This window comes from Salmo trutta, chromosome 22 (genome assembly GCF_901001165.1).
Source record: "Salmo trutta chromosome 22, fSalTru1.1, whole genome shotgun sequence".
Taxonomy (NCBI): Eukaryota; Metazoa; Chordata; class Actinopteri; order Salmoniformes; family Salmonidae; genus Salmo; species Salmo trutta.
Window position 1 is genome coordinate 29068375 of NC_042978.1, and position 144179 is coordinate 29212553.

The 144179-nt window shown below is 42.8% G+C and overlaps 5 protein-coding genes and 1 long non-coding RNA gene across 17 annotated transcripts in view; 1 reads left to right on the top strand and 5 right to left on the bottom strand.

The window, feature by feature from the left end:
• Positions 1-10338: 10338 nt before the first annotated feature.
• Positions 10339-10663, bottom strand: LOC115159011 (uncharacterized). Its single transcript, XR_003868812.1, has 3 exons — positions 10626-10663; positions 10474-10519; positions 10339-10364 (listed from the first exon to the last, which is right to left on the bottom strand). It is a non-coding gene; the product is annotated as an uncharacterized LOC115159011 (long non-coding RNA).
• A 5267-nt stretch (positions 10664-15930) lies between these two features.
• Positions 15931-26355, bottom strand: LOC115158547 (GTP-binding protein REM 2). 4 transcript variants are annotated; one of them, XM_029707632.1, is made up of 6 exons: positions 26169-26355; positions 25998-26051; positions 24991-25306; positions 24732-24805; positions 18936-19113; positions 15931-16653 (listed from the first exon to the last, which is right to left on the bottom strand). In XM_029707632.1, the coding sequence occupies exons 2-6, from the start codon at positions 26049-26051 to the stop codon at positions 16361-16363; spliced, it is 915 nt and encodes a 304-aa protein (XP_029563492.1). In that variant the 5' UTR covers positions 26169-26355; the 3' UTR covers positions 15931-16360. The 4 variants fall into 4 exon arrangements, with proteins under 4 accessions (XP_029563492.1, XP_029563493.1, XP_029563494.1 ...); XM_029707633.1 differs by lacking the exon at positions 25998-26051; XM_029707634.1 differs by lacking the exon at positions 25998-26051 and having other exon boundaries at positions 26091-26171.
• Positions 26356-28242: 1887 nt separating this feature from the next.
• LOC115158552 (transcription factor Maf-like) lies at positions 28243-34098 on the bottom strand. The gene is made up of 5 exons (XM_029707648.1): positions 33669-34098; positions 31087-31894; positions 30640-30921; positions 29369-29587; positions 28243-29266 (listed from the first exon to the last, which is right to left on the bottom strand). The coding sequence occupies exons 2-5, from the start codon at positions 31678-31680 to the stop codon at positions 29120-29122; spliced, it is 1242 nt and encodes a 413-aa protein (XP_029563508.1). The 5' UTR covers positions 31681-31894; positions 33669-34098; the 3' UTR covers positions 28243-29119.
• A 12789-nt stretch (positions 34099-46887) lies between these two features.
• Positions 46888-85220, bottom strand: LOC115158550 (capping protein, Arp2/3 and myosin-I linker protein 3). The gene is made up of 40 exons (XM_029707645.1): positions 85053-85220; positions 82841-82935; positions 79340-79390; positions 79182-79241; positions 78722-78843; positions 78497-78591; positions 77075-77145; positions 76877-76950; positions 76646-76721; positions 76472-76560; positions 76235-76329; positions 76052-76138; positions 75313-75422; positions 75112-75189; positions 74868-74944; positions 74232-74336; positions 73948-74017; positions 73578-73659; positions 73322-73418; positions 72899-72953; positions 70828-71000; positions 70472-70540; positions 69046-69139; positions 68697-68795; positions 68434-68553; positions 65977-66090; positions 65676-65851; positions 65420-65507; positions 64421-64549; positions 64234-64300; positions 62215-62411; positions 59363-59442; positions 56675-56848; positions 50349-50544; positions 48913-49666; positions 48711-48805; positions 48456-48579; positions 48298-48369; positions 47945-48052; positions 46888-47667 (listed from the first exon to the last, which is right to left on the bottom strand). Exons 1-40 carry the CDS (start codon positions 85108-85110, stop codon positions 47627-47629), a joined length of 4617 nt encoding a protein of 1538 aa, XP_029563505.1. The 5' UTR covers positions 85111-85220; the 3' UTR covers positions 46888-47626.
• Positions 85221-101527: 16307 nt separating this feature from the next.
• On the top strand, positions 101528-112389 carry LOC115158551 (proteoglycan 4). 2 transcript variants are annotated; one of them, XM_029707646.1, is made up of 14 exons: positions 101528-101741; positions 101850-101960; positions 102419-102535; positions 102755-102877; positions 105117-105191; positions 105939-105998; positions 106138-106335; positions 107021-107929; positions 108996-109082; positions 109539-109675; positions 109889-110045; positions 110411-110518; positions 110963-111091; positions 111684-112389. In XM_029707646.1, the coding sequence occupies exons 2-14, from the start codon at positions 101855-101857 to the stop codon at positions 111800-111802; spliced, it is 2325 nt and encodes a 774-aa protein (XP_029563506.1). In that variant the 5' UTR covers positions 101528-101741; positions 101850-101854; the 3' UTR covers positions 111803-112389. The 2 variants fall into 2 exon arrangements, with proteins under 2 accessions (XP_029563506.1, XP_029563507.1); XM_029707647.1 differs by lacking the exon at positions 105117-105191.
• The window catches only part of LOC115158548 (nucleoprotein TPR), a 40457-nt gene continuing 8131 nt past the window's right edge, over positions 111854-144179 (bottom strand). The window contains exons 12-49 of one of the 8 annotated variants that reach the window (XM_029707641.1): positions 143475-143582; positions 143088-143314; positions 142666-142829; positions 142323-142456; positions 141873-142021; positions 141465-141627; positions 141156-141290; positions 140885-141025; positions 140430-140604; positions 133611-133777; positions 133158-133310; positions 132810-132926; positions 132347-132550; positions 131924-132111; positions 131671-131818; positions 131323-131460; positions 130980-131111; positions 129169-129299; positions 128705-128915; positions 128226-128372; positions 127847-128045; positions 122612-122808; positions 122437-122507; positions 122144-122343; positions 121604-121882; positions 121175-121419; positions 120852-121073; positions 119765-119902; positions 119092-119185; positions 118623-118768; positions 118430-118495; positions 117724-117812; positions 117521-117627; positions 117190-117288; positions 114896-115052; positions 114637-114755; positions 112453-112536; positions 111854-112191 (exon numbers count right to left, since the gene is read on the bottom strand). In XM_029707641.1, coding sequence (XP_029563501.1) covers positions 112139-112191; positions 112453-112536; positions 114637-114755; positions 114896-115052; positions 117190-117288; positions 117521-117627; positions 117724-117812; positions 118430-118495; positions 118623-118768; positions 119092-119185; positions 119765-119902; positions 120852-121073; positions 121175-121419; positions 121604-121882; positions 122144-122343; positions 122437-122507; positions 122612-122808; positions 127847-128045; positions 128226-128372; positions 128705-128915; positions 129169-129299; positions 130980-131111; positions 131323-131460; positions 131671-131818; positions 131924-132111; positions 132347-132550; positions 132810-132926; positions 133158-133310; positions 133611-133777; positions 140430-140604; positions 140885-141025; positions 141156-141290; positions 141465-141627; positions 141873-142021; positions 142323-142456; positions 142666-142829; positions 143088-143314; positions 143475-143582 — 5697 coding nt within the window. In that variant the 3' untranslated portion in view covers positions 111854-112138. Of the gene's footprint in view, positions 112192-112452; positions 112537-114636; positions 114756-114895; positions 115053-117189; positions 117289-117520; positions 117628-117723; positions 117813-118411; positions 118496-118622; positions 118769-119091; positions 119186-119764; positions 119903-120851; positions 121074-121174; positions 121420-121603; positions 121883-122143; positions 122344-122436; positions 122508-122611; positions 122809-127846; positions 128046-128225; positions 128373-128704; positions 128916-129168; positions 129300-130979; positions 131112-131322; positions 131461-131670; positions 131819-131923; positions 132112-132346; positions 132551-132809; positions 132927-133157; positions 133311-133610; positions 133778-140429; positions 140605-140884; positions 141026-141155; positions 141291-141464; positions 141628-141872; positions 142022-142322; positions 142457-142665; positions 142830-143087; positions 143315-143474; positions 143583-144179 lie in introns of all 8 variants that reach the window. The other 7 variants (XM_029707638.1, XM_029707643.1, XM_029707637.1 and 4 more) reach the window with 7 other exon arrangements.

A 144179-nucleotide genomic window follows, 5' to 3' on the forward strand; every position in this document is an offset into this window, starting at 1 on the left:
TACATAAACAGTCAATAACACAATAGATAAACAAGTCTATATATATAATGTGTGCAAATGAGGGGAGGTAAGGCAATAAATAGGCTATGGTGGTGAAGTAAATGCAATTAAACACTAGAATGGTAGATGTGCAGTAGATGAATGTGCAAAGTAGAAATACTGGGGTGCAAAGGAGCAAGATAAATAAATACAGTAGGGGATGAGGGCTATTTACAGATGGGCTATGTACAAGTGCAGTGATCTGACAGCTGGTGCTTAAAGCTAGTGAGGGAGGTAAGTGTCTCCAGTTGTAGTTCGTTCCAGTCATTGGCAGCAGTGAACTGGAAGGAGAGGTGGCCAAAGGAGGAATTGGCTTTGGGGGTGACCAGTGAGATATACCTGCTGGAGCGTGTGCTACGGGTGGGTGCTGCTATGGTGACCAGCGAGCTGAGATAAGGCAGGGCTTTACCTAGCAGGGTCTTGTAGATGACCTGGAGCCAGTGGGTTTGGCAACGAGTTTGAAGCGAGGGCCAGCCAACGACAGCATACAGGTCGCAGTGGTGGGTAGAATATAGGGCTTTGGTGACAAAACGGACAGCACTGTGATAGACTGCATCCAATTTGTTGAGTAGAGTGTTGGAGGCTATGTTGTAAATGACATCGCCGAAGTCGAGGATCGGTAGGATGGTCAGTTTTACGAGGGTATGTTTGGCAGCATGAGTGAAGGAGGCTTTGTTGCGAAATAGGAAGCCGATTCTAGATTTAATTTTGGATTGGAGATTTTTGATGTGAGTCTGGAAGGAGAGTTTACAGTCTAACCAGACACCTAGGTATTTGTAGTTGTCTACATATTCTAAGTCAGAACTCTAGACGGGTGGGCAGGTGCGGGCACCGATCGATTGAAGAGCATGCATTTAGTTTTACTTGTATTTAAGAGCAGTTGGAGGCCACGGAAGGAGAGTTGTATGGCATTGAAGCTCGTCTGGAGGGTAGTTAACAGTGTCCAAAGAAGGGCCAGAAGTATACAGAATGGTGTCGTCTGCATAGAGGTGGATCAGAGACTCACCAGCAGCAAGAGCGACATCATTGATGTATACAGAGAAGAGAGTCGGCCCAATAATTGAACCCTGTGGCACCCCCATAGAGACTGCCGGAGGCCCGGACAACAGGCCCTCCGATTTGTCACACTGAACTCTATCGAAGAAGTAGTTGGTGAACCAGGCGAGGTAATCATTTGAGAAACCAAGGCTGTTGAGTCTGCTGATAAGAATGTGGTGATTGACAGAGTCGAAAGCCTTAGCCAGGTCGATGAATACGGCTGCACAGTATTGTTTCTTATCGATGGCGGTTATGATATCGTTTAGGACATTGAGCGTGGCTGAGGTGCACCCATGACCAGCTCTGAAACCAGATTGCATAGCAGAGAAGGTACGGTGGGATTCGAAATGGTCGGTAATCTGTTTGTTAACTTGGCTTTCAAAGACCTTAGAAAGGCAGGGTAGGATAGATATAGGTCTGTAGCAGTTTGGGTCAAGAGTGTCCCCCCCTTTGAAGAGGGGGATGACTGCAGCTGCTTTCCAATCTTTGGGAATCTCAAGACGACACGAAAGAGAGGTTGAACAGGCTAGTAATAGGAATTGCAACAATTTCGGCAGATCATTTTAGAAAGAAAGGGTCCAGATTGTCTAGCCCGGCTGATATGTAGGGGTCCAGATTTTGCAGCTCTTTCAGAACATCAGCTAACTGGATTTGGGAGAAGGAGAAATGGGGGAGGCTTGCATCGAGTTGCTGTGGGGGGTGCAGGGTTGTTGACCGGGGTAGGGGTAGCCAGGTGGAAAGCATGGCCAGTCGTACTAAAATGCTTATTGAAATTCTCAATTATAGTGGATTTATCGGTGGTGACAGAGTTTCCTATCCTCAGTGCAGTGGGCAGCTGGGAGGAGGTGCTCTTATTCTCCATGGACTTTACAGTGTCCCAGAACCTTTTTGAGTTTGTGTTGCAGGAAGCAAATTTCTGCTTGAAAAAGCTAGCCTTGGCTTTCCTAACTGCCTATGTATATTGGTTCCTAAGTTCCCTGAAAAGTTGCATATCACGGGGGCTGTTCGATGCTAATGCAGAACGCCACAGGATGTTTTTGTGCTGGTCAAGGGCAGTCAGGTCTGGAGAGAACCAAGGGCTATATCTGTTCCTGGTTCTACATTTCTTGAATGGAGCATGCTTATTTAACCTGTTGGGGATAGGGGGCAGTATTTGCACGGCCGGATAAAAAACCACCCGATTTAATCTGCTTACTACTCCTGCCCAGTAACTAGAATATGCATATAATGGTTTGATTTGGATAGAAAACACCCTAAAGTTTCTAAAACTGTTTGAATGGTGTCTGTGAGTATAACATAACTCATTTGGCAGGCCAAAACCTGAGAAGATTCCAAACAGGAAGCGCTCTCTCTGACCATTTCATGGCCTTCTTGATCATCTCTAACCAAAACAGGGGATCTCTGGCATAACGTGACATTTTCTAACGCTCCCATAGGCTCTCAGAAGGCGCCAGAACGATGAATGGTGGCTTTGCAGGCCATGGCTGAAAAACATTAGCGCATTTGGATAATGGTCGATCAGAGGACAATGAGACTGGAGGCGCGTGCACGAGCCGACACCATGTTTACTTTCTCTCTCTTTGAACGAAAACAACGACTCCCGGTCGGAATATTATCGCTTTTTTACGAGAAAAACGTGTCGGGCGCGTCACCCTTCTTTACCCTTCAGATAGTGTCTTGAACGCACGAACAAAACGCCGCTATTTGGATATAACTATGGATTATTTGGAACCAAACCAACATTTGTTATTGAAGTAGAAGTCCTGGGAGTGCATTCTGACGAAGTACAGCAAAGGTAATCAAACTTTTCTAATAGTAAATCGGAGTTTAGTGAGTACCACACTTGGTGGGTGTCAAAATAGCTAGCCTATGATGGCCGGGCTATCTACTCAGAATATTGCAAAATGTGCTTTCACCGAAAAGCTATTTTAAAATCGGACATAGCGAGTGCATAAAGGAGTTCTGTATCTATAATTCTTAAAATAATTGTTACTTTTTTTGTGAACGTTTATCGTGAGTAATTTAGTAAATTCACCGGAAGTGTTCGGTGGGAATGCTAGTCACATGCTAGTCACATGCTAATGTAAAAAGCTGGTTTTTGATATAAATATGAACTTGATTGAACAAAACATGCATGTATTGTATAACATAATGTCATAGGATTGTCATCTGATGAAGATCATCAAAGGTTAGTGCTGCATTTAGCTGTGGTTTGGGTTTATGTGACATTATATGCTAGCTTGAAAAATGGGTGTCTGATTATTTCTGGCTGGGTACTCTGCTGACATAATCGAATGTTTTGCTTTCGTTGTAAAGCCTTTTTGAAATCGGACAGTGTGGTTAGATTAACGAGGGTCTTGTCTTTAAAATGGTGTAAAATAGTCATATGTTTGAGAAATTGAAGTAATAGCATTTCTAAGGTATTTGAATATCGCGCCACGGGATTACACTGGCTGTAAGCGTCCCACTGGCCCAGAGAGGTTAAGATGTTGAGGAAGGCATTTTTAAAGAATAACCAGGCATCCTCTACTGACGGGATGAGGTCAATATCCGTCCAGGATACCTGGGCCAGGTCGATTAGAAAGGCCTGCTCGCTGAAGTGTTTCAGGGAGCGTTTGACAGTGATGAGGGGAGTTCGTTTGACCGCAGACCCATTAGGGATGCAGGCAATGAGTCAGTGATTGCTGAGATCTTGGTTGAAAACAGCAGAGGTGTATTTAGAGGGAACCCGGAAGCTCTGTTCTACATGTTCCTGCATGGATTATCAGAGGTGGTTAAAGACTAGATCGCAGCCTGGGAGCTTCCCATAGATCTCGACTCTCTCATAGCCTTGACCATACGGATTGATGAGCGGCTACGGGAACATAGGAGGGAGAGGAGGTCTGCTCCCGGTCACACTCGCTCGTCCACTATGCCGACCTCACCTCCGAGGAATCCCAGAAGTCCCTGGGAGAATCCGATGTCACCCAAGTACCCTCGGGAATAAGAAGGGTGCTTTCGACTCGCTTCCTCCGGAGCCCATTTAACTGTGCAGGGCCAGATTGTTTCCTGCTGAACGCTTACGCAGACTGAGCACCAAGAGCTGTCTGTGTTGTGGACAACAGGACATATCTACCTATCTATTAAAAGACCAGGCTCATCAAGTAGGTACACTGGTGAGCCGTACGAGAAGATTCCCATCTTCCATTACTCGTACCCCTCTCCAGGCTATCCTGTTTTGGGGTGACTAGTCCAAATCTCTCCGGTTGCCCATTGACTCTGGGGTCCACGAGAGCTTTATAGACGCTACCCTGGTGTCGGAGCTGGGAATCCCCACACAACCCCTCTCCTTTCCCATGGACATCAGAGCGCTGGATGGGCACTCTATTGGCAGAGTCACTCACAATACGTTTCCCATTAACCTGAGAGTGTCAGGTAATCACAGTGAGTCTATGCAGTTCCTGCTCATTGAATCCCCTCATGCACCTGTAGTTTTGGGGTTTTCATGGCTCCAGAGGCACAATCCTCTGATCGACTGGGCTACTGGCCTTCACTCATAGTGAAGGCTGGGTTCGTGCAGATAACCAACAATTTGCGACGTTTGGAATGAGACTGACGTGAGGTAAAGAATACGTCATTAATCAGAAGACTAAGTGATCAGATATTAAAATATCTGAAAGTTATATTAGGAAAATTCTAACTTTGTAATCTGAATATTTTCCTTGGTACCCCGACTTCCTAGTTAATTACAGTTACACAATTAATCATTTTAATCGCGTAATAATAATTAGAGTTATTTGATAAATATGTCTTCAGTTTTAATGATGCCAAAGACACGACAATATTTACACACATTTACACACATTTATCATAAATGTTTTTATTAGCTAGAATTTCAAGTGATGACAATATCACAGACACTATCAAGAATGCAAGATCATCTTGATAGTGTTTATTAAGCATATATTTCCCCAAATTACACAGGCCACTGAAAAATACATTTTACAAATGTTTAAAAATGTAGGTTTTGGAGCTAATCTCTGGCTTGGATTGCAGAATATGTATTATTTTTCAGACATCTGTACTGCCTTATCTTCTGTTATTTGTTTACATTGAGTAGAAACGTCAAATGCTGTTTTAGGCTTGTGATCTTCTCCCTGGTCATCCACCCAGATCTCTCCTGACTTGGCATACTTGATGGCTTTGTTAGCGGTGATGATGAAGGATCTAGGCTGTTCAATTAAATTAACCGCCTTGTAGTTTTTGAAGAGATATCCATTGTCTGTTTTTCCAGTGACAAACATGACCCCGAAGGCAGGGCAGTCGATGTAGTCTCTCGCTGGGATGAATTGGATGGAAACGTCTTTAGTGGAGTCTGCCACTAGCACAGTCAGCGTGGTCAGCTCTGCTTTCCCCATTGAGACCTTGTCTGTGCCTTGATCTAGGTTGGGCAAAATTAAAGATGGCGGTGTTCGCTTTAGCAATCTCACTAGTATAAAGACCTCCTCCATTCCTGCCATTATTGAAAGAGATTGTGATACCTCACATCTCAAAATTGGGTTACTTAATGTTAGATCCCTCACTTCCAAGGCAGTTATAGTCAATGAACTAATCACTGATCATAATCTTGATGTGATTGGCCTGACTGAAACATGGTTTAAGCCTGATGAATTTACTGTGTTAAATGAGGCCTCACCCCCTGGTTACACTAGTGACCATACCCCCCTTGCATCCGGCAAAGGCGGAGGTGTTTCTAACATTTACGATAGCAAATTTCAATTTACAAAAAAAAACAATGACGTGATCGTCTTTTGAGCTTCTAGTCATGAAATCTATGCAGCCTACTCAATCACTTTGTATAGCTACTGTTTACAGGCCTCCTGGGCCATATGCAGTGTTCCTCACTGAGTTCCCTGAATTCCTATCGGACCTTGTAGTCATAGCAGATAATATTCTAATTTTTGGTGACTTTAACATTCACATGGAAAAGTCCACAGACCCACTCCAAAAGGCTTTCGGAGCCATCATCGACTCAGTGGGTTTTGTCCAACATGTCTCTGGACCTACTCACTGCCACAGTCATACTCTGGACCTAGTTTTGTCCCATGGAATAAATGTTGTGGATCTTAATGTTTTTCCTCATAATCCTGGATTATCGGACAACCATTTTATTGCGTTTGCAATTGCAACAAATAATCTGCTCAGACCCCAACCAAGGAGCATTAAAAGTCGCGCTATAAATTCTCAGACAACCCAAAGATTCCTTGATGCCCTTCCAGACTCCCTCTTCCTACCCAAGGACGTCAGAGGACAAAAATCAGTTAACCACCTAACCGAGGAACTCAATTTAACCTTGCGCAATACCCTAGATGCAGTTGCACCCCTAAAAACAAAAAACATCTGTCATAAGAAACTAGCTCCCTGGTATACAGAAAATACACGAGCTCTGAAGCAAGCTTCCAGAAAATTGGAACGGAAATGGCGCCACACCAAACTGGAAGTCTTCCGACTAGCTTGGAAAGACAGTACCGTGCAGTATCGAAGAGCCCTCACTGCTGCTCGATCATCCTATTTTTCCAACTTAATTGAGGAAAATAAGAACAACCCGAAATTTATTTTTGATACTGTCGCAAAGCTAACTAAAAAGCAGCATTCGCAAATGGAGGATGGCTTTCACTTCAGCAGTAATACATTTATGAACTTCTTTGAGGAAAAGATCATGATCATTAGAAAGCAAATTACAGACTCCTCTTTAAATCTGCGTATTCCTCCAAAGCTCTATTGTCCTGAGTCTGCACAACTCTGCCAGGACCTAGGATCAAGGGAGATACTAAAGTGTTTTAGTACTATATCTCTTGACACAATGATGAAAATAATCATGGCCTCTAAACCCTCAAGCTGCATACTGGACCCTATTCCAACTAAACTACTGAAAGAGCTGCTTCCTGTGCTTAGCCCTCCTATGTTGAACATAATAAATGGCTCTCTATCCACTGGATGTGTACCAAGCTCACTAAAAGTGTCAGTAATAAAGCCTCTCTTGAAAAAGCTGAATCTTGACCCAGAAATTATAAAAAACTATCGGCCTATATCGAATCTTCCATTCCTCTCAAACATTTTTGAAAAAGCTGTTGCGCAGCAACTCACTGCCTTCCTGAAGACAAACAATGTGTACGAAACGCTTCAGTCTGGTTTTAGACCCCATCATAGCACTGAGACTGCACTTGTGAAGGTGGTAAATGACCTTTTAATGACGTCAGACCGAGGCTCTGCATCTGTCCTCGTGCTCCTAGATCTTAGTGCCGCTTTTGATACCATCGATCACCACATTCTTTTGGAGAGATTGGAAACCCAAATTGGTCTACATGGACAAGTTCTGGCCTGGTTTAGATCTTATCTGTCGGAAAGATATCAGTTTGTCTCTGTGAATGGTTTGTCCTCTGACAAATCAATTGTAAATTTCGGTGTTCACTATTGTTTTCACTATATATTTTACCTCTTGGGGATGTCATTCGAAAACATAATGTTAAATTTCACTGCTATGCGGATGACACACAGCTGTACATTTCAATGAAACATGGTGAAGCCCCAAAATTGCCCTCGCTAGAAGCCTGTGTTTCAGATATAAAGAAGTGGATGGCTGCAAACTTTCTACTTTTAAACTCGGACAAAACAGAGATGCTTGTTCTAGGTCCCAAGAAACAAAGAGATCTTCTGTTGATTCTGACAATTAATCTGGATGGTTGTACAGTTGTCTCAAATAGAACTGTGAAGGACCTCGGCGTTACTCTGGACCCTGATCTCTCTTTTGAAGAACATATCAAGACTGTTTCAAGGACAGCTTTTTTCCATCTACGTAACATTGCAAAAATCAGAAACTTTCTGTCCAAAAATGATGCAGAAAAATTAATCCATGCTTTTGTTACTTCTAGGCTGGACTACTGCAATGCTCTACTTTCCGGCTACCCGGATAAAGCACTAAACAAACTTCAGTTAGTGCTAAATACGGCTGCTAGAATCCTGATTAGAACCAAAAAATTTGATCATATTACTCCAGTGCTAGCCTCCCTACACTGGCTTCCTGTTAAGGCAAGGGCTGATTTCAAGGTTTTACTGCTAACCTACAAAGCATTACATGGGCTTGCTCCTACCTATCTTTCCGATTTGGTCCTGCCGTACATACCTACACGTACGCTACGGTCACAAGACGCAGGCCTCCTAATTGTCCCTAGAATTTCTAAGCAAATGGCTGGAGGTAGGGCTTTCTCCTATAGAGCTCCATTTTTATGGAATGGTCTGCCTACCCATGTGAGAGACGCAGACTCAGTCTCAACCTTTAAGTCTTTACTGAAGACTTATCTCATCAGTAGGTCCTATGATTAAGTATAGTGTGGCCCAGGAGTGTGAAGGTGAACAGAAAGGCTGAAGCAACGACCCGCACTTGCTGTCTCTGCCTTGCCGGTTCCCCTCTCTCAACTGGGATTCTCTGCCTCTAACCCTATTACAGGGGCTGAGTCACTGGCTTACTGGTGTTCTTCCATGCCGTCCATGGGAGGGGTGCGTCACTTGAGTGGGTTGAGTCACTGACGTGGTCTTCCTGTCTGGGTTGGCGCCCCCCCCCTTGGGTTGTGCTGTGGCGGAGATCTTTGTGGGCTATACTCGGCCTTGTCTTAGGACGGTAAGTTGGTGGTTGGAGACATCCCTCTAGTGGTGTGGGGGCTGTGCTTTGGCAAAGTGGGCGGGGTTATATCCTGCCTGTTTGGCCCTGTCCGGGGGTATCATCGGATGGGGCCACAGTGTCTTCTGATCCCTCCTGTCTCAGCCTCCAGTATTTATGCTGCAGTAGTTTATGTGTCGGGGGGCTAGGGTCAGTCTGTTACATCTGGAGTATTTCTCTTGTCTTATCCGGTGTCCTGTGTGAATTTAAATATGCTCTCTCTAATTCTCTCTTTCTTTCTTTCTCTCGGAGGACCTGAGCCCTAGGACCATGCCTCAGGACTACCTGGCATGATGACTCCTTGCTGTCCCCAGTCCACCTGGCCATGCTGCTGCTCCAGTTTCAACTGTTCTGCCTGCGGCTATGGAACCCTGACCTGTTCACCGGACGTGCTTGTTGCACCCTCGACAACTACTATGATTATTATTATTTGACCATGCTGGTCATTTATGAACATTTTAACATCTTGACCATGTTCTGTTATAATATCCACCCGGCACAGCCAGAAGAGGACTGGCCACCCCTCATAGCCTGGTTCCTCTCTAGGTTTCTTCCTAGGTTTTGGCCTTTCTAGGGAGTTTTTCCTAGGGAGTTTTTCCTAGCCACCGTGCTTCTTTCACATGCATTGCTTGCTGTTTGGGGTTTTAGGCTGGGTTTCTGTACAGCACTTTGAGATATCAGCTGATGTACGAAGGGCTATATAAATACATTTGATTTGATTTGATTTACTGCAAGTGAAGTTCAACGTTGACGCTGTTGTAGCTCTGGCATGGATGTCCATGAGCCCTACACGGACTTCTCCACAAATCTTAATAATGGTGTCTTGGAGTTCCAACTTTGACTTTTTACAGAAAATCTTAATGTTGTCGTCTGTTGCATTGGCAATGTGGGTACCTGTATTTCCCATTGCTGCAGCTGTGAGAAACAGAATAATTATTTGATAAACAGTACACTAACAAAAATGTGATTGTTGTGATCTGTGAACTGACACTTTTAAACCACTGTAATCAAGTATTCAAGTGTAAAAATCAGATATACATAGAGAGGGAGAATGGGACAGAGAAGATGAATAAAGATAACACATCTGGGTGAATTGGACAATTAGAAGAAGACTACTCACCTGGTTGGATTCAAAATCATATGATGAACTGAAGAGGGGTTTCAGAGTGTGGCTCAGGAGCAATACCTCTATCTAGACACATCACTGGGTTTATATACAGCGGGGGAAAAAAGTATTTGATCCCCTGCTGATTTTGAACGTTTGCCCACTTACAAAGAAATGATCAGTCTATAATAGTAGGTTTATTTGAACAGTGAGAGACAGAATAACAACAAAAAAATCCAGAAATGGCAAAAATGTTATAAAATGATTTGCATTTTAATGAGGGAAATAAGTATTTGACCCCTCTGCAAAACATGACTTAGTACTTGGTGGCAAAACCCTTGTTGGCAATCACAGAGATCAGACGTTTCTTGTAGTTGGCCACCAAGTTTGCACACAGTTTTGCACACAAAACTCAGGTAGAGGTGCAGGACAGGACAGCCTTCTGTGGGTTGACATAATTTATACAGAAGCTGTCTCCTAGAGAAACTGGGGGAAAGAAGGGAGGCTGGTTAACATGACAAACAATGAAATGCATCTATTAAAGATTTAAACAACAATGCAGAACATACTACTTTCTGAATAAGGTCATGGTTACCTTGGCGAACCTCCACATTGGCACTCTGCCTTGACAATTGACTTTCCTGAGAGGGGAGGAATAAATTATCATCAGAACTGAATCCAAAGTGGTCAATCAAAGATTAGACAAGTAGATTTTTTTCCCTAAGACTAGACAAAGCAGAAACAAACCTTGATGAATTCCAACAAATCGGCTGTATTTCTCTCTCTTGACAGCAGACAGAGATGAAAGCAATGTTAGAAAATAAGACATACAGTGGGGGAAAAAAGTATTTGATCCCCTGCTGATTTTGTACGTTTGCCCACTTACAAAGAAATTATCAGTCTATCATTTTAATAGTAGGTTTATTTGAACAGTGAGAGACAGAATAACAACAGAAAAATTCAGAAAAACGCATGTCAAAAATGTTATAAAATGACCAACAGAAAAGGAAAAAGGGATCGGTGGCAGCTAGTAGGCCTGTGACGACGACCGCCGAGCGCCACCCGAACAGGGAGAGGAGTCACCCTCGGCAGGAGTCGTGACAATTTCTGACATGCATTTTTCTGGATATTTCTGTTGTTATTCTGTCTCTCACTGTTCAAATAAACCTACCATTAAAATTATAGACTGATCCTTTCTTTGTCAGTGGGCAAACGTACAAAATCAGCAGGGGATCAAATACTTTTTTCCCCTCACTGTAGATCACATTCTTCCTCTTTTACTCTTTCTATCAGATTCTTGAGAACAAGAAGTCTTGTCATGTCCTGATAAGGATTAAATCATCTCCTGTTCTTCATTATCATTTGACTCTGTGATGAAAAACAAGTTGTTGCCAAAGTTTCAGAACTTGACTGCTGTACATTAGTGTTACATATTCAATCTAACTGTCATCAGTTGTTGTTACCTGTATGGGGTGGTCCATTTGAGATAAAACATACATTTGGAAGTGGAAATCACTTTATATTATAAGATGTGAGTGCAATTTGACATTTATCTCAGTTGAATGTGTTTATGACAACTGGGTAGTTATTTTCAGTTGTGTGGCAGTTGGGCAGTGACTTTTTTTTCCCAAGTGACTGAATTTCTTGCTTGAAGAAAGTTAAATTAAAAAAAAGAATTGCGGGGGGGGATTCATAGTAAATTAAGTAGAGAGGAGATTCAGCAACACTTGGAGGACAATGGAATTAAATACAAAAATTGCCAAAAGTAGTACCAAAAGTATTGCCAAATGTAGAACCAACCATTGACCCTTCCCTCATATACATTAAGAAAATACTTCCTACCCATAATTGACTATAATGTATTGTAGTCACAGCCAAAATTATTGCCACCCTTGATAAAGATAAGAAAAAAATACTATAAAATAGATAATACAAGTACTGATCTATACACAAAGACAATATACACTTGGGTCCTTTACCAGGCAAGTTTATCACTGTTCCAGTGGTTTTAATTGTTACCATAGTAGTGGTAAGTGGTATATGTCTCTTTAAATTTTCGGAGTTCTTTGCTTTTCCCCATGGTGATGGATGACAAATGGATTTGACATGTGTTACCTCATTTTTATACCCCATTGAAACAGATAGCCATGAAAGGCCACAATACAGTTCCTTAAACTGAGATTCATTTTAAAAAGTAGAATGTTAATGCAGATTACATTTTTGTTAATTGTATTTATAAGAATCGTTAGGGTTGACAAATAATTTTAACACCTATCTGTTTTTTTGCATGTTAAATAAAGCATTTCTCTGAGCAATTGTTACACTATAAAATAATAGAATTTCCACACAACAAAATTGCATACAAAACGACTGCTCAGTTTTTTTGCTCTTCTTTATCATGGGTGCCAATAATTTCAGATGTGACTGTATGTATGCATGCTGCTATCTCCACATTATGTGTTCAATCTTGATGTAGTTTATCATGTGCTCTTTTATTGCTAATGCTAAGTGTCTCACCCACCATTGTGTCAAACACCAGAGTATAGGCTAGACCTCACAAAACCAGAAGAAGTTTACAGCACTGGTATCTGGCCATTCATCAGAAACTTCCACCATACCACCCTTCCTTATAAAATTTTGCATTTCGTTCACGGAATTGGCTACTTTCAAAATCTCATATCCATGCACAGACATTGGAAAACCAGTTTTGTTTTTACGGGCTATGGTCCTGGGGTTTGAGAAGTGAAAAATGATTCTTTAGTTGTTCATTTTCTTGAATTCTAAAGGTACAACCTAGATTCGAGCCAATGTCTTCAGAACTGATGGCTACCGTTTTATGGACTCCTAACCAATTGTGCTATTGTGTGTGTTTTTTTTGTGTTATTTGTAACTTATTTTGTACATAATGTTTCTGCCACTGTCTCTTATGACCAAAAAGAGCTTCTGGATATCAGGACAGCGATTACTCACCTCGTACTGGACAAAGATTTTTTCTTTAACGAGTCGGACGCGAAGGATTTGCTTCAGACACCCGACAAGGCCCAAATCCCCGTCATTCGCATGAGAAAGAGACAGAGATATCGGTGACGTAGGTCGGGGTGCCTTGTAAGGATCCGACGGCGAATGGGTAATCTGCCTCTACCATCAGTCCTATTAGCCAACGTACAATCATTGGATAATGAAATAGACGAGCTACGATCACGAATATCCTACCAACGGGACATTAAAAACTGTAATATCTTATGTTTCACCGAGTCGTGGCTGAACGACGACATGGATGACATACAACTGGCGGGGTTTACGATGCATCGGCAAGATAGAACAGCTGCTTCCAGTAAGACAAGGGGTGGCGGTCTGTGTATATTTGTAAACAACAGCTGGTGCACAAAATCTAATAAATAGGAAGTATCTCATGATAAGCTGTAGACCACACTATTTACCTAGATACTTTTCATCTATATTTTTTGTAGCTGTCTATTTACCCCCACAAATCGATGCTGTCACTAAGACTGCACTCAATGAGCTGTATAAGGCCACAAGCAAACAAGAAAACGTTCATCCAGAGGCGGCACTCCAAGTGCCCGGGGACTTAAATGCAGGGAAACTTAAATCCGTTTTACCTAATTTCTACCAGCATGTTAAATATGCACCCAGAAGAAAAAAAACTCCAGACCACCTTTACTCCACACACAGAGAAGCGTACAAAGCTCTCCCTCGCCCTCCATTTGGCAAATCTGACCATAATTCTATTCTCCTGATTCCTGCTTACAAGCAAAAACTAAAGCAGGAAGCCCCAGTGACTCGTCAATAAATAAGTGGACAGATGATGCAGATGCTAAGCTGCAGGACTGTTTTGCTAGCACAGACTGGAATATGTTCCGGGATTCTTCCGATGGCATTGAGGAGTACACCACATCAGTCACTGGCTTCATCAATAAGTGCATCGATGACGTTGTCCCCACAGTGGCCGTACGTACAATACCCCAACCAGAAGCCATGGATTACAGGCAACATCTACACTGAGCTAAAGGGTAGAGCTGCCGCTTTCAAGGAGCAGGACGCTAACCCGGACCCTTATAAGAAATCCCGCAATGCGCTCAGACGAACCACCAAACCAGCAAAGCATCAATACAGGACTAAGATTGAATTGTACTATACCGGCTCCGACGCTTGTAGGATGTGGCAGGGCTTGCAAACTATTACAGACTAGAAAGAGAAGCACAGCCGTGAGCTACCCAGTTACACGAGCCAACCAGATGAGCTAAATTACTTCTATGCCTGCTTCGAGGCAAGCAACACTGAAGCATGCATGAGAGCATCAGCTGTGCTGGACGACTGTGATCACGCTCTCCGTAGCCAATGTGACTAAGACCTTTAAACAGGTCAACATTCACAAGGCTGCAGGCCAGACGGATTACCAGGACGTGTACTCCGAGCATGCGCTGACCAACTAACTGGCAAGTGACTTTACTGACATTTTTTACCTGTTTCTGACTGAGTATGGAATACCAACATGTTTCAAGCAGACCACCATAGTCCCTGTGCCCAAGAACACTAAGGTAATCTGCCTAAATGACTACCGACCCGTAGCGCTCATGTCTGTAGCCATGAAGTGCTTTGAAAGGCTGGTCATGGCTCACATCAACACCATTATCCCAGAAACCCTAGACCCACTCCAATTTGCATTCCGCCCCAACAGATCCACGGATGATGCAATCTCTATTGCACTCCACACTGCCTTTTCCCACTTGGACAAAAGGAACACCTACATGAGAATGCTATTCATTGACTACAGCTCAGCCGACGGTGCAGGCGGCTGCCGATTGACTGATCTACGAATCACCTTGCATCAACTACTCATTATTATTTGTCAATCCGTCAGTGAGTCACAATTTACCCGTGATATATTACGGTTTTGATGCTCTCAAACACGACCATTAAGTGTGACACCCCACTCCCTCACTTTTTTCTGATCGGGGAGGGGACACTCTGTACTACTTATTGTCCTTTTTCTTTCAATGGTAAATGGCAGGTTAAGGTTTGGAAAAGGGTTCAGGTTAGCTGAAATGCTAAAAAGTAATTTGTTAATTTGACAAAAGCTGGATCCCCATCGTTATCCACCATCTTTGCTTCTGTTTGCCCTGAAAATCAGATGTGGGGACTCCGCTCAGGCATTTATTTTACACCTGCTACTTTAGTAGTCTTGAGTAGAAAAGGTATTCTAAGACAAAACAGTATGCTGGTTCAGTGTGCTATCTGACCACAGGGGGGAGCCTGTTCCCTGTTTCAGGTATCCAGTATCTAGTATCCACCCCCATTGCTCCCAGCCAGGGGGTTGGAGTCAAGGGAATGAGTCACAAAGAAAATATGATTTCATGCCACCATTTAAAGGTGGGGATTTTTCCAACTCTGTTTCTTCCTGATTACAGAAGTGTTCTCCCATTCTCTTTGATGAAGTCCATGACAATGATATGAAGACCCATGATGATATACTCTGTTCTCTGCTTGCTCTTAAATAGTGTGGGTGTGAGTGGGATTGAATGGAGAGTGGAACTAAGGGTAGTAGAGTGATGCTGTGTGATACTGATATCTGACACTCCTCCCCAAAATAAACACATTCTGAAATCAAATTAATTCCCCTCAAAGTGTACCCTAATTTTGTAAGGGAAATGTTGAACACAAAATTCATATGGCACAAAGATTCTTTGTCTCCTTGACAACAGTAACCTGGCAATGATCACTCTACATACAATAAATCCTGGCTCCATTCTCCATCACCTCAATCCTTCTATCTTATGCCTTTTCTAAGTTTAGTCTCTCTCTGTCTCTCTCTCTGGCCCTTTCTCTACCCCCTCTCTGTATCCCCATGGATACAAGATTGTCTGGATACTAAAAAAAGCAAGTGAATCGTCAAAATCTGAATCACTGTGAAAACCATGTTATACCAGGGCTGCTACTGTGATTGCTCTCTTGCACTTGCAAAAAACATGCAATTAAGTTTCTGGGCTTTGAAGTATCACAACACACAGAGACACATAACCAGATAAAAGAGTCACTTTCCTTTCTCATCACTTCTCAGAGTATTTTATTTGGCCCTCAATGAAATCACATGGGAATGGAGATGGAGAATCAGTCAAACTACTGCAGTATGATGCTTAGGGTTGTATTTACAGGGGTTCAACAGCTAATTCTCTATTCTCTACTACAACATTTCTACATTAATCAACCCAGATACGTCCATCACTTCTTTAATGCCATTCTCTCTTCCTGGTCTTCTCTGCTTCATCCATGTGTCATCCCCATTACTGTATCCTCCTCTCATCACCCACTTTTACACTCACTTTTCTCTTCACCATAATTTACCTCTTTGAATCCCTCTCTCTATTTTGCAATTGCTTACATGCTATTTCCCTCTTGCTCGCTTTCTAGCCACCCCTCTCTCTTTCTATACATCCCTCATTCTATCCTTCCCTCATCCCTGATCACAGGGCCCCCAGGTCATGGCAGGAGCGGGACTTCTGTCTGAAGAACTTGCCCCCGTCTCGTTCCCTCTCACGGGGGTAGCGTGGGACCAGGCTAGCGAGGAAACGCTTGGCCCGGTGGGTGATGCCCTCCAGGCCGCCAGCCATGTCGTGCCCATAGGCCCCTGGGGGCACTGGACTGAGACCTCTGGCTAACCTCACAGCAGACTCCAGGAGCTCCACTGTGCGGTGGTCCAGAGAGGTTGACATTTCCACATACAGACAGTCAAACAGAGTAGCACTGGTGAAGGCCTCTGAGAGAGAGAGAGAGAGAGAGAGAGAGAGAGAGAGAGAGAGAGAGAGAGAGAGAGAGAGAGAGAGAGAGAGGAGAGAGAGAGAGAATAAGCACAGTTGTCAGTGGTAAACGCATTACCCATTTAGGATGAGGGCATTTCGGATGAGATTGGGTACACGGTGATGTGCTGTTGTCACAGGTTCATCTATATTAGTTACATGTTGAAGCACCTCTTATTCTCTTATTGTGCTGTGACTCAGCCCAGCTCCCCTCTGGTTGACCTCAGAAAAACTACAATATAAACATCCCTGCCTCTGGATTTTTTGTGTCATTACAGACTACTATCCCTAGGACAAACACAAACACACACACATAATTGAATGCATTTATTCAAAAGATGGAAAAAGCACATATTAAAGATAGAGTGCAAGAGTGCAACACAGAAATCACGGGGAATGAGAAGCCAGATGATGAAAGATGATGAGAAGCAATTGCCCAAATTAGTCTTAATTAAAATCTTATTTGTTAATTTGAGAGATAAAATTATCCCTGACAGCAGAGGAAGAGAGAACCAGTATGGTTAATGTTTTTTCTTCTGTGCACACTCGTTCAGCTATATTATAAAGCGAGAAGGAAGGGAGTTTTCACCCAGTTTCTGTCACGACTTCCACCGAAGGTGGCTCCTCTCCCTGTTCGGGCAGTGCTCGGCGGTCGTCGTCGCCGGCCTACTAGCTGCCACCGATCCCATTTTCCTTTTCATTTAGTTCTGTCTGGTTTTACACACCTGTGTCTTGTTTTTCTGATTTCGGTGGGTTTATATTTACCCGCTGTAGGTTAGGCTGTGTGCGAGATTATTTTTGCTGTTGGCTACATGTAAGGGGTGCGTGCCTGCACCACGGGCGTTGTTTGTCTTTTGTACGGTATGTGTTTGCCGTGGACATATTTGCTTGTGGCTAGCGGAGTTGAGATTTCTCCCCTGTGTGTGTCGTTGTGCTTTCGGGACAGCCAAAATAAACTGTGGATTTTCCTGGAACCCTTCTGCTCTCCTGCTCCTGATTCCACACACCCCCCTCCATCGAGAGGCTTTGTTACAGTTTCTGCTAAAGTAATTATGCAGAAGGCCTTGCTCTGCTCTCTGCCTCATAATAAGTCAAAGGCCACACGGTTCTGAGGTTACACAACACTCATAACATGATCCCAAAAACAGCCAGGCCTGAGGAGCTGCAGTCTGGAGCAACACACATCACACAGACAGGTGGGGGTGGAAGAGAGACAGTTTGAAAGACAGAGAGTTTTGTGTTCATGTGTGTTATAGGTTGTGGTGACCATACAGCCAAGCTCAGGTGCGTCTTCTTAACACACCACACAGCCATATCCTCAGTTGATATGTACATCTAGATGAATAGATTAATGCATATTTTTATTTTATATCACCTTTATTTAACCAGGTAGGCCAGTTGAGAACAAGTTCTCATTTACAACTGCGACCTGGCCAAGATAAAGCAAAGCAGTGTGACAAAAACAACAACACAGAGTTACACATGAGATAAACAAACGTACAGTCAATAACACAATAGAAAAATATAGTGTGTGCAAAATGAAGTAAGGAGGTAAGGCAATAAATAGGCCAATAGTGACGAAGTAATTACAATTTAGCAATTTACACTGGAGTGATATATGTGCAGCGATCGGTAAGCTGCTCTGACAGCTGACGCTTAAAGTTAGTGAAGGAGATATAAGTCTCCAACTTCAGTGATTTTTGCAATTCGTTCCAGTCATTGGCAGCAGAGAACTGGAAGGAAAGGCGTCCAAAGGAGGTGTTGGCTTTGGGGATGACCAGTGAAATATACCTGCTGGAGCGTGTGCTACGGGTGGGTGTTGCTATGGTGACCAGTGAGCTGAGATAAGGCGGAGCTTTAACTAGCAAAGATTTATAGATGACCTGGTTCCAGTGGGTATGTTCTTAGTATCTCATGCACAGTTCTCAGCATGCACAGTCCCTTCCTCCCATACTCCCACACTGCACTGCAGCTGGAATGCTGTGCCACTTTCTGTCTATATTCCTATATTTCTCCCTTCACCGCAGTACCCTGTAGAGATACAGCATAAAACTCAACCTGTCGACACACTGGGTGGAGATGGCAGGCAGAGAGAAGGCAATGAGAGAAGAGAGCATCTATAGGAATAGATCATCTGTAGAGAAAGGTATACACTATGTAATACTGCAGGTTAAGGTTGCAGCGACAAAGGGTGACCATTCTACCACTGTGCTGTAACAAAGAGAGGGCCAATCTGCCTCACCTTGAGTGCTGACCTCGCGCGAACGGACCAGGTCACTCTTGTTGCCCACGAGGATGATGGGAGTTTGTGGCTGCGTCTCCCTGAGGAGGAGGCGAAGTTGGGCAGTGCGGTGGAAACTACGCCTGTCCGTGACAGAGAACACCAGGACACACACCTCACACTGCAGAGCAGACAGGTCCTGAGAGAGAGGGAGATAGAGAGAGAGATCACCACAACCATACCGCTTTACCTTCCATTTAGTCGTAGGAATTTTAAAGAGAATAAACTTCTATGTATCATATGCCTAATTTATACCTGGCTCTAACATGGGTCCTGTGTCCTGATCTTGTCCACATTCTGATTGTGCCCACATTTTCAGAAATGTGTAAACTCATGGTATTAAAACGTGTCTCTTATCCGTCCACTGTGTCTGCATTGTGAGCAAATTTCCTGGTCCTCCCCTTTAAGAAAATTATTTCACTGCTATATTTTCCAAACAATCTTTAATTATTTATTTTAAGACACATATTGATGGCATATGTGAAGGGTGCCACCTGTCAATGATTTTAGAGGGTGGGATAATGATGATTTAAATAGTTTCACTGTCCAGATCGTTCTACACTTGTACATCCAGACACAATACGTGTCTGACTACCTCGAGAGGTGGTCAGGAAGATCTGATCACAATCAGATCACAGTGCCTGTTTAATTGTCTACACCTGTCAAAAAATGTGGGCACAATCAGAATGTGGACAAGATCATGCCAAAGGATGCATGTTCAAACCAGGTACAAACTCGGGCTGGGAATTGCCAGGGACCTCATGATCCAATATTATCACGATACTTAGGTGCCGATACAATATGTATTGCTATTCTCACGATTCTATATGTATTGCGATTCGATACTGTGATTTTATTCCCGATTCGATGTTCCAAACATATTGCTCACCATATGTCCGCTGCAGAGGGACAAGAGAGAGCCATGAGAAAATGAGTTTTGATCAGTCATGGAAATTAAAGTGCTGAAAAGAAATTGGCTCCCTATTTAAAAAGAAGATGAGAACAACTTATGACGGAAAAATAGGGATTTTTAGTGCAGGTACAGCCAACTAGCGCAAAAATAATATTGAGATATTGTCAAAACAATATGTCGTCAAAAAGAATATCCCGATATGTAAATGGCTCGACTCCCTCCACCCATTACAATGGGTCTACATAAGTCACCAAGTGAAGAGGTAGAGGGAGGCAGCTCTTCCCTCCCTAGAAATCTTTCTTTATGTGGTTTGTGTCCACATTTTCCCACTGCTGTGCTGAGAGCCTTGTAAATGACAGTCAGTAAAAACATGCAATTATAACTCTGGCATGATGAGTGCTCTATGACAGAGTGCTCTATGACAGAGTCATATCAAAGAGTGTGTGTACTTGTGTTTTTTCAACATTTCAAACAAATGATTGTTCCGGTGGTATGCAGTGAAAGCCTGCTGCCTGCAGCAGTCAAGAGTGAAAGTGAAGCCCTGTGCTCTTTCATTCTATGATTCCCTGCTGCCTAGAGACAAATTACCATACCACACCAACTGGGAACCACGTCAATTACTGATGACACACACAGAGAATACAATGACACACACACACACACACACACACACACACACACACACTGGATGCCCTTTGAGTGAATCCTTCATAAGTCACTGAAAACGCTTCAGGGACACTGTGTGAGCAAAGCTACATTTGATTTCTAAAATCGGAATTTAAGATTTCACTCTTGAGACTGCATCAAAAGGTTAACTCAAACTCTTCTGAACAGATGAGACAGAGCAACATTACCAAGATCAGTATCTCCTAAAAGACAACCAAAGAACGTCAGTGATCCACTTACAGATGAAGGATCTTACCGTTTTTTTCAATCACTGCACATTGTATATTTCCAAAGCTCTTAAGTACAAAACTCTAAACGGATAGAACTTGTAATTCCCCTATCTATTGGGACCTTAGATTGTGCATTCATTGGGGTTTCACACATCTTTCACCCATGAGCCATTCATGGAAAATCTAAGTTTTCCGTGAAATACCATGAGAACATTTTGCTTAGTCACCAATACTGTACATCAGATAATGATAGGCTCCATTTAGTCATTTTAACTACCAATTAATCCAATAGCAAGAAATAATATTAGTGGGTAAATATAATTTTCCACACAGTATTTGACTAAAACTTGACATGCACAATTATTTGATCATTTGTATCCAATGCCAGGTTGTGACAATGTTGAGAAATATGTCGGTCTTACAGTTTCATTATCCTTATACAGTACATACAGTACCAGTCAAACGTTTGAACACACCTACTCATTCACTATTATTATTCTACAATGCAGAAATTATTCTACAATGTAGAAAATAGTACAAATAAAGAAAAACCCTGGAATGAGTAGGTGTGTCCAAAATGTTGACTGGTACTGTACCTAGGACAAATCATCAGAAATAGGATATTGTAAATCAGTTCACTACTGTAAAAATTGAGCACAGTTTTGTATGCCATTTCTGCCCCATGCATCATTTTAGAAGATCACCTTTTCTACGTGACTTGTAAACTGATACAATATCACCTGTCTCTCTGTTTGAAATTCATTAGCTTACAGTGCATCAATGAAATTCATATCAATGAAAGTCAGATAATGATTTGAATGTTGTTATATACAAGTTCCAACCCAGGTATTTCAGCAGTGCATTGTATACTGCACTATAATTCCAAATGGTAGCACATAGAGTGACTCTTTCCACTTTGTCCTATTGAAGCAGACTGGCTGATGGAGAATGATGATGTAGTATTTACAGCTACATCCATACATAAATTGATGTAAAATGTATAAATATATAAGCTAAAATATAGAAATTGACGGTGTTCAGCAGTTAACAAACTATATACAGTGAGGGGAAAAAAGTATTTGATCCCCTGCTGATTTTGTACGTTTGCCCACTGACAAAGAAATGATCAGTCTATAATTTTAATGGTAGGTTTATTTGAACAGTGAGAGACAGAATAACCCCAAAAAAATCCAGAAAAACGCATGTCAAAAATATTATAAATTCATTTGCATTTTAATGAGGGAAATAAGTATTTGACCCCTCTGCAAAACATGACTTAGTCCTTGGTGGTAAAACCCTTGTTCGCAATCACAGAGTTCAGACGTTTCTTGTAGTTGGCCACCAGGTTGGCACACATCTCAGGAGGGATTTTGTCCCACTCCTCTTTGCAGATCTTCTCCAAGTCATTAAGGTTTCAAGGCTGACGTTTGGCAACTCGAACCTTCAGCTCCCTCCACAGATTTTCTATGGGATTAAGGTCTGGAGACTGGCTAGGCCACTCCAGGACCTTAATGTGCTTCTTCTTGAGCCACTCCTTTGTTGCCTTGGCCGTGTGTTTTGGGTCATTGTCATGCTGGAATACCCATCCACGACCCATTTTCAATGCCCTGGCTGAGGGAAGGAGGTTCTCACCCAAGATTTGATGGTACATGGCCCTGTCCATCATCCCTTTGATGCAGTGAAGTTGTCCTGTCCCCTTAGCAGAAAAACACCCCCAAAGCATAATGTTTCCACCTCCATGTTTGACGGTGGGGATGGTGTTCTTGGGGGCATTCCTCCTCCTCCAAACACGGCGAGTTGAGTTGATGCCAAAGAGCTCCATTTTGGTCTCATCTGACCACAACACTTTCACCCAGTTGTCCTCTGAATCATTCAGATGTTCATTGGCAAACTTCAGACGGGCATGTATATGTGCTTTCTTGAGCAGGGGGACCTTGCGGGCGCTGCAGGATTTCAGTCCTTCACGGCGTAGTGTGTTACCAATTGTTTTCTTGGTGACTATGGTCCCAGCTGCCTTGAGATCATTGACAAGATCCTCCTGTGTAGTTCTGGGCTGATTCCTCACCGTTCTCATGATCATTGCAACTACATGAGGTGAGATCTTGCATGGAGCCCCAGGCCGATGGAGATTGACAGTTCTTTTGTGTTTCTTCCATTTGCGAATAATCGCACCAAATGTTGTCACCTTCTCACCAAGCTGCTTGGCGATGGCCTTGTAGCCCATTCCAGTCTTGTGTAGGCTGGGAGCCAGAAATCTTTCTGATTGAGAGGGGGTCAAATACTTATTTCCCTCATTAAAATGCAAATCAATTTCTAACATTTTTTGACATGCGTTTTTCTGGATATTTTTGTTGTTATTCTGTCTCTTACTGTTCAAATAAACCTACCATTAAAATTATAGACTGATCATTTCTTTGTCAGTGGGCAAACGTACAAAATCAGCAGGGGATCAAATACTTTTTTCCCTCGCTGTATGTTAAGTAGGCACTACATGGTTCAGTAGTTATCAGTTTTGAGCAGTTTAATTAAGTGATAGATAATTGTATTGTTAAAAAATGCAGGAAAATCATATAAAAAGTAAACTGAATATTGAAAAGCAGATACTTAGATTGAAAATGCATCCGAATTGGAAGAGGGATTTGGTGCAGTGAACAAGTGACTGTGAATTTATTTATTGTACTCAGTCAATTGAAATGTGCTTAGAGTTTTGAAACATGAGCCATTTTGATGATCTGTTTTGACGTTCATGCTTAGAGTTATGAAAATGTACCACATACTTGTGAAAATTGCACCAAAGTGATAAAAACCCCTTCAAAAAATAAAAAACCCTTCAACCCCTTCAAAAATGTCCATTAATTATAATCCACACAATAATTCACATTTTGCTGATTAAGGTAAACGAAAAGGAAAGATACAACTTCACAAACTCTTGTGATTCCAGACTGGAGACCTCCTACAGAGAGATAATTTTGCAATACCCAACCTCCAGCTGAGTCAGAACAAGCAGAAGGATAAAAATGTCCCCAGTACATCTTGTCGTACTTGTCATACTTGAGTAAAAGTAAAGATACCTTAACAGGAAATTACTCAAGTAAAAGTGAAAGTCACTTAGTAAAATACTACTTGAGTAAAAGTCTAAAAGTATTTGGTTTTAAATATACATAAGTATCAAAAGTAAATGTCATTGCAAAAATGTACTTAAGTATCAAAAGTAAAAGTAAAGTATAAATCATTTCAAATTCCTTATATTAAGCAAACCAGATGGCACAATTGTTCGTGTTTTTTATTTATTTATGGATAGCCATAGGCATATCCAACACCCAGACATCATCCAGAAACAAAGCATTTGTGTTAAGTGGGTCAGCCAGATCAGAGGCAGTAGAGATTACCAGGGATGTGCTGTTGATAAGTGCCTGAATTGGTCCATTTCTGTCCTGCTAAACATTCAAAATGTAACGAGTACTTATGGGTGTCTGGGAAAATGTAAGGAGTAAAAAGTAGATCATTTTCTTTGGAATGTAGTGAAGTAAAAGTAAAAGTTTTCAAAAATATAAATAGTAAAGTAAAGTACAGATACCCCCCAAAAACTACTTAAGTAGTACTTTAAAGTATTTTTACTTAAATACTTTACACCACTGTCCCTCACACATCCATGAAAGCATGTGTTTGAAGCATGCTCAGGAGAAACAGAGGTAATCCTGTGGAAAATAACCTGATAATAGGCTTCCTACCCAGCCAATCACAGACTCCCACATGGGAATGTCATATTTCCACTGCTTGATCAAAGACAGGGAGATCGGGCAACACTTCATGACTAAACATGAGAAAAACTACACAAAAACCCCCACATTAAAAGTTAACCCATGAGATAAGACAGGGGAGGAGGGTGAAGGAGTGGAGAGAGAAGGCTGGGGTAGAGTGGGGCCACAGAGATGTAGTTTGGCTCACCTGCCTCCAGTTGTCATAGATAAGGATGGTGCAGTCCTCGTCGTCCACGGTAACAGTACGTACATAGCCCTCTCCTGAGGGAGAGACATAGCAGGCAAGTCTCAGGTGGGAGATGAGGGGAAGAAGGGTTTTAACTTATGTTTATTTACAAGACATACACATTGCTGTGATGTTATGCATTGCACACGCTCTACCCGTTAGTATCATAGGCCTATTTTTGTTGAAACACTGTCCAACATCCAAACACCAATCAATGTACCTTCAGAATCCACAGAAGCAGTTCTATCCAAATCCCCAGCCAAGGCGATAGCAAGGCTTGACTTGCCCACCCCATTTTGCCCCAGCAGGGCAATTCGAAAGGGCCCTTCAGAGGGGGGTCTCCCCTCTGCCGCTGAGGCGATGGTCTCATCCTTCGCCAGGCTGAAACTGATTGGAGGAGGAGAAGGTCCAGCCAACCCTGATGTCCAATCACAATCATCATGGACTGCTTCCTCTCGTCTGAGCTGGTGTTTGATTGGCACAGGGGTACTTCCTCTGCGCAAAGGTGGGGCACTGGACAGAGTCATACTGTCACACTAAAAGAGAGACAAATAAATAAATATACACATTACGTTCACATACAACATGGACCAACAAGATTCTGACTTTGAAGCCACATTTCCATCAACATTCCACACTCTGTAGCAGTTTTCCGAACACACAGAAATTGTCAATTGTCTAGAAAGCACGGAAGGTGATGTGGCAGACTTGACACCAATTGAACTGTAATAGGGAGTGGGTTAGTCACTCTGTACCTGACATGTTATCACTTTCTGTGTGATCCTGAAGTAGAACGCTCTAGTCACATTACTGTATCCCACTTTGCATCTATGACCCTCATTAACACCTGCACTGTCTCTGCCTGTCTCCCCCTCTCTATCTTGCCATCTCCCTTTGTATTTTAATCTCTCTATTTCTGACTGTCTCTCACTTCTCACACACACACACACACACACACATTAAGAGATGCAGAGAGCCACTCAAGAACTAAATGGTCTCATGCCCATGACAAATTTGATGTTAGTGAAATCTAAAGCTCAAAAATAAATAAGTAAATAATCAAAACCCTTCTATTATGTCACCAGCACCTCCCACGTCTTGTCACTATACAGATGACAGATGTCTTCTGTGGCAACCGTTAGGCAAACTATGACATATTTGCATCGATATAAACAGTTAAAAAGCTACGTGCTGCCCGGCACATTGTGTTTAAACATACCCGCCTACCTTAGCCAGTGTTTCCTCGATATTGATAATGTCTATGAGCGCATCTGTCTGCATCTGCAATGTGAAATACACCGGTCAGAAATCGACTTTTACCTACTCCCGAGCGTTTTCCCGCCCTCCCACTCTTCTCACTCCCGCGCGCTCTACCTCAAAGCCACAGGATGATCTCACCTGGCACAAGACTCGCAGCACCAACAAAGTAAAAACGCTTCTTCTCTCTCTCTTTTTTCCACTTTCTCTCTCTCTCTCTATATCATGCGCGCTCAGAAACAAACATCACACGCACAAACTCAGAGGCTACATAGGCAACACACTTCTCTCTCCCCCACAGTGTGCTTTCGTACAGTAAGTTAGGTCCTGCAGTGTCTCTTCTGCATTATGACTCACTTACATGACGTGTAAATAAATGATCGTTGCCAGCTTTTTATTTTCTTAGACGAAATTGATTTAGGCTATTGAATGTAAAGCTGCGTCGACTGGATTTTCCCTGTAAAGAAAATGTCATGTGCAGTCCATCTCTATAACATTTTGAATGCAGGAGCTACATGGGTCAGATAAAGCATAAGTCATCATCTGCTGATAAGATGCTAATTTCACTCCACTCTAATTTATATTTTAGATGCTGCAGATACTTGGAATAATAGGTGTACATTTCGGCACTAGGGCGCAGCAGAGTACAGTTTTTTCTTCCAGCACCTCTACCATGTATTGCCCTTTGGAGTGTGTGTTTGTGTGTGTGCGCGCGTATATACATGTTTGTGTCTTTGGGCATTCAAAGTACTGTACATGTGTTCATACTCGTGTACGTTTCTGCGGTCACTTTATCCCCTGGGCAGTAACCTCTAACATACCCTCTCTTTCTCTCTCGCTCTCTGTCTGCCTCTCTCCTATCATATTAGGCCTTCTTAGGCTATCTAAATCTTAGCACTGGGTTTCCTGTTGTTGGTGTTTCTTGTCTCTCTCTAAATATTATTTTACACTGGGGGGAAAAAAGGGTGCAATTTTTCACCTCTGATATTTGCAAGCTGAGATTGTTTGAATGTGAATTAGTTTAAGCATCACTGTAAAGTATGTGTATTTCAACATATGTTGTGTTGTAAGTGAATGTAAGTGTGAGTGGCTGTGTGTAACAGCGTGAGTAGGGTGAGTGTTCATGTTACTCTGTGTACGTCCTCTGCACACAATGCTACAATGGACTCCGGCAGTGAGCAGTCAGGGCGCTATTATAGCCCTAATCCTATCCCTATTATACAGGCCAGAGAGAGCGAGAGACACAGAGAGGGAGGCAGGGCCGAGGGTGAGGTCATCCCAAACAGCGCTCTGCCAGGGTCACTGCCTCTCAATAGAGGGACACAGAATGACTGAGAGATGGAGGGAGAGAGAAATGGAAGAGGGGATGAGGTAAAGAGAACAGGTCTACAGGAGATTGGAAAAGTGGGAGGGACAGAGAAGGGATAGAAAGAGATTACAAGGTGTTTAAAGTACATGTGAAACAGAGACAAATTCAGAAAAATATTGAAAAATTAACAAAACTGCCAAGGATGATAAAAATATTGTCTTTATTTCATAGGAAACCACACTACAGTAGGAGCATCAACCATGATGGCAATAATGATTGTAGTCATACTATTGAAAATAATCAAAAAGATAATTAAAATATTGATTTATCCTGCTTGAAAATAAAAGTACACACTAAGATTGTAGATTAAATTGTAAACCAGTAAAATAAAAATAAAAATAATTGGTACATAAATAAACAATTAATAAATACTGTGAATAAATAAGTGAATAAATAAAACAGATAAATCAATTAATTAGCCTACACCTAGCCAAAACAATTAGCTCTAATGTAGCTACCCTGGTAACATTTCATGAGCTGGTTAAGAGAGGTGTCTTTGAATGTCCGCATTTTCTTGCATTTCACCCCACTTTTTAAGAATCCACAGTGTCCAGCTCTGTGGCACAACCTAGATTGTATTATAAAAGCTTGAAGACAAAACACAGTAACACAGTCCATGTAGCACTCTGTTGCCTTTTTGGGGGGGGATATTCTTTGTACAGACCTATTTGACTACAACAACTGCAGCAACCACAGTTTCTTGTTTCACATGTTAGAGTCAACTGATTGATTGTAGAAATCCTACAGTACAGGTTGACAGAAGAAGTCTCTTGGAGGTCCGTTCACGAATCACAAATAGCACACTGCAATTATTCTTCATAGTCATTATGACAAAAATGTATGTTATTTTCAACAAGCAAAGATTTGTTTTAATTTTTCTTTTTTTATGTATCTACTTTATACATGACTGTTTATGTCAATTTTTCATTTAGCACAACCACAGGAATTCTATCAGAAAAAGGATCCTTGTACATTATTTTTCTATGATTATTCATCTTAAAAATGTGATAGTGGGTAACAAGCCTTGGTGAGCAAAAACACCTTGGTAGGCAACTGTGAAATATTCGCTGGCGAGTACAACTGCATGCCATGGACACTTGAAGATCATACACCACCACACATCCAATACCACAGCACTACTCAGATCTTTGGGTTTCCAATGAGCCCAGTCAACCTACACCATCACAGTGTGCATGTCAGGGGCTGGATTCAACCCAACCATTGTTCGGATATCAGTTCATCTTTTCATTTGTTCTGCTTGAAATAAATGTGCATAGATAGGTTGATAGTGTTAAGGGTGATGAATGATACGATGGAGTTTGTTCAGTTTGAGGATGACCTGTGACCTTCCATGCCCTGATTTCACCAGTGCAGGATGCATCCTGAAGATGTTTCATTGAGTCTTTGTGCTACTATGAACATCACTGTGATATCAAAACTGAAATCTTCACCATTAGTCCTGTTTATGAAGCAATCTAGGGCTCGATTCTAACCCTAAGTTAACAGTCAAGTGCCAGCTCACCGGGTTGATTTCACAGTCATATATGGCCTAGTCCTAACCCCACTACCCGCCTGACAACCTCCACACACGCACACACACCCCCAACCCTCCCTCCCATCCTCCCAAAGTCTGATTTCCCAGTGCTGGCCTTATTTAGGCTGACCTGCTCTTTCACCCCACTCTCATCCCTCACTTTTTATGTCCTCTCCTCTGGGAATGTCCTCAGAGGAAGTAGTCAGGGGGTGGTGAGTGGGGGTTGTTGGTGTGGGTAGGTAGAGCCTCGTTTGTACTGACAAGCTTTTCGTAGCGAGCCTTGTAGGCGTCCCTCTCCCTCAGCACCCGAGAAAGCTCACACTGCAGCTGTTCCAACTGAGGAGAGAGACAGACAGGAGAGAGTTATTAGAGCTTTTATTTTGTAGTTGTTGGCAGTGGTGTGTTTTTGTTGTGTGTGTATGTGTGTGTGTGTCCTACCTGTTGTGTGAGGACATGTTTCTCGGACTCCAGTGCGTGGCGGTGCTGCAAGCGTTTGTAGCGACAGGACTGAGCATAGCCTCGATTCTTTAGCGTACGACGTTTCTGCTTGAGACGCACCACCTCATCCTTACTGACGCCACGCAGGTGTCTGTTCAGCTCCCGCACCGATAGGCTCACCAGCTGTTCGTCTGAGAAACGTTCATCCACCCCACCACACTGCACACAGACACAGGGAGAGATGGTTACTTCCAAACGTTGACATGAAATACGGTTATACAGAATAAATAGGACTCAAAACATTTTGATTGACTTTCAATATATTTAGTAGGAAATATGATGGAGCTAGTGTATAGTGGACTAGTTATAAGTAGGCCTACAATACTGACACGAGACTTCAATCTGCTATTCTATTTCAAAATGATACTGTGATCACGTGTGTGTGTGTGTGTGTGTGTGTGTGGTGTGTGTGTCTGAGTTGTGCATGTGTGGTTCTGTGCGTGATGTGAGAGTGTGCCTAGCTGTGTGTGTTGGGGCACATTTTGGTATCACATGTCCATAATCTGTCAGATAATCTGACTGATTGTGAGTGACAGTAATCAGGGTTATACACAGCAATAATAGCAGATATTATCATAAGCTCACACTGTGCTCCACATACTGTACAAAGATTCTCTCAGACACCTGGTTGGAGAATGCAGCTATAGAACAGTACTGAACATTCCATACACAATAGCATTACCAGCCCCACACATAGCTCCTTCAACTCTAGAACAGCTAGAGGAAAATCAAAATCAAATCAAATTCAAAACCCTGGGGTTATTGATGTGGCCTAGTAAGTATTAGCTTTAACTCAGTTCATATATCAATGTTGATGTAGTACAATTGCTTGTATCTATTAAAAGGAGAATTATTGCTCCCTTTATTACATTTACTCCAATATTCTGTACTTGCCTGCAGGACAAACAATGCGGGTTTTAAACAAGGAATGTCTACAGATAAACTCATTGTCATCTCAGAGTAGAGGCATGTTTTCTATACTTACAGCAGGTACACGGCAAGCACACTTAATCATGTTCTAATGTTCTAATCCCAATCCTTTACAGCATGATCCCTCTATCACATCTCCCTCCCCTCTCCCATATGCTCCTGCTCCATCCAGTACTGGCGCTGTTGTTGCTAACCTGTTGCTAGCCTTCTCGTTTCTCTTATCTCGGTTATTGTACTATATTTTGTTTCATACTGTCATGCCCCCTGACCCCATTAATTACATGGAGGTGATGATGATGATGATGATGGCCATGCATGGGGTGGTGTGGGTGGTGATGATGATGATGATGTGGATGATGGTGATGAAGTCGGTCAGAGGGGCTCTGGGGTTGTGGGTAGGATGCTGAAGAGGGGTTGGTGTTGGGGAGCAATTGAGGGCCAGATGAGAGGTAGAGGAGTGGACGATGACACATATCTGTCCCATTGGCGCAGGAAATGTCACCTCCACTGTCACTACCCGAATCCCCCAGGTTACTGCTGGAACTCTGGGAAAGCACTGGGAACTGAGAGCGAGAATACACAGTGTAGGATTGGAAAGAGGGAGAGAGAAAAAGAGAAATACAAACATTGATTATAGTCTATCTATGTCATTACAAACCCACTATCAAAAGTGAATAACAACATATAATTTACAGACATCCACAGACAATATAGACAGTGTTACATACCTGTGAGTTTACAGCTGCTGCAGCTGAGTTCAGTAGAGCCTCCACAGCGTCCTCACAGCCCAGGAAGCTGCCGACCGACCCTCTTTCTCTGTCTCCCCGCTCTGGCCCGCCTCCCAGCAGGGACGCAGGTCCCCCTGCCTCCCCTCCAAACTGCTGCTGCAGCGCTGCGAGCCAGATCAGGTCCTCCAAAGAGGCAGGGTTAGGACCCTGAGCACCCCCATGGGAGGGGCTACCCTCCACGTTCCCCTGAGATCCAGAACTGATGCCAGAGGTGTAGCTGTTTGAGATGGACAGAGGGAAGGAGATGGAGGAGGAGGAAGGGGAGAGGGAGGAAGAGGCTGAGGGAGGTGGGTGGGCATCGCTCAGTGTTGGAGAGGGGGGCAGGGAGTTGTATGGGCTGGAGCTGAGGCTGGTGTAGGGACCAGGGGAACTGGAGGGGTCGTGGGGTAGGCTAGACTTGGGGAATGTGCAGGGGGGAGGGAGAGGAGGAGTGTCAGGCTTCACCTCAAACTTAAGGAGGTCAAAGTCATTGAGGTACTCCATCGCCAGTGGACTGGGGGGAAGGGAGGGCATGGGGAGAGAGGGAGATGACATGGCCACGGCTTTGGGAGTAGACTGAGTTTGTCCGTGTGTCAGGGTTGTGTGTTAATCCACCTCTCTGTCTTAGTGCAGCAGCAGTCCATACAGAACAACAGGCTTGATGCCTCCCAACACTCAGACAGCCCTGGTGTCCAATAATGGACTGACTGGCGACTGTCCTCTGTGGAAAAAACAGTCTTCCTGTGTCCGTGTGTGTTTCTTCTTGGTCCTGTCAGAGAGAGAGAAAATGGCATAGGTGATTGTTCTCAAAGCTGGTGTAAAGTCATGAAAACAACATCTCTATGTGTTAGGTAGACAGGAACTGAGGTCAAGATAACATCTCTAATGGTGACAGAGAAGAGGAGAGAGAAGAGGACAGGATGTGAGAAACAACACAAGAACAACAATCTGGCCATAGACGGAAGAACCTCTTTACCAGACCTCTCTCTCTATGACTTACAATTTGTCTGAGTATGTATAAGTAATGAACTAGATCCAAAACAATTACTGCAACCTTCTAGAAAGTAGAGAAATCAGGACTCTCACCCTGTGCACCCAATCAAGGGAATTTACACTTGTGAGGTAGTGTTATTCTCCAGTGTGAGTATGTGTCCAACTGTCTGTTAGTATGTTGAAGTATTAAGTGACTAATCCTCGTTAGATCCCCATTGCCCCCCATAGACACACACACACACACACACACATAAACATGATTTGGATATTCCTACATCGACCTCAACCCACTAATAGCAATTATATTTGTATAGACATTTGTCAGCTTGCATTCTTGTCTTACTATATTACTCAGACTCCTGTTATATACCGGTAGTAAACATGCTGTTATGCAGCAAAGGCTGATGTCTGATGTGGCATAATCAAACAAGAGAGATATATTATACACCTAATACTTTCGTCAACTTTTTTGACACCATCTGTGACATATGACTGGAATGGTGTGATGTTGAAATAATTGACTATGGGGTGACTTTGGTCATCATCAAGTCCAACTAAACTTTTTTGCTGTCTGAAATTTCAAAGCTATCTGAATTTCAGGGACAAATCAGTAAACAATGCAATAGGATAGAACTTCTACCCATCTCATAGCTTTCATTCTCACGACATTCATTCATTTGATAACATAACAGGTCAAAGTACATTTCAGTAATTCAAAAAGCATTCACTTTTCATAATCCCCATAACAGAAGAGATTTCCAAGCCCAAATTTCAAAAACTGTTTCAAAGCTAAGGTTGTGACTGAATGAAGACCTGTAACTGTTCTCTGCTGTTTTATTCCTTACGGGCCATTTAATGAAGAAACACTTGTACAGAGAAGATAATCTAACTGAATATTTTATAAATAGACTTCAAATACATTCTCCAACATTCTCTGAACATGTAAAAAAATATTAAACTCACAGAAAATGCTCAATCTTTCTAGTATTCTTTTTTTATGTTAGAACATTTTGAAACTTAAACTTTGGACTAATTACCACACAACAATTACATAAACAAACTGAAAATCTATCTGATCATGTACAAGAGCACATTTCGAAATATAGTACTATAGTTTTTCTTGAATATAAAATAGTTGAATTCGGAACAACAACCTCAAAATTGGTAGTACAACATCCCAAACAATTTCTACAACAAATACTTAATCAGTATCAGCACTGACTATACTGATGATAATCATCATATTTACTGTAAAATGAATAATAATGACAACCCATGTCAGACAGATGGTTCTACTGGTTCCACACATTAATTGTAGCCCCTGATGTCCACTATGGACCATGACAGAGAGGGAAAACTGTGGGGCGCCACAGAGGCCTCAACCTGGCTTCAGCCCAGAGTAGGGAGAGAGAACCAACAGAAAGACAGAGAGACATTGGGAAAGAGAGAGAAAAAAGTAGAATGACACTAGGAGAGATAAAGGCCTGAAAGAGAGAGGAAGGAGAGGGAAGGAGAAGAGGAGGTGTAGTTGAAAAAAAAAAAGTTCTTACCGTAGGTCATAGATAGGATGATTGATTTGGATGTCCTCTCACCATTTCCCCCCACAAAAGTGACTATACTGACTGACGGATTTACCGACACACGTTCACAGAGAGAGACAAAAAAGAGAGGGTGTGTGCACATGTGAGTGCATATGACACTCTGTCACTGAGTTTCACTGCCCCCTCTCTCCTCTCTGTTGCAAATCCCTGTCTCCCTCTTCATCACACTCCCCTCTTCTCTCTCACCCCAATATCCCTCTCTAGAGCCATGGCTCTCTGCAATCATGGTTCAAATCTCTTTCTCTCTCTCTCGCTCTCTCCTTCTCTCCCCTCTCTCTCGCTCATTCTGTCCCCCCGACTCCACTAGCCCCCACATTTTTTGTCATTGCCAAAAATACCATTAACTCTGTTTAAAATGTAATATTTTTTGTAGCACTTAAACCCATCCCCCAAACAAACTCTCCACACACACATGCAAACCCATCAGTAGTCACATGTCAGATCATATTATAAACCATGTTAAGCGTGTGGTGGTAACACCACAAGGAGCGTGCACATCCGGGCATGTCATGATGTCACCTTATCAATGCTTCATGACATATACTTGCTTCCCATTTGCTGCTACAGTGAACTGCGACTGCTACACACGTTTATGAAGATAGCCATGTTGACAGCTTATCAACAGTGATCTTGTAATAGAAAGACTAAGAGAGACTTCTTAGTGTGTTTACAAAGGTTGTATTGAAACTTGATTGATGGGTTTGTTGGCTCTCTACCTCCACACAGTGGACACTGATTCAGAGGTGTTGGGTTTAATGCAGAATACCAATTTCGGTTGAATGTATCCAGTTGGGCAACTGATTACAGTGCCTTCAGAAAATATTCACACCCCTGGAGTTTTTTCACATTTTGTTGTGTTAAAGCTTGAATTTGAAATTAGATTTTGTGTCACTAGCCTGGACTCAATACCCCATAATGTCAAAGTGGAATTATGCTTTTAGACTTTTTTTTACAAATAAATAAAAAATGAAAAGCTGAAATGTCTTGAGTCAATAAAGTAAACATAATAAGTCACATAATAAGACTCACTCTGTGTGAAATAATAGTGTTTAACATGATTTTTGAATGACTATCTCATCTCTGTATCACACACATACAATTATCTGTAAGGTTCCTCAAACACAGATTCAACCAAAAAGACCAGGGAGGTTTCTAATGCCTCGCAAAGAAGGGCACCTATTGGTTGATGGGTAAAAAAAACAGACATTGAATATCCTTTTGAGCATGGTGAAATTATTAATTATACTTTGGATGGTGTATCATTACACCCAGTCACTACAAAGATACAGGTGTTCTTCCTAACTCAGTTGCCTGAGAGGGAGGAAACCGCTCAGGGATTTCATCATGAGGCCAATGTTGACTTTAAAACAGTTACAGAGATTAGTGGCTGTGATAGGAGAAAACGGAGGATGGATCAACAACATTGTAATTACTCCTAAATGACAGAGTGAAAAGAAGGAAGCCTGTACAGAATAAAAAAATATTCCAAAACATGCATAAGGCACTAAAGTAAAACCGCAAAAAATGTGGCAAAGAAATTAACTTTATGTCCTGAATACAAAGCGTGTTTGTGGCAAATCCAACAACACATCACTGAGTACCACTCTTCATATTTTCAAGCATGGTGGTGGCTGCATCATGTTATGGGAATGCTTGTCATCGGCATGGACTAGGGAGTTTTTTTTTGGATTAAAAGAAACTAATGGAGCTAAGCATAGGAAAAATCCTAGAGGAAAACCTGGTTCAGTTTACTTTCCTACAGACACTGGGGGACATACTCACCTTTCAGCAGGACAATAACCTTAATAAACAGAAGGCAAAATATATACTGGAGTTGCTTACTAAGACGACATTGAATGTTCCTGAGAAGCCTATTTACAGTTTTGACGTAAATCGACTTGAAAATCTCTGTCTAGCAATGATCAACCACCAACTTGACAGAGCTTGTAGAATTTTTTTAATTAATAATGTGCAAATATTGTACAATCCAGGCATGCAACGCTCTTAGACACTTATCTAGAAATACTCACAGCTGTAATCACTTTCAAATGGGATTCTAACATGTATTGACTCAGGGGTGTGAATATTTATGTAAAATAGATATTTCTGTATTTCATTTTCACTACATTTGGAAAAACAAATTTACAACCTGTTTTCACTTTGTCATTATGGGGTATTGTGGATAGATGGGTGAGATAAAACATATATTTAATCAATTTTGAATTCAGGTTGTAACACAACAAAATGTGGAATAAGTCAAGGGGTATGAATACCTTCTGAAGGCACTGTAGGTATCCCGCTTTCCCCTTTCCATCTTACCGCTACTGAAACACTATGATGACCTAGAAAAAAGAAATGGGTAACAATGATGTAATGACAGAAATCAAGAAGATAAATGCATGATAATGTTTCCAAGCGCTACAGTGTCATTTAAGTGAGTCATTCTCATTCAAAATTTAACTTTCTTATTTTGTATCTGATATCTGGGGAAGGGACTAGAAAGCTATATTGTGAAGCAAATGAATCAAGCAAAATAAAGCCAGTTCACTTCAAATAATTATTTGACTTTCCACATTAAATAATAAACTCAAAATTGCCACAGGCACTGGCAAGAGATATTAAAATATCTGGCCATGGTCCATGTCTCTGTTCTTCGCCTGTCCCCCAAAATCCCAGACCCCATGTCCCCTCACACCCTGTTGTCTCGTGTAGTTAGTTTTTAGAAACAGTATAATCTCTGTTTTTTCACCCCTTTGAAATTCATCAAGCTGAGAAAAGCATAACAAGCACTTTTTAATGATCCTCAAAAGCTAAACTCGTTAATCCGGAGTCTCTTTGTGTCTTAATAACGTCTCGTTAAGGAATCAGTGAGTCAATATTGTCTGCCCAAATCTGATCTGGAGGGTAAACAAAACCAATAACATCCCGAGACAGGTACGCACACACAGACAACCACACATACAAAAAAAAAGACAGACAGACATTTATTTTAATCTAGGCCATGCTATTTAACTCTGTCCAACACAAAACATTTAATTATGTTGTCTATTTATCAATCAGATATTCGGCCTTGGTGTAAGAACAACACAGTCAAGCAGACAGAGGTACAGCCACCAGAGACCATCCTACTGTTTCTAGAACTGCAAAAACAATTACCCCCCTTTCCTCTACCTCTATCGCTCCATCACTATCTCCTGTCATGTTTCCGGGCGAAAGCTTAACATTTAAACCAACTGGGCCTACCGTGAGTCTGAGGGACAAAGAGAGAGAGGGAGATATAGAGGAACTTACCTCATACTTCATGCCAAATACATTACCACCCCTAGCGCACACAACAGCTCCAACATCCCTCCTCACCTCCCCCCTCATCACTCAGGAGCCACATCTCAAACACTATTTTCATATAATCATCAACATAACTCAGACACCTCACATACTGTATGATACCACAAATCACAATCCCCAAAGCTCACTCTGTTTCAGTCCATATCCAACCTACATGTATCTTTCTCTCCTTTGTAATATCCCTTGTTCTGAGCACTTGCTCCTGAACAGTAATACTTGCATCACCTCTCTGAAATAATACTAGCAGCATTTTTTTAGTGGCATTAAAAAATGGATCAGTCTGTCTTCCTAGCTGTTATCCACACGTGTTACTGTAATAATCACTCTATTTGGCATATGCATTTTTGATTAGTGTAATATGTGTATTAACAGTTTCACAGCTCCTTGTGTCATGTGGTTGAGGAGAGGGCTTTGGCCTAGGGCAATGATTAGCCACGGAACCAGTGACGCCCAACCCCTCAGCACAGCGCTGACCCCACAGTCACCCCGGTTTGTCTACCCTAATACCTTAAAACAGCTCCTGTCCTGAGTCAAAGTGTCAAAAGAATCGTAGAGAAAGAGGAGAACGGAGAAGAGGGACCTGAGCAATGTCCCTCTAAGCCGCGCGGGTGTGCGGCCGCGCACCTCCTCCAAGACTGCCGCACAAAAGAAATGTCAGGCCACACAGAGACGCAAGAGATTGAACTTCACTGAGCTTGCCCTATTACTTTGCACTATACAGATCAACGCTTTTTCTGTGATCGAATGAACATTATATCAGGCTCTTTTCAATGCAACAAACCAAAACAAATCTAACTTTGCAAGATTGAGTCTGTGATTTTGTTGTAGGCAGAGCCAGAGAGTAATGGAGTAGAATTCTATTGGTTAGGGTAGCCCATGAGCCCCGAGTGAATGCGCTTTTCAGATCAGTTCAGATCAGCTCAGATCAGCATGTGCACATTTGTTGATATTCTTTGCTTGTTAGCCAGTTATTAGCCCTGTTATAGATAAGTATAGGTCAACAATGGGGAGTTACTGCTTCCTACAAGAGCACAAAATGTGTAGACCACATTTATTTGAAAAGCCAGTCAGGTAAAAAGCTTAAGTTAAGAGGTAGTGTTGTATTTTGAGACAGGCTTGAATATGCAAACAAGCCAATAGGCAGAGGGGTAGCCAACCTTGTCTATTTCTCAATATGGTAATAATAATTACTTTTATTTAGTAAAGTGGTTTTTGCATCATAAAACAAAGTACAATGCAATTTACAGTCACCTATTAGGCCAATGATGTTACAGACCAAGTCAAAAAACCTTTTAAAGGTCTCATGCAATGTGGGCCTCCATTAAACACCACATATAGGCTACTGTGGGCTATAGCATAGAAATCAAAAGCTATACTATATATACAAAAGTATGTGGACACCCCTTCAAATTCGTGGATTTGCCTATTTCAGCCACAAATGTTGCTGACAAAAATGTAGCACACCACAATGCAATCTCCATAGACAAACATTGGCAGTAGAATGGCCTTACTGAAGAGCTCAGTGACTTTCAAAGTTGGCACCGTCATAGGATGCCACCTTTCCAACAAGTCAGTTTGTGAAATTTCTGCCCTGCTAGAGCTGCCCCGGTCAACTGTAAGTGCTGTTATTGTGAAGTGTAAACGAGACCACCGAGTGCTGAAGCACATAGCACGTTAAAAATCATCTGTTCCCTGTTGCAACACTCACTACCGAGTTCCACACTGCCTCTGGAAGAAACATCAGCACAAGAACTGTCAGCACAAGAACTATTCGTTGGGAGCTTCATGAAATGGGTTTCCATGGCCGAGCAGCTGCACACAAGCCTAAGATCACCATGCGCAATGAACCCTGACCTCAACCTTACCGAACACCTTTGGGATGGATTGGAACGCCAACTGCAAACCAGGCCTAATCGCCCAACATCAGTGCCCAACCTCACTAATGCTTTTGTGGCTGAATGGAAGCAAGTCCCCATAGCAATGTTCCAACATCTAGTGGAAAGCCTTCCCAGAAGAGTGGAGGCTGTTATAGCTGCAAAGGAGGGACCAACTCCATATTAATGCCCATGAATTTGGAATGAGATGTTCGCAGGTGTCCACATACTTTTGGTCATGTAGTGTATTTCAATGTGAAAATGTTATGGGATTTGCTCCATTGGTTTTGTTGGTAGGCCTACATTATGCTCAAATAGCCACAATAGCCTATTGGCTTCTGCCTAAAAGTGTAAGGGTATTCTCACAACTTTCAAATTTCTACTCACAAGACCTAAAATTTGCTCAGTGCCCCAAAATATTAGAGGGAACATTGGACCTGAGGGATTAAAAGTGCAACATGGCCTGTTTTCTAACAGAGCAGGGCACTGACTGAGACAGATGGTGTGAGGCTGTGGTCTGGAGGTTCCCTCTAACTCCCTCTGATCCCACAGATACATGTCCTTATCCTGGCTAACTCTGTTACAAGCAGCAGGCTTACACGTCTCACCTCATAAGGGACCCCCCTCCCTCGCAGGATCTGTCTCCTTCACTCTCTATCTCACCTCCCATGCACCCAGTAAAGCCTGCCGTGCCCCTATTCTTCTGCTTTAGACATGAAAATGACTGATTCTGTCCACCCCTCTCCTACTATATATCCTGTGCCTATAACAATATTAAATAAAACATTGTACTGTAAAAAACACACAAGAAACACAAGTAACCGTCAGGTAAAGAGTCAGATAATGTTCTACTACAAATAATTCATGGTTTCACCCTTTAGTTGTTGCAATTTGTTCTCCTCTTGTAGTTATTTCTTTCCCCAAATCAGTCTCCGTTATAACAGTTGTTTATCGTCTATCTCCCTCCCTCCACCCTCTTCCCTCCCTCCACTCCCCTCCCTCCCTCCCTCCATCCCCTGTGTGTCTGTGTCTGTCAATCTCCTTATTATTGTAAAAGGGATCTAATCCACCACTTCAACTGTTAAACCCTACTGTATCTAGCCCATTTAAGTCTCCCTCCTTCACTCCCCCACCCCTCCCTCCGCTTTCCTCACAGAAATGGTGCATGTTTTGATATCATCTCTCAAAAACAGTAATTGTTTGGAATTTATAAAACTACTGCATTACAATATTACTGGTAGATTCCACGTTTGATGAATCGATTTCACCCCACTTCATGGCCATGAGAGTTATCAATGAAAAAAAAACACTAGTTCTAGTACTATGACTGAGCTGTCTGGCATCGGTTTGTATAGTATGTATGTTGTTTGTCTTTGTGTGTGTCTGTGTATGTGTGTCCACTTGTTGAGTATTGTTGTGAGTGGGATTATCAGGCTAGTCAAGGGATTAGAGAGCTGATTCTGCTTCTGTAACTGGTGTCAGATTAACAGATACCCGCACTTTAATAAACCATCTGTAATGTAGACAAAAGCTGTCAATAGTCCGTCCGTTCCCCATGCACCCCCCCCCCCCTCCCCCGAAGTGTCTATACCCCACACAGATCAATGGTACTAAGTTATTTACCACATTCCAATGTTAATCACGATCACAGTACATGTTTTAATATGTGTTTCTATTAGATGTGTTGGCTCTTAACTTCACTCATCTTGATTCTAAAACTTCCCTACAATTATTTCCTAAATATCCGTACCTGTTCCATGTCGGGTATTCCTCACACTGTGCTACTATGTGCTGCAACTCACCTTTGCCACTTTTTGCCATGGCAACGACTCTTCATTTTAATTTGGATACTTGCAGATAACAGCTGTACCACTAAATCACCATTAGTTCCACCTGAATAGATGAATGACTAAAAAAACAGACACACAAAGAAAGACAGGGGGAGACAGACAGACAGACAGACAGACAGACAGACAGACAGACAGACAGACAGACAGACAGACAGAGATAAAAAAAATTGAGTAGACAGAGATGAGGAGGAAGAAAAGGATGAAGGGATTAAGGTGGTCGATAAATTGGATCCTGTCCCAGACTGCGAGATGACACTAAATCTGTTAATTCTCTCCCCTCACTATTCCTCCTCCCTCCCTCCTCTATCTCTCCACCCTTCCCTTCATCGTTCATCTATCCCTCCCATCACTCTTCCCCTGGTCTATATTTACGCTACTCTGTAGAGCCTTTCAACACTCAATATCTAATTTAATACGCACATTATGGTCTTGTAATGCAATGCTAGGGAGATAGTTTTGTTAATTCTGTATAGCTATATTTCAATCTTTAAAATACCTTTAAGACAATCCCATAATACTGTACAACACTCAACGAACAGTTTTGACAAATCGATTGAGAAAAGGTTTTAAAAGATAGAAAAGGTAATCTTAAATGCTTGGCACTACATTTGGGGTTGAAGGTAATACTGTATATACACAGAGGGACAGGAACTCAATAGTAATTGCAGAGAATTGTAAAAGCATTATTTAAAGCCTGATAATGATTGTGATTACCGGTAGTCTTTTCAGCTGAGAGGGCGTCAGCTCTGTGTGGAGTGAGTCAACACATGTGCGACCTGTCAGACTCCGGCACAGCGGGGGCACGGGCGGCACTCAGACACACACTATTTACATTTGACATTTTTAGTCATTTAGCAGACGCTCTTATCCAGAGCGACTTGCAGTAGAGTGCATACATTTTTATTACATTTTTACATACTGCCCCCCCCGTGGGAATTGAACCCACAAACCTGGCGTTGCAAGCACCATGCTCTACCAACTGAGCTACAGTGGGACCTATAATGTCTACTGTAAATTATTGATCACAACTAATCATACACATCAGTCACTGGCTGCCATTTCTCTTTACTATGGGTGTATAGAGCCCTATTATGAAAAAAAACACATAGGTACAAAGTGTAATTTGCTATAAGCCGGGTGATGGTACACAAGTGGGCATGAGGAGGTGACAAATTTTTTTAAGTTTCAGGTGGAGCGTCTAACAATTGTGCTCATTGCAATTTTAATTGCTTTTTACTGGCAGTTTAAACAGAATTAATACATGATAGAATTGGGGAGGGTTATTCTAACCTAAGTCTTTTCTGCCAAACTGTCTGCCATTGTTTGGATGTAATACCCAGCTACACTACCACCAAACACAAGGAATCCCTGAGGCCCTCTTGGAGTAACAACACAGTGGAAGTTACAGGAAGCCATGGGCAGATCTAAAAGAGGCTGCTGTTTGGGCTCTGATGTAGCCCTGAAGGCAGTCATGCCTGTCATTAGGGTGACAGTTCCCATGACAACGGGCTGAACAGCTCACTACTGACCTTTAGCAGACATGGTTATAATTACATTAAACTACATATCGTCATATCATCCCCGAGCTTTCATAAACCGTTAGCCATGGAACCAATTTAAACCTTTTCATCTACATGTTTCTTCTTATTATTATTGACTACCACTTAGAGGTGACAGACACTGCACTGTCAGAAAGTATGAATGAGGAACTTGAACCTGAACTAGGTTGCCTTTTTGTTCAAACCCAAAGCTCTCTAATAACAAGCCAAGTGCCAACACTGCAAAAAGTGAAATCTAAGCATACCTAAATATCTTATATTGAGTGATAATTCACTGGCAGTTTAAACAGAACTAATACATGATATAATTGGGGAGGGTTTTGACACTAAATTCGTTTTTTCTACTTTTTTTTTTACCAAGATAAATTGTCTAACGTCTTTGGCAGACCCTTTAGCTTATTTTAACCTTAAAAAAAGATTCATACAAGTGAATGAGGGCACAGATAAAAAATAAATAAAGTGTCTCAACAGTAGTGAGTTCATCTTCAGAGTCAGATAATTGAATTCCATCTTTCTATGGGCTGTCAAACAAACTCCAAAGTAGAGCACAAAAACAGAAGTTACTTATGAAACCAACCCAGAAAGACTGTCATACTGAGAGTGCCTGGAATTTCAGAAAACAACACCCACCACCACGGTCGGCCTGCTCATTAGGCAGGATTATGAGCAGGCGTTTTCTGAGCTAAACTGACCAAGACGCACCTCCAACAACAACACATAAAACCTCACATAATTCTGCCCCAAAACAATGACAATTTCTCTCAACCAGTGGAATATGAGGTTTTTAGGTAAGCGCTGATGCCGCCCTTTGATAAGCAGTGCCCACTTTATCAAAGGCAGGGGCGCAAAAAAATATTTTACTTGTCCATTCCCAGCGCGCCTCTGCAGCGCTCCACCAATGTTCTGTCCCCCCCCACCAAAAAATCGAACATAAATCATGTAGCAGATATAGGATGTGGTAAAAAGAGTATGTGTCCTTTTCTGTACAGTGGCGGTTCTAGACCATTTAAACTGGGGGGGCCAAGCTGGGGCTAGTTGTACTGTTAGAGGGGCCAGTTACATTAGACGTTATTGTTGTCATATCGTTTTCTTCAATTCACATTAGCAGGCAAAAGACCATGTTTATAATCATTAGTGTTCCACGTTGCCACTGTCTAATAACGGATGTAAAAAAAGAACGATAGCAAAAATTTGTTATGTAAAAATTATTTCATACTCCACATTTAGGGGGGCCACAAGGGGGTCCAAAATTGTTGTCACAGGGGCACTGGCACCCCCCCAGAACCGCCCCTGTTTCTGTAGTCTACAGGCTGGAGATAAAATGTATGACAATGTAATGAGAAGGACACTTTTTACATCATTCGGGTTTCAAATAGTCTAACCTAAATTGTGCTCAAACAAATAAAATAAATCGCTGTGATGTTAACAAACAGCATATCCTAAAATGAGGACAGGTCAAAGTAAAATGGACAATACAGAAAAGACAATCATAACTGTTGTCCAGGAGTTTCACCCCATTGTCATGATCAGTGGTTTCAAGTTTGTATCCTTAATTTTTTGACAAGCTGATCAATGCGAAAAACCAAATACTTTTGCATTTCCCGCTGTGTAAACACATTGCTAGGCTCGCGATAAGTCCTGATAAAGTTGGGTAACTGATATTCAGAGCGTAAATAGCCAAATTGATTAGTCACTGGAATCAGGACTAATAAAGTCAATGTAATGGCCTGTTTTACAAATGGTGAGCCTACAACATGGATTGGCATTCATTCATTTCCATTGCGGGTCTACATGGTAGGCTACACCCCAGCAAGCACGAGCTGACGTCTTTTGGACATTGTTTTTCGGTGTTTTACAAATGGAACGCTTACCACATAGATGAGCATTCATAAAATGTAGTTTCAGGCAACACTGAAGGCTACACCTCAGTAGGCACTGACCGAAGCCGACGTCTTTTTTTGGTGCAGTTCCAGACTGGCCTTGATTTCCACATCCACAGACATTGGTTTTTGGTCTGGTCCAGCCCAAATCTGAACCAATCATAGACGTCTATGTTTGAACCTCACCAAATCTGAACTAATCATAAACGTCTATGTTTGGTTCAGATTTGGTGAGGTCCAGACCGGCCTTGATTTCAACATCCACGGATATAGATTTTTGGTCCAGTCCAGACCAAATCTGAACCAATCATAGACGTCTATGTACGGTTCAGATTTTGTCCGGTCTGGACGGGCCTTTATTTGGCTCAAACATAGACATCTATGGACTCCTGAGTGGCGCAGCGGTCTAAGGCACTGCATCTCAGTGCTTGAGGAGCCATTACAGACACCCTGGTTCGAATCCAGGCTGTATCACAACCGGTTGTGATTGGGAGTCCCATAGGGCAGTGCTCAATTGGCCCAGCATCTCGGTTTGGCCGGTGTAGGCCGTCATTGTAAATAAGAATTTGTTCTTAACTGACTTGCCTAGTTAAATAAAGGTTACACTTTAAAAAATCTATAAATGATCATTCAGAACCAAAGATTTGCCTGAATTCAACATCTTTGAAATTACATATTTTCAACGTCTGTAAAATACGTATTTTGAATATCCAGAAAATGAGTGTTTTCAACTTTAATTCAGAGCCGAAAATGAACTTAATTTAAACTTCTGGAAAATACGTATTTTCCAACGTCCTGAAAAGATGCCTTTTCAACGTCCTGGAAAATATGTATTTTAAACATATGTAAAATATATTTTCACCTTTCATTCAAAACCTAAATTGAACTTAACTTCAACATCTGGAAAATACGTATTTTCAACATTATTTTGCTAACTGGGACTATTCTAGTTTTGCAGGGGGTGCATTTTTTGGTTTCGCCTATGGCGGCAGAACGACAAGGACCTGCCCTGCCCACCACAATATATGATTTGATGGTATACTCCTAGAACTATGGGAGAGCCTGAACCATTTAGAACATTCTAGCCCTACCTAGTCTCTTTTTGTCTATGGTTGTGTGTGTACTGTAGAGGTACAGATAAAATGTACTGTATATTATTCCCCTGCATATGTCAGTGTTTCTGAATACATTTATCTCTGTATCTAATTTCCACAACATTCTTTGTGTTGTCTGTGTTTCTCATAAATTTGGTTTAGTATACAGTACAGTATCCATTACCCTAATGTGTCTGTGGGTCTGTCCCTTTGTCTATCCTGTTTTTTCACCCAGATCCCTCCTCAAGCTATACAGTACAGGGGCTAAATTGGGTTAAAGATGTTTAGATGCTGCACAGTGTGCACATTGCTCTGCTTTCATCGCTTTTATTTCCATGCTTCTCCCTTTGCTCTACCAACACATGCTCTCTCCCTTTCCCAGTATTCTGTATGATATGTGATTATGTTGCTTGGTAACGGTAAAATAATAACTCTGGGTAGGATTGATACAGGCTTCTCCTGTTATGGATGATGTGTCTTCCCAACAACTGGAAGAGGGAAGCACAAACACAACCAACAGATACTCTCGAATACATACTTCGTCATCCTGACTCAACATGATCAAGTTATTGTTGGTACCAAACCTGTCCTGATAACCTGCCTTACCCTGGCTGTATTTCATTTGGAACTACAACATTTTTTGGTATAAGTTGCTAGTAATATAAATGAAGGTAAATGTAGCCTAATACAATACTTCCCTTCGTATTGAGAGATGGTTGAACAGTGAGCCCAGACAGTCAAATTAAATCAATATGTCCAAGACAGGATATTAAAGTAAGTGTTGATGTCTCTAATCACGATGATTAACTGCCAAGTGCGTGAAAGCCAATGATAAAAGAGATCAATATAAGATACAGTGTCTTTTCTCAGTCGGCTCCCCGCCCACCCATTCATTCATTCCAACCTCAATATAAGAAGTTAGGCTGGGTGGGCGATTTATGAGAAGCATCTTTTCAAGTTTTAGTTACAGTTTATAGAAGCAGCTTATCAATTTCCATATGCATAGCTCGTTAGTATGTCTCCTGGCATCACAGCGTACTTAGCACACCAGCCAGCCAAAGCCAATATTTGACTCATTCCACCATCTTTAGAAATAAGGCCATGTCATGGTTGCTAATGGCAACCAGCAAGACTCCTCAGCAGCTCATGTGTTTGGTATTCAATAGGCTGCGTTTACACAGGCAGTTCAACTCTGATATTTTTTCCACTTATTGGTCTTTTGACCAATCACGTCAGATCGTTTCACATCCCATCTTCTTCAGAGCTGTTCTGTTTGGTCAAAAGACCAACTAGTGAAAAAAAAGATCAGAATTGGGCTGCCTGTGTGAACGCAGCCGATGAGTCTTTCTGTCACTGAGTGGTCCTCCTCTCATTCGTTGTGGTTGGTCGCCATCTGCTGTTAGAGAGAATTACAGGAGACCTACTGTAGATGCCACTCTGCTGGTTGAGATAATATAACCCAGTGTGGTATTACTGTGGTTAAGGCATAATGAATTCAGCTTAGAAGGTAGAAATCATTTACCTGTTCATTATCCTATTACGAACCAAACCATAAAAAATAGAACATTTTCAATGTGTCTTCCAGTACAGCATTTTTATTCATTCATACAGTATACTCAAAGTAATTTTTCAATTGAATTGTTCTATAAAATATATTCCCTTTCAGTCCATGACAGCAGAACTAGATAGAAATAATCAAGTTTCATTTAATAATAAGCAACCAATAATTTTTACGTTTCAAACTTGGCAATCAATGTTCACAGCAGTCAAAATGCATAACATTCTAATAAAGTCAAATTCCTTTCTTTAGTCCAGCTAAGCCACATAGCTTAGTTTATATGAATAATACAAAATAAAGTGCAACTCTGAATGATGATAATAACAACGTTCCAATGTTTGGCCCCTTGGCATTATAGCATGACAGTGTTTTGGCAATTCTTTAAGTGCAGACAACAATGAATTATGTTCAAAAGTAGAAAGTACCATTTCGAATAGCTGGAAAACAGTTCAGCAGGTTTCCATTGAGATGACAGGAAAACAGACAGCGAAGGCAAGGTACAGACAGAGACAGACTAGTAATAGGCCATGTGTGTTCCAATAATAATGCAGTAGGTAAGTGATGGTTGGCGATGTCCTTATCATTTTGCACTCTCAGCCATTTATCTTCCCTTCCCCCTCGATGTCCCCTCTCTAGAGTCTAGATTTTCCCTCCTATCTCCCTCCTCTTCACATTGGACAAAATGCTGCCCAGTTGTCATGACAACCATATGGCTGGTCAGTCTGAAGCAGCTGAATTCCATCGCCATCACAACAGCTCGCTGTTACCAGACGCTAAGCTGACACTGTCTGGAAGAGAATCCAACGAGAGGCATTCCTGATTAATCTCATAAAACATGATTTGTTCAGATAATTAACAACAACGGAGTCATGTTTGACTTCTATTCCGACCGAAGGTGATTGAAAGCGTTGCTTAGTTTTAGTCTGAAACAAAAACGCATGCACACACACACGCACGCACAAACTTAGCTGTATCCCAAGAAATGTAGCTGTTTTTATGCATAATGTACGAGAGGAAACACATGCTCACATTTACTCACAAACACATAAAGAGAGAAAGACATACCAGGATAGTCCAAGGATTTGTTTCTGTTCTGGGGTAGTCTAGGTTTTTTCACAGGGGGTTTGCGATTTGGGGGCTTCTCAAGATTATTAGGGCTATCCCTGTCAGTGCCTGGGATAAATGAAAACAGGAAATACAAGGTAACAGTCATACAGGGTGTGATCATGAGACACATTAATCCACACACACACACACACACACACACACACACACACACACACACACACACACACACACACACACACACACACACACACACACACACACACACACACACACACACACACACACACACACACACAATAGACAGACAGACAGGCTGACAGATAGATAGACAGGCTGATAGACAGGTGTACCTGTGTCACAAGACATAGCCTTTCTGTTCCTCTGGGGTTTCACGGGGGCTTGAGGCCTCACTGCTTCCTCACCTGCACACCGTAGACCACCGTCAATCATACACTGTCATACTCTTTGACTATAATGACAAAATTATATTGGCTTAATTTGTTAATACCTTGGCTGACAGCCCTGTAGGCCAATCCCAGCAATGGCTTTCTGAATGCAGATGATGCAGGAGGCCGGATCAGCCTTTCATTGGCATACTCGTTTAGAGAAGACACATAGGATGATGTCTTTGGCTGAAAATAAATGGGGCACAAAACCAATAAAATTATGAATTAATATCTAAACATAACCACACACATATCCACCAGTATACTAATGTATTCACATAAACAAGACAGCCAGAAGAATATGAAAAGATAGACACCTTTTCAGGAATGGGAGGAGGCCGTCCCTCTGCATCTCTGTCTCTCTCTTTCCTTTCCATTCTTCCACCATGCCTCTCTCCGCCTGCTTCCTCCTCTGCACCAGAAGATAAAGATGGAGTAATAATATCACACTCTGCAATATTATAAATAATGAAACAGATACATTAAATCAACACGGTGTGGAAGAGAAGGGTGTAGTACCAGAGCTCTCCTGTAGATGTCTCTGTCTCAGTTTGGACAGGTTGGGTTTGCTGCTCTGAGGAGGAGGGTCTGGTTTAGATGCACTCGTAGAAACCCGTCCAGGGGGAACCCCTCCTCCATCCCTCCACCCCTCCACCTGTCCTACAGCAGTGTCTGAGCGCAGGTGTCTGTCCATCTGTGTGTCAGAGTACTTCTGTCTGTCCATGTTTTTCTGAGAGTCAGTCTCACTTTTAGGTGATGGAGTCCTGTCTGATGGATAAGGGGGCAGAGGACTCTGAGCCAGATGTTGTCCCTGGGCTTGTCTGTCAGTCTGTCTGCCTGACTGCCTGCTGTCTATCCACTGTCTGTCTGTCTGTATGTCTTTCGGTCGACCCTCTGCCCACGTTCTGTCTGTCTGTTGTCTGCTCACCGTCCACTGTCTATGTCGATCAAACTGTCTGTCGATCTGTCTCGGTGTGTGTCTGTCAACTGTCCACTGTCTTTCCATGTGTCTATCTGCATGCCTTCTCTCCGTCCAATATCTGTCCATCTGTCTTTCTGCCGTTCTTCCCTCTGTCCATGTTTTGTCTGAGAGTCTGTCCTCTGGCCAGTGCCGTTCAGCCTGTCTGTCAGCCGGTCTTATTAATGTCCTCTCTCTGTCTGTGTGATTCCCCTCTGTCCACTGTCTGTCCACCCATCTGTCCTCTGTCCACTGTCTGTCCACCTGTCTGTCTGTATCTGCAGGTTGCTCGTGCTCTGTCTCTAGCTCTGATTGCTGTAAAAAACACAGAGGAAAGATGGGAAGAGATATAATCATGAATTCGTCAACCAGTACGAGTTCAAGTTGTAATGTCACATGCACAAGTACAGTGAAATGCCTTTCTTGCAAACTCAAAACCCAACAGTGCAATAATCAATAACACTGTAACAATGAAAAAAACACGAGAAATAAGAAATACACAATAAAATAAGTAAGTAAGTAAGCAATCAAGCATACATGTGCAGGGATACTGGAGTGATGGAAGTAGATATGTATGGGGGGGGGGGGGGGGTAAGGGGACCAGGCAACAGGATATAAGATAAACAGAGTAGCAGCAGCTTATATGCGAGTGTGTAGAGTCAGAATAAATGTATGTGCATATTATGTGTGAGAGAGCAAACGATGGAGTGAGTGTGTGTGTGTGTTGGATTGACAGTGTGTATGGGTGTGTAGGGCCCTGTGAGTGTGCATAGAGGCAGTGCAAAAATGTAAATAAAAAGTCAATAAAGATACAAGGTTAACTCAGATAGTCCGTGTAGCTATTTTGTTATCTATTTATCAGTCGTATTGCTTGGAGATAGAAGCTGTTCAAGAGCCTGTTGGTGTCAGATCTGATGCACCGGTACCTCTTGCCGTGCAGGAGCAGAGAAAATAGGGGGAGTGTTTTGTACCACAAGTGATACAGCATATACTGTACCTGGCTGGGTGAGTAGAAGGGGTGTCTGCTACCTGGCATGCCAGGCTGTGGTGGTATGCTCTGCACTGGCTGCAGGCTCAGGCCCACTGGCTCCTCCAACCTCTGGTCCTCCACATCCCCCCCCTCACCAGGAGAGCCTGCCCTGGCAGCAGAGAGAGGGGGCTGCAGCAGCGTGTAGACATTCTCAGTGGCTGTCCTGAGAGAGAGAGAGAGAGAGAGAGAGAGAGAGAGAGAGAGAGAAGAGGACAGTCAGAGAAACAATGAGAGTCAATCAAGAATTTGCTCTGTGGCCCCTGGATTGTATTTGATTTAGTGTGGACAACAAATGGGCCTCTTTTTTCTTTCTAACCCAGCAGGCTATGTTATAATAATGTAATAATATTGGCAGTAGTGGAAAAAGTACCACATTTTCAAACTTGAGTAAAAGCAAAGATACCTTAATAGAAAATGAAAGTAAAGTAAAAGTCACCCAGTAAAATCCTATTTGAGTAAACGTGAAAATGTATTTGGTTTTAAATATACTTAAGTATCAAAAGTGAATGTAATTGCTAAAATACACTTAAGTATCAAAAGTAAAAGTATAGACCATTTCAAATTCCTTATATTAAGCAAACCAGACATCACGATTGTCTTATTTTTTATTTACGGATAGCCAGGTGCACACTCCAACACTCAGACATAATTTACAAACAAAGAATGTGTTTAGTGAGTCCGCCAGATCAGATACAGTAGGGATGTCCAGGGATTCTCTTGAAAAGACATGAATTTAACCATTTTCCTGTGCTGCTATGCATTCAAAATGTAACAAGAACTTTTGGGTGTCAGGGAAAATGTATGGAGTAGAAAGTACATTATTTTCTTTAGAAATGTAGTGGAGTAAAAGTAAAAGTTTTCAAAAATATAAATAGTAAAGTAAAGTACAGCACCCCAAAAAACAACTTAAGTAGTACTTTAAAGTATTTTTACCTAAGTACTTTACATCCACTGAATATTGGGATAGAACACACACACAAGGGCAGCAGATGACACCAGTGTGTGTACACAGATGAAGATGACAGCTGTTGCCCTTCTATCACTCAGATTATGAGATGCAACAGAATGGTGATGCAGTATATCTATCACACACACACACACATATACAAACACATACATATATATATACACACACACACACACACACACACACACACACACACACACACACACACACACACACACACACACACACTGCATCACCATTCTGTTACATCTCAATCTGAGTGATAGAAGGGCAACAGCTGTCATCTTCATCTGTGTACACACACTGGTGTCATCTGCTGCCCTTGCGGAAAAAACCCCCACATGAATTTCACATGTGATCTTATGTGAAGTTACTGTGATAACACAAAACTTGGTGTTTTATTAGGATCCCCATTAGCTGTTGTGAAAGCCGCAGCTCCTCTTCCTGGGGTCCACACAGAACATGAAACATGACATAATACAGTACATTAATAGACAAGAACAGCTCAAGGACAGGACTACATCAAATTAAAAACGGCACACAGCCTACATATCAATACATACACCCAAAATATCTAGGTCAAATAGGGGAGAGGAGTTGTGCCGTGAGATATTGCTTCATCTGTTTTTTGAAACCAGGTCTGCTGTTCATTTGACCAATATGAGATTTTTATTTAACCTTTATTTAACTAGGCAAGTCAGTTAAGAACAAATTGTTATTTACAATAACGGCCTAGGAACAGTGGGTTAACTGCCTTGTTCAGGGGCAGATGAGGAGTTCCACGCAATAATGGCTCGATATAATACTGTATGATTTCTTACATTTGTTCTGGACCTGGGGACTATGAAAAGATACCTGGTGGCATGTCTGGTGGGGTAAGTGTATGTGTCAGAGCTGTGTGAAAGTTGACTACGCAAACAATTTGGAATTTTCAACACATTGTTTCTTATAAAAAGAAGTGATGCAGTCAGTCTCTCCTCAACTCTTAGCCAAGAGAGGCTGGCATGCATAGTATTTATATTAGCTTTCTGATTACAATGAAGAGCAAGACATGCCGCTCTGTTCTGGGCCAGCTGCAGCTTAACTAGGTCTTTCTTACTGTCCAGCCATGACCACATGGCTGGACAGTAATCAAGATAAGACAAAACTAGAGCCTGCAGGACTTGCTTTGTGGAGTGCGGTGTCAAAAAAGCAGAACATACAGTGAGAAGAAAAAGTATGTGAACCCTTTAGAATTACCTGGATTTATGCATAAATTGGTCATAACATTTTATCTGATCTTCATCTAAGTCACAACAATAGACAACACAGTCTGCTTAAACTAATAACACAAACAATTATAATGTTCCATGTCTTTATTGAACACACCGTGTAAACATTCACAGTGCAGGTTGGAAAAAGTATGTGAACCCTTGGATTTAATAACTGGTTGACCCTCCTTTGGCAGCAATAACCTCAACCAAACGTTTTCTGTAGTTGTGGATCAGACCTGCACAACGGTCAGGACCATTCCTCTTTATAAAACTATTCAGTTCCACAATATTATTGGGATGTCTGGTGTGAACTGCTCTCGAGGTCATGTCACAGCATCTCAATTGGGTTGAGGTCAGGACTGACTGGGCAACTCCAGAAGGTGTATTTTCTTCTGTTCAAGCCATTCTGTTGTTGATTTACTTCTGTCTTTTGTGTTGTTGTCCTGTTTCATCACCTAACTTCTGTTGAGCTTCAATTGGTGGACAGATAGCCTTACCTTCTCCTGCAAAATGTCTTGATAAACTTGGGAATTTATTTTTCTGTCCATGATAGCAAGCTGTCCAGGCCCTGAGGCAGCCCCAAACCATAATGCTCCTTCCACCATACTTTACAGTTGGGATGAGGTTTTGATGTTGGTGTGCTGTGCCTTTTTTTCTCCACACATAGTGTTGTGTTCTCCTTCCAAACAACACACATTTAGTTTCATCTGCTCACAGAATATTTTGCCAGTAGCGCTGTGGGGAACAACATTCAGGTGCTCTTTTGCGATCTTCAGACATGCATCAATGTTTTTTTTTTGGACAGCAGTGGCTTCTTCCATGGTGTCCTCCCATGAACACCATTCTTGTTTAGTGTTTTACGTAATGTAGACTCGTCAACATGGCTATTAGCATCTTCCAGAGATTTCTGTAAGTCTTTAGCTGACACTCTAGGATTCTTCTTAACTTCATTGAGCATTCTCCTCTGTGCTCTTGCAGTCATTTTGGCAGGACGGCCACTACTAGGGAGAGTAGCAACAGTGCTGACATTTCTCCATTTATAGACAATTTGTCTTACCGTGGACTGACTTTTAGAGATACTTTTGTAACCCTTTCCAGCTTTATGCAAAGCAACAATTCTTAATCTTATGTCTTCTGAGATCTTTTTTGTTCAAGGTATGGTTCACATCAGGCAATGCTTCTTGTGAAAAGAAAACTCAAATTTTGTGAGTGTTTTTTATAGGGCAAGGCAGCTCTAACCAAAATCTCCAATCTCGTCTCATTGATTCAACTCCAGGTTAGTTGACTCCTGGCTCCAATTAGCTTTTGGAGAAGTCATTAGCCTAGGGGTTCACATACTTTTTCCAACCTACACTGTGAATGTTTAAATGATATATTCAATATAGACAAGAAAAATACAATAATTGTTGTGTTATTAGTTTAAGCAAACTGTCTATTGTTGTGACTTAGATTAAGATCAGATCAAATTTTATGTTAAATGTATGCAGAAATCCAGGTAATTCCAAACGGTTCACATACTTTTTCTTGCCACTGTATATTACGGACAGACCTCTCCCCATCTTCACAACCATTGCATCTATATGTTTTGACCATGACAGTTTACAATCTAAGGTAAAACCAAGTCTCCTCAACTCTCTTCAACAGCCACACCATTCATTACCAGATTCAGCTGATGTCTAGAGCTTAGGGAGTGATTTGTACCAAATACAATGCTCTTAGTTTTATAGATGTTCAGGATTGGTTTATTACTGGCCACCCATTCCAAAACTGACTGTTAAGTGTTTGTTACCTCATTAGCTGTGGTTGCTGACACTTTTATGGTTGAGTCATCAGCATACATGGCCACAAAGGCTTTGTTAAATGTCACTGGCATGTCATTGGTAAACATAGAAAAAATGGGTGTAGTGTTTCAAAAGCACGTGTTTTGACTGTAAATTTCCTGTGAAATCATGTGATTTTCTACATGTTAAATCATGTGTTTTTTTCTGTAAGGGTGTGCTCTCCGGCAGCATGCCCATTCCTCATGTCAACACAGAGCTGCATCCCAGCACTGATTTAGACTAGTAGCACACAGGGCCCACAGAGCATGCACTTAATACCCATCATTCTAACAGATGGACAGAGAGAGAAAGGGAGAGTGAATGAGAAAGATACACATTCATAAAGTGGTGGGTGATATGTAATAAAGTGACTGAAGATTATGCAACACTGAAATATACAGTTGAAGTCAGAAGTTTACATACACTCAATTAGTATTCGGTAGCATTGCCTTTAAATTGTTTAACTTGGGTCAAATGTATCTGGTAGTCTACCACAAGCTTCTCACAAGGACTTTGTTGTCCTTAAGACATTTTGCCACAACTTTGGAAGTATGCTTGGGGTCATTGTCCATTTGGAAGACCCATTTGCGACAAAGCTTTAACTTCTTAACTGATGTCTTAAGATATTGCTTCAATATATACACATAATTTTCCTGCCTCATGATGCCATCTATTTTGTGAAGTGCACCAGTCCCTCCTGCACCAAAGCATCTCCACAACATGATGCTGCCACATCCGTGATTCATGGTTGGGATGGTGTTCTTCGGCTTGCAAGCCTCCCCCTTTTTCTTCCAAACATAACGATGTTCATTAGGGCCAAACAGTTCTATTTTTGTTTCATCAGGCCAGAGGACATTTCTCCAAAAAGTACAATCTTTGTCCCCATGTGCAGTTGCAAACCGTAGTTTGGCTTTTTTTATGGCGGTCTTAGAGCAGTGGCTTCTTCCTTGCTGCTTTCAGGTTATGTCGATATAGGACTCGTTTTACTGTGGATATAGATACTTTTGTACCCGTTTCCTCCAGCATCTTCACAAGGTCCTTTGCTGTTGTTCTGGGATTGATTTGCACTTTTTGCACCAAAGTACATTCATCTCTAGGAGACAGAACACGTCTCCTTCCTGAGCGGTATGATGGCTGTGTGGTCTCATGGTGTTTATACTTGATTACTATTGTTTGTACAGATGAACGTGGTACCTTCAGGCGTTTGGAAATTGCTCCCAAGGATGAACCAGACTTGTGGAGCTCTAGGTGGAGCTCTGAGGTCTTGGCTGATTTCTTTTGATTTTCCCATGATGTCAAGCAAAGAGGCACTGAGTTTGAAGGTAGGCCTTGAAATACATCCACAGGTACACCTCCAATTGACTCAAATGATGCCATTTAGCCTATCAGAAGCTTCTAAAGCCATGACATAATTGTCTGGAATTGTGATACAGTGAATTATACGTCAAATAATCTCTGTAAACAATTGTTGGAAAAATTACTTGTGTCATACACAAAGTATATGTCCTAACCGACTTACCAAAACTATAGTTTGTTAACAAGAAATTTGTGGAGTGGTTGAAAAATTAGTTTTAATGACTCCAACCTAAGTGTATGTAAACTTCCAACTTCAACGGTATGTGTAACAAAAATATATTAATTACACATCACGTCTTGTTACTGTTGCCGAGCCAATTAAGGTGCTGATTGTTGAACAACCAATCCATTCACAGCTCTTTGTATGTTGGCAAGGTTAGGGACACTCACACACAAAAAGTATTTTTTAACATGTTTTCAACTTACATATTTGATATACAGATAGTGCCTTCAGAAAGTATTCACACCCCTTGACTTTTTCCACATTTTATTGTGTTACAGCCTGAATTTAAATTACTTTTTTTGTCATTGGCCTACACACAATACCCTACAATATCCAAGTGAAATTATGTTTTTCAAAATTTTCCAAGCTGTTTAAAGGCACAGTCAACTTTGTGTATGTAAACTTCTGACCCACAGGAAGTGAAATAATCTTTGTATAAACAATTGTTGGTAAAATTCCTTGTGTCATGCACAAAGTAGATGTCCTTACCAACTTGCCAAAACTATAGTTTGTTAACAAGAAATTTGTGGAGTGATTGAAACTTGAGTTTTAATGACTCCAACCTAAGTGTATGTAAACTTCTGACTTCAACTGTATATTATACTGTGTAGATTGCAGCTGCATATATCATACTACATGGGAGAGTGTATGTATAATAATGAGGATTCACAAACCCGGTGGGTGCCATGGCGACAGTGCGACACTCTTCCCCACATCCGTCTCCGCCAGAATCTGGTCCCTGATTGGAGAGCGTTGAGTTACGGTTCCTACGGAAACCAAAGATGGCCAGCATATTGCGTCTCTTCTTTCGTCTGAGAGAGTGGGCTTTATGGAGAGAGGATAACTGACTGATGTAGGGAAAGAGAGATGGAGAGGGTAAAGAGAGATGAGGGGAGCGAAACAGGAAAAAGAGAAAGGGTAAAGACAAAAAGCAGATACAGAATGTCTATATTTTATAAGATACATATTTCTGTTCAGTTAGTCCCAAGTCAGCACCTGCACTTTTTATTATTCTCTCTATCATCAGACCCCATACACTCTTAGAAAAAAGGTGCCATCTACAGTGAGGGAAAAAGTATTTGGTCCCCTGCTGATTTTGTACGTTTGCCCACTGACAAAGAAATGATCAGTCTATAATTTTAATGGTAGGTTTATTTGAACAGTGAGAGACAGAATAACAACAAAAAAATGCAGAAAAACGCATGTCAAAAATGTTATAAATTCATTTGCATTTTAATGAGGGAAATAAGTATTTGACCCCTCTGCAAAACATGACTTAGTACTTGGTGGCAAAACCCTTGTTGGCAATCACAGAGGTCAGACGTTTCTTGTAGTTAGCCACCAGGTTTGCACACATCTCAGGAGGGATTTTGTCCCACTCCTCTTTGCAGATCTTCTCCAAGTCATTAAGGTTTCGAGGCTGACGTTTGGCAACTCGAACCTTCAGCTCCCTCCACAGATTTTCTATAGGATTAAGGTCTAGAGACTGGCTAGGCCACTCCAGGACCTTAATGTGCTTCTTCTTGAGCCACTCCTTTGTTGCCTTGGCCGTGTGTTTTGGGTCATTGTCATGCTGGAATACCCATCCACGACCCATTTTCAATGCCCTGGCTGAGGGAAGGAGGTTCTCACCCAAGATTTGACAGTACATGGCCCCGTCCATCGTCCCTTTGATGCGATGAAGTTGTCCTGTCCCCTTAGCAGAAAAACACCCCCAAAGCATAATGTTTCCACCTCCATGTTTGACGGTGGGGATGGTGTTCTTGGGGTCATAGGCAGCATTCCTCCTCCTCCAAACACGGCGAGTTGAGTTGATGCCAAAGAGCTCCATTTTGGTCTCATCTGACCACAACAATTTCACCCAGTTGTTCTCTGAATCATTCAGATGTTCATTGGCAAACTTCAGACGGGCATGAATATGTGCTTTCTTGAGCAGGGGGACCTTGCGGGCGCTGCAGGATTTCAGTCCTTCACGGCGTAGTGTGTTACCAATTGTTTTCTTGGGGACGATGGTCCCAGCTGCCTTGAGATCATTGACAAGATCCTCCCATGTAGTTCTGGGCTGATTCCTCACCGTTCTCATGATCATTGCAACTCCACGAGGTGAGATCTTGCATGGAGCCCCAGGCCGAGGGAGATTGACAGTTCTTTTGTGTTTCTTCCATTTGCGAATAATCGCACCAACTGTTGTCACCTTCTCACCAAGCTGCTTGGCGATGGTCTTGTAGCCCATTCCAGCCTTGTGTAGGTCTACAATCTTGTCCCTGACATCCTTGGAGAGCTCTTTGGTCTTGGCCATGGTGGAGAGTTTGGAATCTGATTGATTGCTTCTGTGGACAGGTGTCTTTTATACAGGTAACAAACTGAGATTAAGAGCACTCCCTTTAAGAGTGTGCTCCTAATCTCAGCTTGTTACCTGTATAAAAGACACCTGGGAGCCAGAAATCTTTCTGATTGAGAGGGGTCAAATACTTATTTCCCTCATTAACATGCAAATGAATTTATAACATTTTTGACATGCGTTTTTCTGGATTTTTTTGTTGTTATTCTGTCTCTCACTGTTCAAATAAACCTACCATTAAAATTATAGACTGATCATTTCTTTGTCAGTGGGCAAACGTACAAAATCAGCAGGGGATCAAGTACTTTTCCCCCTCACTGTAGAATCTAAAAGGATTCTTCAGCTGTCCCCATAGGATAAACATTTGAAGAAGCCTTTTTGGTTCCAGGTAGAAACCTTTTGGATTCCACGTAGAGCCCTTTCTACATATGGTTCAACATGAAACCCAAAAGGGTTCTGCCTGGAACCAAAAAGGCTTATCCTATGGTGACAGCCGAAAAAGAGTGCATGTTTCTCTGGGCTGCTGCCTCACTGAAACTTAATAACACTTCCCAGCAGCAAGGGATGCTGCTAGGATACCACTCCTGGCACACAATGCTTTATCCAGAGTGCATTCATTTAGAAATATGTTTAACAGTAAATGTAATAATACTAAAAGCATAAACTTAACAAGATGATCTGCTGTGTGGGTGTACTTTAGCATGGACCAGCATTACTCTGCCAGCCTGTGACAGGCGGAGAGGGTACTCTCTAAAACTATTACTAAAGGCAGAGCTCACCTACTGTAAAGTCCTTCTCCTTAAAGTAGTCAATGGACTGATGGAAAGTAGAGCCTATGCTAAATGACTTAGGTTGTAGTTTCTTTGGGGGATTCATGTAATTTAGATCATGCATATGGTGTGCTATTCACTCCAATTGCCTTTTGGTCATATATATAAATAAATACATAAATAAGAGAGAGAGAAAGAGAGGGAGAGAGAGAGGTGTAGGAGAAAGAGAGAGAGTGAGAGGGGAGATCTACCTATCAGGGAGCACTTTCTTGGTGTATAAATCTGGGAGTCCATGATCAATAGGGGTGACAGCTCCATTTTCAGTGCAATGCTGGGGACAGAGAAAAACACCCATATTTCAGATTGACCATACAGATGGATGTAGGATCTTAATTTCACCACTTTCTCACAGCAGACATTTTTTCTTGCAGCAACATGAAATGTGAATTATTAGGTGGATTATAATTAATGGACATTTTTGTAGGGGTTGATACATTTTATGTAAGGGAAAATCAAGTCTGAAATTTAAAAGTGGACATTAAACTTCAGAAGCCTATTTAAACATCAAAGTACTTTTTTTGGGGGGGGGGGGGTACGGTTTCATTTAAAAAAAATTCTGTTGGTAATAATACAAATGGATTATACTACATAGCTTTGGAGAGATGACTTTGGAGTAATTAGCTTTGGAGTAATGAACTTAGTATAGACAACCCTGGACACAATCCAAATCATCCTGAAAATAGAGCAGCATGCTGCCACGTCGGGAGCTGGGAGGCCCCAGTATTTGAGAATATGTGGTGGGAATTAAGCATGAGTCATAAATTAAATTAAAAGTTTTTGAATTATCATTATGTTAATTACATGAATAATTGCTCTAATGCAGGTATTCCCAAACTGGGGTACATTTTGTTTAACTTTTTTTTCCCCTCACATTTTCAAACAGTCTGTTTATATTATCCAACGAGGCTAAACATTTGGGAGAGTTTTTTTTCTCTCACCTGAGTGGCCTCATTTCACTGCCAAAAATAAAATTAAACCATCTAGTGTTCTGCGAAATAACAACACAATGTCAAATACAGGTACAGTAGCCAAGTCAAATAAGTAACATCCAATCACATTAACCGTTACTCTCTTGTGGGAATTCCACTAACGATCCGTATGTAGCCAAAAGTAGCTGCTGCTCATGTTGGTATCTGTACTGATGGCGCAAAAGCCATGACAGGGAGACATAGTGGAGTGGTAACGCGCGTGCAAGCAGTTGCTCCCGATGCCACTTGGATACACTGTAGCATCCACCAAGAGGCTCTTGCTGCCAAGGGAACGCAAGGCCCCTGAACTCTCGTGTATTTTCTGCACTATGCAATGATATGGGCATTGACCATGTAACGCTTTTACAAAGTACAGAACTGCGCTGGTTATCAAGGGGCAATTTTTTATTTTTATTAAATTGAGACAAGAGCTTAAAGTTCTTTACTGACCATAATTTGCACTTGTCTGACCGCTTGCATGATGACTAGTTTCTCACATGACTGGCCTATCTGGGTGATGTTTTTTCTCGCATGAATGATGTAAATCTAGGATTACAGGGACTCTCCGCAACTATATTCAATGTGCAGGACAAAATTGAGGCTATGATTAAGAAGTTGGAGCTCTTCTCTGTCTGCATTAACAAGGACAACACACAGATCTTTCCATCATTGTATGATTTTTTTGTGTGCAAATGAACTCAAGCTTACGGACAATGTCAAATGTGATGTAGCAAAGCACCTGAGTGAGTTGGGTGCACAATTACGCAGGTACTTTCCCAAAATGGATTACACAAACAACTGGATTTGTTTGTGTGCAAATGAACTCAAGCTTACGGACAATGTCAAATGTGATATAGCGAAGCACCTGAGTGAGTTGGGTGCACAATTACGCAGGTACTTTCCCAAAACGGATTACACAAACAACTGGATTCGTTAATCCTTTCATGCCCTGCCTCCAGTCCACTTACTGATATCTGAACAAGAGAGCCTCATCGAAATTGCAACAAGCGGTTATGTGAAAATGTAATTTAAAATCAGAAGCCACTGCCAGATTTCTGGATTGGGCTGCACTCAGAGTATCCTGCCTTAGCAAATCGAGCTGTTAAGACACCGATGCCCTTTGCAACCACGTAGCTATGTGAGAGTGGATTCTCGGCCCTCAGTCGCATGAAAACTAAATACAGGCATAGACTGTGTGTGGAAAATGATTTAAAACTGAGACTCTCTCCAATACAACCCAACATTGCAGCGTTATGTGCGTCCTTTCAAGCACACCCTTCTCAGTAACCTGTGGTGAGTTATTCACAATTTTCAATGAACAAATAAGGTTTTATATGTACGATGGTTAAATAAAGAACCAAAATAATAATAATTTTTTATATTATTATTTGTGCCCTGGTCCTATGAGAGCTCATTGTCACTTCCCACGAGCCGGGTTGTGACAAAAACTCACACTCAGTCTTATGTTTAATAAATGTATAGTGTGTGTGTGGCAGGCTTACAATGATGGCAAAAAACAACATTTGAGACTGCGCTGACCCTGGTGCTAGAGGGGGTACGCAGCTCGAGGTTGAATGTTTGAAGGGGTACGGGACTATAAACAGTTTGGGAACCACTGCTCTAATGGAATAGAATATGAGCACACACACACACACACACAGCACAGAGTTAGAAACCTGTATCAATATTCATATCTGGTTTATTTAATAAGCAAATGAATATGGCCACAAGTTATAAATTATGCATGTATCATAAGGGAATATTATCTTTTTAGTTGTCATTATCTATGCTAATAACATCGGTATTCTGTGTTATTAATATGCGTTTTTAAAGTTCACATATCTTTAACTATGTGTTGCCAAATCACTATCTCCTTAAATGTATAATTTATTAGCTAATATATATCTACGTCTTTACGCTTCTGCACTCAAATGAGAGATCTAAGTGAATCTATAAGTTATTATAGATCCTGTATTTCCATATTCACAGGCAAGTATTACAAACATTCTGAGCAGTCCAGTAGCAACATTATATACTCCATATGGGGTGAGATGCTGAGGTCAGCTTCCTCTTACTGTGTCAGAGGGGGCATGTCCTGCTCGGTGCCTCCGTGGGGGCCTTGGCCTAACCCGCGTCACATGATGAAGAGGTGCACCTTGGGTAGGGAGCGCAGACAGCCCCTCCCAGGATGTAGAGCGAGAGAGGGCCGAGAAAGAAGAGAAAAAAGAGGACGCAGAGGGGGGTGGGGAGGAGCTGGAGTCATCACACTGGCCTGAAAGAGAGAGAGAAAAAATATGAAAAGATGATGAGATAAATGGAGAAGGAAGTGGAGAGGGGCTAGAAGTTCCCAAAGGAGTCATGTGGCGCTGTCAACAGTGCTTCAAAGACATACTGTTTAAAAACTACAACAATTAGCAACTGCACTCAAATTCAGTGTATTCGGAAAAGTATTCAGACCAGTTCACTTTTTCCACATTTTGTTATGTTACAGCCTTACTCTAAAATTGATTTTTTTTAAATCCTCAATCTACACCTAATACCCCATAATGACAAAGCGAAAACAGGTTTTTAGAATGTTTGCATAAGTGTGAAAAACAAAAAACAGAAAAATCTTATTTTACATAAGAATTCAGACCCTTTGCTATGATACTCAGAATTGAGCTCAGGTGCATCCTGTTTCCATTGATCATCCTTGAGATGTTTCTACAACTTGGAGTCCACCTGTGGTAAATTCAATTGATTGGACATGATTTGGAAAGGCACACACGTGTATGTAAGGTCCCACAGTTGACAGTGCATATCAGAGCAAAAACCAAACCATGAAGTTGAAGGAATTGTCTGTATAGCTCCGAGACAGGATTGTGTTGAGGCACAGATCTGGGAAAGGTAACAGAACATTTCTGCAGCATTGAAGGTCTCCAAGAACACAGTGGCCTCCATCATTCTTAAATGGAAGAAGTTTGGAACCACCAAGACTCTTCCTAGAGCTGGCCACCCGGCCAAACTGAGCAATCAGGGGGAGAAGGGCCTTGGTCAGGGAGTTGACTAAGAACCCGGTAGTCACTCTGACAGAGCTCCAGAGTTCCTCTGTGGAGATGGGGGAACCTTCCTGAAGGACAACCATCTCTGCAGCACTCCACCAATCAGGCCTTTATGGTAGTGACCAGACAGAGGCCACTCCTGAGTTAACGGCACATGATAGCCGCTTGGAGTTTGCCAAAAGGCACCTAAAAGAGTCTCAGACCTTGAGAAACATGATCCTTTGGTCTGATGAAAGCAAGATTGAACTTTTTGGCCTGAATGCCAAGCGTCATGTCTGGAGGAAACCTGGCACCATCCCTACAGTGAAGCATGGTAGTGGCAGAATCATGCTGTGGGGATGTTTTTCCCCATCGGCAGGGACTGGGAGATTAGTCAGGATCGAGGGAAAGATGAACGGAGCAAAGTACAAGATCCTTGATGAAAACCTGCTCCAGAGCGCTCAGGACCTCAGACTGGGGCGAAGGTTCACCTTCCAACAGGACAAGCACACAGCCAAGACAACGCAGAAGCGGCTTCGGGGCAAGTCTCTGAATGTCCTTGAGTGGCCCAGCCAGAGCCCGGACTTGAACCCGATCGAACATCTCTGGAGAGACCTGAAAATAGCTGTGCAGCGACGTTCCCCATCCAACCTGACAGAGACAGAGAGGATCTTTTTATACATTTCAATACATTGGCCAAAATAAAAATAAAAACTGTTTTCACTTTGTCATTACGGGATATTGTATGTAGATTGACGGAAACCACTTTTTAAATCAATTTTAGAATAAGGATGTAACGTAAAACAATGTGGAATAAGTCAAGGCATCTGAATACTTTCTGAATGCTCTGTATGTTGATGCAGGAATGGGCTTAGGCTGGCATGCACACCAGCCATAAATGGCTCTCTCAGAGAGAGAGAGAGGAAAGGAGAGAGGGGGAGAGGAAAGGAGAGATGGAAGGAGAGGAAAGGAGAGAGGGATAGGAAAACAGACAGTCACTAATGACCTCTAAAAGAGAGCAGGTAGGAAGTGGGAGAGAAAGATAGAGCGATAGTGGTACGGAGGCATACTCACTCAGCCTGGTAGAGACAGGTCGAATACGTCTAGTTCTAGAGCTACGCTTCTTAATGGCAATTGTGTCCTAGAGAAGGCAGAGAAAGACGTAAAAGCAAAAACAAACAAACACATCCCAAACAGACAATCACAAAACACATACGCTCACACATGCCACACACACCCTAAGCAGACAATCCCAACACACAATGCTCACTATACTGGTGCCCATCTCATCATCTGTGAGGTCCAGAGAGTCTCTGTGTCTGTGTGACCTCAGACCTGTTCCTCCATCACATGTCACCTCCCAGCGCTTCACCTGGGACACCCGACGCGTCTGGGACAGGGATCAGACAATACACTTCAATAAATGTATTATGAAGTTTGTTATGAATAATACTGCAACACTCATAAATGTGTTCTGACTGGTTTCATAAAGGTGTTATGAATGTTTCTATGAATGATACTGCAAAAGTGTAATGGTGTTATGAATGCCTGTATACCCCTTTCAAGTAAAGCTTTACCAATAATTGTAAGCAAAAGATGACAAACTGATAAGGGAATTATATGTTTAAAGGTAATGATTAAAGAATCCCACCCTGAAACGTAACTAATTAGTAGTTTATGTAGCATGTATAATGAATAATTAAAGTACTAAACGTAAGTCCCATAAGGTCTAGTAGAGACCTGTGATGAGGATAAATGTATGTGTGTATTAGTGTGCCTAAGAGAATACCGAGAACAATTAGACTGTGTTTGGCTCGACCTGGCTAGAACTGAGAAACTTATGATAGGACAGGGAGTACCTCTCAAGGTTCCTCTAATCTCGGGGGAATGGAACGAACAGCGCTGGGTAGTGATTAACAGTGGTGAGAACTCTGGGGAGGGATACAACTCACCTACTGTTCGTGTGTATGTATGTGTGTAGGATATCTACTGTTTGTGTGGCTGTATGTGCGTAAGTAGGGAGTGAGCATAAAAGGAATGTCTTTGTATAATGGACTTCAGAACGTTCTCTGAATAAACTGTACGAACCTTTTGCAGAAGCTGAGTCTTTGACTAATTATTATTAACCCAGTGTCTTACAAACCTTGGGGATTAGTCGAAGCTTATTGATTGTTAGTTATTATCATTGGGATTGAAAATTCTCCTGACACAAGCCCATATAGATAGACAGAAACACAGACAGATGGCAGCGTGTCTATACCAGAGTCTTGTGAGTGGTGTAGAGCTCTTGTAAGATCTGATCCACGATGGAGTTGGTGAGATAGGAGACCACTGAGAGCTTCACCTCCCTGAGAGAGGGGTGGGGAGGAAAGGGAGAGGGAGGGCAGGGCAGAGAGGGGGGAGAAGAGAGTATGGTAGAATAAGTTCACAGATACCCACACTGATTCAATTGAACAAAGAAGGCTGCATTGCTTATCTTCCTCCCTCAGCTCCCCGTCTCCCTCCCTCCCCCTTACTCCAGCGCTCTGTGAATGTCCTGTGCTGCTCTCTCCATCAAGGCTGTGCGGATGGCGGAACGAGGGATGGAGACGTGCTCCGAGACAGACGAGAGCCGAGGACTTAATCTCTCTGCTGCAGAGGAGGACAGCGGGCACAACTCACGACAGAGAGACACCATGGAATCAACAATCACCTGTCAATCAAACAACCAATTAAACAAACAAATAAACAACTATGTCTATGTTTGATTGAGAAATGGTGAAGGAGTAAGTAAACAGATGATGTTGAATGAGTGACGTACAGTATTGAGCAGTATACCTGTAGTTCCTTGTCAGCTGCTTTGGTCAGTTCCCCTGCCAGTTGGTCCAGTCTCTGTCTGACTGGCCCGTCTACTGACAGCACATGAGCTAGCTCACAGAGAGAGGGGTACAGCTGAGAGAGAGAAAATAAATACATAAAAAGAGCGAGAGATAAACTAGTGAAGAACAAACACCATTGTAAATACAACCAATATTTATATGTATTTATTTTCACTTTTGTACTGTAACTATTTGCACATCATTACAACATTGTATATAGACAATATGTCTTTTGAAATGTCTTTATCTCATGGAACTTTTGTGTAATGTTTACTGTTAATTTCTTATACTTTATTTTACTTTTGTTATTATCTATTTGGCAATGGAAACATATGTTTCCCATACCAATAAAGCCCCTTAAATTGAAATTTAATTGAGAGAGACGGTTGGGGGGTCATATGAATTAGAGGTCGAGCGATTAATCGGAATGGCCGATTAATTAGGGCCGATTTCAAGTTTTCATAACAATTGGTAATCGGTATTTTTGGACACCGATTGTGGCCGTTTTTTTTTTTTACACCTTTATTTAACTAGGCAAGTCAGTTAAGAACACATTCTTATTTTCAATGACGGCCTAGGAGCGGTGGGTTAACTGCCTTGTTCAGGGGCAGAACGACAGATTTTTACCTTGTCGGCTCGGGGATTCATTTTTGCAACCTTCCGGTTACTAGTCCAACGCTCTAACCACCTGCCTTACATTGCACTCCACGAGGAGCCTGTGTGGCAGGCTGAATACCTGTTACGCGAGGGCAGCAAGAAGCCAAGGTAAGTTGCTAGCTAGCATTAAACTTATCTTATAAAAAATCTATCTTAACATAATCACTAGTTAACGACACATGGTTGATGATATTACTAGTTTATCTAGCGTGTCCTGCGTTGCATATAATCGATGCGGTGCCTGTTAATTTCTCATCGAATCACAGCCTACTTCGCCAAACGGGTGATGATTTAACAAGCGCATTCGCGATAAAAGCACTGTCGTTGCATCAATGTGTACTTACCATAAACATCAATGCCTTTCTTTAAAATAAATACACAAGTATATATTTTTAAACCTGCATATTTAGTTAATATTGCCTGCTAACATGAATTTCTTATAACTAGAGAAATTGTGTCACTTCTCTTGCATTCCGTGCAAGCAGTCAGGGTATATGCAGCAGTTTGGGCCGCCTGGCTCGTTGCGAACTGTGTGAAGTCCATTTATTCCTAACAAAGACCGTAATTAATTTGCCAGAATTGTACATAATTATGACATAACATTGAAGGTTGTACAATGTAACAGCAATATTTAGACTTAGGGATGCCACCCGTTAGATAAAATACGGAACGATTCCGTATTTCACTGAAAGAATAAACGTTTTGTTTACTAAATGATAGTTTCCGGATTCGACCATATTAATGACCAAAGGCTCGTATTTCTGTGTGTTATTATGTTATAATTAAGTCTATGATTTGATAGTTGATAGAGCAGTCTGACTGAGCGATGGTAGGCAGCAGCAGGCTCGTAAGCATTCATTCAAACAGCACTTTCGTGCGTTTGCCAGCAGCTCTTCGCTGTGCTTCAAGCATTGAGCTGTTTATGACTTCAAGCCTATCAACTCCCGAGATTAGGCTGGTGTAACCGATGTGAAATGGCTAGCTAGTTAGCGGGGTGAGCGCTAATAGCGTTTCAAATAGCGTCACTCGCTCTGAGACTTGGAGTAGTTGTTCCCTTGCTTTGCAAGGGCCGCGGCTTTTGTGGAGCGATGGGTAACGATGCTTCGAGGGTGGCTGTTGTCGATGTGTTCCTGATTCGAGCCCAGGTAGGAGCGAGGATAGGGACGGAAGCTATACTGTTACACTGGCAATACTAAAGTGCTTATAAGAACACCCAATAGTCAAAGGTATATGAAATACAAATGGTATAGAGAAAAATAGTCCTATAATTCCTATAATAACTACAACCAAAAACTTCTTACCTGGGAATATTGAAGGCTCATGTTAAAAGGAACCACTAGCTTTCATATGTTCTCATGTTCTGAGCAAGGAACTTAAACATTAGCTTTTTTACATGGCACATATTGCACTTTTACTTTCTTCTCCAACACTTGGTTTTTGCATTATTTAAACCAAATTGAACATGTTTCATTATTTATTTGAGGCTAAATTGATTTTATTGATGTATTATATTAAGTTAAAATAAGTGTTCATTCAGTATTGTTGTAATTGTCATTATTACAAATAAATACAATTAAAATAACAATTGGCCGAGTAATCGGTATCAGCTTTTTTTGGTCCTCCAATAATCGGTACCGATGTTGAAAAGTCATAATCGGTCGACCTCTAATATGAATACACAAAGACATACAATTAACACTTTAAACTCACCTACACTCCAGATGTTAGAGAAATGATTCAGGCATGTACACACACTCACCGCACGGGAGTTTCTGGCCTCCTTCAGCACCTGTTTAGCAGCTTGAATCTCCTCCATCTCCCCTACTCCACGCAGCACACACACCTGCTGCTGCACACACACACTCAGACGCTCCATCACCTGGGAAACAGAGAACAGACAAGCAAGAGGAACGTCAGTAAAAGACATACAGGTTTACAATACACACATATTGCTCTCGTGATGGCTCAACTCACGCTCTCTCAATCACACACACATGAATAATATACATATGCTGCATCTACCTGTTCAGCAGTGCTGGTGACCAGGCCCTGGTGCAGCCGTAGAGCCTGTCTCTGAGAGAAGCGCTGAGTCTGGTTGTTCCGCAGCAGAGCACGCTGGATCTGATGACCACAGATAAAAAACATTCACTCACACTGGCAATATGGTCATATGTGGTAATGAAGCAGTGTAATTTGAACTGGAAAAAGCAGGAAAGGGTTGGTGATGGTAGATCCCCAGCAGAGAAAAGAGCAGAGAAAAGAAGCAGGGGAGGAAAGGACAAGGCAGATGAGATGAGAGGATGGTTAACAGAGGAATGGAGGGAGGAATTGAGATGGGTGCAGATGAACTTGGGAAGCGTCAGAAGCCCACCTTGGTCAGTGCCTGCTCTGTCCTCTCGGAGGTACTACGGTACGCCTGGCTGATGTCACTGAGGGGGAGGGGCATGTACTGCAAGGTGAAGTTACTGAGAGAAAAACCACCGGCAGAGTTAAAAGAAAGAGAAGGGCTTTGAATTAAGGAGACCGAAAGGAAGGAAACAGAAAGAGCTGCAGAAAAACAGTTAGAGACCCAAGCCTTAATATCCCCAGTGGACAGAACTCCCAGAATTCCCCCACATGATGCTGGAAGATGACACTGTGATAGGATGAGCAATGCTTTGATTATTGCAGCCTGATTAAGGAGAAGTCGAAGCTCTCTGGCTGACCCTCACAAGCACGTGTTTAGTCCTGTGTGTAAAGTAAGCTCTCTGGCTGACCCTCACAAGCACATGTTTAGTCCTGTGTGTAAAGAAAGCTCTCTGGCTGACCCTCACAAGCACGTGTTTAGTCCTGTGTGTAAAGTAAGCTCTCTGGCTGACCCTCACAAGTACGTGTTTAGTCCTGTGTGTAAAGTAAGCTCTCTGGCTGACCCTCACAAGCACGTGTTTAGTCCTGTGTGTAAAGTAAGCTCTCTGGCTGACCCTCACAAGCACATGTTTAGTCCTGTGTGTAAAGAAAGCTCTCTGGCTGACCCTCACAAGCACGTGTTTAGTCCTGTGTGTAAAGTAAGCTCTCTGGCTGACCCTCACAAGTACGTGTTTAGTCCTGTGTGTAAAGTAAGCTCTCTGGCTGACCCTCACAAGCACGTGTTTAGTCCTGTGTGTAAAGTAAGCTCTCTGGCTGACCCTCACAAGTACGTGTTTAGTCCTGTGTGTAAAGTAAGCTCTCTGGCTGACCCTCACAAGTACGTGTTTAGTCCTGTGTGGAAAGTAAGCTCTCTGGCTGACCCTCACAAGCACGTGTTTAGTCCTGTGTGTAAAGTAAGCTCTCTGGCTGACCCTCACAAGTACGTGTTTAGTCCTGTGTGGAAAGTAAGCTCTCTGGCTGACCCTCACAAGCACGTGTTTAGTCCTGTGTGTGTAAAGTAAACTAGGTTTGGTTCCTGTGTACCTGAGTTTATATATTAGCCAGCTAATTCTGAAAATACTCAGAACAACAGTGAATGTAAATTAGACAGAACTTCAGGTACCCCAATGTCTCTTGGATCCTATTTAAATCAAATGTCTTGCTTAGAAGTCTCTGTGTGTGAGAGAGAGAGAGAGAGAGAGAGAGAGAGAGAGAGAGAGAGAGAGAGAGAGAGAGAGAGAGAGAGAGAGAGAGAGAGAGAGAGAGAGAGAGAGAGAGAGACAGAGAGAGAGAGACAGAGAGAGAGAGACAGAGAGAGAGAGACAGAGAGAGAGAGAGAGAGAGAGAGAGACAGAGAGAGAGACAGAGAGAGAGAGACAGAGAGAGACAGAGAGAGGCACAAACAGTCTCACTGTTCAAGGGCTCGAGCCACATCCAGGAATCCTGTAGCTGAGGTGTTGTTACGATCCCATGTCACACTCCTGTCAGGACAGGGGAGAACCAGTATCAAACACAACCATCCAACCAAGTCACTCCTGTCAGGACAGGGGAGAACCAGTATCAAACACAACCATCCAATCAAGCCACTCCTGTCAGGACAGGGGAGAACCAGTATCAAACACAACCATCCAACCAAGTCATTCCTGTCAGGACAGGGGAGAACCAGTATCAAACACAACCATCCAACCAAGTCACTCCTGTCAGGACAGGGGAGAACCAGTATCAAACACAACCATACCTTATATCTCTGTCCCTCCCTGTCTCTTGCCTGAGTGTGGTGTTGATCTGTAGGGCTTTGCTCAGCATCTTGGCTCCAATGTCCTCCAGGCTGTTCCCACTCAGGTCCACCTTTCGCAGACAGGTGTTGCTGCCCAGAGCGTTTACCAGCACTGTGCCCCGAGAACGCAGTCGCGAGTCAGCCAGTGAGAGGGACTGGAGGGCCTGGGGAGGGATAGGGGAGAGGGGAGAGAGAGGGTGATGATGGAGGGAGATGGGATAGGGTGGAGAGCAGGAGAGAGGTAAAGCAGAAGAAAAAGGGTAGGACAGAACAGAGGACAGAAAAATAAAGGAGAAGGAGATGACAGTGGAGAGAGATGGTTAAGTACAGCTGGGAACAGGTGGCAGCAGTGCTGAGGAGGAACTGAGGAATTTAGCATTTGTAATGTGACAGTTTTGTAAACAAAGGGAATAATTCAGAGGGCACAATATGTTACAGCCCACAGTAACAGGGCCATGGAGTGATATACAAATTAATTTAAAAAAAAGAAATTCCTTATTTACATAAGTTTTCAGACCCTTGGCTATGAGACTCGAAGTTGAGCTCAGGTGCATCCTGTTTCCATTGATCATCCTTGAGATGTTTCTACAACTTCATTGGAGTCCACCTGTGGTAAATTCAATTGATTTAGACATGATTTGGAAAGGCACACACCTGTCTATATAAAGGTCCCACAGTTGACAGTGCATGTCAGAGTAAAAACCAAGCCATGAGGTCGAAGGAATTGTCCATAGAGCTCCGAGACAGGATTACGTCACAGACACTGATCTGGGGAAGGATATCAAAAAATGTCTGCAGCATTGAAGGTCCCCAAGAACACAGTGGCCTCCATCATTCTTAAATGGAAGAAGTTTGGAACCCCCAAGACTCTTCCTAGAGCTGGCCGCCCGGCCAAACTGAGCAATCGGGGGAGAAGGGCCTTGGTCAGGGAGGTGACTAAGAACCCGGTGGTCACTCTGACAGAGCTCCAGAGTTCCTCTGTGGAGATGTGAGAACCTTCCAGAAGGACAACCATCTTTGCAGCACGCCACCAATCAGGCCATTATGGTAGAGAGAGGCCAGACAGAAGCCACTCCTCAGTAAAAGGCACATGACAGCCCGCTTGGAGTTTGCCAAAAGGCACCTAAAGACACTCAGACCATGAGAAACAAGATTCTCTGGTCTGATGAAAGCAAGATTGAACTCTTTGGCCTGAATGCCAAGCGTCACGTCTGGAGGTAACCTGGCACCATCCCTGTTTTTCAGCGGCAGAGACTGGGAGACTAGTCAGGATCGAGGCAAAGATGAACGGAGCAAAGTACAGAGAGATCCTTGATGAAAATCTGCTCCGGAGCGCTCAGGACCTCAGACTGGGGCGAAGGTTCACCTTCCAACAGGTCAACGACCCTAAGCACACAGTCAAGACAAAGCAGGAGTGGCTTCGGGACAAGTCTCTGAATGTCCTTGAGAGGCCCAGCCAGAGCCCGGACTTGAACCCGATCCAACATCTCCGAAGAGACCTGAAAATAGCTGTGACGCTCCCCATCCAACCTGACAGAGCTTGAGAGGATCTGCAGAGAAGAATGGGAGAACTCAGGTGTGCTAAGCTTGTAGCGTCATACCCAAGTAGCCTCAAGGCTGTAATCGCTGCCACGGTGCTTCAACAGAGTACTGAGTAAAGGGTCTGAATACTTAAGCAAATGTGATATTTCTCCCCCCCCCAAAAAAAATATATAAATTAGAAAAATAATTCTAAAAACAGTTTTTCTTTGTCATTATGGGGTAATGTGTGTAGATTGATGAGGATTTTTTATTTTTTTAAATACATTTTAGACTAAGGATGTATCCTAACCAAAGGTGGAAAAAGTCAAAGGGTCTGAATACTTTCTGAAGGCAAGGTACTCGAAGGGAAACACCGTACTGTAGAAAATAAAGAGTATGTATGTATGAGAGAATACCATATACAATAGTCTGTGTGCGTGGAGAATATAAGTATTTCACAATGAGTTTCTGTACAATCAGTGAATATTCAATTGTGTGTAATGTGTGAATGATGTGTGAATTGTGACGCATTCTCACTCACACACTCCTCTTCCTGTATGAGTTGGACCAGCTTGTGTAGGATTTCCTCCAGCACCCTGTAGATAGAGCCATGGGGAGAGAGGCAGTTCAGGCTACACTCAGCAGGAGCTCTGGCACTAGTCATTTCCTGCTGCTATCGTAATCATCCTAGTCTGCCTGAGGAAAATCAAGCTCTGACGCAAACTGACTCACTCACTCACTCACTCACTCACTCACTCACTCACTCACTCACTCACACACACACACACACACACACACACACACACACACACACACACACACACACACACACACACACACACACACACACACACACACACACACACACACACACACACACACACACAACACACACACACACACACACACACACACACACACACACACACACAGAGAGAGAGAGAGTGCCTCTGTAGTACTGTACCTGCCCTTGATGTTGAAGTTCTTGCCCAGATACAGGTGCTTTAGGGAGGTGTGTCTGGAGAGAGCTGGTAGAACTGAGAGAAGGTCTGCATCCAGCCCTGTAAACACAATTACATCAAACACACACCCTCCCCTCATACAAAACAGGGTCAAACAGGCAACCCCCTCACACAAAACTGGCTTGAGTGGTGCAGGCTGCCACAGTGGTGCAGAGTATCACACTGTGCCATAGTGGTGCAGTCTGTCATTCTGCTCACCGTTGTCTGAGATGTCCAGAGTGGCGATGGAGGAGAGCCTAGGGAACAGCTCCTGGATCACAGAAGCTCCTGCAGATTTCAGCTGAGACAGACAGACAGACAGACAGACAGACAGACAGACAGACAGACAGACAGACAGACAGACAGACAGACAGACAGACAGACAGACAGACAGACAGACAGACAGTGTGGGAGGAGGAGGACATCCAAAGCACAATAACAGGAGACCTTGACATAGTTTTCATCTATAGCTACTGCTCAGTAAGTCCTTATTGGAAACATAAGCAATGAATGCCAGAGAGATAGATATGGTCAATTATATAAAGGCCAGCAGGAATTGAATGTTGTGTACAGAGTGACAGACTTGTACCTCACAGCCACTAATGTCCAGGTGTAGGTCATTCACGTGAGGGTTTGTGGTCAGGCCGATGAAGAGAGACCTAAAGAAAGAGAGAGGGAAAAATAAACATAAGGGGAAAAAGTGTTTACAACAAAAACCTTTTAGCTTCTTTCTCTTTCTGGAAACTCACACCCTTTAACGTAGTGTCATTTGTCATGGTGACCAGTTTGTGTTGTGCAGCTAGCCTGGCCCCAGTCACTCCAGTGAGATGAAGGTGTGACAGAGAGAGACCAGGGGAGAATAGGGGAACTGACCTCAGGGCCTCAGGGGGCAGCTTCATAGAGGCCAGGCTGACATGGGTGAGACTGAAGGCCGAGCTGAAAAACTGACAGGACAACGGCAGGGTCTCCTTCACTTTCCTGGGAGAGGAGCGAGGTCAGAGTGAGATGAATGAGAGAGGAGAGGAAGAAGTAGAGATGGAGTGGGTGGGAAAAGCGATAGAAGGTGAGTGGTTAGTTGTTGATAGTCAGGGTAAATAAGAGACTGGTGTGAGGAGTGCGTATTCAGATGGAATGAGACAGAGACAGTGGAGCTGGTCAAAGAGGAGGGAGCAAGTGGGGTCAGATGATAAATAGCTCTGCTTCATATTCATGAGTCTTATCTAGGCAGACAGCTCTAGGAGTTTAAAACCACAGACACAACTACAGAAAGGAACACAATGTTCGAGTGATTCCCACAAAGCTTATTTTGGATTTCACATTGAAGGGAACGACAGAGATAAGACAGATAAGAGTGAAAAGAAAAAGAGAGAGCGAAAGATCAAGCCTGAGGATTTTAAGAAAAAAAAGATCCCTTGCTAAAAATTTGCCTTCCATCTTCACACCGAGCCTCAAAGCGTTTTTCTGCCACATCACACCAAAGAAATAGTTAATCTCAAGGATGCGACTAACCTGTGGGAGAAGGTATTTTTGGAGAGATTCAAGTAGGAGAGATCGGCACAACAACCCCTCAGCAGAGCCCCAAATAGCTACGTGAGAGAAGCGAGAGTTGTGTTGTGCAGTTTTAGTGGGAGAGAGAAAAAGACAGCGGTTGGGGATTATAGAGGAAGAAAAAGACAGAAGTTGCAGATAAACTCTTTAAAATGCTTCATTCTATAAGTGTGCAATCAAATTCTCAGAGACACGAGATTCTTACCGAGTCAACAGAACAGTCAGTGCCAGACAGGTCCAAATGGACCAGACAATTAGGCTGGGACAGGAACAGGCACAGATTCTAAAGAAAGAGAGACAAGATGGTTAACTGAGAAACTGACTCATAAGGCATCAGCAGTGCATTTACTATACTGTTGGTTTGTTTACAGAGTATGAGTAAGTGTACATGTGTTTGTTTTCTGACCGAGGCATCCTCCCCAGACAGGAACCCAGGGTTCTTGCTCAGGTCCAGGTGCAGCAAAGTGTTAGAATACTCATCACTGGAGCACAGAGCCTGAGACAGAGACACCACACCTGAGACACACAGAGAGAGGGAGGGGGAAGCCATGAGAGATACATTCAGCTAGCTAATGCAAATGTACACAACAACAAAAAGATCCAGTTTCAGAATATTTTTAGTTACGTGACTCTCATCCGTACCTGTGTGAAGTATAATTCTTAATTCAATATTCAGTACTCCAATACGAAATATTTAAAAAGTGGGGGAGTAACACAGAGCATTCTGCCTGAAGGATGGTTACCGTGGGGACATATCATGACTCTTGAAGCTTTGTAGAGTAGACAAAACATTACGTTAACACACAGAGATGATGGTGGGGGAATGACAGGAGGTACAGAGGTTTATACCAGCTCAGCTAGAAAAGTAGCATGCATGCATGGCTTAGCGGCATGTTCAGTCAGCTATTGCTGCTTCGTCAAACCCAAACACAGTTGGAGGTGTTCATTAACTGATTCTCCAGCTGACTGTCCCTGCTTGCTGAATTACTGCCTTGTATTAACGGCAGGGGACACTGAGGTGTAGAGGAGGATGCTTATGCAACATGGAGAAGGACAGGGGGGGTGGGGCCTTCTCTCCGGGTGTGGAATGTAGAGAAATGGAGAGATTGAGCGAATGAAGGATGGAGAGGTGAAGAGGAATAAACCTTTGGAGTTGAGGGAGGTCTTGGAGAGGTTGAGGAGACGCAGTCCTTTGCTGAGGCGACACACTTGCTGGATGAGGTTAGCCACACCTACACCAGAGGAGGAGAGATGTCACTAAAACAAACATAATGTGGAAGTCAAACTAGTGTGGAAGTCAAACAGGAAGTTAGGCATCTGCTTGGTACCTTGGTTGTCCAGTGTGTTGTGGGCCAGATTCAGAGAGTGGATGACAGAAGCAGGATTCTCTGAGAGCGCAACTGACAGCTTCTGAGGAAAGTCACTGCAACATACACAATATACAGTACACATATTTGGACATAGACACAATGACACACACAAACACTTTTTAGTTTAAGGTTCTAACACACTTGTTATTATTTTTTTAAGTATGGGTGAGAAGTGTGAAGCAAGGGAAAACTCACGATTTGAGACCAGCATTCTCCAGAGTGATCTCTTCCAGACTGGAGGACTTACTGAGGGTGTGCAGAACCTGCTCAGTGACCTCTGACCCCTGAAATTAGAAATGACCTCATTTCATTGCACGCATAATAATTACCATTTAAAGCACAAGGAGAGACAGACAGAAGGATACTTACTATGCGTATGTCCTTACAGTATAGTTTGGTGAACCATGTATTGTACGCCATTGAGGCCAAAATAACTGCCAAGTCCCTGTCATAAACACACAACAATTACTGCACTGAAACAGGTACATTTCATAATACCCTTAATATACATTTAGCAACTGGATTTATTAAGGCTGCAGCAGCATCAACTTGATAGAGTCATGCCCTCTTTCTGTCTTTCTTTCCCTCTCCTTCTCTCACCTGCTTTCCAGGTGGCTGAAGTCCACTAGATTAAACTCCCTGTTGTCTTGGGAGTGATAGATAGTGTCCACATCCTAGGAACAAGATTACCCATGAGTCCACTTGCTATAATATATGACCCCCTCAATTGAAAGTACAGTGTTGTATATAACTCTCCAGTGCACTAACACACAACTGGCCCACTCCCATAGCGCTTACCCACTGCACTTCCTCCTTGCAGCTGATTCCATTATAGTCACACAGGGCAGCGTAGGTCTCGGAAAACCCTCCTGAGACAGACAGAGAGGAAGAAAAAAAGCGGATGGTGAGAGAAGTGTTTAAAGAGCACTTGGTTATTTCAGTGAGGGAAAGATGGAAAAGAAAGAGGGAAAAAGAGAGACAACAAGCAGTGCAATTACTCTACAATGTCTGTGTAAAAATATAGTTGTGAACCTAGCCATCTTAAGATGAATCTACTACCTGTGCGTTGCTCTGGATAAGAGTGTCTGTTAAATGACTAAAATGTCAACTGTAAATGTGCTATACACTGTATGTAGTGCAGTGGGTTTCTCTATCCATTTGTCTCTTAATCAAATTACTCAACAATTTCCTATGACTGTCTATCTATCATCTTCCTGAATCTGTCTCATATGCACAGGTACGTGAAGAGACCTTTCAAGGGGCATGTGCTCAAAATGCCAGCATCCCTTCATAATTCATATCTCGAAATATATAACATTTTTTGACCAAAGACCTATTTATTTCTGCAACAACACACTCAGTCATCATCACACATAAGCAAGCTAAATACAGTGCCTCGTGACTGACATCTGGAAAAGAGAGTGGGCTTTCAGCTGATCATCTAGCTAGCTCGATTTATTTGACTGATTGTGATTTATCTTCAATGCGTGAATCAAATAATAAGTTCATAATATAATTCATAATCTCCTAACTCATGATATATGGCTAGCTAGCTAGTGGCTTGTGTGTATATTTTTGTATATGGTGGTTAGCTAGAGTCTAGACTACATTTTACAGGGCGTTGCTGCTGCCCTGACACACGTGCATATCCTGACTGAAGAAGGGATGGAGTTCAGACGGAGGGTGTTGATGCAGTCGCTCCTGTCTATGTCTTTCTGCCTCTCTCTGCTGAGCGTATCAGCCAACCAGACTGAATAGTGATTTAATCAAATGTTATGCTACAGTGGCAGTACTGTTGATATTTAAACAAGGTAGTTAGCCACACACACACACACACACACACACACACACACACACACACACACACACACACGACCGGTGACCGCATCTCTCAAGCCATGCATGTTTGGATACCAGGCGCGCACAATCTCCGTACAGGGCAGACTGGGAAACAGGCACAACCAGGCACACGCGACGACTGCCGAACAACGACAAAATATTTATTCAAAAATTATAATTTTGGGGGAAATTATACCACCACCCAAAAGGACACTTTGGAGACTGGAAAGGCAAAGGGACATGTACTCTGCACAGGTAGAGCCCTATCTGTGCACGTGCCTGCTTATGCTGTCTGTCTGTCTGTCTGTCTGTCTGTCTGTCTGTCTGTCTGTCTGTCTGTCTGTCTGTGTATGCCTGCCTTCCTGCCTGTGAGTCTCTTACCACAGGCCCTCTGGGTTTCCATAGATGTCTCTGAGCTGGGGGAGTACTTCCTGCTTCCCTCAGAAAGTTCACTGTCTGAATGACAGATGGAAGGACTGAAAGAGAGAGAAAGAGGACAAAAGGAGGTTTAAGTTAGAAGGGACAAATTAGCTAACATGGCTTATTTGTCTGGGTTTCAACACTGTCTGGTAAAGGAGTCTGTGCTGTCTAAGAATGGACACTTACGCAAACACAGAGTTGTTAAACATTCTGGACAGGGCAAAGTTAACATGGCTGACCACATGACTGAGGTGGTCACTTGACTGTAGCCACAAGGAATAAGTGGACTTGTCCGTGTCTATGACGACCTGCACAGAAAGAGCATAGTTTCAATGACTGTAGAGTGATACAGGCACCATAGTGATTTTGATGGCATAATGTCGAAGTTTGAAATGGATAACTGACAGTTAACTGCAGGAAATATATGATTACAGTAGCTCTACTTACAGGAACGCAGATCCTCATATCTCCATTATGCAAAATAATGAGATGAACTGATTTAAAATAATTACTCAGATGTTGAGATGATTGACACTCCATAACAAATCTGTTTAGACAACTAATCAGTTGTAATGAAGAGGCCAGAGGGACAATGCACTAACATGGCCATTCAAAACCTCAGTTCACCTGGCATTATGTTACTCACCTGATGCTCTGGGTGACGGTTCATGGCTCGGATCTCCAAGAAGTTAAATGTCACCTCTATCTGCAATGAACGCCACATTTTGCACCTATTTGTTAACATGCTGATAATTATGTGCATGGTAAGTGGTAAATACTGTACATGCAGATCATGTGGGCTACCTTTGTTGGAACCTTGGCAACCAGGAGATAGAGTCTCCATGTTGTGAGAACCTGAGACAGCCAGAGAAACAGGAACAAATTAAATCCATCCTGAGCAAAAGTTCACTGCACACTCAACTCACTAAGGGCATCAGATTCTCTGATGGGTTGCCATGGTAATGCAGAGTGAAATGTGGAGTCCTCTCTGTATTCATCTATTGATCTGGGTAGGAATATTAATTCCACAACATCATGCTATGGATGAGCTGAGCTGTACACTGGGGAGGATTGCATTCGCAGGCTGTGCATTAAGATGCTCTATAGAAATGATTACAACAATAATAGTTACATAGGGAAGTCATTAAAATAAACCACACATACGCACACAGATGTACTGTAAACGTACGCTCACACATTAAGTCCCCTTGAGCTACAAACACAATCTCTATGCCCTAGTCTCATGCTCCTTCTGTCCATATTTCTGGGGAGTATGAAGAATCTTCAGTAAATATTGTTCAAGCACAGTGTAACATTTTCATCAGATAAACAAACATTTATCAGATGCTCTCTCCCTTCCTCTCTGATGCCCCTTTAAAACAGCTCTCTGAGAAGTAGCTGAGGAGGGATGGAGGAACATTTTCTCCTCTGCATATCTCTTTGTGGCTATCACTCATTTGTTCTCTCTCCAGTAACACTAGTACACAGTATGCCCTCTTAATGAAAAGCAGTAATTAAATGATGGCTCCCCCTCTCTGTTGCATTCTGAGAGAGAGGTGCTTGACTCTACCCATCAGAGTCAAACACTTGCCGGCGGCCACAACACACACACACACACACACACACACACACACACACACACACACACACACACAACACCCACACAACATCAAACCCCCCACACAACATCAAACCCCCCACAACACACACACACACACACACACACACACACACACACACACAACATCAAACCCCCCACAACACCCCCACACACACACACACATCAAACCCCCCACAACACCCCCCCACACACACACATCAAACCCCCCACAACACCCACACAACATCGAAACCCCCCACAACATCAAACCCCCACACAACATCAAACCCCCCACACACACACACACACACACACACACAACATCAAACCCCCACACAACATCAACCCCCCCCCCACACACACACACACACAACATCAAACCCCCCCACAACGAGGGGTGTGTCTGATGTTAGAGAGAGAGAAAAAGAGAAAGAGAGAGAGCAAGAGTCTCCTGCATTTCCAACAAGTCACTTCAAAGACAGTGTGTCTGAAGGAGTTGATTAAAACATGCAGATAGTATCACATTAATGTGATGAGTTGGGGGGGAGGTATCCTGGGTAGGGGGTGGAGACAGTGTGTCTGAAGGAGTTGATTAAAACATGCAGATAGTATCACATTAATGTGATGAGTTGGGGGGAGGTATCCTGGGTAGGGGGTGGAGACAGTGTGCGCGTACTGTACCATATAAGTTTATACAAGTAAATCATGCTGGAGAGAAGGGTGGGGAGACAGTCCCCCCCAGGAGAGAAGGGTGGGGAGACAGTCCCCCCCCAGGAGAGAAGGGTGGGGAGACAGTCCCCCCCCAGGAGAGAAGGGTGGGGAGACAGTCCCCCCCCAGGAGAGAAGGGTGGGGAGACAGTCCCCCCCCCAGGAGAGAAGGGTGGGGAGACAGTCCCCCCCAGGAGAGAAGGGTGGGGAGACAGTCCCCCCCAGGACAGAAGGGTGGGGAGACAGTCCCCCCCAGGACAGAAGGGTGGGGAGACAGTCCCCCCCAGGACAGAAGGGTGGGGAGACAGTCCCCCCCCGGACAGAAGGGTGGGGAGACAGTCCCCCCCAGGACAGAAGGGTGGGGAGACAGTCCCCCCCAGGACAGAAGGGTGGGGAGACAGTCCCCTCCAGGACAGAAGGGTGGGAGACAGTTCCTGAGGAAAGTCCTTATCAAAGACTTCCAGATCAAAGGGACATACCACACTCATCGTGGCATATAATTATGCATGTGTCTGTTTTTGGAGCAGAGATGCCTGTTTTTCTTATTGGACTGATAAGGGGGAGAGGCGACTGTTATACACAAACCTCATTTCCAGTACATTGACCATGACATGAAATAAAAACAATGGCCCTAGCCCCATCCTGAACCTGCTTTAAAACATTAACCCTAGCCCAAGCCTTATAGCAAGAAAGCATTTCACACTTCCCGTTCCCTTGACACCTTAAATCCTAACCCTCTCCTCAGCCTCATCCTATGCCCCACAGAGACTACAATTACATTCAGTTCAGAGTAAAACAAAAAGGAACAGTTTAGCAGAGAGAGATTGGACAGTGGGGACTGGAGAGATAACATAGTCCCGACAGATAGACAGACATACCAAAATCCCTGAATATCAAAGGGTGCACATGCAAAACTCTTCCAACTCGCACCATAATGAATCATTAAGCAGTCATCAAGGGAACGAGTCTCTGCCAAGGCCTAGCCTGCCCTGCTGGGTGTTCAACCCATTGCCTCATCAGGGAGTTGAGGGGAAGGCTTGTGGTCATTTTTGGGGAGCACAAAAACATTTCAATGCAGTTTAATGTGGAGTTGTTACACTCTTAGAAAAAAGGGATCCAAAGGGGTTCTGCGGCTGTCCCCATAGGAGAAACCCTTTTGGGTTCCAGGTAGAACCCTATTGGGTCCAAGTATAACCCTTTGCTTCTCCATGGAACCCTAGTTCTACATGGAACCCAAAAGGGTTCTACCTGAAACCAAAAGGATTCTTCTATGGGGACAGCCGCAGAACCCTTTTAGGTTCTAGATAGCACCTTTCTAAAAGTGTTGAGCAGCTTTTGTTATTTGTTCGGTCTGTTTCTTATACTTCTCCCTATTTGCTGTACTCACACAGGTTGTGATCTATACTAAAAGAGCTCACTGGCCCAGATTTAGTCCTGTGAGCTGGCAAGGCTGCAGCTCCACAAATGGAGATTTCACATCTTTGCCCCACATACTCTCTGATGAAAGCACCCAGTATCAAAGGCAGTGGTCCGCCCGCGCCCAGCATTGCCTCCACCGCCAGGGTCTCAGAGAGACAGAGCCTCCCCAAGCTGCTGCTATTACAGACCTCTCTGTCCTACATTGTCCCAATACAGAGCACAGGCACAGCCAGGGATGGGGAAGCAGAAACCTATCAACTTAATATATTCATGGCATGTGGCCAGTCTGGCCATAGCTTGCATTCAGTATGTAACTGACCATAGCAATTAATTGCACTTCAATACTGCCTATGTTGCATCATGTCTCTCATAGACCACCCATCAGGTTTCCATACAATGTGTTATGTAGTATCCATCCACTGTAGTGAGGGGTGGAATAGTACTGTGTGTGGATGGTCTGGAGAGCTCTTCTATATCAAAAGCTCAACAATCATCTGTGGGAATACCACCCACTCAGTCAGCACATCAATATAGCAACTGCTGTTTTTACCAGGGTAAGTTATTCAGACACTACTCACCAGTATCCTATCCTCTGATTTGCCATTTTTGGTGTCAAGCTTAATGCCACGTATAAACTTGGTTGAGGACTTGTCAATAATCTTCCTGATACTCTCTGTAAATAGAAAAACATCCCAGGTCAGATACACACTAATGCACACAGCAAACATTTCACACACACAATCACTCAAATCAACCAAGTATACAGCACATCAGTGAGAGTGACAAGCTTGGCCTTCGAGTGGACAGCCCTTTCGCCAACCGACTGAAGGCGGAGCCACCTTTTCATTTAAAACTGACATACTGGCATTTTAGAAACAGGGAGATAATCAGAGGCTGCACAGAAACACAGTCACTGTCTATTTTGTAGAATATGACCCTGCTTCTGGTATCTTAAACTATGCTATTGATGAAGAAAACCCTTGAGTCTCCAAAACTATTGTATGTTTCATTAAAGTGAAAGACAGCAATATTTTCAATGGCAGGCACACAAAAATTGCCCAGTAAAACGAGGATATGTGAGAGAGGACAGAATGAAGCCATAAAATAGAGAGCATTTTAATAGAATATGGAAACCAGAGATGAAATACAGTACTTGGTGAGAGTGGATGGAGACAAAACACCTCCTGTTTTTTCTCTCCAGTTTTTCTATTTCTTGTTGTATTTTTACCATTATCACCTGTTAATTGCCTTGTATTATGCAAACTAAAAGAGCTTTTGTAATTTCATTATCTAATCATGCGAATAAACCAACAAACATTTTATTATTAATTGTGTGTTTCATAGGCGAAAACCTGCAATCTCATTCATTCTGTTATTAATGAGATTCAAAATACAATGCTACACAATTTATTCCCACACAAACTCCAACCTTATGTGAACAATATGACCCCCCCCACTCCTGCAGATAACCTGGCTGGGCCTGAGGACATCCCTTCACAGACAGACAGGCACACTGACAGAGAGGCACCATCAGAGAGACAGGGGCAAGGCCAGAGAGGAGGACAGGGGGAGAGAGTGACATGGTGAAAGGTATTAGATTATGGATAACAAACCAAGGCACTGAATATACTGTACTTCACTTGTGACTAATGCACTGTCAAATGAAAGAATGCAGCTGATTCTTCTGACAGGATAGTTAGAGTAATGTTCTGATGATTAAGATGATGACCTGAACATCATGATGACCGTTTAAACAGAGGTGGTCTTTTGTCTCCATACAGATGATGACCTTGTGCTGGCCAGGGCAGAAGTCCACCTGGGGTCTAATGGGGGGGGGGGGGGGGGGGGGAAATTCCACTGGAATAATTATCAGTGTGGTTAATAGAGCCATTAGGAGTAATGAACTCAGAATCTCCCTGCTAATGTGAGCATGTGTGTGTGGTGTAGGTGAGTGAAAGTGTGATTAAGTCCTGATGGTGTAAGTTGTGAGACCTGGTGTCAGTTGTTCAATGGCAGCCTTGTCATCTGTATAGAACAGTGTTTCTCAACCCTGGTCCTTGAGTACCCCCAACAGTACACCTTTACGCTGTAGCCCTTGATAAACACACCTCATTCAACTCATTGTTGGCTTGATGATTAGTTGAATCAGATGTGCTTGTCCAGGGTTACAATACAAATGTGTACTGTTGGGGGTAGTGGAGGAACAGGGTTGGGATACACTGGTATAAAATAATACTCTGAAAGAGCAGTATAGGTTAGTGACCATGTCTGTCTCATTCAATAAAGGAAAGAAAAGCAAAGAATACATACAAATTGTTGCCAAGAAAATGCATACTGCTCCCCCTCCATCTTTCACACACAAACTGCAGACAAAAAGAGCAAGCTTACTGCCAACACGCTGAGACGGTAACAATTCCTATTCTTAAAAGCTGGCATGAATTTATGAACGCAGATAGCATTATGAGTGAGTAAATCCATGCGTGATGCACACACGATGATTTTCACAACGCCTCTTTTCCTATGGGTTAGATATTTTACATGATCAGCCGGCTGGGCTGAGGAAGCAGGATGTCTTTGCTTTACACAACTTTTTAACTTTGTGATCAAATGAATGCAATGCACGTGTAGCTTAAAATACCAAAAAATGGCACCACGCTTTGTGGCAGATATGAAAACAGTATTTTTCATAAACCTCCAAAGCCTCTGTCCAGTCACAGACCACCACATACACGGCAATGGTCAAAGACAGAATCGGTGCATCATACATATGATAATAATGGTGATTCCTACCTGTAATATCCCTGCTCACACTGACAAAACAAGAGGCAGTTATCTCTTTAGAAGCCATGTCTCTTCATGTATCACCGCCCTTTTCTCTTTTTCAATAGTGGCCGGAACGGATTGCTTGTCTCGCAAGCATTTCACCAAGCATCCGCCTGCTCCACCAAGCATCCGACTGATGCTACCAACCCGCACTGTGAGAAGTAGTATAACGTGAGAGAGCGCTCGGCGGTGGAAGAAGGGAAGGTGGAGCGAGATCATTGAAATAATAGGACAGTGGGCTAGCATATTTGGTGGACTCAGATATTACTGGAAGCAACCGTGAAACTAATACTATTTGTCAATTGAATTGATCAATATATGATATTGATCGAAATAGTGGCGACCCCCACACGTTTCAACACAATTCAAAGGCTATGGATGGAAAACTGGAGTGTGCAAAACATCTCACTATGCTACTTTTCTGTTTGCAGGCAGACTCAGTGCGAGTCAATTGGACTGGCCTACAGTCTATGGGCAGCTATTGGTAGGTACACAGTATGATATTAATCCTGTTGGCAATTACAAGGTCGACAGGTAGCCTAGCGGTTAGAGAGGGTTGCCACTTCGAATTCCGGGCCTGACAGCAAAAATCTGTCGGTAATGAGCTGGCAACCAGAGGGTCGCTGGGTTCAAATCCTAGATGCTATTGCATGCCGTTATGCCCTTGAACAATGCAATTAACCCCCCACTACAACGTCAGATCTTCAACGTTATGTCAACTATAAAAAAAAATAGGCTGGACAGTTGATCTACAGCTATTAATTTGGTCTCCCATCGAGGGTTTTAACCTAGCTAGCACTGCTTAGCTTTTATATTTTTCCCTTACTCAATGATTACTACCAATGTGCTATCTATCGTGAGAATGATTATTGAGCGATGTCTTAATAACGACATATATTCACTGTTGCTATCGAAGTCATTCCAAAGGGTAGGTTTAAGAGAGCAAATGAAATGCAACAGTACTTTATAAGTCATATCATCAGTGATAGTATTTAGGCCTACATAGCATTTGCAAACAAAGTCATTAGCAGCTAGTTTATATTTAGGATTCAACAACAAAAAAAAAGTACAATAGATAGGCCTAAAGTTAAAGAATAGGACTAAATCCAATCAAACTTTATTTAAAGTGCATTTAAAGTTTGATTAGATTAGGTTTAGCTCCATTCTTTAACTTAGATTTTTGTTTGAGATGGACAACTATTAATTTGTAGACAAATTTGGATATTGAATTGTGTTTGGTTTTCAACACAACCAAATATCAACATTTGAAGCAGATGCAGATACATTTTCGGCTTGGATAGTTTGAGCCGTGCCACTGATTTAGTCTGGCTTTAATTCCAGTTTGTCTACAAATGAATACATTTGCCAGCAGCATACCACCCTGCATCCCACTGCTGGCTTGCTCCTGAAGCTCAGCAGGGTTGGTCCTGGATGGGAGACCAAATGCTGCTGGAAGTGGTGTTGGAGGGCCAGTAGGAGGCACCCTTTCCTCTGGTCTAAAAAATAAATAAATATCCCAATGCCCCAGGGCAGTGATTGGGGACATTGCCCTGTGTAGGGGGCCGTCTTTCGGATGGGACATTAAATGGGTGTCCTGACTCTGTGGTCACTAAAGATCCAATGGCACTTATCGTAAGAGTAGGGGTGTTTTAACCCTGGTGTCCTGGCTAAATTCCCAATCTGGCCCTCATACAATCACAGTCTTCTAGTCATCACCAGCTTACAATTGGCTCATTCATCCCCCTCCTCTCCCCTGTAACTATTCCCCGGGTTGTTGCTGTAAATGAGAACGTGTTCTCATTTACAACTAGTTTTTCAACCAGTAGAAACTTGTTTTTCAACCAGTAGAAAGAGGAGGAATGGAAGCGCTACTAAGGTACACAATAGTACATTTTGGTAGACAGAAAGTGCTCTTTGGTAAAAGGGGTGAATTGGTCATCAAAAAGAAAGGAGGACCAAGGCACTCTTCATATAATTAATTAAAATGCCTTTATTTGTATGGCATGTTCAATAGAAACAACGTTTTTTAAAAACAACGCGTTTCGGCTGCATGGCCTTCGTCAGGGAGTACAAAGAAATAATACAATGTCCTCTTTTGAAATGCTTTTCCAATTAGCCCTAATTAGAAGAGGGAGTGGTTACAAAATTGATTGGACACACCTAGTAAGCAATACTATACACATTAAAAAGTGAAATACTGTAGCTATGTTATCAAAAAATTTAACTCCAAGCTAGAAGTATCAGAACGCTTAGAAAGGTAGTTCTAACCTTAAATATGTCTGGGAGAAGTGTCAAAAATAAGAAAGCAATATATTCCATAGTACACCAGAACACAGCAAACATGAACAACAAAAGTCTAAACATAGCTGAGGGCAATTGAGCAAAATGTCCACTAGATGAGAGCAAATGGACCTATCATGACCCTACAGGAAGGGTGACAAATCCGTATCTTCATTTAAACCAGGGTTCTTAGTGGCCTGTAGTTTGTAAATCTCAAAACTTTCCCTTTGGTTTTACTGTTTAAGACGGTCCCCTTTTCTAATTGAGGCCGGAACATGATCAATACCCATAGCTTGTAGGGAGGCAGGGTTGCCATGGTGTAAGGACTTGTAGTGCCTGGCCATGGGGTAGTCTTCATTGCCTACCCGTATGGCGTACTTGTGTTCCACTAAGCGGTCTTGAAGGCGTCTCTTTGTCCGTCCAATGTAGAACACCTTGCACTGTGGACACTCCAATCTATAGATGACATGAGTGGTTTTGCAGTTAATGAAATGCTTGATGTAATACTCCATTTTAGAAGCTGTGTCAACAAAATACTTTTTCTGTGCAATATTTCTGCAATGGTTGCACTGGTTACATTTAAAAGAGCCCCTGGGTTTGTGGTAAAGCCAAGTTTTTTGAGAGTCACCAGGAAGATAGCTGTGGACTAATTTGTCATTTAGGGTAGGACATCTCTTAAAGCTGGCTCAGGGAAGACTTGGCGTAGTAGCGTATCACTTTAGATGATTCCCCAATTATTTTTAAGGATTATTTTAATGTTCTCTGCTTCAGTGCTGTATTTTGTTACAAAATACACTCTCTCTGATGTATCACAAGGCACTCCCCTTCGCAACAAGTTCTCTCTTTCAAGTATTCCAGCCCTTATACCTGCATCTTTCGGGACCTGAACGCTGAAGTCAGAAGTTTACATACACTTAGGTTGGAGTCATTAAAACTCGTTTTTCAACCACTCCACAAACTATAGTTTTGGCAAGTTGGTTAGGACATCTACTTTGTGCATGACACAAGTCATTTTTCCAACAATTGTTTACAGACAGATTATTTCACTTATTATTCACTGTATCACAATTCCATTGGGTCAGAAGTTTACATACACTAAGTTGACTGTGCGTTTAAACAGCTTGGAAAATTCCAGAAAAATATGTCATGGCTTCTGATAGGCTAATTGACATCATTTGAGTCAATTGGAGGTGTACCTGTGGATGTATTTCAAGGCCTACCTTCAAACTCAGTGCCTCTTTGCTTGACATCATGGGAAAATAAAAAGAAATCAGCCAAGACCTCAGAAAACATTTTTTAGAGCTCCATAAGTCTGGTTCATCCTTGGGAGCAATTTCCAAACGCCTGAATGTACCACGTTCATCTGTACAAACAATAGCACGAAGTATAAACAACATGGGACCACGCAGCCGTCATACCGCTCAGGAAGGAGACGCATTCTGTCTCCTAGAGACTTTGGTGCGAAAAGTGCAAATCAATCCCAGAACAACAGCAAAGGACCTTGTAAAGATGCTGGAGGAAACAGGTACAAAAGTATCTATATCCACAGTAAAACGAGTCCTATATCGACATAACCTGAAAGGCCGCTGCTCCAGAACCGCCATTAAAAAAAAGCCAGACTATGGTTTGCAACTGCACATGGGGACAAAGATCGTACTTTTTGGAGAAATGTCCTCTGGTCTGATGAATCAAAAATAGAACTCTTTGGCCATAATGACAATTGTTGTGTTTGGAGGAAAAAGGAGGAGGCTTGCAAGCCGAAGAACACCATCCCAACCGTGAAGCACGGGGGTGGCAGCATCATGTTGTGGGGGTGCTTTGCTGCAGGAGGGACTGGTGCACTTCACAAAATAGATGGCATCATTAGGTAGGAAAATTATGTGGATATATTGAAGCAACATCTCAAGACATCAGTCAGGAAGTTAAAGCTTGGTCGTAAATGGGTCTTCCAAATGGACAATGACCCCAAGCAAACTTCCATAGTTGTGGCAAAATGGCTTAAGGACAACAAAGTCAAGGTATTGGTGGCCATTACAAAGCCCTGACCTCAATCCTATAGAAACTTTGTGGGAAGAGCTGAAAAGGTGTGTGCGAGCAAGGAGGCCTACAAACCTGACTCTGTTACACCAGCTCTGTCAGGAGGAATGGGCCAAAATTCACCCAACTTATTGTGGGAAGCTTGTGGAAGGCTACCAGAAACGTTTGACCCAAGTTAAACAATTTAAAGGCAATGCTACCCAATACTAATTGAGTGTATGTAAACTTCTGACCCACTGGGAATGTGATGAAAGAACTAAAAGCTGAAATAAATCATTCTCTCTACTATTATTCTGACATTTCACATTCTTAAAATAAAGTGGTGATCTTAACTGACCTAAGACAGGGAATTTTTACTATGATTAAATGTCAGGAATTGTGAAAAACTGAGTTTAAATGTATTTGGCTAAGGTGTATGTAAACTTCCGACTTCAACTGTATACATTATTAATTTGTAGACAAACTGGAATTTTTGTCAACCAAACACAATTGAGTAATTCTTTTGTAATACAGTAAATAGCTTAAGTTAACCTCTCTGGGCTAGGTGGCACCAAATCGTCCCACCTACGTAACAGCCAGTTGAATCCTGTGGCGCGATTTTCAAAACCTTTGAAATGCTATTACTTCAATTTCTGAAACATATGACTATTTTACAGCTATTTAAAGACAAGACTCTCGTTAATCTAACCACACTGTCCGATTTCAAAAAGGCTTTACAACGAAAGCAAAACATTAGATTATGTCAGCAGAGTACCCAGCCAGAAATAATCAGACACCCATTTTTCAAGCTATAATGTCACAAAAACCCAAATCACAGCTAAATGCAGCACTAACCTTTGATGATCTTCATCAGATGACACACCTAGGACATTATGTTATACAATACATGCATGTCTGTTCAATCAAGTTCATATTTATATCAAAAAACAGCTTTTTACATTAGCATGTGACGTTCAGAAAAAGAATACCCCCCGCAAACTTCCGGGGAATTTACTAACAATTTACTAAATTACTCACGATAAACGTTCACAAAAAGCATAACAATTATTTTAAGAATTATAGATACAGAACTCCTCTATGCACTCGATATGTCCGATTTTAAAATAGCTTTTCGGATGAAGCACATTTTGCAATATTCTAAGTACATAGCCCAGCCATCACGGGCTAGCTATTTAGACACCCGGCAAGTTTAGCCTTCACCAAAATCATATTTACTATAAGAAAAATGGTCTTACCTTTCCTGTTCTTCGTCAGAATGCACTCCCAGGACTTCTACTTCAATAACAAATGTAGATTTGGTCCCAAATAATCCATCGTTATGTTCCATCAGCGACGTTTTGTTCGTGAGTTCTAGACACTATCAGAATGGTAAATCACGGTCGGGCGCATGGCGCATAACGTGACAAAACATTTCTAAATATTCCATTACCGTACTTCGAAGCATGTCAACCGCTGTTTAAAATCAATTTATCTCGTAGAAAAGCGATAATATTCTGACCGGGAATCTGCCTGTCTGTAAATAGAGGGAAAAACAGAAAGGCGGGGGCGGGCAGTGCACGCGCCTAAGCCTTTTGTCTGCTGATAGACCACTTAGCAAAAGTGCTCGTGTGTTTCAGCCAGGGCTTTGAATTACGTCATTCAGGTTTTTCCCGGGCTCTGAGAGCCCATTGGAGACGTGGGAAGTGTCACGTAACAGCAGAGATCCTTAGTTTTTGGAAGAGATGTCAAAGAAAGCAAATAAATGGTCAGACAGGCAACTTCCTGTAAAGGAATCTCTCAGGTTTTTGCCTGCCAAATGAGTTATGTTATACTCACAGACACCATTCAAACAGTTTTAGAAACTTTAGGGTGTTTTCTATCCATATATAATAAGTATATGCATATTCTAGTTACTGGGTAGGATTAGTAACCAGATTAAATCGGGTACGTTTTTTATCCGGCGGTGTAAATACTGCCCCCTAGCCCCAACAGGTGGCTACAAACTAATGTAAGAGTATTTATTCAACCTTGTCAAAGTGGAAGAGAAATGTTAGTTGTAAAAATAAATGTATGAAAAATAAAACGAATTTATCTTGAGAATTTATCTTGATTAGATAAGTATTCAACCCCCTGGTTCAATACATGTTAGAATAACCTTTGGCAGCGATTACAGCTGTCCGTCTTTCTGGTTAAGTCTCTAAGAGCTTTCCTTTCCTGGATTGTGCAACATTTGCCTCTAATTTTTTCCATAATGATTCAAGCTCTTTCAAATTGGTTGTTGACAAGTCAAAACTGAAACTCGGCCACTCCGGAACATTCACAGTCTTCTTGGTAAGCAACTCGTGTTGATTTGGCCTTGTGTTTATCCCTGCTCCCTGTTTATATTTTTATGTTGAAAAACTCCCCAGTTCTTAATGATTACAAGCATACCCATAACATGATGCAGCCACCACTATGCTTGAAAATATGGAGTGGTACTCAGGTAGCCTAGTGGTTAGAGCGTTAGGCCAGTAACGAAAGTTTGCTAGATCGAATCCCCGAGCTGACAAGGTAAAAATCTGTCGTTCTGCCCCTGAACAAGGCAGTTAACCCACTGTTCCCAGGCTGTCATTTTAAATAAGAATTTGTTCTTAACTGACTTGCCTAGTTAAATATATATATATTTTTAAATGTGTTGTATTGGATTTGTCCCTAGCATAACACTTTGTATTCAGAACAAAAACTTAATTGCGTTGACACATTTTTTGCAGTATTACTTTAGTGTCTTGTTACAAACAGGATGCATGTTTTGGAATATTTGTATTCTGTACCAGCTTCCTTCTTTACTCTGTCAATTAGGTTAGTATTGTGGAGTACCTACAATGTTGTTGATCCATCCTTAGTTTTCTCCTATCACAGACATTCAACCCTGTAACTGTTTTAAAGTCACCATTGGCCTCATGGTGAAATCCCTGAGTGGTTTCCTTCCTCTCCGGCAACTGAGTTAGGAAGGACACATGTATCTTTGTAATGACTGGGTGTATTGATACACCATCCGAGGGGTAATTAATAGATGCTCAAAGGGATATTCAATGTCTGCCACACGGAGTGAGTCCATGCAAAGTATTATGTGACTTGTTAAGCAAATCTTTACTCCTGAACTTAAGGATTGGCATAACAAAGGGTTTGAAAATTATTGACTCAAGACATTTCAGCTTTTCATTTTTAATTCATTTTGACATTATGGGGTATTGTGTGTAGGCCATTGACAAAAAAATCTACATTTTATCCATTTTAAATTCAGCTGCAAGACAACAAAATGTGGAAAAAGTCAAGGGGGCTGTATACTTGGGTTTATTTGGGTGGGTTTATTTGAGTGTTATCTGGCCACTAAAGCCCCAGTGCATCTATCTACACTATCTACTCCTGTATTATTCAAGCCCTATGCTCCATGGCCATGACTGGAAGTTGATTGAAGTCTTGCTGTGAAGGAAAGGATCAGAAATGGCAGGAAAGGACATGCGTGTACATTCCTCCTACCCACATGGGGATGATATCCATCTACAGTCTAATTAGAGACTGTTTCCCATTCCTCTGCCCACTGAGTGTATATACAGTAATGTTGTTACTGCTCTATTTCCTCCTGAATAGTAAACAAGTAGAGAAACATCTCCCCAAATAACTTGTGATCTCATTGATCAATGACACATTGTTTTAGGTCTAACAGCGTTGATAGTCCAGACTGCAGGGTCTGAAGGTATAGCAGATTCACACATACACGCACACATACCCACACACATACTCATATGCACATATACACACAGAAATATTACGTTTCCCTCTTTCTCTAGGGTCTCCCAGTATCAGGGTGCTTGTGTATGTTTGGACCCCTGGATCAACCATCTACTTAAGGGAGTCTATGTCCTTAAGATGCAGTTTGAAAACAGGTGCTAACTGGTCCTGGACATCGCTGGTTCAGACACACACCTCACAAAGTTATCACCCCAAATGCCTTGTCTGTGGAGACATTTACTACATCACTGTAGTTGCCAGGGACAACGGCGGTGGGTACTGGTGCCAGGCTGGCTCAACCACGATCTTACTCAGTAACCCCACCTTCCCTGGCAGTGATCCCCAGCAGCCAAAAGCACTTCCAAAGGGAGCGCTTCTCTCTCCAGTGCCCTGCTGTGTCTGAGAGCAACTCCACAGAGAGTAACTCCACAGACTGGACATTGTGGCATTTCACTGACTTTGGAGTTAGGTCTGGGTTTCAGACACTAGAGGGCACTGTCAGGAAGGAGGTTCATGGAGCATGCAGCCTCTCCTCTCTACTGTGGGCTGTACTGGTGTGAGAGCGGCAAGTGGCACAATGACGTTGTCAACATCACAGTGAGCTGTGAGTCAGGCCACCTGTATCACTGATACAGATACATTGGGGGGGGGGGGGGGCAGCATCCACAAAGATAGAGGTTGTTTCTGTGAAAGTCACAGAGATGACCATAGACAATGTGACCAGTGCAGACACAGGCTTCTACAAAGGTGCTGACCACGACAAGAAAGTGGGGAGCCAAGAGAGCTGTCTGGCTGTGAGAATTAAGACCTAATGGTTGTGCGCGACTGCGGCCCAAATATTTTACTGCCTTCTTACTGCTTGAAATATAGATTAATATACAAAATACAAGATGCATAAAAATAAAGAAAAAGTACAAACAACAATTAAACAAACAAGCAATTAAACAAAACACGTGCAATCCTGTATGAGCAGGTGTTCTATTAATGCCTGAAGCAAGCATAGGGGACAAAACTATCTAGCTTAAGTGTGCCCTGGAGTTCATTCCAAGTCTGTGGGGCACAGTAACTATGTACGATCTGCTATCTTGCAGATACATAACAGGAAATGCAAATTGTAGTGTATTCAAGGTTTAAAAAGGCTTCTAAAGTTAGTAATTTTCACTTAAAAATAGACTTGATTTGTTCTAACGAAAAATGTATCAACCCCTACAAAAATGTACATTAATTATAATCCAAATAATAATTCACATTTCCTCTTGCTGCAGGATTTTCCTGCTTTGAGAAGCAGGGTCAAATTAAGATAGTGTTTCTGTCTCAGTTCATTAATTACACTCAACAGCCATAGAAAACAGCATGCAGGGAGTTGGGAGCAAATGTGTGGTAAATGCTACTAACCTGCCTGCTATTGTGTTCAAGGTCGCATATGTGGTGCACTAGCAGCTGTTTCTCCTGCAAAAAAGGTCCACCCCCAGGAGAGGAGCCCCAGACCAAGAAGGATGTGACAGTCTCAACTAACAACAAACGTTCCCACAACTTTAGAGAACGTTCCCTTAAGTCTCATTAGGTCATTAATGTTTTCATAGGAATGTATCCGTGATGTGCAAGGAATTTTTCCAAGAGACTATTCCCTTAATGTCAAATAGAACTTACCCAGACCGTGGTTCTTAGAACGTAAGATATTGTTCTAAACGCTTCAGTGGAACGGTGCGAGAACTTCATGAGTCCAGTTTTCTGTGGGTTAGGAGAATATTCCATCAACATCCCACCAAAAACACACAGAACATGGTTGCCATGTCCTCAGAACATAAGATATTAATGTTCTAGACATGTTTCATGGGAACATGTACAGTTGAAGTTGGAAATGTACAGACACCTTATCCAAATACATTTAAACTCAGTATTTCACAATTCCTGACATTTAATCACAGTAATAATTCTCTGTCTTAGGTCAGTTAGGATCACCACTTTATTTTAAGAATGTGAAATGTCAGAAAAATAGTAGAAAGAATGATTTATTTCAGCTTTTATTTCTTTCATCATATTCACAGTGGGTCAGAAGTTTACATACACTCAATTAGTATTCGGTAGCATTGCCTTTAAATTGTTTAACTTGGGTCAAACGTATCTGGTAGTCTACCACAAGCTTCTCACAAGGACTTTGTTGTCCTTAAGACATTTTGCCACAACTTTGGAAGTATGCTTGGGATCATTGTCCATTTGGAAGACCCATTTGCGACAAATCTTTAACTTCCTGACTGATCTCTTAAGATATTGCTTCAATATATCCACATCATTTTCCTTCTCATGAAGCCATCTATTTTGTGAAGTGCACCAGTCCCTTGCCTTTAAATTGTTTAACTTGGGTCAAATATTTCTGGTAGCCTTCCACAAGCTTCCCACAATAAGTTGGGTGAATTTTGGCCCATTCCTCCTGACAGAGCTGGTCAGGTTTGTAGGCCTCCTTGCTCACGCACGCTTTTTCAGTTCTGCCCACAAAGTTTCTATAGGACTGAGTTCAGGGCTTTGTGATGGCCACTCCAATACCTTGACTTTGTTGTCCTTAAGCCATTTTGCCACAACTTTGGAAGTTTGCTTGGGGTCATTGTCCATTTGGAAGACCCATTTGCGACCAAGCTTTAACTTCCTGACTGATGCCTTGAGATGTTGCTTCAATATATCCACATAATTGTCCTCTCTCATGGTACCATCTATTTTGTGAAGTGCACCAGTCTCTCCTGCAGCAAAGCACCGCACAACTTGATGCTGCCACCCCCGTGCTTCACGGTTGGGATGGTGTTCTTCGGCTTGAAAGCTTCCCCCTTTTTCCTCCAAACATAACGATGGTCATTATGGCCAAACAGTTCCATTTTTGTTTCATCAGACCAGGACATTTCTACAAAAATTACGATCTTTGTCCCCATGTGCAGTTGCAAACCTTAGTCTGGCTTTTTTTATGGCGGTTTTGGAGCAGTGGCTTCTTCCTTGCTGAGCGGCCTTTCAGGTTATGTCGATATAGGACTCGTTTTACTGTGGATATAGATAATTTTGTACTGGTTTCCTCCAGCATCTTCACAAGGTCCTTTGCTGTTGTTCTGGGATTGATTTGTAATTTTCGCACCAAAGTACGTTCATCTCTAGGAGACAGAACGCGTCTCCTTCCTGAGCGGTATGACGGCTGCGTGGTCCCATGGTGTTTATACTTGCATACTATTGTTTGTACAGATGAACGTGGTTCCTTCAGGCGTTTGGAAATTGCTCCCAAGGATAAACCAGACTTGTGGAGGTCTACAATTTTTTTTCTGAGGTCTTGGCTGATTTCTATTGATTTTCCCATGATGTCAAGCAAAGAGGCACTGAGTTTGAAGGTAGGCCTTGAAATACATCCACAGGTACACCTCCAATTGACTCAAATGATGTCAATTAGCCTATCAGAAGCTTCTAAAGCCATGACATAATTTTCTGTAATTGTGATACAGTGAATTATAAGTGAAATAATCTGTTTGTAAACAATTGTTGGAAGAATTACTTGTGTCATGCACAAAGTAGATGTCCTAACCGACTTGCCAAAACTATAGTTTGTTAACAAGAAATTTGTGGCGTGGTTGAAAAACGAGTTTTAATGACTCCAACCTAAGTGTATGTAAACTTCCAACTTCAACGGTATGTGTAACAAAAATATATTAATTGCACATCATGTCTTGTTACTGTTGCCGAGCCAATTAAGGTGCTGATTGTTGAACAACCAATCCATTCACAGCTCTTTGTATGTTGGCAAGGTTAGGGACACACACACACAAAAAGTATTTTTTTAACATCCAGTGTTTTCAACTTACATATTTGATATACAGATAGTGCCTTCAGAAAGTATTCACACCCCTTGACTTTTTCCATATTATATTGTGTTACAGCCTGAATTTAAATTACTTTTTTTGTCATTGGCCTACACACAATACCCTATAATGTCCAAGTCAAATTATGTTTTTCTAAATTTTTACAACTTCATTCAAAATTAAAAGCTGAAATGTCTTGTGTCAATAAGAATTTAACCCCTTTGTTATGGAAAACCTAAATAAGTTCCGGACTAAACTTTTTTTAAATTAACAAGTCACAATAATAAGTTGCATGGACTCCCTCTGTGTGCAATTATCGTGTCTAACATAATTTTTTATGACTACCTCATATCTGTACCCCACACATACAATTATCTGTAAGGGCCCTCAGTCAAGCAGTTAATTTCAAACACAGATTCAACCACAAAGACCAGGGAGGTTTTCCAATGCCTCTCAAAGAACAACACCTATTGGTAGATGGGTAAACGTTTAAAAAAGCAGATACTGAATATCCATTTGAGTATTGTCAAGTTATTAATTGCACTTTGGATGGTGTATCAATATACCCAGTCACTACAAAGTTGCAGGTGTCCTTCCTTCCTCAGTTGCCGGAGTGGAAGGAAACCGCTCAGGGATTTCACCATGAGGCCAATGGTGACTTTAAAACAATAACAGAGTTTAATGTCTGTGATAGGAGAAAACTGAGGATGGATCAACAACGTTGTAGTTGCTCCACATTACTAGCCTAATTGACGGAGTGAAAAGAAGGAAGCCTGTACAGAACAAACACATTCCGAAACATGCACCCTGCAATGGAATAGAGCTAAGCACAATCAAAATCCTAAAGCAAAACCCAGTTTAGTCTGCTTTCCAACAGACACTGGGAGACAAATTCACCTTTCAGCAGGACAATAACCTATAACAGAAGGCCAAATATACACTGGAGTTGCTTACCAAGATGACATTGAATGTTCCTGAGTGGCCTAGTTACAGTTTTGACTTAAATCGTCTTGAAAATCTACGGCAAGACTGTTTAGTAATGATCAGCAACCAACTTGACAGAGTTTGAAGAATTTTTTAAATAATAATGTGCAAATATTGTACAATCCAGGTGTGCAAAGCTCTTAGAGATTTAACCAGAAAGACTCACAGCTGTAATCACTGCCAAAGGTGATTATATTGGCTCAGGGGGTTGAATACTTATATAATCAATATATATTAGGGTTTTATTTGTCATACATGTTTTACAAATGTTAGAATATTTCTTTAACTTTGATATTCCAGAGTATTTTGTGTAGGCCATTGACTAAAAATGACAATTAAATCCATTTCAATCTCACATTGCAACACAACAAAATGTGGAACAAGTCAAGGGGTGTTTATACTTTCTGAAGGCAACTGCCAAATGTTTTATTTAAAAAAAAAAATTATTTCACCTTTATTTAACCAGGTAGGCTAGTTCAGAACAAGTTCTCATTTACAACTGCAACCTGGCCAAGATAAAGCAAAGCAGTGTGACACAAATAACAACACAGAGTTACACATGGAATCACAAACATACAGTCAATAATACAATAGAAAAAGTCTATACAGTGTGTGCAAATGAGGTAGGATAAGGGAGGTAAGGCAATGAATAGGCCATAATGGATAAATAATTACAATATAGCAATTAAACACTGGAGTGATAAATGTGCAGAAGATGAGTGTGCAAGTAGAGATACTGGGGTGCAAAGGAGCAAAATAAATAACAGTATGGGGATGAGGTAGTTGGTTGGGCTATTTACTGATGGGCTGTGTACAGCTGCAGCGATCAGTAACCTGCTGCTCTGACAGCCGATGCTTGAAGTTATTGAGGGAGATAAGTCTCCAATTTAGTGATTTTTTAAATTTGTTCCAGTCATTGGCAGCAGAGAACTGGAAGGAAAGGTGGCCAAAGGAGGTGTTGGCTTTGGGGATGACCAGTGAAATATACCTGCTGGAGCTCGTGCTACGGGTGGGTGTTGCTATGGTGACCAGTGAGCTGAGATAAGGCGGGGCTTTACCTAGTAAAGACTTATAGATGACCTGGAGCCAGTGGGTTTGGCGACAAATATGTAGCGAGGACCAGCCAACGAGAGCATACAGGTCTCAATGGTGGGTAGTATATGCGGCTTTGGTGACAAAATGGATGGCACTGTGATAGACTGCATCCAATATGCTGAGTAGAGTGCATGAGGCTATTTTCTAAATGACATCACCGAAGTCAAGGATCGGCAGGATAGTCAGTTTTACGAGGGTGTTTGGCAGCATGGATGAAGGAGGCTTTGTTGCGAAATAGGAAGCCGATTCTAGATTTAATTTTGGATTGGAGATGCTTAATATGAGTCTGGAAGGAGAGTTTACAGTCTAGCCAGACACCTAGGTATTTGTAGTTGTCCACATATTCTAAGTCAGAACCGTCCAGAGTAGTGATGCTGGATGGGCGGGCAGGTGCGGGCAGCGATCGGTTGAAGAGCATGCATTTAGTTTTACTAGCGTTTAAGAGCAGTTGGAGGCCACGGAAGGAGTGTTGTTTGGCATTGAAGCTCGTTTGGAGGTTTGTTAACACTGTGTCCAAAGAAGGGCCAGATGTATACAGAATGGTGATGTCTGCATAGAGGTGGATCAAAGAATCACCCGCAGCAAGAGCGACATCATTGATATATACAGAGAAAAGAGTCGGCCCGAGATTTAAACCCTGTGGCGACCCATAGAGACAACCAGAGGTCCGGACAACAGGCCCTCCGATTTGACACACTGAACTCTGTCTGATAAGTAGTTTGTGAACAAGGCGAGGCAGTCATTAGAGAAACCAAGGCTGTTGAGTCTGCCGATAAGAATGTGGTGATTGACAGAGTCGAATGCCTTGGCCAGGTCGATGAAGACGGCTGCACATTACTGTCTTTTTATTTATGGTGGTTATGATATAGTTTAGGACCTTGAGCGTGGCTGAGGTGCACCCGTGACCAGCTCGGAAACCGGATTGCATAGTGGAGAAGGTACGGTGGGATTCGAGATGGTCGGTGATCTGTTTGTTCGCTTGGCTTTCGAAGACTAGAAAGGCAGGGCAGGATGGATATAGGTCTGTAATAGTTTGTGTCTAGTGGTTTCGCATCCCTCCAATAGAGTTCCAGACACATGTAGAATCTATGCCAAGGCGCATTGAGGCTGTTCTGGCTTGTGGTGGCCCAACACCCTATTACGATGTTTGTGTCCTTTATTTTGGCAGGTACCTGTACGTGATTACATGGGCATGGTCATTTATACTGTAATTTTTATTCAACATGTCCTCACAATATTTTGGTTCACCACATTATGATCTTCCTGCTAAGCCACCATGTCTATGTCAAAGTCTCATTTAACCTGTAGTGCTACCCTTGGGACCATCAGGCGACATCTTGATGACTGATACACGGGAGAGTTCTTGCAACATTTGCATGAAACGTGTCTAGTACATTAATATCTTATATTCTGAGAACATGTTCTGTGTATGTTTGGTGTGAAGTTGATGGAATAATCTCCTAACCCTCAGAAAACTGGACACAGGAATATTTTTGCAAGTAAGGTTCCAATAAAATGTGTCTAGAATATTAATATTGAATATTCTGAGAACATGGTAACCACGTTCTGGGTAAGTTTTGTTTGACATTAAGGGAATGGCCTCTTGGAAACTGTCCTTGCACATCACTGGAACATTTTGAAGAAAACATTAGGTAATGTTCTCTGAAGGTATGGGAACATTTGTTGTTGGCTGAGTTTGATGTGATAAGTAACTTGGCTATGCTACTTAAACATTTCAGTGACCGGTCAGCATTGAATCAACATTTGCATTGAATCAGGTAGGACAAGGTTTTTAGCATTAAGAATAACATTGATCCCATTTGTCATTATGACACATTGTTTTCTTGGCAATGGGGCATGGATACGGTCTGACAGACTTGCCCTGCCTTTCAAAGGCAGTCTCACAGTCAACTTCACTAAATCACACTTTTATTTATGTGGCATGAGTAACAACCAGTGACCAGCCTGACCACACAGGCTAAACCACACCAATCATTCTTAGAATAAAAACAGTCTTCTGAGTAGAAGACTGGCGTGGTCCCACCAGTCTATTCGTTTCTACTAAAATATTACCATAATCATTACATAATCACATAATCATGCAATATCCTAATCAAATGAAATAGGCTACATCTTCCTGAAAAATACTGGCAAAAGATATTTTGGATCTGAACACAAAATATTTATTCAAGCCTCCTTGGTTGAATTTTGAGATATTTCCAAGAACAGAATTTTATTGAATTCAGAAAAAGATAGAATAACCCTACCCATTTCAGATTGCCACCTTAGCCAATATTCATACGAATGATCTGAAAAGACTAAATAAATAGCATAAGCCTATCTTGAGTTAATTGAATACCCTTTTGCTGAACTTCTTTTTGTAATCTTGTTTTGAAAGAAAAGGGGACACCAGTCTGTGTGATGTCATCTGACTGGCACAGTAAACACGTGTGTTGGAGCAGGTCCAACTCTTACTCAAAATGTGCAGTCTAGGGTTCCCTCCCTTCACTGCGTAGGAGTCTAGTCTGCGAATCACTTGTGGGTTTTAGTTGGACCGGATTCTCCAATTAACGGGAATCCCTGTCAGAGAAGAAACCGGCAGCCTGCCTCTCTCTCAGACCTTATAAAAGCAGACAGTGCAGGACTCAGCAGGATCTGGACGGAGGGTCACTCTTTCAAGGTACAGTGAGACCTTTCACTCTCAAGTCATTGTGTATAGGCTATATGATTTATAATGGAATATAAATTCATTGAGTTGTGATGTTCTTTCTTCTCTCCTTTCTGTCAGTCTGAATGCTATTGCTCAGGTTGAAACAGAGGACACCTGTGAAGATGACTCCATCAGGTCTTTCTGCTCTTCTTCTGCTGGCTTGTGCTCTCCCATTCAATTCTGCTCAGTGTGAGTATTTCTAATCACTGCATATGTAAATTGCTTTGATTCGTTTTCTGATATGTGGTGTTTCTGGGTTTTATTCTAAATGGTTCTAACCTCCGTTAGAGATAAGGATGCATGTTGTCACTATGTAAATTACCATGAGCGTACTGAATTGCTTTCTGTAAAAGTATAACAGACTGTATATGCTGTATATACACTGATTTCTATTTACTCATTTACAAATGATTAACTAGGAGGGGAAAATAGTTTATTCTGGCTCTGTAATGTATGATTCCACCATTATCGTGTCAGTGTGACAAGTGACAAGTCCATGTGACAAGGCCTTATTGTTGGAATGATATTGATACTGTTGTCATAGCTGGTGACTTGTGACTGTCTTTTTATGGAGATATATCCACGACTGTGTGCTAGACTACTGAATGACACAAAATATTCTTTATGTTGTTGACCTTTCTGTATAGCAAGCTGTAGTGGGAGATGTGGAGGAGAATATTACAGGGGTTACATGTGCCAGTGTGATTATGACTGTCATACTCACGAGGAGTGCTGTAAGGACTATGAATCCCAGTGCACCACCAGTAAGGACTTTTCTTATCTATTTATTTGTGGTATCCGCGTGACATTACATTATGATAAACAAGATGTGGATCATAGTAACCCATGAGAATGCTTGACATGTTTTTAGATGATATAGACACACATGGGTGTACAGGTATTATGCATGGGTTATAACATAACTAGGAGGGGACTGGTGTGATAATGGATGTACTGTATGTCTGACTGTGTCTGTGTACCAGGTGACTCGTGTAAAGGGCGGTGTGGCGAATCCTTTAAGAGAGGCAGGCAGTGTGACTGTGATCCGGACTGCGCTCGCTACAGCAAGTGCTGCCCAGATTACAAGAGCCAGTGTGGTATTGAAGGTTAGTAAAATGTCAAACACACCTAGCATGGTCTTCTGAAGTAAAATTCTACACTGAAACCATGGATGTTTTTTTTGCAAGTACGGTACCTTCAGAAAGTATTCATACCCCTTGACTTATTCCACATTTTGTTGCGTTACAGCCTGAATTCAAAATGGATTCAATAAATGTATTTTCTCACCCATCTACAAACAATAACCCACAATGACAAAGTGAAAACATGTTTTTAGAAATGTTTGCTAATTTATTGAAATAGAAATACAGAAATCTCTCATTTACATAAGTATTCACACCCGAGTCAATACTTTGTAGAAGCACCTTTGGCAGTGATTACATCTGTGAGTCTCTGGGTAAGCTTTCCACACCTGGATTGTGCAACATTTACCCATTATTTTTTTCAAAATTCTTCAAGCTCTATCAAATTGGTTGTTGATCATTGCTAGACCTCAATTTTCAGGTCTTGCCCTGGATTTTCAAGTAGATTTAAGTCAAACTGTAACTGGGCCACTCAGGAACAGTCACTGTCTTCTTGGTAAGTGTACAGTAGATTTGGCCTTGTGGTTTAGGTTATTGTCCTGCTGAAAGGGGAATTAATCTCCCAGTGTCTGGTGGAAAGTAGACTGAATCAGGTTTTCCTGTAGAAATTTGCCTGTGCTTATTCCGTTTCTTTTTTTATCCTGAAAAACTCCCCAGTCCTGAACTATTACAAGCATACCCATAACATGATGCAGCCACAACTATGCTTGAAAATATGAAGAGTGGTACTCAGTAATGTGTTGAATTGGATTTGCCTGAAACATAACACTTGGTATTCAAAACAAAAAGTGAATTGCTTTGCCACATTGTTTGCAGTATAACTTTAGTGCCTTGTTGAAAATAGGATGCATGTTTTGGAATATTTGTATTCTGTTCAGGCTTCCTTCTTTTCACTCTGTCGATTAGGTTAGTATAGTGTATCAATATCAATGTTGTTGATCCATCCTTAGTTTTCTCCTATCACAGACATTCAACTCTGTAACTGTTTTAAAGTCACCATTGGCCTCATGGTGAAATCCCTGAGTGGTTTCCTTCCTCTCCGGCAACTGAGTTAGGAAGGACATCTGTATCTTTATAGTGACTGGGTGTATTAATACACCATCCAAAGTGTAATTAATAACTTGACATTGCTCAAAGGGATATTCAATATCTGCTTTTTTAAACGTTTACTAATCTACCAATAGGTGTCGTCCTTTGTGAGGCATTGGAAAACCTCCCTGGTCTTTGGGGTTGAATCTGTGTTTGAAATTCACTGTTCCACTGAGGGACCTTACATATAATTGAATGTGTGGGGTACATATATGAGGTAGTCATTAAAAAAATCATTTCAAATGCTATTAATGTGACTTGTTTAGCACATTTTTACCACTGAACTTATTTAGGCTTGCCATAACAAAGGGGTTGAATACTTATTGACGGAAGACATTTCATTCATTTGTATTTTTTATTAATTTGTAAAAATAATTCTACTTTGAATTATGGGGTATTTTGTGTAGACCAGTCACAAAACAAATCTCAATTGAATCCATTTTAAATTCAGGCTGTAACACAACAAAATGTGGAAAAAGTCAAGGGTTGTGCATACTTTCTGTAGACACTAACATTTCTGTATTGCATCCACAGGTAAAGATAGCATATTATTTAATGTATGAAATATTATGTATAATATGAAATAACGTTGTATAAGTTATAGTATGACTTACAATGAAAAAGTGGTTAGAGTTAGTTGATTTAAAGATAGGCATGTTGGCACTATGCATGTAAATGTTAAACTCGTGCAGTAGCCTGCGTCAGTTCATTATTTTCTCTTAATAATTACTACAGACCCTAAAAAAACAGGCAGCACAACACCACTGAAGACTAGCTCATGTAATAACGTAAATGATGAAAAACCAAAAGGTATAGCTTTTATTTAAAGATAGGCATGCTGGCATTATTCATATCAATATCGTTATGCATGTTAAAATGCAGAAGCCTGTCTGTTCATCTTAACTATTTTCTGTTTTAGTATTTACCACTAGACACAAAACCAGCCAGTACAACACCGAAAACTAGCTCATGCAATAACGTAATTGATAACAAACCAAAAGGTATATTTCATAAAGAAATAATTATGATAAGTAATAGATTTTAGAGAGATATTATAGGAAAGTTGGTTGCTTTTGGATACTCTGACTCATTTAGTACTTGGTTGACACACCAGAGCCAGAGCCTCCCCAGATCCAACCAAATGAGGAGCCAGAGATGACTCCCAATCCACAGGAAGAACTAAATGAAGGTCAGTATCTTTAGAACAACCTTACTGAGGAGATGAACAACCAACACTTCAGCCCTAAATAAGAATGAAAATTGAATTTTCACAATTATTCACTCAGCCTAACATCATCCAATGACAAAGTCAAAACATTCCCTAAAATAAGAGAGTAGTATTGTCTAATGAAAAACACAGATCTTTTGAACTTTTCCTGACCAGTCAAAAATGGTAGAGTGTGATTCCAAGATGTTTTGAATTGGCTGCCTGTCCTGCTGCGACGTTCTCTCTAGCTGTGACTTGAGCCGGAGCCCGTAGGCCATGTCTCCTCAGAGGTGGCCAGGAGCTCTGTGTCCGTGCCAGCCCCAACGGCCAAGAGAAACATGGAGAAATAATGTCATTATGAGTGGGCTGTGTGGAGGAGGGCAACAGGCACAGTCTCAATCAAAGAGAGAAGTGAGGAATGGAGAGATGAGGCCAGGATGGATGAGGAGATGGGAGTGTTATATGTGGGTTGCAACCCAAAGGTCGATTCGGGACAAAACAGGGTGTTTTTGGATTGATACACTCTGGCCAGCCCACTACAGACCCGTTGGCACTGTAGAAGTGTATTCCAGCCTGGAATGTCATCAGTGTCTGTGGTTTGATTCAAGACATGCCAGGATGAACTAGAAAAGTAGGAAAATATCAGAGAGACAGAGTTGTGTAATTACACATGCCACCTATAACTCAGTTATGTTAATAAACAATTAAATTAATTTTCAAATTTGGCAGATGACCAGTTCATGCTATTGGTCACTCCAGAACCAGAACTCCAGGATGAACAGGGAGATGGTGAGAAAAACATTTTTCCCTTTTGTATGTTTCTCAACATAGGCTAAATAAAAAGTTAATTTGTAGCTATGCTGAATTGCTAGTTGGAAGATGTGTGAATGTGAATGTTACATTAATTTGCCCTTACTCCCTTCCACAGATGTAAAGGGTGAGACCTGGCCAGATCTCCCTGTTCCCTCTCCTGAGCAAGAGGCCATTTTAGAGGGGGACTACACACCCTTCCCTGAGGAATTGGATCCAGAGGCAACACCAGGCCAAGAGGGGACCCCACCAGCAGAGGCCAACCTCAACTCCTACCTTGCCGAACCAGCCAAGGAGGTTCCCACTGAGACAGCAGGTAAGGGATTCAATTAAATGTAATCTTTATTGTCCCAGTACGGCAATTCATTGTGCAGTCAGGACAGGAGTTTACAAAATGCATATATACTGTTAGGTTCTTGTTTTTCAGAGTAAATAACTCACAAACACTAGAGAAGCTTAACCAAGTTTAATTCTGCCAAAGGGTCTTTACAGCTGTAATTCAGACAGCCAAACAAACATTTCTCACCATCACAGGTATATATATCCCACTTAAGTCACTCCTCCTTCTCTCCAATCCTTACATCTTCTGGTTCCACAGGAAGAGGGTAACAGGATACTAAACCCTTATTACTCCCTTCAGGGGATCTGACCTCACCACCTGACCTCAACCCCTCCTTCGCCTAATCCACAGATGTCCATCTGTCTCCCCTATAGCAATCCTTTGATCTCCTCCTGTCCACCCAGCACAATCTGTCTTTCTACAGATCTTACTCCTTAATATACTATGCGTCTGATCTATCATGTCTTTAATATCTCAACGTCCAACATTTCGAATCCAACAATACACACCACAGCATCTGGGCACAGTGTGGGAGATGATAGCTGAGCCATATCACTATTTCACTGTTCCTGGAAATTGCATTTGACAATCTACTTTGAGTCATTTGGAGTCAAATCAAATCTGACACAGACATCAAATCTCATGTTTTTCTAACTCCCAGACTCCAGTGTTCCTGAGGGACAGCCTGATTCCAGCAGCAGCCCGTCTGCATTAAACACAACTCCTCATGAATCCTCCTCTGAGCCCACCCCTGCCTCCTCCCAGCTCTCCGACCAAGTCTTCCCGAGCTCAGAGCCCCAGCCTGGGCCTACTCCTGCAGAGGACACCCTTGAACTCCTATCTGAAGGACAGAGTGAATTGGACCCTGAGGGTCAGGAGGAAGAATCTGAGAACACACTGCCAAAGGACTCTGAACCCACACCCTCAAACCTAGAGAATGCTGCCACCACACCAGCCTCCGACCCAGTCTCTACCAGCCCCACACAGGGTACACCCTCAGGCCCAGAGGATCCTGAGGCTACCCCTGCATCTCTAGACAGCACCACCCCCTCCACCAAGCCTGACCAGACACCCAGTGCCCCTAAAGGAGCTACCCCAAGCTCAGAGCAGGACAGCTCCAAGGAGAATGCCCCAACAACCACCCCTTCAGAACCACATGATCCCAATGCAGCCTCTGAGGCACCAGCATCTGAGAGTGGTCCCGAGGCTAAACCTGGCAGAGGAGACACCCCAGATAGTTTTGATGACAACAGTGTCCTCCAGACTGGAGATCTGGCAACGCCTCCCACCTCAGATCCTCAGGCCACACCCACAGACCCAACGGGACATGAAGAAGGAGACGAGGCCGCACCAGAGGAGACCACTACCGACCCCATGAAGCTCACTCTCGTCCCCACCATCAAACCCACCCCCAACAAAACCACGGAGAAACCCAAGCCCAGCAAACCCACAGGGAAACCCAAGCCCAGCAAACCCACAGGGAAACCCAAGCCCAGACCTACACGGCCCAGCACCCTCACTGATATCAACCAAGATCTGGGCACAGACAACCCCAGGGACTACCAAGCAGGTACGCTTAACCATGTTGGACCTTACTTTAATACTATTGCAAAGAAACAGTCAAAGTGGTAGAGCACCTATTACTGGGCAATGGTAGTCACCAGCCTCATTACTGGGCAATGGTAGAGTCACCAGCTTCATTACTGGGCAATGGTAGAGTCACCAGCCTCATTACTGGGCAATGGTAGAGTCACCAGCCTCATTACTGGGCAATGGTAGAGTCACCAGCCTCATTACTGGGCAATGGTAGAGTCACCAGCCTCATTACTGGGCAATGGTAGAGTCACCAGCCTCATTACTGGGCAATGGTAGAGTCACCAGCCTCATTACTGGGCAATGGTAGAGTCACCAGCCTCATTACTGGGCAATGGTAGAGTTACCAGCCTCATTACTGGGCAATGGTAGAGTTACCAGCCTTATTACTAGGTAGATTTGCCAGCCTATCCTTTCCTTAATGTGTAGCATTGGATTTTATTACTTCTCTTGGATGAAAAGAGCTTCCTCCTGCCAAGTGTAGCTGCACTATATTAACTGGTGACAGTCAAAGGTGACAGTTTTCCCATAGCCTAACAAGACAGTCCAGCACTTTCTGTGGTTTGGAAAAAAGTACTCAGCTCCTTCACAGAGCAAAACAGAAAGAGGTCACATTAAAGCGGCAATCAGCAGTTGAAACAATAAAGCGTTCTCATGCTACTGTTTAAGTAAAAAGCTGATGGATGGGCCTGGAGAAATATAGACTATGGATACAAGGACTGACCAACCCTGATATCAAAATAATTTTTTTAACCATGTTGAGGCTATATAGTGTTTGTTTACATTTACTTTGTTTACAAACATTGGAGTAAAACAAGCTTATATTTTGGGTTCTGATAGAGTACCAACAGCTGAACTAAGCTCATGAACTGTTATATTTTCCAGGAATCAATGGGTACATGTCATTCATTTATAAGTCAGAAAATTGCTTTAGCAACTGCCGATTGCCCCTTTTAGCCAATTAACACTTGGACAGACACTTCAAATGGTCCTGGTTCACTTGTTTTTCTTATTAGTCCTTGTGTGGTTCCTTTTTTTCCCAGATGAACACAATGACACCAACATCTGCAGCGGTCGTCCCGTCGGCGCGGTGACTACGCTGAGGAACGGGACCGTGGTGGTTTTCAGAGGTCAGTGCCAGACCATAACACTTGGTCTAGATACTGTAATTATATACGTCTATGTACCAGACACACCAGATGTTGGGTTTGCATTCCCAGACTGCACCATCTGTATGTCTTTGTGATGTTGTGACTGGACTGTCCTTCAGCTCTTATTCACATTTTATAGATGTGACATTGATTGTTTTTCAAACCCAAGAGAACCCCAAAGATGTTGTAAATGTTTCACGTTAATTTACAAGGGTAAAGATGGTTAGCTACAGTAAGACCACCCCTGTATTATAGACTAGAAGATAGATAGAGGGTAGGTCATCATTGTAAATAATTTGTTCTTAAACTGTCTTGCCTAGTTAAATAAAGGTTAAATAAAAAATAAACAAATAGATTGAGGATGAAAAGTAATTGAGGACTCGATGCAGATGGACATACCATAATACCAGTGTTGCTTCCACTGTCCTCCTTTAGGACACTATTTCTGGGTGTTGGACAGCAACAGGGTGCCTGGACCTGCCCGTGGGATCACAGACGTGTGGGGTGTCCCTTCTCCCATCGACACAGTCGTCACCCGCTGCAACTGCCAGGGCAAGACATACTTCTTCAAGGTACATCACCTATGTAACATTAAAACATAAGATACCCAAAGCAAATGGGAGAATTTCCATTTTGTCATACTCTTCACTTCAAGTCAGTAATATCTGTTCAATAGGCCTAGAATGTGACTATCCCAAACATAGTGTTATAATACCTACTTTTATACTACATTAAGTGGAGTTGATAGAGAACAAAATTGTTTATCTGTCTTCTCCCCACCATAGGGTTGTAACTACTGGAGGTTCGAGAATGGCATGATGGAGCCCGGCTACCCCAAGCTGATCAGGGTGGGCTTCGATGGGCTGCAAGGACAGATCACGGCTGCCCTGTCTGTGCCTGAGTACCGCAAGAGGAGAGAGTCTGTCTACTTCTTCAAGAGAGGTGACTGACTGCTGTACACTACTTACCCAGTGGAGGCTGCCGAGGGGATGATGGCTTATAATGTCTGGAACGGAGCGAATTAAATGGCATCAAACACGTTGTATTTGATACCATTCCACTCCAGCCATTATGAGCCCGTCCTCCCCAATTAAGGTGACACCAACCTCCTGTGACTTACACCATAATGTGACAATATTAACTCTGATATAAATACATTACAATATTTTTTATTGCTAAAGCCAGTGATAATAGATTTACTCATAGGTTTCGGCTGTCTTTGGTAAAGCACAACAAACAAGCATGCCCATGTCATCCGTAGTATCCTGAGCTACCACGTCTGATATCTGTATGATTGTCTGTTCCAGGAGGCTTGGTGCAGAAGTATTCCTACCAGTCTGGCACCAGCCCTACATGTGGCAGGAAGGTCCACTACTCTGTTTATACCGTACGCAACCGTGTTGCCAGGCAAGCAGGTAATGAGCTGCCCAACTTGACATTTCAGTCCTTTCACTGAACATTTTATCAGACAGGCAGGCAGTGGTGAGAACCTGGAAAACCAATCACGGACAGGTTTTATTTGATCTGAGATGCATTTAGTTCTCTATAAAGACTCAGATGCGGCTCGGAAGGAGGGTAAGAGAAAGAGGAAACGAGGTTCACCGAACGAAACAGGTTATTCAGAGAAAACAATCACAATAGTCAGGTTGTGTGGGTGCAGAATCAGATAGTTGCGACATTCCACTACAATGTTTTATTAGAAGTGAACTGACAGATTGCAACATGACAAATTTAAGAACTACATTTCCTCAAACTGGAATTTGTACTCCAAGACACCTAGACAACTGTTCCAGTTCAAATATCACACTCCTCAATAATGACATTTGTCATTCTCTAAACTGAACGGTCTCTCCTCTCAGTGCCTTTGCTGGGACAGGAGATCAACATCCGTCAGACCTGGAGAGGCTTCCCGTCCACCGTGACCTCCGCCGTGTCCATCCCCACCCACAGGAAACCAGAGGGATACAACTACTACCTCTTCTCACGCTGTAAGTATTTAGTCAAGATACTATTTTTATTAAACAAAATCAGAGCCTGTAGCCTGTCTGATGAAAAACCCTCCAAAAAAACGGTCTGCGGTAATAATCCAGTTCTAGACTAGACCTTACACAACGTAATGTCTGAGCCCCATGTGTTTGGGCGGGATGGGTCAGAGAGAGGAGGGTGGAGTAGATGGGTCTGCTGGCACGGCTTGGTCCTGATCCTGCCCTTGGAGTTTGAGTCGACAGCAGCCCTTACTTACTCCATAAGGAGAGAGGTGTTTGTCTGTCAACTCATTGTCATTAAGATACACTAAACTGAGGCTCAAGGTCTGCTGTGGCCAATTAAGAGGCCTCTCACAGGTCATGTTTTTCTGACAAAACATGGTTCATTGTTGGTGGTTCTGTCAGTATCATATTGCTACACAAACTTGAAAATCACTTCATATATGTCCAAGAATTAACATTTTCCTTTGCCAGGTTTATATTTTGCATGGTTCAAGTCAAAACAAGGAAACTCTGCAAATGACTACCAGTCCAGAGACCTCAAGTGAGCCCATATTTTCCTCACATTAACCCACCCTCTTCCCGTGTCTTTCAGCCAAATACTACAACGTCAATATGGGAGATGAGCGACCTTTCATAGCTACTCCCCCGGTGAGCTCCGCTCCACAGAAGAACTCCGCCAAAGACTTTTTCAACTGTCCAAAGGAAGTTTGAGGAGAAACAGCAGGGACATTCAAAAACAGATGCAGATTCACTGACACACCATTTTCCTAATGGATCTCAAACTTTATTAGCATCATTATTCATAAAACCAACACCACAACGTTTTAGCAAGGACTCCACGTAACAAATCTTTAAAAAAAATATTCATCATAACAATGAAATGATCAGTGATCATCATAACTACAGCTGATTCTAAAGCACGATACATCATTTAGATTTATGGTAACCGCGGGTGTTCTCTTTGGAACCATGGTGACCAGTCTTGTAGCGGGAATGATGTCTTGTGGAGATGGAAATGATGTTGGGGCAGGAGCTCTGATCGGTTGTTTATCGGGCAAATCTCCTCCCAGTCCCAGTTACACCCCGTGATGGCAACGTCCCTGGTTCCCATCAAACGAGACACATTGATATGAGACAAAGGTCCGCTTTACCAATGTAAAAACAAATCATTCTGATTCTGTACAGCGCCTGTATAATGTATAATGCAAATACGATGCTAATGTAACAAATCATTTTAGATTAAACGTTTCTCTTCTGTATTTTTTGACTATTAAAATCGATTTAACATCAACAGTGAATCTCGACTTGGTTGTATATGTTGTATTAAGAGCTGTGTACAGTATAAATGTCTGTTCTCTCACCTCTCCTCATGCGGTTCTCTGTCCAGCGTTGGAGCTGCCGGCTGTGTCCTGGTCTAGAGGGTTTGGGCTGAGTCTTACTAGTGTCTAAGGCAGAGAGACAAAGGGAGCAGTTATACATGGCTCATTCTAACACTGGGTGCTACTACAGCCAAAACTGAGAAAGCAATACGGCCTACTAGTCAGAGACAATGGACCATTTAATTAAACATTCCAAGGAGGTCAGAGCCAAGCTCCTATAAAACCAGTATTAATACTCAAATTTGAGAGGAATCTCACTACTAGAATGTAGACAAAATACAATTCCAACAACCAGTATGAATGGAGGGGTATTGGTAAGGGTATAGAGTAGGCCTCTTGGCTTGGGTAGGGCACGCTAAGGTATTGAGAGTTAGCTAGTAGATAAGGGGTCCATAGGTTAGAGTACTGCAGACCTGTCAACCCTGTCCAACTTTTTAGAGTACCAGACGCGCACGGCAAATTGGAGATTCAACTCGCGCACTGTTTGAGCCTGATTGCAATTATAGAAATGTACCAAATCAAGTCTATAAAAAGGATGGAATAATTTCTGACAGCATTCCATTTATACATGGTAAAAGTCACTAACAAGATGTAATTAGAAAGAACACAAAGGGCCTTTATTCTTGGAGATTACATGTACAGTGTAGAATGAAGATAATTATCTATAAGGTTTTTCTTAGCACATGCCCCCAAGTTTAGTCTCTATAGTAGAGGAATGCTTGTCACCTCTCAAAACAGGGCCAATCACTAAGGCCAGCTCACAAGTATTGACTTTTTAGACACGGTTCCTAATCAACACTGAAAGCTAAATCATTTTGAAAGAAAAATGATTGCATCGACACAGACCGCAAACTGGCTACACAAAGCTTAAGTAGGCTACCACAAAGGGAATCTGAACGCTGTTCAGCAGGCTACCACAAAGGGAATCTGAACGCTGTTCAGCAGGCTACCACAAAGGGAATCTGAACGCTGTTCAGTAGGCTACCACAAAGGGAATCTGAACGCTGTTCAGCAGGCTACCACAAAGGGAATCTGAACGCTGTTCAGCAGGCTACCACAAAGGGAATCTGAACGCTGTTCAGCAGGCTACCACAAAGGGAATCTGAACGCTGTTCAGCAGGCTACCACAAAGGGAATCTGAACGCTGTTCAGTAGGCTACCACAAAGGGAATCTGAACGCTGTTCAGTAGGCTACCACAAAGGGAATCTGAACGCTGTTCAGTAGGCTACCACAAAGGGAATCTGAACGCTGTTCAGTAGGCTACCACAAAGGGAATCTGAACGCTGTTCAGTAGGCTACCACAAAGGGAATCTGAACGCTGTTCAGTAGGCTACCACAAAGGGAATCTGAACGCTGTTCAGTAGGCTACCACAAAGGGAATCTGAACGCTGTTCAGTAGGCTACCACAAAGGGAATCTGAACGCTGTTCAGTAGGCTACCACAAAGGGAATCTGAACACTGTTCAGTAGGCTACCACAAAGGGAATCTGAACGCTGTTCAGTAGGCTACCACAAAGGGAATCTGAACGCTGTTCGCTAGAAAAGTCCTCTGTTTCAGCCTATTGCATTTCTTTGCAGCGCATACATAATTTCAGTTTTTCAAAATTGATAAAATCTCAACTCTAGTGCAAAGGCATTTTAGAAGCATTGCGTCTATAGCAAATAGCGGACACTCGTCCATTTTTCATTGCGCAGTGTTCTAAACTCCCGACTCCATTTAAGGACAAGATGTTTAGATTTATTTTTTTATATTCTTTTGTAATGATTTTTGTGACGTGGATCATAATTACAGTTAATCAGGTTGCATGATCCTAGTAATGTTACGAGTAAAATACAACTAACGGGACGCAGAATTAAACGTATATCACACTCGCACAAATGCGACCAGTTATTTTTTGTATTTGCATTTAATTTCTTTCACTCGCAAACGCGAGTGAACTGCTGGCACTTCAGATTTACTCAGTGGATTTATTTTTGATTAAAAATGTATATATAAAAAGTAAAAAAAACAAATATATATATAAAAAAAAAAACAGGCCCTATTAATTACTGCTTACTTTTAACTCGGATCTCGTACCTGCATACATGGACAGAGAATTGCGTAGTTGGTACGCAAAATGTGTGCATGTTGGCGGGTCTGGTACTTTAGAGAGTTGGGGTCAGTACCTGCAGAGCTGGAGGAGAGTTCTTGGCTGGTAGAAGGCAGGCCGCAGTCGTCTGAGACCTGGGCAGCTTCCTCTATCTCCCCCGCCCGAGAAATTACAGGTTCCAGAGACACCTCCACACTGGACACGTACACAACACACACAGGTCATTCACTATGGAGGATCACACTATTATTACTGTTGCGGTTCAAGTTCAGTCAGCTATACAATTTGAAGCTTTACTTTTGATACATTTCATAGAGTAAACAAGGTGGTCTCACAGGTCTCCCCCAGGCGCCATGAAGACATCATCCCTCTCGTCCCCAGGACTTGGTCCTTCAGCCACCACCAAGCCTGGGGTTGAGGTGGTTACCATGGGAACAGACTGAGAGGCGTGTGCCGTGCCCTCAGATGGCGGGACCTCTGCAAATATGGACACTGGAGGGAGGGGGAGAGAATTAGCAGACGCTTATCCAGAGTTTATGTTGAGATGTGTGTTACTTGAACACTGTGAAACATTTATTTGGGCTGCAATCTGAGGGGCAGTTAACTCTAATGAACTTATCCTCTTCAGCAGAGGTAACTCTGGGCCTTCATTTCCTGTGGCGGTCCTCGTGAATGCCAGTTTCATCATAGCGCTTGATGATTTTTGCGACTGCACTTGAAGACCAGCATCCCGGAGTCGCCTCTTCACTGTTGAAGTTGAGACTAGCATTTTGCGGGTACTATTTAACGAAACTGCCAGTTGAGGACTTGTGAGGCGTCTGTTTCTCAAACTAGACACTAATGTACTTGTCCTCTTGCTCAGTTGTGCACCGGGGCATCCCACTCCTCTTTCTATTCTGGTTAGAGCCAGTTTGAGCTGTTCTGTGAAGGGAGTAGTACACAGCGTTGTACGAGATCTTCAGTTTCTTTGCAATTTCTCGCATGGAATAGCCTTCATTTCTCAGAACAAGAACAGACTGACGAGTAGCATTAGAAAGTGCTTTGTTTCTGGCCATTTTGAGCCTGTAATCGAACCCACAAATGCTGATGCTCCAGATACTCAACTAGTCTAAAGAAGCCGTGTTTTATTGCTTCTTTAAATCAGCACAACCGTTTTCAGATGTGCTAACATAATTGCAAAAGGGTTTTCTAATGATCAATTAGCCTTTTAAAATGAATAACTTGGATTAGCTAACACAACATGCTATTGGAACACAGGAGTGATGGTTGCTGATAATGGGCCTCTGTAAACCTATGTAGATATTCCATAAAAATTCTGCAGTTTCCAGCTACAATAGTCATTTATAACATTAACAATTTCTTCACTGTATTTCTGATCAATTTTATGTTATTTTAAAATGGACAAAAAAAAGGACATTTCTAAGTGACCCCAAACTTTTGAACAGTAGTGTATATATTCATAAGCGCAACGTGACCACAAGAGACAGGTTGGAATGTGACAAACACTTGACAAATCAACTTTTTGTTTTCTAAATTAGTGCAGTTTGAATTTGTTGATTAAATACAGGACATTGTAAACAATGACGGAAGAATTGTGTCATACAACCACTTAATCCAGTTGTAGGAGATGTACTGTATGCTCAATACAAAATAACCAACTCATTGCAGCTCTGCCACAAAAATGGAAAAGGAAATTACTTAAAAGAGAAGGAAATTAATGACTTTGTCATCCACCAATAAAAATAAAATCAGAAATGGCTTACAATTACTATTATAAACTGTAAAATGTATCAGTTTCACTAACAGTCAAGAGGGTTGACAACTATGCCGCATAAAATTCAAGACAGTTGGGAACAGACTTCCGATGTCCCAATACCGTCGGGTTTATGAACTGATATACAATACAATTGATGCATCCATTCGTTCTTTTCAATTAAAGCTATTATCTAAAATTCTCACTACAAAAACAATGCTCAGTATATGTGGTATTCAACAGTCAGACCGGTGCAGACTGCCATGCGGAAACAGAGTCAACAGAGCATCTCTTTTGATACTGTCCATCGGTGGCTTGTTTTTGTAGTCAGGTCCTGGAATGCTTATTATGACATAATATCTGGGTGTGGTTGGACCTGCAAACTGTATTGCTGGGGGACTTTAAGGACCAGTCAGTCAGTCAGTCAGTCAACAGGAAACATTGTGCACTTGGGTTTAAAAATAAATAAAAAAAATTAAAAATTAAAAAAACGGGGTGGGGGGGCAATTTCAGCAGAAATGTTGCAGATGGGGAGGATCAGGTCCCTATAGTGACACCATGGGAGAATGGAGGGATGCATTGCAAGAGGAAATGGTAGAATTATGATTTATTGGGAAACATGGGTTTATCTGTGGCTATCTGAAGGGTGGAATAAGTACATTGACAAATATACTGTGTAAATGTCTGAGGTCCTCCAATCATGGGTGAGGGTCGGGATTATTGCATGTTCTGCTTTTCGTTATTTATGTTCTGTTAAAATACAATTAAAAAAAAATCAGGACATGGTTGTTTGGTTGAAGGGCAAAAGGGCCAAAATGCAGTACTGTCCCGCACAATCCAGGGACACGTGGTCACCCTAGTGTGTGTGTACCGTACCTGGGGAAGCCACCTGCAGGGGTGTGGTGGGAACGCTGAGGCCCCCAGACTCATCCTCATGACCAGGCAGGAACAGAGGACTATCATACATCCCAAGACCTACAACATACACACACACTTGACTTCACCAAAGAGAGATGGACATGGCAAAAGTAAGATCTCTCCTAATCAAATGTCTCTAAAAGGTATCTGAGAAAAACAGTGAGAGGACCATATAACTAACATGTTGATCTCAGTGGTGTGTATGAGGACAGAGAGAGTGGGGGTGTCTCAATGGTAGGGTATGGAGAAATAGAAAAGGGATGAGGTGTGCCTGTGTACAGTCCAGTACCTCCTTGTGATGCCAGATGTCCCAGGTCAGAGTGGGAGGTGGTCTGGGGCATCAGATCCTCTGGGGTGCCGAACCTGAACCGGGGTACACCAGCCACCTGGGGAGAACTGGACCATAGAGAGCGAGAAGAGGTTAGAAGTACTATGGGGTTCCTATGGGGACTTTACTAGTGGTGTTTAGCTGCTGATGTGTGTGTTTCTCACTGGATAGCTTCTGCAAAGCTGTCAGAGCGGTGTGGCGGCACCAGAGTAGGAGTACTGGGAACCATCCTGTCATCATCAAAGAAGTGCTGCTGTAGGAAGGCAGAGGGAGGAAAGAATATTATACTAGAGCCTGACCGAAATGTATTTTTGGGTCCGATACCGTTTTTTTTTGGGGGGGGGGAACAAAACTCACCGATACATCTGCCGATATACTGTTTTACAGCAGGTAAATAAAAAAGTGATATTTTTACACATCGAATTTTCCTAAATTGCCATACAAATGAGGAATTGTCCCAAGAAATATTCTTCAAATGGTGCTTTATTACATTGTGACAATGACACGAGAATGGCCGCATTTCAGATTGAGATTCCCTTTTTTCCCCATTATATTTATTAAATATCAGTTATCAGTAGAATTATCGTCCGATACCGATATAGCGCTAAAAGGCCAACATCGGCCGATAATAAAATATCATCCGGGATCTATATTATACAAACACTGACAACAGAACACATGAGTTGCAGTTAAGGGATAGCGCAAAATGTTCTACTTAACCAGATAAACTCATGTATACCATTTTATATGTCTGAGGGGCAGTTTAAAGGAAGTTTACACGAGCCATTGCCAACTAGTGTTAGTGCAATGCCTGGAAGTCTATGTGCTACCTTTTCCCATATTGCGACTTACTCCAATATTGTGACTTACTCCGCCGCTGGCCATCCCAGGGGTGAGCTGAGGGACTCTGCCTACCGACTGGCGACGCATGGGGCGCTGTAAGGCACACACACACAGAACTCGGTACTACACAGATGTAACCATACCACAAAAACAGCAATACAATTGTCTTACGCACAGACACACACAGTGTAACTGGCTATATTGAGTCATAAGCACAAACCTGTACCTGAGCGGGGGGTCCCCGTTCCTGGGTGATGTTGAGGCGGGGGGGCAGCGGGTGGGGTGCTCTCCGTGGAGACTGGTGCATTCTGGGAGCAGAGCTGGTTGGGTCACTTGAGAAGGCTTCCATACTGCTGCTGCCCTCGACTGACAGAACATGAGACGACACTGTGGTTTAGTTTGACATTGTTCCTACATCAAAATCACAACACAAACGTAATCTCTCCAGACAGACACAGTTCGCGTCACCTTTCCTTGTTACATCATTGTCTGTTGAACTAACAGATACACCAATAATATTGTGAAATAGGCTCATGTCTATCAGTTTCCGACATGTTGAGTCTACTGGCTTGGTTAATCTACCAACAGAGTGACTAAAATGTATCTCTCAATCCAGACAGACACCAACATAAAAGTGGCAGATGTCTGACTGTGGAGACAAGTGTGTGACATAGTTTCCATCGTCTTACAGCTCCGTGTCTGGGAGTCAGCAGGGCGCTGGGTAGAGTCAGATGCTCCTAGACTCTCCTCCGTCTCCGTGCCTGGGTCCGTCCCATCAGGACCCTGGGAGGGAGGGAGGGAGGGAGGCACACACAGTGGGAGAGAGAGAAGACGAGGAAAGAGGGGGGAAGGAGATATTACAGGATGTTTCCCACGCACCATCTACTGCCCTGCAGTGTTGTGGTAAGCCGCACATGCTGATCATGATTAATTTCCCTTGTACAGGTATTCCCTTAGAGGTCTTGTAACTTTACAGCTAGCTAGACGGAGAGGGTGTGCCCCGCTTTCTTCTGCACCCGCACCCTGACCACAAAGCCCCCACCCTCCACCCACCCTTCCCCCCTGCCAACCCTCCAGGACCTTCAGTTCCCACACATACCGTCACTCTAGATCACAACACAGACATGAGGTAGCAGAGTGTAGCAAGAGCACTGGTGAGGCACCAATTGCTCACACAGAAAAACGTGCACACAACTTTGGTTACAACATTGCCTGGCTGTAACATCCGAGAGACGTGACAGTTGGAAAGAATTAGGGAGTGGGTGCAAGACAGGAAATGAGAGAGTAGAATTACAAAACACATGCTGGAAATGACATCGTTAAGTTTGTAACCGCGTGTGTATGTGTGTGTGTGGATCTTACCTCTGTGTCGTCTCCTTCATATGCCTCATTGCCATCTCCGCTCCCTTCATTGCTCTCCTCTCCTTCATCCCCAATCCCTCCATCATCTTCATCCTCCTCCTCGTCGTCCTCCTCCTCCTCGTCCTCTTCATCATAGTCCTAAAGAGAGGATGTAAAAGGTCTCAATCAACAGTCAGTTGAATTTAACATTTGATATGCAGCCCATACTCATCCCTTCAAATAGAGTTCCACAGATTTCTAAGTGCCATATACTCTCAGATCGTTTTAGGCAAGATTTTTGCTAGGATTTGAGGGAGTTCAATTGACCATTCGCTAAGCCCCGCCGTCAAATGTTGGGCAACCATTCACAGCGCTTCAATAGATAGCAAACACCTCAGGCAAGCTCACATTTGAAATGCATGAAAGCCATTGAGGGCATAACAAAAACTGAGTTTTCATCCAAAAACAAATTGTTTAAATGGCTAAATAATTTAACAGTACACCAGGGGTACTTGCTACTGTGATTCCGGAAATGCAGAGCCTGTTGGAGTATTTTTAGAATACAAAATTATACTTCTGTTACATTGTTTGCAGCTGGTTAAGTACCCTTCACTATTGACCACTCAACGTTGCTAACGCTAGCTAGATTAGCCAGTTAATATAACTAGGTTTTTTTCTAAATGCATGTTAGCTAGCTAAGTTATCCATGCTATGAATAGAAATCTCATCTGCTGTCGACATCTGGATACGATTTGAGAGTGCTAGATAGCAACTGACTGCATGCTGACAGTGCATTCAGAGCCATCCAGTGGCTAGCAACACAACAACCTTCATTTTACCAGGTTCCTGTGAAGCAATTGTAATGACAATCCACCACGACATACCCAAGAGTCTCCTGATTAGCAAGGGGTAGTCAGTTTAATTTCATTGTGTATTAAAAAATACACTATGAGATCATTGTGAGGGGATTTCGCAAGTGGTTAGAAGGGGGAATTGGGCTTCCCGTGAAAATGTTGTAACAGTAACCAAGGCTTAGCGAAGGATCAATTAAAGTGTCTAGCAACTAAAATATTTCAAATCGACAACAGTCGATTCCCTCAGTCCATACCGGTTCCTCTTCCTCATCATCCTCCACCTCCTCCTGCTGCTCGTCCTCGCTCTCAGAGTCGGTCACTATGACGATGACATCGTGCTGGGGGGGTTCTTCGTTGGCATCGTATGAAAATGAGATGAATGCAGTCTCGGACAGGAGCAGCTCTACAGGGACAGACTGAGACGCTGTACCCTCCTCTTCAGCCTCCTCTAGTACTGGGTACTCCTCCACCACCTGCTGACACACACACACACACACACACACACACACGATTAGACACACAAACCAGACTGAAAGACCATATCAGCCTCTCGAGAGAATGGGTAGTACACACATACCTGGCTGGTCTCTGGGGCTTCCTGGCTCTCTCCAGGCACCAGTCCCTCTGCACTGCCCTCAGCCAGCACCTCCTCCTGGGCCTCTGGCTCCTCTGGGTCGACTCTCTGGATGATGCGTAGCTTCTTGGGGATGGGGGGTTCAGAGGGGTCCTCCTGGGGGGTGTCTGTGTCAGTCACCATAGAGCTGTCCTGCTCCTCCTCACGAGGTCTCTTGGACATGGAGGATGTTCCTGGGGTGGCTGAAACTGGAGAATTGAAAAATACACAATTCTAGCTTAACTTGGTAGATATGCGGTTCATTCAATATTAGAGGACCAGTGGTAACGCAGTGAGAACTTCACTCATTGTCAACCCTTAAGCTTAGCTAGACAACACTACTATACCCCAAATCTATAGAAACTCCTGGTTAGATTTAATCGAGACGCTCACCTGTCCCAAACACAGCTGTGGACGTCGACGGCCTCTCCATTTGCGAACTGGGTGCCGCTTCCATGACTGGGGCCGGGGACTGCTCCTGATTGGCTGGTTCAGTGTGGGACAGGCTCTGTTGCTGTGTTGGTTGGACGAAGGCTGTGGTCTGGGTCTGGGTCTGCTGGACCACCAGCATTGGGTTGGTGGTCTGAACGTTGGGGCTGGTTGACCGTACTGAACCGCTGGCACTGCCGTAGACAGTCACATGCTCAGGCGGGCCCTCGGATGACTGCATGGCTGGAGGGGTCACAGGTGACAGGGTCAATACGGTTCAGAGATGGAAATACCATGTCTACGGTCTGATTCTCTATCCTTCCGTCTGAAATGTGCTCGTTCTCCCCTTCATGGATCTCATCTGATTCAAGTAATAAAGTGCACTTCAACTACCAAAACACTTCACAGACAGCCATCCTGCGCTTTAAAAATTACCAATACTCAAATATTAATGCTTTAACATTCACATCACACCAACAGTGATATTGGTTCCACAGAACTCACCTTCCTGGTTCTCCACCTGTGTGGTGGGCATGACGGTGGCAGTAGGGGTGGGGGTGGGCACAGTGGCGGGGGTGATCATGGGCCTGATGCTTGCTCGGGGGGTGGACTTGTTCCCGGGGATGGCAGGGGGCTTGCTGGGGCCTTGGGCTCCCAGAGGGGTGGGCTTGATGTTGGCAGTAGGTGGCTCAGAGGTACTGGCACTATGGGGAAGAGGAAATACAGATGAAAACGTCATTGCACAAGTTATCCAAGTGTAGTGAGTGTGTTTGCGGGAGAGTGTGCAAATACTTTACCTGCCCCGGTCTGCAGCTGGGGTGGTCTTCAGCGGTCCTCGCTGCTCTGTGGTCCTCTGCTGTTCCTGAGCCTATAGATAGGAGAGGAAAAATTAATAGCAATCCAGGCTAGTCAGGTAGAAAGCACAAGTGCTCTATTGAAGTCTATGCCTCCATTAACCCCTCCATCTCTCACCTTGCTGGGACCCTGTTCAGGAGGCTCATCCCTCTGCTCTCCGTGTCTCTCCTGCTGCTCCCTCAGGTCCCGCAGCTCCCTCTCCTGGCGGCTCAGACGGCCCTCGTACTGGGACTTCAGAGCACTGACTCTGACCTCCAGCTCCTCCCTCTGCTGCTTCAGCTCCTCATTTTCCTTCTGCAGCTGGTCCTTAGAGCCTGGGGAGGAGGATGGGATAGGGTCAAAAGGTCCCCCTTTTTTGCAAACATTTCATCACAAGACAAAAAATATCAGAGATCAGCATTCACATACCATTGCGGACAAAAATATTTGCACCCTTGCACCCTTTTCTTAAAGCTGCAATATGTAACTTTTTGTGTGACCCGACCAAATTCACAGAAATGTTAAGTTACACTTTCAGTTTTGTACACCAGATTCAAAAAAGGAGAAAAAGAAAAGGTGATATTTCACAGCAGTTTAGATGCGAAATTGATTCTCTACACTATACATTGCTTGTTTTGTCAAACTGAAATTAGGCAAACTATTCAATACCGGTACCCCTTGTATATATCCTCAGTATTGTTATTTTTATTCTGTTACTATTTTTCCTTTAGTTTATTTGGAAAATGTAAAAAAAATTGTAAATCTCTGCATTGGTGAAGGGCTCGTAAGTTCTACACCTGTTGTATTCGGTGCATTTAACAAACACAATTTGATTTGAAATGGCGATTTCTGAATATTGCACCTTAAAATAATTCTCAATTTCTCCTCAAATATGGTGAAATTTAAAATAAAATTGGTCTCCACACCTTGTTATTGGACTTAATACAGCAGAACCAAATACCTTTTTGTAAGACGTCAGTTCATATTTGTTTATTTAGAAAATAAAGACAAAATGGCATGGACAAAATTATTGGCACCATAGACCTAGTACTTGGCTGCACAGCCTTTGGCCAAGATAACGGTTTAAAAATGCTTCTTGTAGCCTGCAATAACCTTGCTGCACCATTCTACTGGTAATTTGGCCCACTCTTCAGCTGCAACTGCTCTAATTCTTGAATGTTTGAGGGGTTTTTAATAGCTGGACTCTTCCCTGTCCACTCCAGAACAGTTCAGTGCTTCTTCTTGAACCATTCCTGGGTGCTTTTGGATGCATGGTTGGGGTTGTTGTCCTGCAGGATGACCTTCACAATCAAATGCCGACCGTATTACCTCCCAAGAGAATTGTCTTTGGTTATAGTCACAGCCGTGTATATTCCCCCACAAGCCAATACCACAACGGCCCTTATTAAGGAACTACACTGGATTTTGTGAAAACTGGAAATCACATGTCCTGAGGGAGCATTTCTTGTAGCTGGGGACTTTAACAAAGCAAATTTGAGGAAAACGCTACCAAAGTTCTATCAACAAATTGCCTCTAGTACTCGCCCTTCAAAAACTCTTGACCATTGTTAGTCTCCCTTCCCGGGATGGCTACAAGTCCCTCTCTTGCCTCCCTTCGGCAAATCAGATCACGACTCCATTCTACTCCTCCCTACCTACAGGCAGAAACTCCAAACGGGAAGTACCCGTGCTAAGGTCAATTCAACACTGGTCCGACCAATCGGAATAAATACTTCAAGATTGTTTTGATCACGCGGGCTGGGATATGTTACGGGTAGCTTCAGAGAATAACACTGACATGGTGACTGAGTTTCAGGAACTGCGACTATTAAAACCTAGCCAAACCAAAAGCCGTGCATAGATGGCAGCATTCGCGCAAAACTGAAAGCGCGAACCACCGCATTTAACCACGGCAAGGTGACTGGGAATATGGTTGAATACAAACAGTGCAGTTTTGCCCTTCGTAAGGCAATGAAACAGGCAAAATGTCAATACAGAGAGAACGTGGAGTCGCATTTCAATGGATCAGACACAACGTATGTGGCAGGGAATCAGTGCCACAGACGCGGCTCACTCCTGAGGACTGTGGGCTCTTGTTCTCTGTGGCTGACGTCAGTAAGACATTTAAGCGTGTTAACCCTCGCAAGACTGCCGGCCGAGACGGCATCCCAAGCCACGTCCTCAGAGCATGCGCAGACCAGATGGCTGGAGTGTTTAAACATATTCAATCTCTCCTTATCCCAGTCTGCTGTCCCCACTTGCTTAAAGATGTCCACCATTGTTCCTGTTTCCAAGAAAGCAAAGGTAACTGAACTAAATGACTATCACCGCATAGCACTTACTTCTGTCATCATGAAGTGCTTTGAGAGGCTAGTTAAGGATCATATCATCTCCACCTTACCTGAAACCCTAGACCCACTTCAATTTGCATACTTCCCCAATAGATCCACAGACAATGCAATCGCCATCTACTTGCACAATCCCATCTGGACAAGAGGAACACCTATGCAAGAATGCTGTTCATTGACTATAGCTCAGCATTATGCTCGGGGCCCTGGGTCTGAACCCCGCCCTGTGCAACTGGGTTCTGGACTTCCTGACGGGCCGCCCCCAGGTGGTGAAGGTAGGCAACACCTCCACTACGCTGATCCTCAACATGGACCCCACAAGGGTGCGTGCTCAGCCCCCTGCTGTACTCCCTGTTCACCCATGACTGCGTGGCCATGTACGCCTCCAACTCAATCATCAAGTTTGCAGACAACAGTAGTAGGCCTGATCACCAACAATGACAAGACAGCCTACAGGGAGGAGGTGAGGGCCCTGGCAGAGTGGTGCCAGGAAAATAACCTCTCCCTCAACAAAAGGAGCTGATCGTGGACTTCAGGAGAGAGCAGAGAACACGCCCCCATCCACATCGACGTGGCCACAACGGAGAAGGTGAAAAGCTTCAAGTTCCTCTGCGTACACAGCATTGATAATCTGAAATGGTCCACCAACACAGACCTTGTGGTGAAGGAGCAACTGTGCATCTTCAACCTCAGAAGGCTGAAGAAATTCAGCTTGGCCCCTAAGACTCCCTCAAACTATTACAGATGCACCATTGAGAGCATCTTGTCGGACTGCATCAACGCCTGGTACGGCAATTGTACCGCCTGCAACCGCAGGGCTCTCCAGAGAGTAGTGTGGTCTGCCAAACACATTACCGTGGGCACAGTGCCTGCCCTCCAGGACACATACATCATCCGATGTCACAGGAAGGCCAAATAGATCATCAAGGACATAAACCTCCCGAGCCACGGCCTGTTCACCCAGCTATCATCCAGAAGGCGAGGTCAGTACAGGTGCATCAAAGCTGGGACCAAGAGACTGAAAAACAGCTTCCATCAGCCATCACTAGCCGGCCTCCACCTAGTACACTGCCCTTAGTCATGGTCGCTAGCTGGCTACCACCCAGTTACTCAACCCTGCACCTTAGAGGCTGCTGCCCCATGTACATGGAACACTGGTCACTTGAATAATGTTTACATACTTTTTTTCTAATTTCATTTGAATATACTGTGTTCTTGTCAATGCCACTCCGACATTTCTATATCTATCTATATATTTCTTAATTACATTCTTTAGATTGTGTATTGTTAGATACTACTGCACTGTAGCATTTTGCTACACCCGCAATATCATCTGCTAAACGTATGTATGTGACCAATAAAATGTTATTTGATTTTACCTTTGATAAAGACCCTGTTTTTAGACATTGGGTTGAACATTGCACTCCAACACATCTTGATATTCTGCTGATTCCATGTCTTGCACACATTCAAGGTCCCCAGTACCATAAGCAGCAAAGCAACCCCACAGCATTATCAAACCTCCCCATGTTTGGTTGTAAGGAGGGGGTTATTATCTTTGAATGCTGAAGGACACAAGAAAGCCTGACTGATCTTCTCAAAAACCCACCTAAACTAGCCTAAATCCTGGGGGAAATGTTCTGTGGACCAATATATCAAAGTTACAGCTCTTCGGTAATACAGATCACTGCTGTGGGGATATCCATCACCTCTGGTGAGCCATCGGGGACACCGGTCCCCCATGTTAGGGTCCTGTTAACTCAGGCTAGCTTGGCATGCTAGCCTGCGACGGAGGCTCTTCACAGTGAAGAGGGCACAGTGTAGACAGGAGCCAGGGGAGGCTAAAGCTTCCTGGAAATGTTGCAGCCCAAGGCAAGCGGAGCACACCAAGTAGGTGTCTTTGGCCGATGTCTTGTTTCCACAGGAGCAGATTCGTGCCGGGAGCTTTCCTCGTTTGGGGTGGGAGATTCTTTTGCCGCCATAGCTTGTATACTATGTTTTTAGCTGTCCGAAAAAAAACTCTCGGTAGGCTAGTCCGATAACTCACTAATCACTAGCTATCTCTGACGGCGGCACTCTGTGTGATGGCCGGATACCGTTTCCGAAACAGGTAAGAAAAGATAGCTCGGTGTAGCTAGTAAACTTTTCTTGTTGAAGTAAAACTACCGTGGCTAGCTTGCTAACGACTAGTCACTGTTTGGATACAGCTAACTTGGTCGTGAATGAGTTACCCGTGTCACAGCTGTACCCGTTCCTCCCTCAAATAAATTTCCTCTAACTATGGTGAAGGAAAATTGTCACTACCGCTCAGTCCTGAGAATAGCGAGTTGTAAGCTCACGTCTGAACAGTTTAGCTAATTCTGGAAAACGCAGTCGCCGTGTCAAGGTAAGCTTTCTGATGTGTGGTGTTTGAATGACTCATACCGCGTTGGACTTTTTGTAGGGTAGGAGGGACACCCTTCCCAGACGCACACGTCGTCTCGACATCCAGCCAATAATGGCTGGCGTAGTGTAATAAAAGCTGCTGACGAATACGCTGGGGGCATATCCCGTAAGTGAAATACCGAAACAAATCTTTGAAAGAAAACAGCAGTTGATGTAGGGCACCTCTCAAAAATGTAAGAATTATAGCAGTTTGCTTCTGAAGAGTGGGCCAAATTGCTAGTGGAAAGGTGCAGCAGGGTCATTTGTCTGCAGTAATCTTGCCTGCAGTAATCTTTGCAACCAAGTACTAGCTCCAGGGTGCCAATTACTTAAAAAAATAAAGACAACTGGCATGGACTAAATACAAATTCTAAACTTCATTTCACAAAAATAAAATTTGTTATGCAATGCTGAAGATCCAATAACAAGGTGTGGAGACCAAAAGTGTTTTTAATTTCAACTTATTTTAGAAGAAAAATGGAATCATTTAAGAAAAGTGCAAGGGTGGCAAAATATTTGGCCGCAACTGTATACCTCGATGCAAACCTCAGCCACACTCAAGCTTGCACCACAGTCAGGTTTGTCTGGCCTGGCCTCTTACCCATAAGCTGGTTGATCCTCTGCTTGGCCCCGACAAAGGCCTTCCTGGTCTTCTCCTCCTTCTCAGCCATCTGCTGTCTGAGGGTGTCCTCCTGGGAGGCCTTCTCCTGCAGCTCCTGTCTCAGCCTGGTCAGCTCTGTCTGCAGCCTGGAGGCCTGCTCCTGCGACCCGCGCACCTCCGCCTCACGCTCACCTACCACCTGAGAGGAACACACCATGGTTTGTGTTGGGAATATGGTTTTATATAACCAGGTACCTTTACCACCCTTTCTGAGCCAGTGTTTCTCTTAACCCTCTGCCCAATAGGCATTTACAATTTTGGTGAAAGTTATCCTGGATGTTGCCTGAGAAAAAAAGTATAGGGGAAACACTGCTCTGACCTTGTTGAGGTTGTCCAGCTGTCCCTCCAGGTCTTTGGTCCGGGTCTCAGCCTGTCCCAGGGAGTCCCTCAGACCCTGGAGCTCCTGGGCTGAGGCCTGCTGGGCCTCCTGCTCCTGGGCTGGGGTGGATGCTGCCTCCAACACCATCTGGAGAGGAGATCAGTCCAACACTGAATTAATTACGGCAGAATTCACACACTGGGAATGTCTATTTAAATCAAGGACATCAGGTTAGACATTGAGTGTTCAACTTGATCCCACCTAGACCAGCACATTTGTTATTCAGTGGCAACATGAGTAAGGGTATTATTAGATTCATGAGAAAACAATTGAGATGAATCTTGTTCTTGAATCTTGGGAGTCTGAGTGAATTCAAGGCTGGGTTTCATGAAACAGCTTAGTTACAAATCAATACATTTTTTTTTTAAACTTTGCCCTGTACAAAACCAGAACAGGTACCAGGTGTTTCAACAACTGACCTTGTCGTGCTCCACCTTGAGCTCCTCATACTGTGTCTTGTAGCGGCGTCCGATCTTCTTGACCTGAGTGATGGTGCGGAACTTCTCCTGCATGTCCAGGTTCTTGGCCTCCACACTCCTCTTCAGAGCATCCCTGTCAGAGGTCACCTTCCCCAGACCCTCACGCAGCATCTGCACCTGGCTCTGCAGGGACGTCACCGAGCCGCCACTCCTACAGGGAGATCATACGTTAATATAAAACATCCCAAAATACTTTTTATAGTACAACCAGCAGATTCTCACTTTTTATGTCTTGCGTTGCTTGCCATTTCATTGTGTAGCATGGTGCTTTTCAATGAGGAGCCTATTTTGTAATTCAGCTTCCTTGCTACCATGTAATAACAGAAAAGTCAAACTGAGCGGTATTCAGTTTTGGATTCCAGGCTATATATTCTGTTTGTATTACAGACTAGGCTAACTCTCACCTGGCCACCTCAGCCTTGAGTCTGCCCGTCTCCTCAGTGAGCTGCTGGATGCGTTTGAGGTGAGCCTCCTTCTCAGAGTGGAGACGCTTGTACTCCTCTGGGTCTGTGTCCTTCTGCTGGCTCACCAGGTGCTATAGGGGCACACAGGAGTTAAACAGAACACATTACGATTCAAATCCAAAGTCAATTAACCTGTCTGGGGTATGTGGGACGATTTCGTCCCACCTACGTAACAGCTACTGAAATTCCAGTGGCGCGATTTTTGAATCGTTAGAAATACTATTACTTCAATTTCTCAAACATATGACTATTTTACAGCTATTTAAAGACAAGAATCTCGTTAATCTAACCCCACTGTCCGATTTCAAAAAGGCTTTACAACGAAAGCAAAACATTAGATTATGTCAGCAGAGTGCCCAGCCAGAAAAAATCAGACAGCCATTTTTCAAGCTAGCATATCATGTCACATAAACCCAAACCACAGCTAAATGCAGCACTAACCTTTGATGATCTTCATCAGATGACACACCTAGGACATTGTGTTATACAATACATGCATGTCTGTTCAATCAAGTTCATATTTATATCAAAAAACAGCTTTTTGCATTAGCATGTGACGTTCAGAAAACGCATAACCCCCGGCAAACTTCCGTTGAATTTACTAACAGTTTGCTAAATTACTCACGATAAACGTTCACAAAAAGCATAACAATTATTTTAAGAATTATAGATACATTACTCCTCTATGCACTCGATATGTCCGATTTTAAAATAGCTTTTCGGATGAAGCACATTTTGCAATAATCTAAGTACATAGCCCGGCATTACAGGGCTAGCTATTTAGATACCCACCCAGGTCAGCATCCACCAAAATCACATTTCCTATAAGAAAAATGTTCTTACCTTGCTTGTTCTTCATCAGAATACACTGCCAGGACTTCTACTTCAATAACAAATGTAGGTTTGGTCCCAAATAATCCATCGTTATATCCAAACAGCGACGTTTTGTTCGTGAGTTCTAGAATGCTTCTTCCCGGTCTCGCGCATGGCGCATTGGCGTGTCAAAAATGTCTAAATATTCCATTACCGTACTTCGAAGCATGTCAACCGCTGTTTAAAACCAATTTTTATGCCATTTATGTCGTAGATTAGTGATAATATTCCGACCGGGAGTATGCATTGAGCCTAAACAGCCGAATAAAATTTCTCCTCAGAAGCGACTCATGCACGCGCATCATTCAAAGGTCCTCTGAGCATCCACTTACAAAAGGCGATAATCTGTTTCAACCTGAGGCTCCCTCGTAAACCTTCAGTTATTTCGCTGGCTCTGAGAGCCTATTGGAGCCCTGGGAATTGTCACGTTACAGCTAAGATCCTTACTTTTCAATAAAAAGATGCAAGACGCACGACTCCTTGTCAGACAGGGTACTTCCTGCTTGAAACCTTGTCAGGTTTTTGCCTGCCATAGGAGTTCTGTTATACTCACAGACACCATTCAAACAGTTTTAGAAAATTCAGAGTGTTTTCTATCCAAACCTGAACAATAATATGCATATTCTAGCTTCTGAGTTGGTGTAGGAGGCAGTTAAAAATGGGAACATATTTTTTCCAAAATTCTCAATACTGCCCCCTACCCCAAACAGGTTAACAGGCTTTCGGACCTTAGACAAACTGAGTCACAAGGAATTGTACTTTGAGAATGTTTTTAATGTTTTATTTGGGGTGGGGGTATTTGTTTTCTGTCGTTGAGTAATATCTCATGGGTATGTTATAATACGATTGGGACAAATTGTGTAAGGAATAACACTAACCTGTGTTCTGGCCTTCCAGCGTTTGATGTCCTCTTCCAGAATCCTCTTCTCTGCTTGCAGCATGCCACTCTTCTCACTCAGTTCAGCGTTGGACTCCTGCATGGGCATTATGTCCGACTCCAGCTTACGCACCTGACAGACAGGGAGAGAGATATGAAGAAAATCTCAATCCCAAAAAAAAAAATATATATAGATTTGGCCTCTTGCCTAAAACAGGCTCCCACCCCAAAAAAACAGGGACCAAATTCACAGGTTTCCAGAGAAAAATGACTTAAGATAGGATTTTGTTATCATAACCAAAGGTTGGTGCCTTGACACTGAGAAAGTAAACCCGCCGTCTTACTTTAGCCTGTGTCTGCTGGAGCTCATGCTCCATCCTCTCCTTCTCCTCCCTCAGCATCTTGTTGGTCTCCATCAAGACACTCATGGTCTCAGTCTTCTTCATCAGCTCATCGTGCTTAGCCAGGGTCTTAGCTGTCACCTGGGGTCAGGGGTTAAAGATCATAAGCAGCACTGAGATATTATCATCTTAAACTGCTCTCTCTTCCCACACCCTCTTCATTTATGAACAAAATCTGTTTTTCCACTCTCCATTGAACGGGCATTTTAGTCTCGGAAAAGGCTTAACCTGGGTCCAGGAAACTACCCTATGAAGCCATAAATCATTGGCTGTCCATAGTGTCCAGCTCACCTGCATTCGCTCTCTCTCAGCACTAAGGCTCTCCTGTAGTTCTCTCAGCTCTCTCTCCAGGTGCTCCACTCTCAGCCTATGGCGAAGACTCTCTCCTTGGGCCACCTCGAATCGAGACTCCGCTATCTCCTTCTCTCGGCGCACAAACCTGCAGTGTGACAGGGAGGGGACAGAGGATGATGAGAAAAAAGGGTGTTGTAGGAGTGAAGTGATTGTGTGAAATTGGATTTAAAATGGGGGGGGGGACCATTACCTGAGTATCTCAAGGACCTGGTCCTGAGACTTGCCTTCCTCCGTGAGGGAGATGTTCAGAGGGCTCTCGTTGGCCTGGCGCTGCAGGGTGGTGGCCATCTTGCAGCTCATGGTCTGAATCTGTTCATGGAGGAGGCTGTTCTGCCTCTGCAGCTCTTCAGAACGAGACACCACCTTAGACATCTCCTCCTGACAGAGAGTTCATAAACATTACAGCCTTGTGGTGTACACCAACTATGTAAACTGTACAACCCTTGCAAAAGTGAGTGGCAGTTTACAATCACTAGCTAGCATCCAACAAGTATAAAAATATATTTTACACTATCACCATCTACACTTCTAACCATTTGCCACCAACACCATATCTATTATTCATAATATAAGCATCTCCTTTGACTGCAGTCAATCAACTGCAAACACATACCTTGAGGATCCTCTCCTGTTCCTCCCAGGAGACTCTGGCCTCCAGCAGCTGAGCAGAGGCTCTCTGGGCCCTCTCCTCCAGCTGCTGTCTGAGCGTGGCTGCCTGCAGGGCCTGGGCCTTGGCTGCCTGGAGGGCCTCCACATCTGCAGCGTGGAGCATCATCTCACGCTCATACTTATCCTGTGCCTCCGACGCCAGCTTGGCCTGGGAGGGGGGAGAAGACCAGCATTATAGACAAGCTTTAGCTGACCTTCTAGCTGGAAAGCAATATATAATGTAGTTGATATGGATGTATGAACCAGTATCACAGTTTACATGGTTAGCGACAATCAAGCTAGGTAATGCTCTATAGCAAGCATGCGGAAAACAAGGTAGCAAATAGCTTTGTGAGATATGCCATATGAAAAGTAGGGACACCACTGCAACAAGGGCCAATTAGCCACGGCCCACTTCTCCCTCTCACCTGCTCCTGGCTGTCCAGCATGGCCTGCTGTTCCTGGGCTGCTGCCACCACCGCCATCTGTAGAGCCTCCTGGTGGTCCGCCTGAACACTGCTCAGACTCCTCCTCAGCTCAGCCACCTGACACACACAGGGATAAGGAAAGCAGGAATTTAGAAATTAAATGTGTGCAACAATGGGGACCCCTGCATTGTGTGAACCCAGCACCTATGTGCGCACTGGATGTGGTTAAATAATACAGAATGCATCACCTACCATTTTAGCTATATAGTGTGGAAATGTTCCCTTAATAGTCATACTAAAGCACTGTAAGGGAATAGATGTTTAGCAATGGTCCTCTCTGCATCATACCTGCTGCTCCACAGAGGCCAGGGCTTTCATCTTCTCCTCCTGCAGGCCCTGCTTCTCCTTCTCTGCCTCCAGGAGCTTTTTCTCCAACTGACGGTGCTGCTCCTGGGATTCCTTCACACGCTCCTCGATGGCAGACCGAGCCTGCTCTGTCACCTAGAGAGAGTGCCAGAGGGATTTAGGACTGTACCGTTTATGATAAGGGCATGAGGACTCAAGTTGGAAGGTCATGGTGTTTTTTTTTTTTTACTTAGTCATTTTTATATATCTCTGCATACAGTATGAAGAAGTTAAACGTAGTTTCGTGAGCCAATACTAACAAGCATTAGCGCAATGACTGGAAGTCTACTGGTACGCTAGCATACAGTACAATGGTATCCATGAGTATCCTACTAAGGGCTTAGGGGCCAGGGTAGTATCCTACTAAGGACTTAGGGGCCAGGGTGGAGTCCTGACCTGCATCTCCTTGTCCAGGGACTCCTCTAGGCTCTGGGCCATGGCTCTGTACAGCTCCATGCTGGAGGTGGCTGTCCTCAGCTGCTGTATCAGCTCCTCTGCCCGTGTCTCTGCCTGCTTCAGGCGGCCATGCAGATCCTCAGAGTCCCCTTCTGAAACCTGGAGACCTTGAGGGGTGGGGAGTTAACCTGTTAGGGCTAGGGGGCAGTATTTACACGGCCGGATAAAAAACGTACCCGATTTAATCTGGTTACTACTCCTGCCCAAGAACTAGAATATGCATATAATTATTGGCTTTGGATAGAAAACACCCTAAAGTTTCTAAAACTGTTTCAATGGTGTCTGAGTATAACAGAACTCCTATGGCAGGCCAAAACATGAGAAAGTTTCATGCAGGAAGTGGCCTGTCTGACAAGGAGTCGTTCTTCTTGTCTCTGTTTATTGAAGAGTGGGGATCTTAGCTGTAACGTGACACTTCCTACGGCTTCCATAGGCTCTCAGAACCCGGGAAAAAGTTGAACGATGACGAGGCAGCCTCAGGCTGAAACACAATCGATAAGAAGGTAAACAGCCGATAAGAAGACAAAGGAATTAGGCGCGTGCCCGATTCGACCCCGTGCTGTATTTTCTTTCGGCTGTTTACCTAATTGCAGATTCCCGGTCGGAATATTATCGCTTTTTTTACGAGAAAAAAGGCGTAAATTGATTTTAAACAGCGGTTGACATGCTTCGAAGTACGGTAATGAAATATTTAGAAATCTTTTGTCACGAAATGCGCCGTGCGCATGACCGTTATTTACCATTGGGATAGTGTCTTGAACGCATGAACAAAACGTCGCTGTTGGAACATAACTATGGATTATTTTGGACCAAACCTACATTTGTTATTGAAGTAGAAGTCCTGGGAGTGCATTCTGATGAAGAACAGGAAAGGTAATCAAACTTTTCTAATAGTAAATCTGACTTTGGTGAAGGCTAAACTTGGTGGGTGTCTAAATAGCTAGCCCTGTGATGCCGGGCTATCTACTTAGAATATTGCAAAATGTGCTTTAACCGAAAAGCTATTTTAAAATCGGACATATCGAGTGCATAGAGGAGTTCTGTATCTATAATTCTTAAAATAATTGTTATGCTTTTTGTGAACGTTTATCGTGAGTAATTTAGTAAATTGTTAGTAAATTCATCTGAAGTTTGCGGGGGGTATGCTAGTTCTGAACGTCACATGCTAATGTAAAAAGCTGGTTTTTGATCTAAATATGAACTTGATTGAACAAAACATGCATGTATTGTATAACATAATGTCCTAGGTGTGTCATCTGATGAAGATCATCAAAGGTTAGTGCTGCATTTAGCTGTCTTCTGGGTTTTTGTGACATTATATGCTAGCTTGAAAAATGGGTGTCTGATTATTTCTGGCTGGGTACTCTGCTGACATAATCTAATGTTTTGCTTTCGTTGTAAAGCCTTTTTGAAATCGGACAGTGTGGTTAGATTAACGAGAGTCTTGTCTTTAAATAGCTGTAAAATAGTCATATGTTTGAGAAATTGAAGTAATAGCATTTTTAAGGTATTTGAAAATCGCGCCACGATTTGGTGCCACCTGCCCTAGAGAGGTTAAGAGGTGAGGGGGAAAGATGAGAAGATGAGGTGAGGAAAGGCGAGAAAGAGTTAAGTGCCACAGACTGAGAGCACAGCTAGCATGGGCAGCATAGAACGAGAACCCTAATAAAACCTCCATAACGCCGCGAATGGTGCATGCTCCAGAACACACCCTCCAGGACTGTTTCAGGGTTTTATTTAGCCTGTTTTACTACATTTCCTATAAAATGTCATAAGACAAACTAATGAAAGCATAGCTGTAGACACTGAGCTGTAGCTACATGGAAAACTAGGACACATCCCACAGCTTTAACCTCTCTTGGGTAGGGGGGGGGCAGTATTTTCACAGCCGGATGAAAAACGTACCCAAATTAAACTGCCTACTACTCGGGCCCAGAAACTAGAATATGCATATTATTAGTAGATTTGGATAGAAAACACTCTGAAGTTTCTAAAACTGTTTGAATGATGTCTGTGAGTATAACAGAACGCATATGGCAGGCAAAAACCTGAGAAAAATCCAACCAGGAAGTTGAAAATCTGAGGCTGTAGTTTTTTAAAATTAATTCCCTTTCCAAACTACAGTGACTTAGGGGTCATTTTGCAATTCCTAAGTCTTCCACTAGATGTCAACAGTTGTTAGAAAGTTGTTTGAGGCTTCTATGGTGAATTTTGAGGGAATAACAGCTGGTTCAAGCAGTGGACTGTCTGAGGTCATGTAGTTACTTCATGCGCGTCCACGCATGGCTAGCATTTTTTTTTTTATTGATTATTTATGTTAAAAGCACCCTAAGGATTGATTGTAAACATCGTTTGACATGTTTCTACAAATGGTAATGGAACTTTTGAGCTTTTCGTCTATTGATTTGCGCCCCCGCCTTGTGCCTTTGGAATAGTGTTCTGGACGCGCCAACAAAACGGAGGTATTTGGACTTTATCGAACAAATGAACATTTCTTGTGGAAGTGGGAGTCCTGCGAATGCATTCCGCTGAGGATCAGCAAAGGTAAAGAAAGATTTAACACACCAATTTAGAGTTTTGTTGATGCCAGAACTTGGCGGGTAACTGTATAGCTTGCATTGATGGCTGAGTTCTGTACTCAGAATATTGAACAATGTGCTTTCTCCGTAAAGTTATTTTGAAATCTGACACAGCGGTTGCATTAAGAAGTAGTATATCTATAATTCTTTAAATAATTATATATTTTGTTAACGTTTATGATGAGTATTTCTGTAAATGAATGTGCACATTCACTGGAAGTTTTGGGAGGCAAACATTTTCTGAACATCATGCGCCAATGTAAAATGCTGTTTTTGGATACAAATGTGAACTTGATTGAACAAAACATACATGTATTGTGTAACATGATGTCCTATGAGTGTCATCTGATGAAGATCGTCACAGGTTAGCGCTTAATTTTAGCTGTATTTCTGGTTTTTGTGACGCCTCTCCATGCTAGGAAAATGGCTGTGTGGCTTTTCTTGTTTCGGTGGTGTCCTAACATAATCTAATGTTTTGCTTTCGCTGTAAAGCCTTTTTGAAATCGGACAATGTGGTTGCATTAAGGAGAAGTGTATCTTTAAAATGGTGTAAAATAGTCGTATGTTTGAGAAATTTGAATTATGAGATTTTGGTCGTTTTGAATTTGCCGCCCTGCTATTTCACTGGCTGTTGGGAGTGTGTCCCGCAGGTGGGACGGTCACATCCCACATACCCAAGAGAGGTTAATAAGTAAACATGCTAACAAACGTTTCTGCTATGAAACTAAATAACGTTTCTGCTATGAAACTAAATAACAACTGCACTCTGACCCACAACTTATTTGTAGTGATGCATCGAAATTACATTTTTGGTCGACACTCGATACTTTCCTTGGCAAAAAACCCGATAAGCAATATTTAATTTTAGCTGCCTTTTAAAATCATTCTAGTACAGTTAAATAGTTTACACTCACAGGCAGCGGTCCAAGGCACTGCATCTCAGTGCAAGAGGCGTCACTACAGTCCCTGGTTCGAATCCAGGCTGTATCACATCCGACCGTGATTGGGAGGCCCATAAGACGGCGCACAATTGGCCCAGCGTCGTCCGGGTTTGACCGGGGTAGGCCGTCATTGTAAATAAGAATTTGTTCTTAACTGACTTGCCTAGTTAAATAAAAGGTTACACACACAGACCAAAACGTAATTTTGTTGTCATGTACGCATGTTCCCATTACCAGTAAAACATAATCAAAACCTATTTCTTTCACTTACTTGTCGTTTCGTTGTTCAGTCGTTTCATTGTCAACCAGGATTTCTATGGAACGCCGTTTGGGTCTTTGCATGTCAAAAAAAGAGCTTGTTGACTAATCAGGACCTGAATATCCGTCACAATTTAACGCATTCATTAATTTTATGTAGTTATTACAGAATCACTCGTATTTCAAAAGTCACAACGATTTATCGATATGTATGCTATGATGCTGGTAAAGTTGTCTCACGCACCTACAGTGCTGGTCTTAAAAAAAAGCTAGCTAGCTCATGGATGCAAACAATGTTCTTCCCCAAAAACGACAATCCGTTAGCTAGCTAACTATATAGCTAGGTGTCATCTACAATAACCCTAATTTATAAGACAGTTCTTATTTGACTAATGGTGGTCCGACTCATCTATGTGAAGCTAGCCACAATAGGGATTGGCCACAACAGGGGACTTTGCAGTTAGCCTTCAAAATCAAAGTATGTCATTGACAGCGATGCAAATGAATACAAATAGTAGAATTATGCCATAATTGAATAGATCATGCTAAACGAGGTTGGAATGTTATATAAAATCAACAAAAGACAATTTGACAAAAATCTGTTGAAATCATAGTTCCCTGTGGCTCAGTTGGTAGAGCATGGTGTTTGCTACGCCAGCATGGTGTGTGCAACGCCAGGGTTGTGGGTTCGATTCCCACGGGGGGCCAGTACAAAAAAAAATAAAAAATGAAATGAATGAAATGTATGTATTCACTACTGTAAGTCGCTCTGGATAAGAGCGTCTGCTAAATGACTAAAATGTAAATGTAAATCATACTTTAGAATTGCATTGGGGGCAGCAGGTAGCCTAGTGGTTAGAGCGTTGGACTAGTAACCGAAAGGTTGCAAGATCGAATCCCCGAGCTGACGAGGTAAAAATATGTAGTTCTGCCCCTGAGCAAGGCAGTTAACCCACTGTTCCTAGGCCGTCATTGAAAGTAAGAATTTGTTCTTAACTGACATGCCTAGTTAAATAAAGGTAAATATATATACACACACACTTATTTCACTGTACAGCCTTACCTATGGATTGTGGATCAATGCCATGGGGTACCAGTCTACTCAGTGCCACACAGAACATTAGCATCGTAGCTCTTATTGCGGGACTTTGAAACAACTGTAAATTGAGCCACATTTATTGTCAACCTGTCTATTGAACACTATTCCTGAGGAAAAACAATACTATGTGGATGTTTTGGAGTCTGATAACTCTGAGGAGGACGTTGGGAAAAAATATATTGGGTATTGAGTAGACTGATACCCCATTTCATTGATCCCCAATCCTTAGGTAAAGCTGTACAGTGCAATATGAATGTCAATACACACAATAGGCTGACTGGGGAGGTGACTTCACAGTCATGCGATAAGAGCTACAATGCTCATATTTGCGTCAACTCTTCACAGTTGTGTTCTTTGGGTGTCACCGAGTAGACTGATATTCCATTGCTTCACATTCCAACCTTGTTTAACATTACCTAGTCTAAATATGGCATGATTCCACCAATTGTAACCTTCTGCATCCCTTTCAAAGAGGTACTTTTATTTTGAAGGTAAACAGCAAATTCCACTATTGTGCCTAATCCTTATTGTGGCTAGCTTCACAACACATAACCTGGTCTGGTCGAGCCTCACTAGCCAAATTAAGCTGCTTATAATGTTAGTTTTGGGCAACAGGGTTAAGTAGCTGGCTAGCTATTTATTTTCATGAACCAAAGTTAAATTTCAATAGGTGAACAACAAGTGGCTACCTAGCTAATACTTACAAGGATTCCTAAATCATTGCTAAGAATAACGAAAATGACTGCAGTTTCAACTGGTCATTGTTTTTCAGGCTGGTTGTACTGGTGTTAGCTAGGTACCAAGCTAAAGCTAGCCAGCCCAGAAGTAGCAGTCAAACAAATAATACTTTATTACCAACGTGGTATTCTAAACACATCGTTCGTAGCCGGTGTTTGCAGACTTTTTTGTACAGCTTTGACAGTGCTACTGATGGTAGTGGTGGGGCTTGGCTTGCATGTGCAATTTCAGAACACACAACATTCTATAATAGAACTGTTATTTGACGGGTCAAACGAAAATCAAAGTGTTATTTGCGTGCATCTTTGACACGCAAAAGACCCAAACAGCATTCCATAGTATGTTGTGACGCTAATAGCAGTGAAGCTATTACTGTCCCAAAAGCCAACATTACCCACGACAGAGAACAGTTGATTGTCAAGGGCAATGAATTCCATTACCTTGGCGTTAAATGGATTTCGCATTGAGTTGTCTCACCGAAATGTTCTTACTCTTTCAAATGACTGCTCGACTTGTTGACTGCTCGATCCACACAGCAGACATTGTGGACTAGGTTGGGAATGCTGTGTTGCACGTGTAGCGCAAAATTCTACATGGCACCATTACGTCATGTACCTACGTTATATAGGTATGCACGTCAGCTTTGACATCGGTTTTTCACATCTGCGTTAAACTAGACATCGGGCCGATACCGATGTTGGCATTTTTAGCAAATATCGTCCGATTCTGATATGTTCACCGATATATCGGGCATCCCTACTTATTTCATAGATTCATGACAGTGTTAGACAAAGAAAGGAAAGTTAACTTCAAAACGTGATGTTTATTTGGAATGTGCAGCTGTTGTTGATAAGTGATGAATCTGCTAGCTTCTGACATGACTGCAAGTCTGACATTTAGCTGGGAAATTTGAAAACTATCAGAGGCTATTTAAAGACAGGACAGCAAACTGGGATTTAAACACTCTTAAAATAGTAATTGTGTAAGTGGCTGTATTGAAGAAAACGCCAACTGAGTATTATCCACATTCGAGCCATTCCAACATTCAGGCTACAAGAACTTCTATGAGTGGTTCCAGAACATTCTATGATGTCTCAGAAGGCAGTGAACCTGATGCGATTCTGTACATTGTATGTACTCTTACCTCTGATGCCCATGGGAGTGGGCGGGGAGCTCAGGGACAGACGACCACCCTCTCCACTGCCCTGCTGCAGCCTGAGAGAGCTCACCTCCAGCTGGGCAGCACTAAGCTGATCCCTGGTCTTCTGGAGCAGGGCCGTCTGGGTCTCCAGCTGCCTCTTGGCATCCATTAGCTGCAACTGGATGGGGAAAGGCGAGGAAGGGTTGATTTTATGTATGTATGTATGTATGTATGTATGTATGTATGTATGTATGTATGTATGTATGTATGCATGTATGCATGCATGTATGTATGCATGTAACAAATGCTTTGAGTTCTGTCTTTTTGAAACAAGTCTCTTGGGGGAAAACAGTATAAGTGTTATATTAAAGGAGAAAGAGGAATAGAATCCAGGTAGATATAGAATCCAAGTGGGGGGGGTTGTAGTTGGACTTGGGATGATTGTTGGTTGGACTTACATCTTGGTTTCTGCTCAGCAGGTGACGTTGCTCCACCTCGTGCTCCAGTCTCTTATGCAGCTGGCCTATCTCCCTCTCCTGCTTCTCTATCTGAGCATTCAGACGCTGCCTGGTGTCTGTCTCGGAGCGCTCCAACGTGGCCTGGATGAGCACACAGGGAGAAAAGTTCAAACATGACACGAACGCAGAGAACAGTGCCTCAACCATTTTATGAGTGGTTAGTGTGAGATGTATCAATTGTTTTGAGATTGGTGTGTGTGTCTGTGTGTACCTCTATGGTCTTGAGGTTGGTGAGCAGCATGTTCTGTACTCGTTGTTGGGTCTGCATGGTCTCCTTCTCCTGGGTCAGTCTGGACTCCACTAGCTTCAGCATCTCCCTCTCCTTCCTGAGGCTCTCAGCACGACCCTGGAGGAGGAAAACACTCAGCTCAACTATGGCTTAGAAACTAGATGTAATACATGTATAGAAAGATGGCCCAAACCACTAACACACATTACGAGAGTGAGACTAGGTATTGTATTTTTTTCTAAAACAATGAACAAAATATTTGGGACACACAAACATGAGGTACACACACACCTCTGCCATGTTTAGTTTCTCCTGGGCAACCCTCAGGTCCTGGGTCATGGTGTGAACAGTCTGCTCACTCTTCTGGGCTGCAGCAGCCATCTTCTGTCCCTTCTCCATCAGAGAGGCAATCTCCTTCCTGTAGCCCTTCACATTATCCTGAAGCATCTCATACCTGGGGGGGGTACGTCACCAGGCAGATTCAGTAAGTTATCAAGCGAACTTTGCAAAAAATCTGAAATAACTTCATGTTCCCACAGAGAAAGACAAAATGTCCAAAACACTTTCTTCTGAAAGGGTTGCAAATTTCCAGTAACTTACCCACAAATTCCAAGGATTTCTGAAAAACCAGGGAATTTAACCCTAATCATGTGCCATTGTGTTGAATAGTGGCCTGAAAGTGATGTGCAATTCTCTTACCTCTTGGAGGTAAACTCCAGTTGGGTGGATATCTTGGCATTCTGGATTCTCTGGTCAGACACCTGCTCCTGTAGCTTCTCACTCTGCTCCATCAGGGCCTTGTCACTCTCAGACCTCTCCCTCTTATAGGAAGAGAACACTTCCTGCAACTAAAACACACCAAACAAGATGTTCCTCTAGATAAGAGTAATGCAACCATTTTGTATAAAACTAATTGAAAGATATTGTTTGTGATCTATCATAACATGGCGGTTTGGTGAAACAAAAAGGACAGATGTTTGATGTATCAAGCAATTCTGTATATACATGTACACTGATATGCAGAGTTCGGCTCTCAATGTTAAATGGTAGACTGCCACAGAATTCCTGTAGTTAGTAGGTGTATACTGCCCTCTAGTGACTAACTAAGAAAACGTGTAAAACACAGCGCAGAGGATTGTGGGGGCACACCTGTCGGAGGGCTGCCTTGGCCTCTACCACCTCGGTTGACTCTGTTGCCATAGTAATGATTCCAGTGGGTGTGGTGGGGGTGGCGGCTGGGGAGCGGCGGGGGGTGCTAGAGAACTCCTCAGCAGCTGCTGCACCTGAGACAAGAGGTCAGTACGTAATTAATATATACACATCCCAAAGTTTCCACTGGGACTGGGACAAAAATTACTTCTTAAAGAACCAAAAGCCTGCACACGGTATATGCTGCTCCAGTACTTTATTCATGCACCCAAATATACATTTCAGCTACACTAGCCTCATCAGGCCCTGAAGAAGGAAATATGTGAATTAATCTGAACCCGACCTTGCTGAGGGAAGCTCACTCCGGTGGCCTGAGCCAGCAGCACTCGGTACATGTCTCTCTGCCTAACGATGGACTCAGCCAGCTGCATCTGGTGGCCCCGCTGCTCTCGCAAAGCCTCCAGCTCTGTCTGGGCCTTCTCCAGACTGCGCTCCAGCTCACTGCACCTGGGGGTGGTTTGGAATGACCTTTATTTATCCACTGACAAATATTTTACTGACACAGGGGAACCAAAGGGGAAGGTAGAGCAGGAGCTACTACCATATTGCTTATGCCCATCCAACAATGTCAGATCCACAAAAGTATATAGTATCTAGTCGTTTCTGGATGGAAAAAAGGATAGTCGGACACTTATCTTGGGGGCTTGGGTTGAAAGCAAAACATAAATGATCTGCAAAGAATATGGACAATTAAGTATATCACACTTGGTGCCAGTGGTCTCTTCCTCCTCCCTCTCCTGTGCGTCGCTGAGCTCTCGGAGGGCCACCAGGAGGCGCTGGTTCTGCTGCTGGAGCTCCTCCACGCCACGGAACGTCACCAGGTGCTGCGTGATGACCTCCGACGTGCTGCTGATGTCAGCAGAGCTCACCTCCTCGTCGTGGGCTATGTGGTTACCACGCGCCTCCTCCAGCTCAATGAGTAGGACACGGATCTGGTGGGGTAGGGGGTGAAAAAGTTGTCCCAAACCTGTATTCTTAAAACCATCACTTTATGATCGACATTGTTGATTTTGATTGATTTTCCACACCTAATTCTATGACAATAGTGAGGTTTGCGAGGTTATAAGACAGGATAGTCTGTTTGGGCCCTACCTGCTGCCCCATGTCTGCAAGCTGCACATCAGACCTCTGGTTGTCTCTCTCCAGGACAGAAGAGCGCTTGTTGGCCTCGTCAGTCACCTTCTGCAAACGGTGCACCTCCTTAAACACAGTAACTAGTTATAAGTCCACTGAATGGTTTCTGCCACACTATAAGTGCACATCATACGCAAGTGCAGTGCAGTTCACGAATACCAACCAAGGGAAGCGGTATCAGAGCATCAAGTCTGACACCAACAGGCTCCTGAACAGCTTCTATCCCAAGCCATAAGACTACTAAATAGCTAACAAAATGTCCACCCACACACAATCTGCATTGACCATTCCATTATTGCACTGTCTATGCATATTCTACACCCACTTGATTTGCTCATGCACACACACAATCATATACGCTGCTGCTACTCTGTTAATCATATATCCCAATGCCTAGTCACCTTACCCCTATATATACACAGTTGAAGTCGGAAGTTTACATACACCTTTGCCAAATACATTTAAACTCAGTTTCACAATTCCTGACATTTAATCCTAGTAACAATTCCCTGTCTTAGGTCAGTTAGGATCACCACTTTATTTTAAGAATGTGAAATGTCAGAACAATAGTAGAGAAAATGATTTATTTCAGCTTTTATTTCTTTCATCACATTCCCAGTGGGTCAGAAGTTTACATACACTCAATTAGTATTGGGTAGCATT

Excerpts from the sequence above, each read along its gene's own strand:
- LOC115158551 (XM_029707646.1), top strand. The coding sequence starts at position 101,855 with ATGCTATTGCTCAGGTTGAAACAGAGGACACCTGTGAAGATGACTCCA. Across the intron at positions 102,536-102,754 it reads TGAATCCCAGTGCACCACCA|GTGACTCGTGTAAAGGGCGG; the intron begins GTAAGGACTTTT and ends TCTGTGTACCAG. Across the intron at positions 110,519-110,962 it reads CCGTGTTGCCAGGCAAGCAG|TGCCTTTGCTGGGACAGGAG; the intron begins GTAATGAGCTGC and ends CTCTCCTCTCAG.
- LOC115158550 (XM_029707645.1), bottom strand. The coding sequence starts at position 85,110 with ATGGCTTCTAAAGAGATAACTGCCTCTTGTTTTGTCAGTGTGAGCAGG. Across the intron at positions 74,945-75,111 it reads CTGACTGTTCTGTTGACTCG|CTATTTGGGGCTCTGCTGAG; the intron begins GTAAGAATCTCG and ends TCTCTCACGTAG. Across the intron at positions 48,806-48,912 it reads ACATCTACAGGAGAGCTCTG|AGGAGGAAGCAGGCGGAGAG; the intron begins GTACTACACCCT and ends CTTCTGGTGCAG.
- LOC115158552 (XM_029707648.1), bottom strand. The coding sequence starts at position 31,680 with ATGTCATCTCCCTCTCTCCCCATGCCCTCCCTTCCCCCCAGTCCACTG. Across the intron at positions 30,922-31,086 it reads CAGCAGCTGTAAACTCACAG|TTCCCAGTGCTTTCCCAGAG; the intron begins GTATGTAACACT and ends TCTCGCTCTCAG. Across the intron at positions 29,588-30,639 it reads ATCATCATCATCACCTCCAT|TGTGGTGGGGTGGATGAACG; the intron begins GTAATTAATGGG and ends GTCTGTGTGCAG.
- LOC115158547 (XM_029707632.1), bottom strand. The coding sequence starts at position 26,051 with ATGCAGACAGATGCGCTCATAGACATTATCAATATCGAGGAAACACTG. Across the intron at positions 19,114-24,731 it reads TCTATGACAACTGGAGGCAG|GACCTGTCTGCTCTGCAGTG; the intron begins GTGAGCCAAACT and ends CCTCTCTCTCAG. Across the intron at positions 16,654-18,935 it reads GCGCGAGGTCAGCACTCAAG|AGGCCTTCACCAGTGCTACT; the intron begins GTGAGGCAGATT and ends TCTCTCTCTCAG.